Source organism: Eleutherodactylus coqui, chromosome 8 (genome assembly GCF_035609145.1).
Source record: "Eleutherodactylus coqui strain aEleCoq1 chromosome 8, aEleCoq1.hap1, whole genome shotgun sequence".
Classification (NCBI taxonomy): domain Eukaryota; kingdom Metazoa; phylum Chordata; class Amphibia; order Anura; family Eleutherodactylidae; genus Eleutherodactylus; species Eleutherodactylus coqui.
This window is the reverse complement of record NC_089844.1, coordinates 157599451-157742407: the sequence shown is the minus strand read 5'-3', so window position 1 is coordinate 157742407 and position 142957 is coordinate 157599451. Positions and strand designations below refer to the sequence as shown.

Here is a 142957-nt window from a genome sequence, read left to right as displayed (position 1 = left end):
CCTATATGCCACGGGAATACGCGTGGCTGGCTACCATTGTAGTCAATCAAAGCCGGCCGTCACACTATACTTCCGCTGTAGCACAGCGGAAATATAGCATGAATACTCTTCCCCGCCGGCCGCGTTATATGATACTGCTGGCATGGCATATGAAACTGCCGGTACGTTATGCAATGTACTACTCCACCGTGTCATGCGGGACTCGGACAGCAGATCTGGGAGGTGAGTATGGGGTCTTTGGGTGGGGGCACCGTGATGGACTCCACTGGAGTATTCCGCTGGTGGAGTCAGTCACAGCCGTGGGCATGAGGCCTAAACTGACCAATGGAATGATGGTTTGTAAATTGTCCAATGATGTTGTGACACCCCAATGTAAGGGGGCTATAAATAAAGCTGCCCGATGCAGGTCAGGTAGGAATTCTTGCTGAATCCATAATTGTGTGGGCTCTGTCATTTAATTCCTCCATCACATGATGTCATTTACAGGTTGCACTCAGCTTTCCTTGAACGGCCATACATTTTTGCCGTAACAATACACATATAGGTGAGATAGATTCTCCTCAGTATATACACAGAGGTGAGGTAGAGTCTCTTCAGTATATACACATACAGGTGAGGTAGATTCTCCTCAGTATATACACACAGAGGTGAGGTAGATTCACTTCTGCATATACACATAGAGGGGAGGTGGATTCTCCTCAGTATATACACATAGAGGTGAGGTAGATTCATCTCAGTATATACACATAGAGGTGAGGTAGATTCTCAGTATATACACATAGAGGTGAGGTAGATTCTCCTCAATATATATACATAGAGGAGTCTTTGATTCTCCTCAGTATATGCACAAGAGGTGAGGTAGATTTTCCTCAGTATATACACACAGAGGTGAGGTAGCTTTTTCCCCGTATATATATATATATATACACAGAGGTCAGGTAGATTCTCCTCAGTATATACACACAGAGGTGAGGTAGATTCTCCTCAGTATATGCACATAGAGGTAAGGTAGATTCTCATCAGTATATGCACATAGAGGTAAGGTAGATTCTCATCAGTATATCCACATAAAAGTGAGGTAGATTCTCGTCAGTATTCAAATTTCCCTAGGCTTCATGGTTTCTGTGAAAAGAAATGTCTCATGGATCGTTGATTTTCGCACTCTTTTTCACTCTTCACTCTTAGAATGGAATAATTAAGTTACAACCCCTTTACTTTTGCTATTAAGCACGTAAGTACTTTTGCACTTAGAATTGAATAATTAAGTTATGACCACTTTATTTTTCCTATTCAGGACCTAAAGGATGGTCGTGCCAAATTTCACGTTTGTATGACACCGGGAAGTTATAGAATTAGTGGCGAGTCAGTGAGTGAGTAAGTCAATCAATCAGTGAGGCTTTTCGCCTATAAGTATACACACACACGTACATAATCTAGAAGTAATCAAACCGGACAGGAAGCCTTGCAGTAATTTACAGACGGTTGGCCACCAGACCCCCAGTAGAGTAGGATGCGCTCTGATCCGTTCTTCATCATAGCAGTCCAGCTACATGTGTATACTGGGAGGTGTCGCAGAGATGATGGGATGAGGAGTCAGGATACACTTGTCGCTGTGTCGGCCCGCAGAGCATTACAGAAATAAAGTCTGTCCTGTTAGGTGCCTTGTAATCTTGGGCAGAGGCCTGGCAATGCCACCCGCTAACATGGACTCTTGGTGCCCACAGAGTGCTGCTGCATCTTAGTGTTTGTTTGATAAAACTTTATAAAAAAAAAGTCCATATGAAATTTTTATTATTTGTTTTGGGCTGAGGTCACATGACAGAGACGGGGCTGACGTTATGTATTATGGTATATGATATAGCCATGTATTAGTCCCATACTTATAGGTCAAGAATAGCAGATTTTCCAGACATCACTGAAAGGAACATCCAGGCAATACTGGTGCTGTATACTTGTAGACCTCTCAACCTTCAAAGAAAGCAAAGGGGGACAACTGATGCAGCTTGTGTAGCCTGCTGCTAAACATGTTTTACTTTAGTGCCAGATAGTGCCCCTAAAAATAATAGCGAACAGACAATGACCCCAGAGTGTCCTTCATAGTAATAGTGCCTCCTTTGTGACCCCAACAGTTGCACAGTGCCTCATTGTGTGGCACACAGTAAAAATTCCCACATAATGATGATCCCCGTTGTGTGTTCCACAGAAATGATGTCTACTTAGAGCCTAATTGTAGTAATGTTGTTTTAGTGCCCCTCCAACACCCCAGAGAGGTGACCCCGGACACTTGACTAATGTGAGAGCTGGAAGGGTAAAGTGCTGGCTTGTCACTGTGGCACTTACCAGGCTCTGGTCCTTGAGGGATGACATGTAGACAAGGCCAGAGCAGGATTGCAGAACACCTTCGACACCCCTAGGATAGGGAATGCCAATAAACGGGATGATGGGGGTAGTAGTTATCACTCGTGACGCCACCGTTCCCACACAATGGTATGCATCATGGCAGAGAATAAACACAGACACTTGTGTATCTTACCTCAGGTCCCCAGGAACGGTTAGGGCCCGGTATAACTTTACTTGCAGTAACTTAAGCAAACAATCATTCAAAACAATGCAGGTACAATTCAGGTACAAAGTGTAGCAGAACAGAACCCAGAGATCAGGGAGAATGCACAGGATAAAACCGGTCCTACAGTCCAAGTTATCTGTACGGTACCACTCCTGGACTGGGAGCACTCCAGAGGAGGAAGAGGGGTAGGGGTCACTCCGTAGACACTCTGGTGACAATTATTTACTTAAGGATTAGTGATAACACCCCGTACAGCAGACACGTGGGTGTAACTCAGCAGTGTACCTCTATACGGTGATCCTGGAGTTGGACGGCCGTATAGGAAATCTTGTGGTAGGAATTGGTACCGGTACAATTGGTCTCTTAATACAGAATTACTTGGGGATGCTCTCTCTCACTGATTTAGGACTCACTCCACTCACATACAGACTCCAATCGCTACGGGATATCTCTCCTTCTCTTCCATCTTCACCTACATAGAAGCTGAAGGTGCTTCCATGTTGCTCTGTGTTAGATGGCACTGAGGTAGCAGACAAGATGGAACCCCTTCCCGCTCTCAATTACTCCTATTTATATCTTCACTTATACTACATGACATGACAGACTGTTAAATTTACATGCAAGCAATGATTTTATTGAAGTTAGGCCTCCTTCCCACGAACGGATTTACGCCGCGTAAATTCGCGGCAAAAATCCGCTGCGTGGCCCCCTGCTATTAGGTTCTATTGAACCTAATAGCACAATGCTCACGATGCGTAATTCCACCGCGGAATTACGCACCGCGATTTCTCCCGTCCTCACCCGCAGCATGCTCTATTTGCTGCGGGTGAGGACGGGCTGTACGCGCTGACGGCTTCCATTGCAGTCAATGGAAGCCGTTCGTTCACGCTATCTCCCGCTGTAACCAGCGGGAGATAGCGTGAAAAAACGCTTCCCCACCTACCGCCGCAGCGTCATTTGACGCGGCCGGCGCATCATTTGACGCGGCCGGCGCGTCACGTGACACTGCCGGCCGCGTCACGTGACGCGGTGGGCGTGTCACACGACGCGACGGCGGTGGGCGGGGAAGCGTTTTCACGCTATCTCCCGCAGGTAAGTATAGGGGCTCTGGGGGGCGCCGTGACGGGCTTCACTGCGTAATATTACGCGGCGGAGCCCGTCACGCTCGTGGGAAGGAGGCCTTAACCTCTCAAGCACCATCTGATGTAGTAAGAGTTTATTAATATCTTCTGCTTGTCCAGGTGGCCTATAGTAAATGCCTACAATGGTGTCCTTTCTGTTGTTCTCTCCTTGTATTCTTACCCAAACAGTTTCTACAGAACTCCCATGCTCTGAAGCTTGAATCTCTGTGGAGTTGTATGCTTTCCTAACATAGAATTCAATTCAAAAGGCTGCAATTTCCTATAATTTGAACAGCATTTGTGATGACGATCAATAAGGCTCAAAGGCAAACACTTAAGGTAGTAGGTGTACATTTAGAAAAAACATGTTCTTCTGATGGACAACTGTATGTGGTGTGCTCACGTGTATACAGCCCACAGAACCTTTATATGCTAGCAAACGATGAGAAGACCAAAAACGGACAGAACTGTGCTGACATAGAATATTGCAGTTAGATTTCTTTCAATATTTCCAATTTTTAGGTTTCACTATACAGCAAAACACAAATTAGATTTAAAAAAAACTACAAATTTCATGCGAACGAAGTAGCGGGTAACAAGCTAGCATGGAATATTTTTAATAAAAAACCCACTAGAACCCTCCATTATCTTCAGAGCGCTGTCCCTCAAATTTTTCTAGAAAGATAGGAGACAGATGGATATTAGATAGATATAAGATAGATTAGATAGATAGGGTACTGGTGTATCTTGTCTCCCCCGGATGTATTGGTGGAGACATAGGTTGGCCGCTGTCAGTTACAGGGAACTCCCAGGCCACGCGGGTTGGCCGGTGTTACTGACAGGGAACTCCCAGGGCACGCCCCCTCACCTGCCACATGCTCCTGAAATGGGCCTGGTAGCTCAAACATGTCACCGGCGAAATCCCTGTGGCCCCCCCAGCTGTCTGTTCATGTCCCCCCGGCGGCAGGGGGACATGATCAGCTCCCTTACAGCCGCAATCCCCGCTTTCACCCAGCATCTGGCCGCTCACACCATCTTCTGCCCGGCGGCTCATTGACAGGCGCAAACATCACTCTCACACGGGATCTCACCGCTCCCAAACATCTTCTCCCTGCCTGCTCTCTGACAAGCACAAACCCCTCTGTGACCCTGCATCTCGCCACTCACATCACCTTCTCCCCCCAGGCTCACTCAGACCAAAGATAGATATGAGATAGATAGATAGATAGATAGATAGATAGATAGATAGATAGATAGATAGATAGATAGATAGATAGATAGATAGATAGATAGATAGATAGATAGCTTTCAGGAGTCAGAAATTTCCTGAGGTGGGGTGGACATGCCAGACTAAAGTCATTCAGGTGGGCTGAGAAGGTGATCATTGATATAACATATTTGTGTTCTTCTTACATTATAATTTTCTATTGTTATTATTACAATATATTACCATAATCCACTATTTTATTATTATTTAGGGGTGTAACGGCAGTCACACCCCCTGCACCCCAGAGGAGAAGGGGCTCGCTCGGATCCCCGGGGAAGCAATGCTTTGTACTACATCCATGTCCTAGGACGCGGATCCCGTAGAAAACAAAGGTGGTGACATTGCATGGGACTTGGCGCGTTCACTTCTGTGCAGGTTGGGTTGAGTGCTCAGGTCTCAGAAGAAGGTCCTGCTTATCGTGGGAATGGAATAGGTGACTTTTTTTTTCTTATTATTGCAATTGGCACGAAGGCGGCGCTAAAATAGACACGCTAATATTATATGGGAGCACAAAGAGGGCACTATTACTTTATGGGGCAAAATTTGGGGGTAGTATTACTGTGTGGGGCACCAAGGGAGGCATTATTAGTGTCTAGGGCATTATGGATGGAGTGTGTGTAGAGGTGAGGATGTGCTGGAAAAGTAAGGAGACAAAAATGTCTGTGTGTTACATTCTGCAGAGACAAGTTGTGGCTTTGAGAAGTTGTCATGGCGGTCTGGGACAGATAGAGAAGAAAAATAAAAGGGAATGACTTCAGTCGGAGAACATTTCACCTGTGATAACTGCACTATATTTACTTGCAAGGCTGTAACACTTTATATCTATCTGTCTATAGAATCTAGCGATGCCACCTGGTGAGGGGGACAGCGCAGGTCCAAATGCCCTCGGGCCCACAGGATTCTAGTTACTCCCCTGTTGTTACTACTGTACTACATTATATTATTGTATATTGTTATCACTTTATAGTATTATTGCATTCTATTAGTGTATTGCATTATTATATTATTACAGATTATTCCCATACTTCCTTTTTTTGTATTTCTTGCTTTTCCCAGTCAGCAGATTTGGTGCAGCAGATTCTTACACAGTGGAGCCTGTTTTTCTGGTCGGCCTGGGAAGGGTGAGTAGGCAGTTTTGGGTAGTTTCAGCATTGAGTTATAAGGTCATTGATTTAAATGGATTCTCCACATAAAAGGCTGTGATACAGAATTGTAAGGGAAGACCTCTCTATAAACTAGAGCAGAGAGCTGTGGTAAGTGGCGCTATCTGTCAGGCATCACCCCTGTCTACTAGACGCTCACTGATTTCTTCAAGGGCCATGTGCAGTAAAATAATCTACAGTATTTGCAGCATCCCGTAGGGAGACCGCAGATACCTGGCATACGTGGAGAGCGGGGAGGGTTAAGGGTTGGCTTGCCACAGCGGCATTTACCGGCTCCTTTCCCAGAGGGATAACACGCAGCCAAGGCCAGAGTAGTACTGCAGGCCACCGTCGACAACCCTAGGATGGGGAATGCCAATAACAGGATGGTGGGGGTATTAGTTGGCACAGGTAACGCCACCGTTCCTACACACCAGTATGACCCTTGGCGGAAAATAATCACAGACAAAAAGTCTTTCAGTACCTCGGGTCCCCAGGAACGGTTAGGGCCCGGTATAAACTTTACTTTAATAAACTTGCAGAACAACAATTACAAGGCAAATTAAGTACAATCTTTACAGTGCAGGCAAGACAAGAGGTTGGAGGTCAGCGAGAAAACTCAGGATGTCCTACAGTCTATGTTATCTGCCAGGAACCGCTCCAGGAAGGGAACACTCCGGAAGAAGAAAGGGATAGCGGTCACTCCACAGACACTCTGACAGCAATTATTGACTTTCACCCAGCCCTGGAGATGCGTGGGTGTAACTTAGTAGCGTACCTCTATGCGGTGATCCTGGCTATAGACGGCGGCGTAGGAAAACTTGTAGAATTACTTAGTATCTCTGCACTGGCCTTGTCAGGGAAAGTGATTACTTACAAATTCTCTCTGATTTGGTGCTCACTCCACTCACATCCAGAATACAGTCACTACGGGATATCTCCCCTCTGCTTCCATCTTCACCACAAGGAGGCTGAAGGTGCTTTCATGTGGCTCTGTGTTAGGTGACACTCTTGCTACTTCCTGCTCTCAGTCACTCCTATTTATACCCTCACTCATACCACATGACATGACAGACTGATACATTTACATGCAGACTATGATTTTATTAAAGTTAACCTCTCAAGCGCCGCAGCTGTGCAACACACTCACTTAAAATAACAAGACAGGTTTGCACAGTGCATCTACATAGGACAAACATGTATGACATTTATGGAGGGGACCGAGATGATGTAATGGGGCACTACAGATTACACTCCAGAGCTGCAATCAGAATTCTGTATATTCTCTCTATTATAAGAGTTCAGCTAAGCTATTAGAGGGGCTCTAACAACAAACTTGCTGACTGTTTCTAATAACAACCAGCAGAATTGTGATTGCTGCATCCTGCTGATCACTGGGGTCCTGCAGTATGAGTAATCGTGTCCTATCTTATGTGTTCATAGCGGTGTGACAGAGCATGCATGTAAAAAAAAGGTGGAAAATACTGTAAAATATGCGTTTTGTCACTATTTGACAGTTCAAGGAAGACGTCAGGCCGTCATTCCACCTATATGAGGCCGGATTGCATTACTCACATGCTCTATTATGTACGGTGATTAACACGGCAGATTACACAGTTGGACGCCACTCATGTCATGTGATCATATTCTCTGCCAATGCTCAGCGCTCTGTAACTGTACAGGTTCATCCAGGGGGTGGATTGCCTATAGGAATGGAAACACCTGACTCTTGGAAGCCTTTTCCTCAAGCCGATTTAATGGGTATGTGAAAGCCAAGTACTGATTGGCTGCTGTAAGTATTCAACCAATCAGCATCCAGCAAAGCTTCATGAAGCTCTAGGACACTCTGAGTGGCGAGACACCCAGAAAAAGCCATCCACCTTAACTACTTTTGCTCAGTGTTCTGGTTCTCCTCGAAAAGACTTATAGAAATAAATAGATTATGGAGACTCATTTTCAGGCACAGCTCCATGGGAAAAAGGTATGCAAATTAGTTCATGTGAGCCAAAGGAAGAGCGGCCCTTTTGGAAGACTCTCTGGTCTGGCTGACATGAGCTCATTTGCATTATTTTTGTTGGACTTCCCCTTTACATTTAAAGGGGTTGTCCCGAGGCAGCAAGTGGGTCTATACACTTCTGTATGGCCATATTAATGCACTTTGTAATGTACATTGTGCATTAATTATGAGCCATACAGAAGTTATAAAAAGTTTTATACTTACCTGCTCCGTTGCTAGCGTCCTCGTCTCCATGGAGCCGACTAATTTTTGGCCTCCGATGGCCAAATTAGCCGCGCTTGCGCAGTCCGGGTCTTCAGCAGTCTTCTATGGAGCCGCTCGTGCCAGAGAGCGGCTCCGTGTAGCTCCGCCCCGTCACGTGCCGATTCCAGCCAATCAGGAGGCTGGAATCGGCAGTGGACCGCACAGAAGAGCTGCGGTCCACGAAGGTAGAAGATCCCGGCGGCCATCTTCAGCAGGTGAGTATGAAGACGCCGGACCGCCGGGATTCAGGTAAGCGCTGTGCGGGTGGTTTTTTTAACCCCTGCATCGGGGTTGTCTCGCGCCGAACGGGGGGGGGGGGTTAAAAAAAAAAAAAAAAAACCCGTTTCGGCGCGGGACATCTCCTTTAAGCAATGAAAAGTATAACGAAAAGTTCTGCAACTTTCTATTATACTTTGGGGGAACTTTATAAATACACTTGTGCCAGAATCCTGGTGTCAAAAAGTCCCAAATTTGGCACAAGTGGATTTTTGTGCCAAAAGTGACCTTTTCATAGTGTGCACTACATCTACCAACTTTTTAGTAAAAACTGATGGGCCTTAGCAGGGCGCGACCTCCACGGCTCAGAACATTTACTATAATTTATGCCAGAAAGCACAGCTCATACAAGACAAGTGTAGGAAATGCCTATTCTGATACCCCTCTGTCTTGTGTTTCAATTCTTCACCATTTCCAAATCTCTGCTTGCTGTAAGTGAATGAGCGAATTCTTATTTACAAACACAGGCTGTTGTAGTCCTGCCTGATACGTCTCACGTACATTCACAGACCTCCAGGCTGATGCTGGGGCCCTGATGACGCTCGTAACTGCTAATAATTGGCCTTCATTTCTATAATCCTAATATCATATAATTGCCGTTGCCCCTAACACATGACCAAGGGGCAGCTGTGTCAAAATGAGACCGAACTGCTGAAATGGAAACCCCTCCCTTAATATCGCTCATATATATACTCATCATATGAGTTGTCACCCAGCTTTCCACAGATTCAGAATTTCATATAAATCTGCCTTTTTCCATTGCACCTGTGTATTCTCTTCTATTTTTCTGTTTGTGCCTGTGTCAGTCCCCACTGCTGTTGTGGCATTCTATTCAGGATGAACACTGCTGAGGTTGGAGGGTTTTGTGCTGCCTGCAGTTGGGCTAATAGCACGAGTTAGAATAAGAATTGGATCTCTTCATTTATAAAACCCTCATGTGGAATGATGCTCTGTGCTGCATATAAAGTGACTATGGGCTGAGGGGACTTTGTGACTGTCCGCTGACTGCCCTGAGGTGCAGAGTCTTAAGGCCCATTTACACGGCCCGATGATCGCTCAAAGATCGCTCAAAGGACAGTTTGAGTGACAGCTTTGAGTGATCATTTTGCATAAACTTTTAAGTAGCTACTCAGCTACTTAAGAGCCATTAATTGTGCAAATGAAGCCTTAGCTGAAAGCAGTTAATAGCCCAAGGGCTCTTATCTGCTTTCAGATCCTTTGTTATCCAGTAGGAAACAATGCTATCAGCACTTCCCGTGGAGAACTGCTGATAAGGCTGACAGATGATTCTTAGGCTGGACTGAATTTAAGAATCGGCTAGCAGTGCACGAAACGTGCACGATGGGCGCACATTTAGACGCAACGATTATCGCTGAAACTATCGCCTTTTAGCGATTTTTTAGCGATCATCGCTCCGTGTAAATGGGCCTTTAGGATAATGATAATTATTTTCTTAAAAGACCAGCCCATCTCCCCCCTTGTGATCTGCTTGTCTACTTTGGGCTGAGTCACAGTGACAGTTGGCAGGAGACCAACCAGAGTGAGAGGAGGGGAGAGGAGGGGTGTGCAGCTTCCTTACATAAGCAGCGATAAGGCAGAGAGCTGCACACTACACTCCAGCCATGTCTTGCAAGAAAGTGATTGCTGTCTTTGGAGCCACAGGTGAGCCGACTGCGCTGTGAAAAGTTGGGAACTTTGGAGGAACTTTCCAGTAGTTTGCAGGTGGTGGTAGTAGAACAGTTCTTCCTGTCTGCATTGCAGTGTGGAGCTTTCTGTACTATAACCCCCATCGGATTTATTGTTCACTCATGCATGCAATTAGTATAAATGACTCAGATTTGTGCTGATTGTGGGGATGTGAATGATGTAAAAGGGTCCTGACTATCCAGTAGTCTGCGGGGGGTGATGGAGCTCCTGCCTGCATTCCTGTACTATAACCCCCATTGTATATTGCTGGATAGCATTCGGAATCATGATGTGTATTTTCATGCAATTTTGCTTTCCCTCCTAATGACCCGGTTTCCCCCTGGGTGTATGAGCTGTCCAGACTCTGGGAAAGCTGGGTGAATGCGCAAAGATGTTTGTTGCACTTCTGAATATCCACACATTGTGACTAGAGATGAGCAAGTATACTCGATAAGGGCAATTGCTTAAGCGAGCATTGCCATTATCGAGTACCTGCCCGCCCGAAACAAAAGGTTCGGGTGCTGGCGCGGGGAAGCAGTGAGTAGCGGCAGTCAGCAGGGGGGTGCGGGGGGGAGAGAGAGAGATCTCCCCCGCAGCTCCCTGCCCACCGCCGGCACCCGAACTTTTTGTCTCGAGCGGGAAGGTACTCGCTCATCACTAATTGTGACCCTTTGCTAACTTTGCTATGCAGATGCTGTTGCACACAGTGATTCTCCCCTGCAGGATACAAGTGGAGCTCCGCTGATTGCTGCATCTGAGCTCCTCTGCTCAATGAGCCCAGGTGCCGGCTGCTATCAGCGGAGCTCCACCCGAGGCTTGGAAGCGAGAAATGCTGCAGTGCCTTATGTCCACGGGCGGATTGGATTTCACACGCGGGAGCCCGCAGCGGAATCCGACCCTGCTTGCGGCCAAGGACACCGCTTACCCGTCCGGGTCTTCTATTTTCCTCACTATGGATGTGTGCGGAAGTATCGGCCGCTGCACATGTGCCGTGGAGGCTTTTTTTTTTTTTTTGACTCCTGCTTTCCTACAGAATCTTTAATGGAAGTCGTCGATGTTTGAACTGCACTGAAATGGAGCAAGCTAAGATTTGTTTTCCGGTCCAAAAGGTCCACATAACAAACCTGCATGCCTTACTTCAGCTGCAGACAGCCATGTATCTCTGGCAGGGTGATGACTGGGGCCGTCAAAGGACAAATAAGTGCCAATTTCGATCACCACTTTTTTAGAAAAACAAACGGGTCATCGGCCAGTTTAAGAGGGCTCAAACCAATATGAATGTGCCCCCTTTAATCAGGACCCTAATGGGGGGGGGGGGGGACTCGAAGCCCCTGGGTCTACTTGATGCAACATGCTTGCTGGTAAACTTGTGCACATCATAGTGACTACTGAAGCGCCCATGCAGGACCTGCTGCCCCTCCTGCTGACTACACGGCTGGCACCGGCCTGCCCGCAGGATGACTACACGCTTACACCCTACACTGGCGCCTGCTTTGCATGCTGCATACGTGTTACTGGGAACAGCAAGGATTCGCTTGGCTCCATCATTCATCTGGCGCCTGTCCTGTTCTAACACTCGGGGCAACTTGCATCTATTATGAGAGGAAATGGCTTTCTTGAGGCGACAAGTGAGGGTTGTGGAATGTGATATGGCTACCCAGCTTTCCCAGACCCCTGAACAGCCAATCAGCCTAATTCCGCAGTGATGCTCATGATCTCTGCTCTAAAGACTTGGCATTATGTCTTCTCTCCGCAGGCGCTCAGGGTGGCTCTGTTGCTGATGCCCTCCTGGCAGATGGCACCTTTGCGGTCCGGGCAGTGACTCGAGACACCAGTAAACCTGCAGCTGTGAAGCTTCGGGAGGCCGGAGCGGAGGTCGTGGCCGCGGATCTGGATGATGAGAAGAGCCTGGAGGCCGCGCTGTGCGGAGCTTATGGAGCGTTCGTGGTCACCAACTTCTGGGAGCACTTCAGCAAGGAGATGGAGGCCGCTCAGGTAAGGTGGGCGCTCTCAGGTAATGACCCCCATTGTCTGGAGCTGCTGCATCTGTAATCGCATGTATGATGGAGTCCTGTATCTTGGCTCATCCTGAGCCTCGTGATTCAGAAATGAAATGGCAGGGCTGCAGTAAAGACTGACAGTAAGGGCCCTTTTAAATGGACCAATAAGTGTTCAGATTCCTGCGATCAATTCAGAATCTGAACGATATCTTTCAGTGTAAACACTGCCAGTGACTGAACAACTAACGCTAATTTGTTCGCTTATCGTTCAGTTTAGGCAGGCGTAAAAAGACCGACAATCTGTAAACAGGTCGACGCTCCTCTATGAAGACTGCCTGTTCACTGTGAATGGTGGCGGCTGGACAGACTGATCTCCGGCCCGCTCTGCCTCAACAGCACAGGAGCGATGATGGCTGTTGGGTGCTTCAGTGTCCGACAATTGCCCTTAGTGGTAAGACAGTGAGCAGTGGGCGATGTCCTCCTACACAACAATGCAGGCATGTTCAATATACTGTAGTTCTGGTGTATTATCTGTGAACTAGGAAGCTCAGGATGAGCATGACAATAGATCCCGGTTACACACGGTGGATTATAGATCTGTTGTGCTTTCCTATAGGGTAAACGGATTGCAGATGTGTCCAAGCGGCTCGGCCTGCAGATCGTGGTCTTCAGTGGCTTGGAGAACGTGAAGAAGCTGACGGGAGGAAAGCTGGATGTGCTACACTTTGATGGCAAAGGGGAGGTGGAGGAATACTTCCGAGAGATCGGGGTCCCCATGACCAGCGTCCGTCTTGCCTCTTACTTTGAGAATCTGCTGACCGTCTTCAGGCCCCAGAAGAACAAGGACGGTGATGGCTACAGTTTGGGTACGAGAACAGTCCTGATGCTGGGATTTAGCTAGATCGGTTTAGAGGAAGGCTGGGTGATGACCAACATGGTGGCTCCCAGAGAGGGCTACTGAATAGCAAAGGTGTATAATTATACTGAATACTAATAAGTGGAGTTGTCATTTAGGGGCCCAGGAAAGCTGGGTGAGGATCGTTGTAGGGTATGTTCATATGTAGCAGACATGCTGAGGCTCCTCTAGTGTCAAAAGGGGGGGGATCCGCATAGCAAAATTTGTTACATACCGCAATACTCCAGTATTACAGTATATAGTACAAGTGACCAAATGATCACAAGTTCATTTAAGGCTCCTCTGGGGAGTAAATAGTTTGGTGTGTTTTTAATATGGGTCTTGGAATGTGATGATAGAAAGCAATTTTTGTTAAAGGATTTTCATTTTTATAACATTTTCTTTATAAACTTGGCATCGCTGTAATTGTTCTGACCCATAGAACAAACGTCATGTCACTGTTCTGCACGGTGAATGCTGCGAAAACTAAACCCCCACTTAAAGTTTACTTTTTTTTTTTCATGCATTTAATGGTACATTTAAAAAATACCCCTCGTCCTGCAAAAAACGAGCCCTCGTAGCTGCATAAATGAAAAAAAATTAAAGAGATGATGGCTCTTGGAAGGCATGAGCAAAAAACAAATGCTAAATCTGTGGTGTTGGGGGGAATTGTGCCCGTCCGCTCGGCCTCCTGCAGTCCATGACTCTCGCTCTCTTTCCAGCCATCCCGATGGGTGATGTTCCTCTGCAAGCTATGTCCGTCACAGATGTGGGCGCTGTGATTGTCGGCATGCTGAAGTCCCCGTCGCAGTACATAGGCAAGGACATCGGCCTGAGCACAGACAAGCTGACGGTGGCGCAGTACGCCGCCATAATGTCCAGAGTCACCGGCAAGGACATCAAAGATGCCAAGGTAAGACCTGCTCCAATGGGATGATCACCATGAGTGGTGGTGTACATGTAGGCTCCCCCCATGCGACTGATCCCTTAACCCCTTGAGTGGCGGGTTTCCTACCACCCTGTCGTGCCCACCAGGGCAGGTTTTTTAAAATGGTCTAATCATTGAATTTCAACCAATTTTGCAGTTGCGTCTCAAGAGCCATAACTTTTTCATTTTTCCATTGACACGGCCATATGAGGGCTTGTTTTTTGCTGGACAAGTTGTGATTTTTTTAAACAGGGGGGAGGAAAAAAAGAAATGGGGAAAAAAGAAAAAAAGGGGCCATGTCCTTAAGGGGTTAAATAATGCATTAACTTCCTTCTCTGGGTCATTACGACGCATGGATACCACATGTGTGATTGTATTTTTGATTTTTTTACAAAGTAAAGGGAGACAAGTGTTTTTATTATTTTTTTTATAATTTTTAAATTTTTATTTTTTTGTCCCTTTAGGGGACTTCCACAGGGACCCATCAGGACCCCTGATCACATTCCAGGGGTCCGATGGTGACAGCCCTTTACATGCTGCAGTGACAGCCCTTTACATGCTGCAGTCACATAGACTGCAGCATGTAAAGGGTTAACACAGCAGAGATCGGAGGTTTTCTCTGATCTCTGCTGTAAGAGCTAGTACCTAGCTGTCCTCTGACAGCTAACAACCAGCTCTCCCTGCCACAGAGACCATCGGCTTGCTTCTGACAAGCCGATGGTCTCTATGGCAACCTGTAAACAAAGCAGGAGATATTGCCGGCATATCGGCAATATCTTCTGCTGATTTTTCAAAGCCCTTGCACTGCTCTGTGTGGGTCTGTGCAGGCAGAGCACAATGTCACAGCTTGTGGCATTGTGCTCTGCAGCTCCCATAGTGATACATAGCCCGGAAATCTTCCGGGCTATGTCACTATGAGCAGTGGAGCTCGTCCCGGACATTTTCCGGGCGTGCCACTCAAGGGGTTAAAGGGATTATCCCCTATACACAGGATGGAGGGGGTCTGACCAGTGGTAACCCCTGATTCTGAGTATTGGGGTTCAGCACATCCCGCTGTGGTGGCCACCTACCCCCTTCACTTCAGTGGGACTGCTGGAATTAGCCAAATTAAATGCTCTGATATCCCTGGGGGTCCCGTGAAATGAATGGTAGATGGGAGATTACTGCTACCTTCACTGGCTCCAGACCGCTGTTCTGTGGGTACGGGCAGGGGCGTAACTATAAAGGGTGCAGGTGATGTGGTTGCACCCAGGCCCAGGAGCCTTAGGGGGCCCATAAGGCCTCTCTTCTCCATATAGGGAGCCCAGTACTATGAATAAAGCATTATAGTTGGGGTCCTGTTACAGGTTTTGCATTGGGGCCCAGAAGTTTCAAGTTATGTCTCTGTGCAGCATGGTTTAGGTATGGGTACGGGTACAGATAGAGGGGGGCCCCAGCTCACCTTTTGCATCAGGGCCCCTGAGCCTTTACTTATGCCCCTGGGTACAGGAGAACTTGTGTTCATGAGACACCCCTTTAATACAATATGGAAGTCTACTTGGAGCACCATTACACAACTTGGGCCGGCTTCACACAGATATTTGTGTGCGCAATACGCAGAGAAAATAACCCATTGATGTCAGTGCGTTCATTCATTTTAACTTATTTTGGCGCACACTTCTCGGTTTCACAAAAAGAAAAAGGCTGTTCTATGGGGACCTTTATACTCTAGTTACAACCAGAGCTGCCCTCTCAATTCTGCCGGCTTCCTATTGGCTCTTAGGCTGGGTTCACACGGGGCGTATTCCCACCGGAAATCACGCGGTTTGGCCGCAGCAAAAACCGCGAGATTTCTGCCGGGAGAAGCGCCGCGGAAAAACCCGCGGCGGCTTTGAAGCGGCCCAGCCGCTCGCTTTTCCGTTGCGGCCACGACGGAAGTAAACAATAAATAGACATGCTGCATCTTTTGAAGCTGCGGCGGCCGCAGCCGCGGTTTCAGCCGGACTTACCGCAGCGGATTGGCCGTCCCGTGTGGACGAGATTTCTGAGAAATCTCGTCCACATGGCTGGCTAATCCCGAGATTGGCGGCCGTGGGTGGATTTACCGCGGCAAAACCGCGGCAAATCCGCCCTGTGTGAACCCAGGCTTAGAATGTGTCAGGAAGTCGGCCTATTCCCTACTGGAAATGGCTGATAAAAGGGAGCAATAGCTTGTACTTGGCCACACAGTAGCTTGCGGCTAGCCGGCGGCTGCAGCGTCTGAGTAGAGGATAATCTCTCGCCGTTTCCCGCAGATCACGCCTGAAGCGTACGAGCAGCTCGGCTTCCCCGGCGCCGGAGAACTCGCCAACATGTTCCGCTTCTACCTCATGAGGCCTGAGCAAGGATTTGAGCTCGTACTATACCTCAACCCCAAGGCCAAGAAGTTTGAGGCGTGGATGGAGGAGAACAAGGAGGCTTTTAAGGACTTGTGAAGGAACTCGTGGCGCTTCCCCCGTGAGGCGATACTGTGAAATGCTGTTGGATTTGGGGGCTGATTTCGCAAAACTAGTGCCTATGGGGAAGAACATGCCGTAACCATAGCAACCAATCGGATTGCAGCGCGTTTCTAAGACTACCTTTGCCAAACGAGAGCTGTAACCTGATTGGCCTCTATAGACCGCCTCCTCCTACTCTAGTTCTGCTGAAGCTACACCGTGTTCTCTGGACCGGAGGGCTGCAGACTTCTCACATAGTTACTGCCTAAACCCCCATATAATAAGCGGATTATGTGCCAATACAGGATATGCTGTTTCTTTATATCATGCATGGATGGTCTTTTAGGACTGCATATCACGCAGGTGATAAACCTGCTGCCCCATCCGCCCGTATGGCCCCAACACTGGAGGGTCCCGTGTAGCCGTGACCCCCGTTAGCGGCGATGGCCCGGACACTTTGGTTTTCTATGTCTTGTCTAATAAAGTCTCCTGATTTCTCACACGGTGTCTTGCAGTGATGGTAATTGCAACGAGGGCCGCAGGTCGCCTGCGCAGAATGTGGTTGCTATGGGCAACCAATCAGATTCTTCTTTTCCATTTGCTTTAGAAAACGAGAGCGGTGGCCTGACTGGTTGCCAAGGGGAACAGCTCTGCCAAAAGGCTCATAACAGCCAATCGGAGCAGCTGCCATTAGAAGGCCACAGCTACTCAGAGCAGCTCTAGGAATGGCGAGCTCTGATTGGATGTGATGTGTAACGAGGCCAGTGGCAGTGAAGGAGTTAAATGGGTTCTCCCAAGAAGACCGCCCCTATTAGACCCTAATGGGGCCTGTACATCCTACAGCGGGGCAGCAGCGCCATCTTGTGTTACAGGACGGACAGTCATCCACCACAACTCTCACTTGAGAATAACTTGCTGATTGGTTTGCTGGGGAGGGGACGGGGGGTGTCATACTGTTGAGACCCCAGCTGAGCTAGAGAGCGGGGGTCCCGTGTCCCCTGTCCTCCTTACTACAAGGTTATGCCCAGGAAGCTGCAGTAAGATGCTGCAAAATTATTGGATTTTCACAAACTGTTGTGTGAGTGACCGAGGCCCTGCTACACGCCATTTATAATACTGCGTCCCTAAAGGCTGCAGCTCCTAGGTGACTACAACCTCATAGTTGGGGCTACAAGGTGATTGAGGATTTCCCATTACATAAGATGACCAGATTTTCCAAAGGGTCAAAGTGGACAGAGAGCGGTGATCGTCGTTGTTAAAAGGACAGCGCCATTTAGAAAGGGCAAATTCCACAGCATTTCCGCATCCAAAAAAACTCAATCTGTACCATTTGGTGCAGATTTTGACAGAAAATTGGCTGCGTATCCGCAGCTGATTTCATACTATGCGGCGCTCCTCACCACCGCTGTAGGCTTCCTGCTGTCAGTGCTGCCCGGCTTCCAGTACTCAGCAGCCTGTAGTGGACTCACCTGACCAGGCCGCTGGGAATCGGGAGCTGTGGACATTCTGCAGAATTTCCGCCACGTGTAAACCTATCCTAAGTCAGCTTGTGGTGCGCTGCCACGTGCAGAGGGGCCTCAGTAGTTATAGTGACCTCCACTCCCACAGTGGCCTGCATAGCAATGGTGTCCCCTATATTAGCCCCAGTAGTAATAGTGACCCCCACAGTGGCCTCAGTAGTAATACTATTACAAGTGGGGCTGGTATAGGGGACACTATTACTAATAGTGTCCCCTATATCATCCTAGTATAGATAGTGACACACACACACACACCTGAGACCGATATACTTATCTCTGGTCTTCAAAGCAAAGTTGCGCCCTTGCTTGGCGCTTCTGCGAGCAAAAGGGTGTGTGCCCAGATGCCTCCTACTCCGGGACCAAGGAGGAGAGGTGAGGCGAGGAGGATCCCAGTTGCACACACTTCTGTCAGTATGTGCACTCCTAGCAGCATCACTGAGTGATTACCAGCCGGGGAGCCGCGTCACCCTGGCTGGTAATCCCCTTCATGGTGCCCAGACATCCTGAAAGTGAGAGAAAAAGCTGTCCTGCTTAGGGACCCTAAGGAAAGTGGACACTTGGTCCCAAAGTGGGACTAAATTGAGACACTTGGTCACCTAGCATTACAAGCATCTGATAATACTTTACTGTCCCTATTATACAAATAATGGTGCCCCAGACTTTCCTGGATCGTGCGTGCGTGCGTGTGTGCTAGTTAGACAACTGGGTGGATTCCATATTCAACTGCCACTCCATTCACTCCTCCTCCGTGCAGTGAGCCTACAGTGAGGAGAAGAGGGGGACGTGAAACCACCATCAATCAGACTTTACTTGTATTGGGTGCCAAGGTCTGTTGTTGGCTGCTGTGGCCAATCAGAGCTCAGCATACATATTGGAAACTGCGCTGTGATTGGCTGCTATGGGCAGCGATGGGACTTTTCTGCCAAGTTTTGATAGATAAATATATATATATTTTTTTTTATTTTTTTTTTTTGATCTTCCATGTTTTTCTTGCAGTTATTCCCATGTGCGATGTCCCCATGGATGGCATCTCTGTGTCAGATCTGGGGCCGGCAGTTCTCAGCATCCTGAAGAGTCCAAAGGATTATATAGGGAAGAACATCGGCCTCAGTGCAGAGAAACTGACGGTGGCGCAATACGCAGCGATCATGTCCAAGGTCTCCGGCAAGGTCATCAAAGACGCCAAGGTGAGGACTTCACCTCTTATGTCTGATCGGGTTATAGCCTATCATTCCATATATACAGGAGTAAAGGGTGCTGCGCAGTGGGAGGGGTCACATAGTGGCGGCGGCATATTCTCGCTCTCCTCCCTTTATGGCTCAGAACATCCGATGTTTTATTTTAAAGAATAAAGGCTGTTGGGCAAAAAAATACAGCGGGCTCTAGAAAACTGTTTTTTTTCCAAGGGAATTTCTATCTGAAATTCACTGCAGGAATTCCTCCACTTAAGTTTACCGTGAATCTGTATATAGATTTAGCCCTTTTCAATGGGGCAAGTCTGTGTGAAGGTTTCCCGATGTGAATTCCGTGTCAAGAAGTTACATGTCGCTTCTATTTTTCTTCCACACACAGATTTAATGCAGATTACCCCAAGCTCTGTTTGTTCTTCAGGAAAAGGATATTCTAGTTCTGGACAAACTCTTTTTCTACTTCAAATAGCTGTATCTCTGATTCCTTCAGTACTATAGAAATGCTGTTGGTCTCTGAAACCAAACGTTTGTTATAGCACTGATAGAACTGAAGCTACAGCTATTTGAAGTGGGGCCAGGAGTACTGAATTTACAGCACTCACTTCAGTCTGTGAGCAGAGGAGGGACCAGCAGACAGCAGAGAACCATTTGTAATTCTCCTGTCTGTCCCCCTGTCCCAGGGGTGATAGGGACTTTGCTTTAGGTCATCATTCGCACTTATCAGTTAGAAAGCATATCTGCTTTCTAATTCTCACATATAAGGGGCATGTTTTTTTCCTAGAAAAGAAGGCTAGAGGATAAGCATTTCTCATCTAATCGCTTCTCTATGCTACCTTATCATGCAGATGCCAGTTATTGCTGACTGCAACATCTAAATGTTTTTTACAGAAAACAAAACTGTAAGGAGTTAAAAAAAACCTTTTAATGTCTTAAATATTGAAAATATGAAAGATTCTCCGCAGCATGCAAATTTCCCTAGGCTTTATGGTTTCTGGGAAAGGAACTATCTCATGGATCGTCGCTTTTCACACTTTTTTTCACTCTTAGAACTAAATAATCAAGTTGCGACCCCTTTACTTTTCCTATATTTGGTCATTTTTTTCAATAAGTATGGTATGAGATACTTTGTGAAATACTTTACTAAAATCTACCGCATTTTCCTGATGAACCCAGTCGGCGATTTTGTCATAGAAGGAAATTAGATTAGTCTGACATGGCTTGTTTGTTACAAACCCATGCTGGCTCTGGTTAATTACTCTAATCTCATCCAAGTATTTGCATACATGCTGTTTAATAATTTGTTCAAAGATCTTTCCCGGTATAGAAGTCAGGCTCACAGGTCTGTAGTTTCCTGGATCCACCATCTTCCTTTTTTAAAAATTGGAAAAGGGCAAATGTTATCCCTATCTTCTGGGACTTCTCTTGTTCTCCAGGAATTTTTAAAGATTATGGTGAGTGGTTCAGCAATTACCTTTGCTGCTTCCTTTAGTATCATAGGATGTAATTCATCTGGACCTTGAGACTTGAATTAATTTAAATTAGCTACGTGTTCCCTCACAATCTCTCTGCTTATAGATACACTAATACCAAAAGAATGTAGGCTATCTTGACGCCACCAGGAAGTCTTGGTGGAGTCAAGATTGACAGGGGTTGATGCCCCTGTACCTGATTGGCTGGACAGCTGCTAAGTCAGTAGGTCCTGGAAGGCAATGAAAGGTGTGAAAAAGCCATTTCTGGCCGCTGCTGGCTCTACTCAGCAGGGCACTATTGGCAAACCCCCCGTGCCCCCGGGGAGGGCAACGCGGCGGCAGGAGGCACTGTCAGACCCGGCCGGATGGGAGTGCACCGCGGCACCAAAGCAAGACCGTGAGCCGCGGCACAGGCAGATTCTCCCTGTAGTCGGCTTCTCTTGCAGGCGAGTAGTAGAGCGCACGATGTCACGGACTGATGACGGGCGCAGCAGGGACGGCCATGCGGCCGTGGAAAGCCACTATGACAGCCGGGCGCAGTGCTGCGGTACAGCGGGGATCGGAGTGTGCCAAGGGACCGCAGCAGGATGGTCAGTGGCGGTGCCGACACATGGCCAGTGGGTCTGCGTGGGGGGAGCCGCCGTCAGGGAGCACACAGGGACCAGGATCTTGGCAGCAGGTAGACGGCCGGCAGAAGGGAAGATACAGCCGGCGTCGGCCAAGCAGTCCTCATCCTCCCTGCAGCCGGGAGCCATGACAGAGAAGCAGCGGTAAGTCAGACGTGCACCCTCTACATTGCTTTTTGCCGGCCCTGCTAGCTTATGGTGAGGGTTACTTTTTTTATTTTGCAGATGGTACTGTAAGCCTACATGGAAAAGTAACCCCGCACCCTAAGCCACCACTGCCGGCAAGAAGCAATGCACACTGTGCTGCTAGCACCTTCGTCTCTTCACCCTATCAGGAGCTAGGGGTGTGACAGGGGCGTTCCTCCTTTCAAACCCCTAGTTTGTGGTGGCGTCAAGATACACTAATACCCATTCTTCCCCCAAATAGCACAGGGAAGATCAACTGATGGTACATCTACTTTCTGAGAGAAAACAGATACAAAATATGTTTGTTGCATAAACGATGGACTATGAGCTGAACACTGATCGTTTAGTGTAAATAGCAGCCGTTCAGTACTGAACATCCGCTATGCTAAGTGAATATAAAGGGGCGGGGGAGAGCAAGGAGAGAAAGCTCCACCTGCCGCCCTGCTGCGAGCCAACAATACTTGCTCTTGTGCGGCATTACGGGAGTGAGTATGTGCAGGGACGGGTGTCTGATATCGTTTGCCCGACATTCATCCCGTGTAACTGGCCCTTTACTTCCTCAACCATTCCCTCCCTGTTGGTAAGAAGTAGGTCCAGGATAGCAGATCCCCTTGTTTTCTCTTCTACCTTTTGGAAGATAAAGTTGTCAGCAAGAGCAGATAAGAATTTGTTGGATCCATTACTTTTACCTGAGAGAGCTTCCCAACAAATGTCTGGATGGGTAAAATCTCCCATGATCACTGTATTGTCATATTTTTTTGAGACCTTGGCCATCTGATGTAGAAAGAGTTCATCAATACATTCTGCTTGTCCAGGTGGCCTATAGTAAGTGCCTACAATGTTGTCCTTTCTGTTGTTCTCTCCTTCTATTCTTACCCAAACAGTTTCTACAGAACTCCCTACTCTGATGCTAGTATCTCTGTGAAGATGAATGTTTTCCTAACATACAATGGAACAGTCCACAAGTTTCTGTGATGCCTTTGACATTATATTTCTCTTGCTGTGTAAGTGCTAATGCCCACGGACGGATTTCTGCCACGTTTCAAGCGGGAGAAATCCGCGGCATTGTCCCGTAGCTACCGTAGTAGGTTCAATAGAACCTAATAGCTGAATGTTGACGGTGCTTTTCAGTGTCGCGATTTTCAAGCCGTCTGCTTTGTTTCCGCGTTTGATGAGGTGCGCTAAAACATGCTGCCGGACGAAAACCAAATTAGAATTGCAGCAAAGCACTGCAATCCAAACCAGATGGATAGCTGGATTTGAGATAGATATTAGATAGGGATATACAGTATATGCGATAAAAAGATAGATGGATTTGAGATAGATATTGGATGGATGGATAGATGAGAAAAAAAGATAGAATGGTAAAGTTGGAAGGGACCTCCAGGGTCATCGGGTCCAACCCCCTGCTCAGTGCAGGATTCACTAAATCATCCCAGACAGATATTTTTCCAGCCTTTGTTTGAACACTTCCATTGAAGGAGAACTCACCACCTCCTGTGGTAACCTGTTCCACTCATTGATCACCCTCACTGTCTAATATCTAATTTGTGTCTCCTCCCTTTCAGTTTCATCCTATTGCTTGTAGCCTTTCCTTGTTCAAATGAGAATAGGGCTGATCCCTCTGCACTATGACAGCCCTTCAGATATTTGTAGACAGCTATTAATGCTCCTTGTAGACAGCTATTAATGCTCCATTTAGACGGGAAGAATGTCAGACAAACTATGCCTGACACTCGTCCCTGCACATACTGGCTCTCGTGTACCTTCATGGGAGGTAGTATCGCTGGCTCACAGCGGAGCCACTGCAGGAGGTTTCTTTCCTCTCTCCCCCCCGCCCCTCTCCATTGACATTACATAGAGGCCATTGAGTACTGAACTGCTGCTATTTACACTGAGCAATCAGCGATCTGCTCATCGTCCATCGTTTATGCTGCATGTGCAGTGGAAGAGTGTAGGGGCATGGTTTGCAGACCGCTCACCATCTTGGTAACTCTTCTCTGAACTTACTCCAGTTTGTGTCTCTCTTTTAAAGTGGTGTGCCTAGAACTGACCATAGTATTCCAGATGAGGTCTGGCTAAGGAAGAATAGAGGGGGATCTCACGTGATCTAGACTCTATGCTTCTCTTAATACATCCCAGAATTGTGTTTCCCTTTTTGGCTGCTGCATCGCATTGTTGACTCATGTTCAGTCTATGATCTATTAGTATACCCAAGTCTTTTTCACATGTGCTGCTGCTTAGCCCAATTCCTCCCATTCTCTATGTGCTTTTTTCATTTTTCTTGCCCAGATGTAAGACTTTACATTTTTCCTTGTTAAATACCATTCCGTTAGTCGCTGCCCACTGTGCAAGCATTTCTAGATCTGTTTGAATACTCTCCCTCTCTTCCCTAGTTGGTCCTGTTCTCATAAGGAATTCTAGGATAGACTGGGTTAGAAGTAAGGAAAACTTACTTTGGAGCAGGTCTCTGTCCTTGACATGGATTTTCGCACAAGTAGATTTTTGCGACAAATTTGACTTTTTCATGGTGTGCGCTACATCTACCAACTTTTTTGTAAAAATTGTAAGAAATGCCTATTCTGATTCCCCCCCCCCCCCCCCCTCCGCCTTGTGTTTCAATTCTTCACCATTTCAAAATCTCTGCTTGCTGTAAGTGTATGAGCGAATTCTTATTTACAAACACAGGCTGCTGTAGTCTTACCTGATACGTCTCGCATACATTTACAAACCTCCAGGTTGATGCTGGGGCCCTGATGACGCTAGTAACTGTTGATGTATTGGCGTTCATTTCTATAATCCTGTTATGAGTTGTCACTAGAGATGAGCGAGCACCAAAATGCTCGGGTGCTCGTTGCTCGAGTCAAACTTTCCGCGATGCTCGGGGGTTCGTTTCGAGTAACGAACCCCATTGAAGTCAATGGGCGACTCGAGCATTTTTGTAGATGACCCATGCTCCGCTAAGGTTTTCATTGGTGAAAATCTGCAAAACCCAAGAAAGTGATGGAAACGACACAGAAACGGATAGGGCAGGCAAGGGGCAACATGCTGGGCTGCATCTCAAGTTCCCAGGTCCCACTATTAAGCCACGATAGTGGCAAGAGTGGGCCCCCCTAACAATTTTTACTTCAGACAAACCCTCATTAGCAAGGCATACCTTAGCTAAGCACCACACTACCTCCAAGAAAGCACAATCACTGCCTGCATGACACTCCGCTGCCACTTCTCCTGGGTACATGCTGCCCAACCCTCCCCCCCCCCCCCCCTCCCCCGCACGACCCAGTGTCCACAGTGCACACCAAAGTGTCCCTGCGCAGCCTTCAGCTGCCCTCATGCCACACCACCCTCAAGTCTATTTATAAGTGCGTCTGCCATGAGGAGGAACCGCAGGCACACACTGCAGAGGGTTGGCAGGGCCAGGCAGCGACCCTCTTTAAAAGGGGCAGGGCGATAGCCCACAATGCTGTACAGAAGCAATGAGAAATCCAATCCTGTGCCACCTCCGTCAGGAGCTGCACACGCGGGCATAGCAATGGGGAACCCATGTGCCACACACTATTCATTCTGTCAAGGTGTCGTATAGCTCAATCCACACTGCAAGGGGAAAGCCGTCAGCGCTCTGCCCTCTACCCAAGTCAGTCAGTGCCTTTGTGCCAGACAGGTCAAACACCGCGATGGGAACTAAGTTTGCACCAACAGCATAGGTGGGTCCTAGGAAACCCAAGACATGAACAAAAATAGATCTGAGCGACCAAACATGGCAGATTTGCACCGCGCCCACGACATAGGCCTCGGCCCACAGCTTCAGCAATCCTAGGCAGGAAGCGGACTTTCACTGCACCCAGGACATAGGCCTCTGCACAAACCCTCAGCAATCGCGGGCCTACAGCGGACTCCAATGCTAGCGTAGCTGTGAACGTCTCATTAGCATTGTATTGCTCCTGTAGTTTGTCCCAATGCAGTGCCTCGGATAGTAGAGCTAACATCAGATTAAATACAGGTGGGCTTCGGCCCACACTGCATGCCCCAGTCTGACCGGGGTTTTTTATAAATAGTCACAGGCAGGTACAACTCCGCAATGGGAATTCCGTGTGCACCCACAGCAGGGGTGGCTCCCTGGAACCTACCGGCGGTACATAAATACATCCCATTGCAGTGCCCTGGACAGCAGAGCTAACGTCAGATAAAATACAGGTGGGTTTCAGCCCACACTGCCTGCCCCAGTCAGACTGGGGTTTTTTATACATACACACGGGCAGGTACAACTCCCCAATGTGAAGTCCCTGTGGACCCACAGTATGGGTGGCTCCCTGGAACCCACCGGCGGTACATAAATATATCCCATTGCAGTGCCCAGCACAGCTGAGGTAACGTCAGATTACATACAGGTGGGCTTCGGCCCACACTGCATGCCCTAGTCAGACTGGGGTTCTTTATAAGTAGACACAGGCAGGTACAACTCTGTGTGGACCGACAGCATGGGTGGGTCCCAGGAAGCCACCGGCGGTACATAAATAAATCCCATTGCAGTGCCCTGCACAGCTGAGGTACCCTCAGATAAAATACAGGTGGGCTTTGGCCCACACTGCATGCCCCAGTCAGACTGTTTTTTTTTATAAGTATACACAGGCAGGTACAACTCCCTAATGTGAACTCCCTGTGGACCCACAGCATAGGTGGCTCCCTGGAACCCACCGGCGGTACATAACTATATCCCATTGCAGTGCCCTGGACAGCAGAGCTAACGTCAGATTACATACAGGTGGGCTTCGGCCCACACTGCATGCCCTAGTCAGGCGGTAATTTTTTTTTTTCGGCCATGTACGTGGAACACCGCGATGGGAACACTTAGTGCACCCATAGTATGCACCGACCCCTGTAATACTCCTGTAGCTAAGGTATACGCACACCTCACTAACAGTTATGTTGCAGAAGTCTAGGGAGACCCTATTAACACTTCTGTAGTAACAGTATAGACGGACCCTAGTAACATTTCAGTAGCTGCAGTATAGGCAGAGCACAGTATCAGTTACATTTCAGTAGTAACGGTATCGGCAGACCCCTGTAACATTTCCGTTACAGCAGTATAGGCAGAGCCCAGTATTAGTGGGATTTCAGTAGTAACAGTATAGACCGATAGACAACACCTATGTGGAAAAGCTAGTATTTTCTAAGACAAGAGAGGGGCATTTGATTGCAATGACAAGGATACTCAAGGTACTGAAAGTCTGCACTCCTTCTCATCTCAAGCTGGAAAATGGAAAGGCTTCATTCCTATGGTTTCCGTTGTCCATTTCAAAGTGTTAGCAAATAGCAATCCAAGTTTCCAGCCTCTACCACGCAAGCATCTTTCTTAGGAATTACCAAAGATGATCACAAGTAAAGGCCTCATCATTGGTCAGTCCAAAATCATTCAGGGAGTATGTGGTTCTTAGCTGGCCTGCTTCCATTTAGGGTCGGTACCTGCTGCCACTCTGTCCCTTTCCCGGCAGGGATGGTGTGTTCTATAGTCAGCTGTATTCTGATCTCAGCTGTACGCTTATCTTTGGACTTAGCAGTACCAAGAAGTTTTAAGCCACCATTGCTCTACCAGTCGGCTGAAAGCTTCAGCTAGGGATAAGGGAATACTACCGCGGTTGTATTTAGTTGGTTTTCAGGATGTGGCCAGGATTAAGTGGGGGGTGGGGGGGGGGGCTTTCTTATTGTGTCGTTTAAGGTGAAATTCTTGGACTGTCGCCAGACGGACCACAGCTAAAGCATTTGCCAAGAATGTTTTCATTGTTGGAGGAGGAGGAGGGGGATGTTTGAGGCAGTACGTGTCCTGTCCCCGTGTCCGTGGTTATATGCACCTTACCAGTAACCGCGTTGGTGGGAAAGTGGTCGTGACTGTGGACCTATTAGCGCGGTTTTATTTCGTTGGTTTTCGGAATGTGGCCAGGATTAAGTGGGCCGTGGTGGGGGGCTCTCTTATTGTGTCGTTTAAGGTGAAATTCTTGGACTTCCGCCAGACGGACCACTGCGAAAGCATTTACCAAGAATGTTTTCATTGTTGGAGGAGGAGGAGGAGGAGGAGGGGGATGTCTTTGAGGCAGTACGTGTCCTGTCCACGTGTCCGTGGTTATATGCACCTTACCAGTAACCGCGTCGCTGAAAAATTGTCGCGCCTGGGGACCTAATAGCGCGGCCTCGCCACCATCATGTCTTTGGCAAGCCTCCGTTTCCACAACCCTGTAACATAGCAGTAGCAGCAGTATAGGCAGAGCCGAGAATTAGTAACCTTTCAGTGGTAAGAGTATGGACAGACCCCACTAACATTTCATTTGCAGCAGTATAGACAGACCCCTGTAACATTTCAGTAGTAGAAGTCTAGACAGACCCCAGTAACATTTTAGTTCCAGCAGTGTAGACAACCCCAGTAACATTTCAGTAGTATCAGTTGCAACATGCCCCGGTAACATTTCAGTTCCAGCAGTGCAGGCAGACCCCGGTAACATTTCAGTTCCAGCAGTGCAGGCAGACCCCGGTAACATTTCAGTTCCAGCAGTGCAGGCAGACCCCGGTAACATTTCAGTTCCAGCAGTGCAGGCAGACCCCGGTAACATTTCAGTTCCAGCAGTGCAGGCAGACCCCGGTAACATTTCAGTTCCAGCAGTGCAGGCTGAGCCCGGTAACATTTCAGTTCCAGCAGTGCAGGCTGAGCCCGGTAACATTTCAGTTCCAGCAGTGCAGGCTGAGCCCGGTAACATTTCAGTTCCAGCAGTGCAGGCTGAGCCCGGTAACATTTCAGTTCCAGCAGTGCAGGCTGAGCCCGGTAACATTTCAGTTCCAGCAGTGCAGGCTGAGCCCGGTAACATTTCAGTTCCAGCAGTGCAGGCTGAGCCCGGTAACATTTCAGTTCCAGCAGTGCAGGCTGAGCCCGGTAACATTTCAGTTCCAGCAGTGCAGGCTGAGCCCGGTAACATTTCAGTTCCAGCAGTGCAGGCTGAGCCCGGTAACATTTCAGTTCCAGCAGTGCAGGCTGAGCCCGGTAACATTTCAGTTCCAGCAGTGCAGGCTGAGCCCGGTAACATTTCAGTTCCAGCAGTGCAGGCTGAGCCCGGTAACATTTCAGTTCCAGCAGTGCAGGCTGAGCCCGGTAACATTTCAGTTCCAGCAGTGCAGGCTGAGCCCGGTAACATTTCAGTTCCAGCAGTGCAGGCTGAGCCCGGTAACATTTCAGTTCCAGCAGTGCAGGCTGAGCCCGGTAACATTTCAGTTCCAGCAGTGCAGGCTGAGCCCGGTAACATTTCAGTTCCAGCAGTGCAGGCTGAGCCCGGTAACATTTCAGTTCCAGCAGTGCAGGCTGAGCCCGGTAACATTTCAGTTCCAGCAGTGCAGGCTGAGCCCGGTAACATTTCAGTTCCAGCAGTGCAGGCTGAGCCCGGTAACATTTCAGTTCCAGCAGTGCAGGCTGAGCCCGGTAACATTTCAGTTCCAGCAGTGCAGGCTGAGCCCGGTAACATTTCAGTTCCAGCAGTGCAGGCTGAGCCCGGTAACATTTCAGTTCCAGCAGTGCAGGCTGAGCCCGGTAACATTTCAGTTCCAGCAGTGCAGGCTGAGCCCGGTAACATTTCAGTTCCAGCAGTGCAGGCTGAGCCCGGTAACATTTCAGTTCCAGCAGTGCAGGCTGAGCCCGGTAACATTTCAGTTCCAGCAGTGCAGGCTGAGCCCGGTAACATTTCAGTTCCAGCAGTGCAGGCTGAGCCCGGTAACATTTCAGTTCCAGCAGTGCAGGCTGAGCCCGGTAACATTTCAGTTCCAGCAGTGCAGGCTGAGCCCGGTAACATTTCAGTTCCAGCAGTGCAGGCTGAGCCCGGTAACATTTCAGTTCCAGCAGTGCAGGCTGAGCCCGGTAACATTTCAGTTCCAGCAGTGCAGGCTGAGCCCGGTAACATTTCAGTTCCAGCAGTGCAGGCTGAGCCCGGTAACATTTCAGTTCCAGCAGTGCGGGCTGAGCCCGGTAACATTTCAGTTCCAGCAGTGCGGGCTGAGCCCGGTAACATTTCAGTTCCAGCAGTGCGGGCTGAGCCCGGTAACATTTCAGTTCCAGCAGTGCGGGCTGAGCCCGGTAACATTTCAGTTCCAGCAGTGCGGGCTGAGCCCGGTAACATTTCAGTTCCAGCAGTGCGGGCTGAGCCCGGTAACATTTCAGTTCCAGCAGTGCGGGCTGAGCCCGGTAACATTTCAGTTCCAGCAGTGCGGGCTGAGCCCGGTAACATTTCAGTTCCAGCAGTGCGGGCTGAGCCCGGTAACATTTCAGTTCCAGCAGTGCGGGCTGAGCCCGGTAACATTTCAGTTCCAGCAGTGCGGGCTGAGCCCGGTAACATTTCAGTTCCAGCAGTGCGGGCTGAGCCCGGTAACATTTCAGTTCCAGCAGTGCGGGCTGAGCCCGGTAACATTTCAGTTCCAGCAGTGCGGGCTGAGCCCGGTAACATTTCAGTTCCAGCAGTGCGGGCTGAGCCCGGTAACATTTCAGTTCCAGCAGTGCGGGCTGAGCCCGGTAACATTTACGTAGAAGCAGTACGGGCTGAGCCCGGTAACATTTACGTAGAAGCAGTACGGGCAAAGCTGCAGATTCACAATTCCCTTGCAGCAGTGTAGGGAGAGCACAGCATTTGTAACATTTCAGTAGTAGCAGTATAGACAGGCCCCAGTAACATTTCCGTTGAAGTAGTATGGGCAGAGCCCAGTATTAGTAAAATTGCAGTAGTAACAGTATACACCAACCAAGGTAACATTTCAGGAGCAGAAGTATCGGCAGACCGAAGTAACATTTCTGTTGCTTAAGTATAGGCAGGCAGAACAGAGTTACATTTCTGTAGCAAAAGTGTAGGCCAACCCCTGACACATTGGTGTACCATGAGTGCAGGCGAAGCCCCAAAAAATTACTTGGATTACATTGTAGGCGAGGGCCCGAAAAATTGGTGTACCAACAGTACAAATGTACCCCAGAAAAATTGCCCATGCCCAACCCAGAGGGCAGGTGAAACCCATTAATCGCTTAGCGTACTGTGGCTTACTTTTTAACTAGGCCTGGAGGCAGCCCAGTCAAAATAAAAATTGGTTCAGGTGGAAGTTTCAATGCTTTAATGAGAATTGAAACAGATAAATATTATTTAGAAAAGTTATATGAGCCTTTTGGCCCACAGAAAAATTGCCCGTTTGCGGTGATTATGTGAGTTTTCAGGAGGAGGAGCCAGAGGAGGAGGACGAATATCATACACAGATTGACAAAGGTCTTTAGGTAGCGCTGCTGTCCGCTGGTGGAGAAGAGAAGTCTGTGGAAATCCAGGCTTTGTTCATCTTTATAAGTGTAAGCCTGTCGGCACTGTCAGTTGACAGGCGGGTACGCTTGTCCGTGATGATTCCTCCAGCTGCACTAAACACCCTCTCTGACAAGACGCTAGCCTCAGGGCAAGCCAACACCTCCAGGACATACAGAGCGAGTTCGGGCCACGTGTCCAGCTTTGACACCCAGTAGTTGTACGGAGCAGAGGCGTCACGGAGGACGGTGGTACGATCGGCTACGTTACTCCCTCACCATCTTCTTACAGTGCTCCCTCCGACTCAGCCTGGACTGGGGAGTGGTGACAAAGTCTTGCTGGGGAGGCATAAAGCTGGCAAAGGCCTTGGAGAGTGTTCCCCTGCCTGCGCTGAACATGCTGCCTGATCTCCGTGCCTCCTTTTCTACTTGGCCCTCGGAGCTGCGCCTTCTGCCACTAGCGCTGTCAGATGGGAAGTTTACCATCAGTTTGTCCACCAGGGCCCTGTGGTATTGCATCACTCTCAAACCCCTTTCCTCTTCGGGAATGAGTGGAAAGGTTCTCCTTATACCGTGGGTCGAGCAGTGTGTACACCCAGTAATCCGTAGTGGCCAGAATGCGTCTAACGTGAGGGTCACAAGAAAGGCATGCTAACATAAAGTCAGCCATGTGTGCCAGGGTACCTGTACGCAACATATGGCTGTCCTCACTAGGAAGATCACGTTGAAGATCCTCCTCCTCCTCAGGCCACACACGCTGAATGGATGAGAGGCAAGCAGCATGGGTACCCACGGCAGTGGGCCCAGCTGTCTCTTCCCCCTCAGGCTCCTCCCCCTCCTCCTCAACGCGCTGAGATATAGACATGAGGGTGCTTTGACTATCCAGCGACATACTGTCTTCCCCCGCCTCCGTTTCCAACCGCAAAGCGTCTGCCTTTATGCTTTGCAGGGAACTTATCAACAGGCATAGCAGGGGAATGGTGACGCTAATGCTTGCAGCATCGCCGCTCACCATCGGGGTAGACTCCTCAAAGTTTCCAAGGACCTGGCAGATATCTGCCATCCAGGCCCACTCCTCTGTAAAGAATTGAGGAGGCGGACTCCCACTACGCTGCCCATGTTGGAGTTGGTATTCCACTATAGCTCTACGCTGCTCATACAGCCAAGACTACATGTGGAGCGTAGAGTTCCACCGTGTGGGCACATCGCAAAGCAGTCAGTGCACTGGCAGATTAAACCGATGTTGCAGGGTCCGCAGGGTGGCAGTGTCCGTGTTGGACTTGCGGAAATGTGCGCTAACCCGGCGCACCTTGCCGAGGAGGTCTGACAAGTGTGGGTAGCCTTTAAGAAACCGCTGAACCACCAAGTTAAAGTCGTGGGCCAGGCATGGCACATGCGTGAGGCTGCCGAGCTGCCACCAGGTTACGGCCGTTGTCACACACAACCATGCCCGGTTGGAGGCTCAGTGGCGAAAGCCAGCGGTCGGTCTGCTCTGTCAAACCATGCAACAGTTCGTGGGCAGTGTGCCTCTTCTCTCCTAAGCTGAGTAGTTTCAGCATGGCCTGCTGACGCTTGCCCACCGCTGTGCTGCCGCGCCGCGCGTCACCGACTGCTGGCAACGTACTGCTGCTGACACATCTTGATTGCGAGGTAGAGGTTGCTTTGGAGGAGGAGGAAGGCTTAGTGGAGGTGGCATACACTGCTGAAGAAACCAGCACCGATCTGTGGCCCGCAATTCTGGGGTTGGGTAGGACATGAGCGGTCCCAGGCTCTGACTCGGTCCCAGCCTCCACTAAATTCACCCAATGAACCGTCAGGGAGATATAGTGGCCCTGCCCACCCGTGCTTGTCCACGTGTCCGTTGTTAAGTGGACCTTGCCAGTAACCGAGTTGGTGAGGGCGCGTACAATGTTGCGTGAGACGTGGTCGTGCAGGGCTGGGACGGCACACCATGAAAAATAGTGGCGACTGGGGACAGAGTAGCGCGGGACTACCGCCGCCATCATGTTTTTTGAAAGCCTCCGTTTCCACAAGCCTGTAGGGGAGCATCTCCAGGCTGATCAATTTGGCTATGTGGACATTTAAAGCTTGAGCGTGCGGGTGCGTGGCGGCGTATTTGCGCTTTCGCTCCAACGATTCTCTTAGCGACAGCTGGACGCTGCGCTGAGAGACATTGCTGGATGGGGCCGAGGAGAGCGGAGGTGAGGGTGTGGGTCCAGGCCAGGAGACGCTCGTGCCTGTGTCGTTGTTAAGAAAATTGTAGATCAATGTATCAGTTAATTGTTCTTTTATTGCATTGTAGACTAGAAATATATAGCATGGTACTAGTATAAGTACTAAAGGGGTTAAACTAAACCCTTCTATAGGCCTGCATGTCTTCTGAGGAAGACAGATTAGAGATGAGATAGTCAGTCTACTAGACCACCCATGTATGTATGTTTATAGATAATGTATACAGGAAACGGGGTAGAGAAGACCCCCTCCCTTGCATTCCTTTTCCCTCAACTCATAACGGTCTCATTGTATGTTATAGTTACACCTAAGGAGGTGTAACTTATGTTAATCACTTTTGTTTTAGCCTATTATGTATTCTTATTAATCTTGGAGGTATATACTTTTGCTGTGATGTCATTTATGGTATATAATCTTTGACCACCTTAGAATAAATTAGAAATCACTTGATACCGCACAGGCTGGTGTAATTTGTATTTCTCCTGGGTCCAGACTTCTGCACGAGATCTGGGATCGTCTTCTCTTTGATAAACACATAAATTCTCCTTACATTTTTGGTCCTTCGAGCCGGAATTACTCACTGCAGAGGGAGAGGACAGCCTGGCTGTGAAAAGGTGGGTCTGAAGTACTCTCCGATCACTAAAAGACCTCCGTCTTGCTTAGACGTAATTAGAGGCCAGTCGGGCATCCTGTCTGAAACAGTGACGTTTTTCCGAACTAGCCGGAGAATTTGGAAGCCTCCCAGATAACGTGTAGTAAGTATAACAATGGTTAAACTTTTCTTCTCTCTCTTCTTCTGTATACTTTAGTGTTAGTAGAATTTACAATGTGTATTGTAAATGAGAGGCAAGTATAGACGAATGGGTTGTCAAGGGACAATAGCAGTAGTCTATGTGAGACCATAGCCATTGTGAGAAGGCTACAGGAAAGAATTAATTCCGTGCGACACGTAAAAAGTGGTTAGATGATGTCATGGGACACAGGGGTGTCCAGGAACTTTACTTCTTATCTTTCTATTACTTTCTCTTTGATATTGTGTTATAGAGTAACTAAGAATATAAAGAGGGCGGCCGCCTACTAACATAATGTACTATTTGTATTGTCGTCTTATATTGCATGAAGCGAATGTGTGAGTGATTGAGATGAGTGGATCCGATACGTGGGCACTGACCTCTAGGACACATTAAGGACCAACCTCGCTGTGCAGGTTGTTTTCGGACAAGCCCCTTGTTGTGTTCGATGTTCACAGGCCCTACTCGGTGAAATTATAAGGGGTCTTCGTGTATATAGCGAAGCAGCGATTCTGGTAAGGGACCTTTGCGTTTTCACTAAACATTTTAGTGGCCAGAGGCTTGTTTTGTGTCTGTCTTGTAAATCGGCGCCAAGAACATAATTACTAACAATGGGAAATACAAACTGTAAGGCATTTTCCTGTGCATGTCTATGTTGTTGTTGTCAACGACAGGAAGTCCTTGAAGGGGATAAGAAGTACATACACAAGTTAGATCCTGACTATGTCAAATGTTGTGACATAAGTGGGAAAAATAAGGATTTAAAAGAATAAATAAATAGATAAATTAAAAGTTCCTAGTTGTAAAGAATTATGTGATAAAATACGGACAAAATCAGCTAAAAGATTAGCAGAAATACGGATTATCCGCTGCTGAAGTCTGGTTAAAAGAAGCCCCAAACTGTCACGCCCATATAAGAATAGACGCCCGACAGTTTGAACAATTCAAAGGGTTAATGAGGAGTTCCAATTGAATGAAAAATAGAGAGAGCAGATAGAATAATTCTATTGCCAGATTGGAGTTCTGTAGACAGAAATTAGAATGGGAGGGGAGGAGATGGTAGACCCCTTCCATAGGATAATCAGGGGGAATGACAGATGATCTTAATGCTGCATATAATCAGCCATTAAGGAACACGTTAGTAAGTGCAGTAAAGAAGGGAATAGGAGGTTATATAATGAGGGACATGGTTACCCTGAGGATGGGATCGTTGCAGGATGTTTTGCAATATGCAAAACATGCAGAAAAGTGTTACAAAGAAAAGGGTGAGAAAGTGAGGTTTTTTTATATGGGGAGAAGAATGTGATATGATGGTTCAAGAAAGTCAGAGAGGTCATTGGACAGCGAGAGGATGTGAAAGTAGAGACAGAGGAAGAAGCAGAGGTGGGATGCAGCTCGGGGATTTAAATGTGTGTTTGAATGATGGAAGTCTAGTGATTTTGCCTGAGAGTGCCCTGAGAAACAATGTTCTCAGCCACCTTGGGGAAAAATGACTAGGAGGGGTCGATGTACAACACTTGGAGGATCTCATGGCAATTTCCACTGCCTGAGATAGATCTCCAGGTGAATGGGAGGATGATTACTTTCCTGGTGGGCTCAGGAGCGACCGGGACATTAATACATCCCAATATGTAGCCAATGTTAAATGTAGTAATAGTCATATCCTGGTAAGAGGGGTTAATGGCCGGACCCACAGGGAATCCCTCTCTGAACCAGTTATAACAGACCTAGAGACAAATAAGCCTGTGAAATGTCAGATTATGTAGTCTCGAATATGTCCAGTAAAATTGTTGGGATGAGATATTATGATAAAATTAGGTATACCTTCACCAGAGTACCGCAGGGCTGCTGTGAATCTCCAACAGTTTTCTCCCAGGCTATGTCAGCACACTTAGCGCAGTTCCAGCCTCTTAGAGGTAGTCAGCTACTACTGTATGTTGGTAGCCAGCAGCAGACAGTGGAGAGAATTGTGGGGGGGACACAGTCGCACTCTTGAGGTTTATTTATGAGCAAGGCCATAAAGTAAACAGGTAGAAACTCCAGTACGGTCAGCCAACGGTTAAATATTTGGGGTATAACCTGTCAGATGAAGGTAGGCAAGCAATTCTAGAGGTCCCAAAACTATGAGCAAATGATGTCCTCTTTGGGAATGACAATGTTACGTGTGCTGCTGGGATATGTTGTTCTATTGTGTTTCCAGCAGCACAGCACTCTCAGGGTTAATGATTGAGCTGGATGGGTGTGGTACTGTCTGCTAGCCAATCCCCTGGTCAGTCTATGGCCCCTCAGGTGAGCAGTCATGAATGCTTGTCTGGTGAGGTTTGCAGTGTGATCAGGTTCATGTCCGTTTGTACGTTTAAATTCTGTCAGTTTTGTGTTAGTTTGCTGTGTGTCCTGCTTTCTGTGTCCTGTCCGGTTGCAGCGTGCGGTGTGAACTGTGTCCGGTTCTGCTGGACTCCTGGTTAGTGTAGGGACTAGCAGTATAACCAGGAGCCGTTAAGTGGCCTGCTAGCTTCCACTTATTGTACAACATGTCAACTAATACCTGGTATTTATATTCAGCTTCCAATCTGGTACTAGTGGTTGCATGTTGTATTCAGTGTATTCTGGGTCTGTCATGTGGCATGTGAATGCATCCTGTTCTTGTGTGTGGCTCCTAGGATCAGCTAGGGCCCAGATCCGAAGACCGCTGGGCTGCCCTTATTAGGGCAATGTCCCCGCTTAGGTAGGGCCACTGTCATCCTCCCTTGTAGCACAGGGTCAGTTGCCTGAAACCGGTGTGAGTCCCGTGTGACCCTGGTAGTACCAGTATGTGTCCCCTTTGGTCATGATCATGTGGGTTCCGTGCTTTGCCTACCCACACGATCGTAACAGACAAACTTCTGCAGCTCCTGGATCCCAAATTCTGCATCTCTGACAGCGCTTCTTACCAGACTCATCTGTGATGACCCTCTGGCTGTAGCTGACCGGATCCAGTGAGATGGGTCCTCTGAGGAAGCCTTTGTCAGGTTAAAACAGACTCTGGTGGGCACATCAGTCTGGGGGGCTGCTGAACTACAGCAAGCCCTTTGTGCTAACTGTTGACTCAGGAGAAGGATATATGACCTCTGTGTTAACTCAGGAACACGGTGGGAAGCAGACCGCTGGCATACTACTCTTGCAGACTAGATCCAGTGGCCGAGCGCTCCCACCCTGTGTACAAGCGGTAGTCAGACCTTCTGCCACTATAGTGCTGTCCCCCCACACACTGAGTACCGCACGCAGTTAGTTATACTCATATCTTAGTCCTTCTAGACATCCCTCTGCAGGACACTACTGCTCTCACAGCCACACCTGACAACCTAGGGATGTACTACGCTCCATCCATCCACCTTACTGCCTATTTCTTCAGACGGTCCTCCATACAACTGTCTAGGAGAGATGGCACATAAGGTGTTACTCAGGCCAGATCTGCAGGAGGTATCTCTTGTAGATGCTGAATACACTCTTTGTAGATGGGCTGTACATCTCCGTTAAAAAAAAAAAAAAAAGCTATCTTACCTAAATTGTTCTTCAGATGTGCAGCAGTTTTGAGCCATGGACTGCGTCATGTCTCAACAGGGGGGATGGTAGCACTCATATGGACAGTGTTCACAGCCTAGGGGTTTACAAACTACTCTGAAAATTTTTTTTTGTCTTGTATTATTTGTGCTAAACAATGCAGAAGGGAGTATAAGACCAGGAGGGGGCGCCGTCCTACACATGGGGGATGCTGGGAGAGCTCTGGGTGTAACTTCTATAGAAGGAGTGACGAGCGTCATACTGGTAGATCTGCTCCCTGACCTACTGACTGCAATCCCTGCTAGCCATCATAAACCGCTCCTGCAGTCACACAGTTTTTGCCGTCACACGGCTAAATGTCTGACCATTTGTCTATGTGTATAGAATCCCTCACTCTCCACCCCGCCATACTGTGCACATCTCCACCCCGCCATACTGTGCACATCTCCACCCCGCCATACTGTGCACATCTCCACCCCGCCATACCGTACACATCTCCACCCCGCCATACCGTGCACATCTCCAGCCCCTTTACCTTCTGTATCACCCCATTACTTGTAGTATGTAAGCTCGTTGGAGCAGGACCCGCACCCCTACTGTCTGTATCAGCTGATTACTATGTAACCGTGGTTCTGTAATGTTTGTATTTTGTCTTTCTGTATCCCCCCTGTCTATGTAAGCGCTGCGGGATATGGTGGCGCTATACACAAAGATTATTATAGATGTGTGTCAGATGAGGGACTTGTTGGCATTGCACACGAAGGTATAAGGTGTGGCTAGATGCTTGCCTGGCTTGATCGTACTCCTAGTCAGGCCACGTCCCTGGTGGCCATCTTAGTGCTAGTCATGGCCTGCGGCCATTTTAGTACCTGCTGTAATACCTTCGGCCGCCGCCCAGGCGCCATCTTGGCTCCTTACATTCCATAGCTGTACCTTCTACCTGGCATCCCAATGCTTGCACTTGTAGTATACAACACCAGTGATTAGAGCCTTCTCTGAACTGCATAGGAATAGTCAGCAGCCTCCATCACTGTCCTCTGTGTGTTGATGATATGTTGTCTATCTTATTAAGTGTGTGCTATAAGATGGGGTCAGTATGATATTTAGTCTAGCGAGGAATATGTAAGGTCTCCTTCAGATAAGTGTCAGGTAGTGAGGGGACGGGGTGCTATGGGTGACTGTAGTGAGGCGACAGGTTGCTATGGGTAATGGTAGTACTGACAAGGATCAGGGATAGTAGACAGAAGGGATGATTACATGATGCAGACAGTCCTGGGATGAGACAGTGAAGGAATGAAAGTTTACAGTAATATTAGATGAAGATGACAACGGCCTGAGTGCTGCTCTGTGAGGTGGGGTCAGCTCACAAATGGTTACATCCTCTGTTACATGGGAATGCTTCTTTCACCCTCACCCCCACCTTTCAGCTTTAGAGTTTAGTGAGAAAAAGGGAGGGGGGAGTGTGACTGACTCTAGCCATGCTCTGCTTGCTTGAAATGAATAGACTTGTAATGAAGAGTTTAAACCTGTGTGAATAGTTATCTATAGGAGTCCAGACACAGCTAAAGCTCTGTTTATCTTACTCCATCACCTCTCCTCGATAAGAGAAATTCCTGAGGGGGGTTGTTAACGTTGGAGGATCAAGCGACTGCAGATGATCGGAGTAGTAGTAGTTGTGTGAATCTTTATGTTATGCAGTAAATATTGTGTATAGAGAATGTTATTAATAATTATATGAGATAGAAAGACTTGACCCCACGATAAAAGTTAATGACAAGTCTTCAAGCTGTGATGAACGTAAAATGTGTGATTAAGCTTCTTCACTGTACCTACCCCCCACAGATAAGTGATCCATGTTATACATTGAGTTTGCTGTTTCCACCTGTGGGCTGGGACCACATACCTGCTGTTGCCTCTGATCCTCGGGTTATACTTGCTTCGCGCTACCTGGTAATGGGACCAAGGCAGACTATGGGAGGCTGCCTGAGGGATGCTGTGCGGAGAGGAGAACCGTAAGGGCACGCTGTCTCTGGGATATGGCCTGAGCTACAGAGCGCACGCGCAGACGTGTTATGGTTGTGTGGTGACCGGGCCTAGAACAGGTGCCAGGTACAGCCCCTAACGGGATTGTGCTTGGTACAACTGATAATGCCTATGTACCTAAAGACCTCCGAGGGCAACAGCAAGGGCCGTGTCTGGAGAACTAGGAACACCTCTCCCAAAGGTTCCTCTGACCCATCGGGGTCCCAAGGGGGGTACCGGACGAGTATGGGACGAGAAATCGGATGGCTGCAGGGGGTTTGAGTCTCTTCTTGTATGGTGGGTAACAGTGAATAAAGATGTAGACTGGATTATATATATATTATAACCAACAGAGATTTGTTAATTATACAAGAGATGCAATCAGGGGCCTAGAGGAACAACTAGGACATACCTTACACTCATTGCATGGCAACATAGAATGGCTCTTGTTATGTTACTAGCAGAGTTTGTAAAATGATTGGAGGATATTGTACTATCCTTCCTAATAACACAGCACCAGATGATACCTGAGCACTGGAAGGGTTAAATGTATAATAAAATGAACTAGCTGATAACTCTGGAATAGACGATCCATTCAGGGACTGGTTGAAAGCTTGTTCGGACACTGGTCGCAAGTCATATACTCCACACTAGTCTGTGTCAGTATGTGCCTCCATTCTAGTACTCTGCGGTTGCTGCTGTATTCCGTGTATCTGAGGACTGTTACAAAACCTTATTGACACTTTCATCACCAAAACTATGTTCCAAAATATACAAGATGACGAAGAACAAGATGGCTTACTGGGTCAGGTGACCTGTGTCTGACAAGTGATGGGTAAAAGTTGTATGAAGGAAGCGCCATTTTACTTTGATGATTTTGAAGTGTGACATTTTGATTCCAGTGCGTTCTGATTGTACCGGAGGATGGCTCTAAATAACTGATTGACACTTCGATAAGTAAGATTTTATATCAGGATGGACAATCATTTATATATGAAGAAAGGAACATAAATCTCATAATAAATCAAGGCCAAGCTTCTCTTGGAGGCGGGCCTAATTGTGGGTACAATTGGTGGAAGAACTTTATAAAGATATATTTGCATAAATGAAATATTTTTATATGAAATAATTACATACTTAGTTTTGAAGTGTGAACCCGGATCTTCTGGCAATAAAGTTTTGGGCCTGATGAAGCCAGGGGGTCTGTGGTAGAGTCATTTTATATGTGTATTTACTATTATAATGGGTTGATGTATTGATCTAAAGTGGGGAATGTTAAGAAAATTGTAGATCAATGTATCAGTTAATTGTTCTTTTATTGCATTGTAGACTAGAAATATATAGCATGGTACTAGTATAAGTACTGAAGGGGTTAAACTAAACCCTTCTATAGGCCTGCATGTCTTCTGAGGAAGACAGATTAGAGATGAGATAGTCAGTCTACTAGACCACCCATGTATGTATGTTTATAGATAATGTATACAGGAAACGGGGTAGAGAAGACCCCCTCCCTTGCATTCCTTTTCCCTCAACTCATAACGGTCTCATTGTATGTTATAGTTACACCTAAGGAGGTGTAACTTATGTTAATCACTTTTGTTTTAGCCTATTATGTATTCTTATTAATCTTGGAGGTATATACTTTTGCTGTGATGTCATTTATGGTATATAATCTTTGACCACCTTAGAATAAATTAGAAATCACTTGATACCGCACAGGCTGGTGTAATTTGTATTTCTCCTGGGTCCAGACTTCTGCACGAGATCTGGGATCGTCTTCTCTTTGATAAACACATAAATTCTCCTTACAGTCGTGAGAGGTGGTTTGGATCTCAGTGGCAGCTTGGGGCCCAGGGGGAGAGGCAGTGGCGCAAGCCGGAGGCGGTGAATGGCCCTCGTCCCACCTTGTGGGGTGCTTGGCCATCATATGCCTGCGCATGCTGGTGGTGGTGAGGCTAGTGGTGGTGGCTCCCTGGCTGATCTTGGCGCGACAAAGGTTGCACACCACTGTTCACCGGTCGTCCGCGGTCTCAGTGAAAAACTGCCACAACTTAGAGCACCTCGGCCTCTGCACGGTGGCTTGGCGTGAGGGGGTACTTTGGGAAACAGCTGGTGGACTATTCGCTCTGGCCCTGCCTCTACCCCTGGCCACCGCACTGCCTCTTCCAACCTGTCCTGTGGCTGCAATTGCCTCCCCCTCTGAAGACCTGTCCTCAGTAGGCTTAGCAAACCAGGTGGGGTCAGTCACCTCATCGTCCAGCGGCCCTTCCTTCGAATCCTCTGTGCGCTCCTCCCTCGGACTTACTGCCCTCACTACTACCTCACTGATAGACAACTGTGTCTCATCGTTATCGTCCTCCTCACCCACTGAAAGCTCTTGAGACAGTTGCCGGAAGTCCCCAGCCTCATCTCCCGGACCCCGGGAACTCTCCAAAGGTTGGGCATCGGTCACAAGAAACTCCTTCGGTGGGAGAGGAACCATTGTTGCCCAATCTGGGCAGGGGCCCGAGAACCGTTCCTGGGAGTCTGCCTGCTCCTCAGAATGTGTCATTTTCATGGAGTGAGGAGGCTGGGAGGAAGAAGGAGCAGCAGCCAGAGGATTCAGAGTTGCAGCAGTGGACGGCGTAGAAGACTGGGTGGTCGATAGATTGCTGGATGCACTTTCTGCCCTCCACGACAGGACCTGCTCACACTGCTCGGTTTTTAATAAAGGTCTACGACGTGGACCCAAAAATTGTGATACGAAGCTGGGGACCCCAGAAACTTTCCTCTCTCCTAATCCCGCAGCAGCCGGCTGAGATTCACCAGGACCAGGAACTCGTCCTATGCCCACACCCTCACGTGGAACTCTGTGTCCTCGACCGCGTCCACGTCCTCTACCTCTACCCCTACCCCTCAGCATGGTGGATTAAGAATCGAGCAGACACTGAGCGGTGTAAAAATGTTTGTGAATTATTGCCGCGCAGTTGGTGGCTGCCAGCGGTAATATAACGCAAAATGAAGCCAGAGATAATTTATAAGGAAGGCTGCACGCAGGCTAGGCTGTGAACTATGCAGTTTGGATGGGCGTGAAGTCCCACAGGCCACGCAGGCAAATGCACTGGGTCACAGGTAGCCGTAAAAAAGATTTTTTTTTTTTTTTATTTCCTTTTTTTTCTATGCAATGCAGGCTGAGGCTATGCAGTGTGTATTGCACTTTCAATCTATGGGCGTTTAACACACCGTACACTTGTGAGGCAGCTGGCGTGTAACAGAGCGGTGTAAAAAACTTGTGGTTTCTTGGCGTATACTTGGAGGCAGACAGCGCAAACGTTACACTAAGGCCTCCTTCCCACGAGCGTGACGGGCTCCGCAGCGTAATATTCCGCTGTGAAGCCCGTCACGGCGCCCCCCAGAGCCCCTATACTTACCTGCGGGAGATAGCGTGAAATCGCTTCCCCGCCCACCACCGCCGCGTCACCGCTCGTCACCGCTGGTCACCGCCCACCGCTCTCGCGTCACCAGCCGTGTCACGTGACGCGGCCGGACCGCGTCATTTGGCGTCATATGACGCTCGGCGGTGGGCGGGAAAGCGTTTTTTCACGCTATCTCCCGCTGGTTACAGCGGGAGATAGCGTGAATGGACGGCTTCCATTGACTGCAATGGAAGCCGTCAGTGCGTACAGCCCGTCCTCACCCGCAGAAAATAGAGCATGCTGCGGGTGAGGACGGGAGAAATCGCGGTGCGTAATTCCGCGGTGGAATTACGCATCGTGAGCATGGAGCTATTAGGTTCAATAGAACCTAATAGCTGCGTGCAACGCAGCGGATTTTCGCCGCGAATTACGCGGCGGAAATCCGTTCGTGGGAAGGAGGCCTAACTGCGGACACAAAATATTTAAATGAAGGCTGGATGCAGGCTCTGCTGTGCAATACAGAGGTACTACAACTCCCAGCAACCACGGAGTTAAATGCACACGGTCACAGGTAACCCTAAGAAGGACCGTTGGGGTTCTTGTAGACAGCATTCTACACTACCACTGTCCCTGCCTGACCAATACTGCCCCTATACTCAAGTACAGACTGCAGCCTGAGAATGCTACAGCCTGCACGCCCGATATACATAAAAAAAAAAAGTGCAAAACTGCTCACAGCACCCACAACAGTAATGCACTAGGTGAGCTGTGGCCCTAAGAAGGACCGTTGTGGTTCTTGAAGATGCTAACACTCTCCCTATAGCAGCATCAGCAGCACTGTCCCTGATCTCTCTTAGCGTGTGTCTGTGGCGAGCCGCGGGCGGGCCCACTTTATATACTCGGCGGTCACTTGATCTCGCCAGCCACTCACTGCAGGGGGTGGGATAGGGCTGGAACGTCACAGGAGGAAGTGGTAATGCCTTCCCTGTGTTTCTATTGGCCAGAAAATGGTGCAAATTTCTCAGGGAAGGAAATGGAATTGACTCGAACATTGCATGGTGCTCGGCTCGAGTACCCTAATACTCGAACGAGCATCAAGCACGGACGAGTACGCTCGCTCATCTCTAGTTGTCACCCAGCATCCCACAGACACAGAATGTCGTACAGACCAGCCTTTTTCCATTGCTCCTGCTTCTATTTTCTGTGCCTGTGTCAGTCTCCACTGCTGTTGTGGCATTCTATTCGGGATGAACAGTGCTGAGGTTGGAGGGTTTTGTTCTGCCTGGAGTTGGGCTAATAGTACAAGTTAGAATAAGAATTGGATCTCTTCATTTATAAAACCCTCATGTGGAATGATGTTCTGTGCTGCATATAAAGTGACTATGGGCTGAGGGGTCTTTGTGACTGTCCGCTGACTGCCCTGAGGTGAAGAGTCCTAGGATGATGGGCTGAATTTTTCTTGAAAGACCAGCCCACCTTCCCCTTTGTGATCTGCTTGTCTACTGTGTGCTGAGTCACAATGACAGTTGGCAGGAGACCAACCAGAGTGAGGGGAGGGGAGAGGAGGGGTGTGCAGCTTACTTACATAAGCAGCGGTAAGGCAGAGGGCTGCACACTACACTTCAGCCATGTCTTGCAAGAAAGTGATTGTTGTCTTTGGAGCCACAGGTGAGCCGACTGCGCTGTGAAAAGTTGGGAACTTTGGAGTAACTTTCCAGTAGTTTGCAGGTGGTGGTAATAGAACAGTTCTTCCTGTCTGCATTGCAGTGTGGAGCTTTCTGTACTATAACCCCCATCGGACTTATTGTTCAGTCCTGCATGCATTTAGGATAAATGATTCCGATTCTCGCTGATTGTGGGGATGTGAATGATATAAAAGGGTTCTGACTATCATGTAGTCTGCGGGAGGGGATAGAACTCCTGCCTGCATTCCTGTACTATAACCTCCCCATAGCATAGTGCTTGATGCTATCAGCGGAGCTCCACCCGAGACTTGGAAGTGAGAAATGCTGCAGTGTAACAGCAGCCTGAGGTCCCCTGCAGACAGCCGTAGGCATTTTTACGTGCGCCTGCCGGTGCGGTAAAAGTGAGTGAACGGGCGCACACCTCTAACGTTTGCGTGCCTGTTCAGATGGCATGGGGCCCCAGCGCATACACCCCGAGCCTGCAATGCCGTTGGGCCTCGCCTCCCTCCCCCTTGCTGGCTCCCCTCCTCTCTCCTCCCATCCGTGACAGGGAGCCAGGTGATGTATTCTCACCTGTGATCCCGCACTATCACCCCATGAAGATCAGGCAGCACTTAAAAATCAGACTCTTCAGGTTCAAATCGTCGCGCTCTCATAGACTTGTATGGGAGTATGCACACACAGGAAGCTGAAGAGCTAGATTTTCAAGCGCTGTGCGATCTCTGGTGGGTGACAGCGCTGGATCACGGGAGTGGGTGCGGATAAAAAAAATGTCCCCTAACAGCGCTGTAACTTAAACCGTAGCGATGATTGCTCAAAATTAGTTCAAACACACGAATGTGAGTGATAATCGTTACATGTAAATGCCTCCCAAAAATGGTTCACGTGTTAGTTCTCGATGACGGAAGGTTGTCACTGGATTGCTGGCTCGTCGTTCCGTGTAAACGCTTACCCCCTCAGCGCTACTCATGAATGAGAAGCCCACAATCCAGAGAAGTCTTAGTGTAAATACTCTCCACGGGTGCTAACGACCTTAGCGGTGATGTCAGCGCTCCTTCAGTCGTGTAAATGACACTCGGCTCCATATAAAAGGGCCATTAGTTTATGGTGCTGTGGAGACATGAAGAGTTCCCTTTAAGATGGTGTCTGCTAAGTATCAGACAGGGGGCTGCACTGCATGAAAGGGACTGCAATACACAAAGGAGACCCCCCCAGAACATGACAGGTAAACATGAAAAAATGTTTGTCTGAATGGTTAGTGATCTGCGTCTCTGGCAGGTAATTACTGTGCGACCGTACCCTCAAAGGACAGATGAGTGCCAATTTCGATCATCACCTGATGCAACACTCTTGCCAGTAAACTTGCGCACATCATGGGGACTCTAACACTGAAGCGCCCATGCTGGACCTGCTGCACCTTGGGCTTACCACACGGCTGGCACTGGCCTGCCCGCAGGATGGCTACACGCTTACACCGTACACTGTCTACTTTGCATTCTGCATACGTGTCGCTGGGAACAGCAAGGATTCGCTTGGCTCCATTATTCATCTGGCGCCTGTCCTGTTCTAACATTCTGAGCAATTTGCATCTATTATAAGAGGAAATGGCTTTCTTAAAGGGGTTGTCTCGCGAAAGCAAGTGGGGTTAAGTACTTCTGTATGGCTCATATTTAATGCACGATGTATATTACAAAGTGCATTAATATGGCCATACAGAAGTACTTAACCCCACTTGCTTTCGCGAGACAACCCCTTTAAGGCATCGACAAGTGAGGGTTGTGGAACAGCTGATAAATGTGATATGACTACCCAGCTTTCCCAGACTCTGAAGGGCCAATCAGCCTAATTCTGCAGTGATGCTCATGATTCTGGCTCCTAACCCTTTCCAATTCCCCCCGCCCCCTCCTCCATTCTCCCCAGCTCCAATTTTTTTTTAATTCGGCATTCTCCCTTCACCCTACTGATCTTTGACAGCCGAGATCAGGAGGATGCCGGTGATCACATGATCGCCAGGTAGAATGTGGAAGTGTTACTTCCGCATTCTCTCTGCATTATATAGTGCTAATTGAGCCCTATGTAATGTGCAAAGGAGAAGGCAGAAGGGGTTAAAAACCCTTTCTGCCTTCTCCTTGGGGTTCGTCGATGAGGACCAGTGCAGGAGTGCATCTGCACCCGATGTGTCTGATGAGCGGGGGCAGATGCACTCCTGCACTGCAGTTGTGGACCTGTCCTGATATCGGAGCTATAGAGGAAGCTCATGATGTCGAAACAGGTCAGGCATTTGAGTGGGAAAGCATTAAGACTTTGTATTATGTCTTCTCTCCGCAGGCGCTCAGGGTGGCGCTGTTGCTGATGCCCTCCTGGCAGATGGCACCTTTGCAGTCCGGGCAGTGACTCGAGACCCCAGTAAACCTGCAGCTGTGAAGCTTCGGGAGGCCGGAGCCGAGGTCGTGGCCGCGGATCTGGATGATGAGAAAAGCCTGGAGGCCGCGCTGTGCGGAGCTTATGGAACGTTCCTGGTCACCAACTACTTTGAGCACTTCAGCAAGGAGAAGGAAGCCGCTCAGGTAAGGTTGGCACTCTCTGGTAATGACCCCCGTTGTCTGGAGCTGCTGCATCTGCAATTGCTTGTATGATGGAGTCCTGTATCTTGGCTCATTCTGAGCCTCCTGGTTCAGGAATAAAATGTCAGGGCTGCAGTAAAGACTGACTGACAGTAGGGGCCCTTTTTAAATGGACCAGTAAGCATTCAGATTGCCAATGCACGGGAGAATGGGGCTAGTAGTTGTCACGGGTGACTCCACCGTTCCTACACACCATAATGATCCTCAGCGGAGAACAAACGCAGTCTTTGCGTAGCACGGGTCCCTAGGAACGGTTAGAGCCACTTGTATAAACTCTTTTACTATGGAAAACTTGCAACACATTATACCAGGCAGTTCACGGATTTTACAGTGCAGGCAAATGACTTTCAAACATAATAAAGATTATTCTCTTGCAGTACCTCCACCCCGACTTGCAGGCGCATGGGTGTGACAGTAAAGGGTGTACCTCTACACGGTGATCCTGACTCTGGATGGCTGCGTAGGAAAATCAGACAGTAAGGTTGGGTTCACATAGGGTGCATTTGCCGCGGAAATTCTGCCGCTAATCCCGGGCTTAGCCAGTCATGTGGACAAGATTCCTCAGAAATCTCGTCCACATGGGACGGCGAATCTATCGCAGCAAACCCGGCAGAAGCCGCAGCACGTCATCCCCCCCCCCACGCTGCGTCCGCGCTGTCATCTATGGGAGCACCGGCCACAATGGAAAAGCGCGCGGCCAGGCTGTTTCAAAACCTGCAGCTGAGTGCCGCTGGTTTTGAGGCAGCGCTTTCCTGGCGGCAATCTCGCGTTTTTTCATTGCGGCCAAACCACGAGATTTCCGCCCGGAATCTGCCCTGTGTGAACCCAGCCTAAAACAATTGATTAGTACCTCTGCACTGGCTTTATATGAAGAATTACTTACAATTTCTCTCTATTGGGGCTCACTCCACTCACATCCAGACTTCATACATCGCGGGATATCTCCCCTCTGCTTCCATCTTCACTACAAGGAAGCTGAGGGTGCTTCCATGTGGCTCTGTGTTAGGTGACACACAGGTGGCAGGCAAGATGGAACTCCCTCTACACCAGAAGATGGATCTCCTTCCCTGCTCTCAATCACTCCTATTTATATCTTCACTGATACCACATGACATGACATAGACATGCAGACTTGGATTTTATTAAAGTTAACCCTTTAAGCGCTGCAGCTGTGCAACACACACTGGAAATGACAAGACAGGCTCGCACAGTGCATCCACATAAGACAAACATGTATGACATTTATGGAGGAGACCAGGAAGATGTTCTGAGCCACTACATGTTCAATATACTGTAGTTCTTGTGAATTATCTGTGCACCAGGAGGCTCAGGATGAGCATGACCATAGATCCCGGTTACACACTATGTATTATAAATCTGTTGTATTTTGCTCCAGGGTAAACGGGTTGCAGACGTGTCCAAGCGGCTCGGCCTGCAGATCGTGGTCTTCAGTGGCTTGGAGAACGTGAAGAAGCTGACGGGAGGAAAGCTGGAAGTGCTGCACTTTGATGGCAAAGGGGAAGTGGAGGAATACTTCCGAGAGATCGGGGTCCCCATGACCAGCGTCCATGTTCCCTGTTACTTCCAGGACCTGCTGACCTTCTTCAGGCCCCAGAAGAACAAGGACGGCAACAGCTACAGCTTGGGTACGAGGACAGTCCTGCTGCTGGGATTTAGCTAGATCGGTTTAGAGGAAAGCTGGGTGATTGCCATGCAGTAGCCCCTCTGGGAGCTGCCATGTTGGCCAAGGTGTATAATTATACTGAATGCTAACGAGTGGAGTTGTCATTTAGGGGCCCAGGAAAGCTGGGTGAGGATCATTGTAGGGTATGTTCATATGTAGCAGAAATGCTGCAGCTCCTCCAGTGTCAAAAGCCGCAGCATTGGTGCAGATTGACTGGGGGTTTCAGCTGCAGATTTGCAAAGATTTGTTACACACTGCAATACTCCAGTATTGCAGTATATAGTACAAATGATCACAAGTTCATTTAAGTCCCCTCTGGGGACTAAATTAGTGTTCATTTCATAATGTAGTGGGTTTTTTTTGTGGGTCATTGTGGGAATGTGACGATAGAAAGCAATTTTTGAGTAAGGTTTTTCCATTTTTAAAAAAGTTTCTTCTGAACTAAATCCACTTGGTATCGCTGTAATTGTTCTGACCCCTAGAACAAACGTCATGTTGTTTTTACTGCACGGTGAATGCTGCGAAAACAAAACCACCCAAAAGCCGCAGCTGCGTTGTTTATTTTCTTTGTCCCCACTTAAAGTTGTTTAAATTTTTTTTTTTTTTCATGCATTTAATGGTACAATTAAAAAATAGAACTTATACCACTACATAAATGAAGAAAAATTTAAGAGATGATGGCTCTTGGAAGGCACGGGCAAAAACCACAAAAATGCTAAATCTGCATCGTGCCCGTCCGCTCAGCCTCCTGCAGTCATGACTCTCTCTCTTTCCAGCCATCCCGATGGGTGACGTTCTTCTGGATGGGATGTCCGTCACAGATTTGGGCCCTGTGGTTATCAGCATTCTGAAGTCCCCGTCGCAGTACATAGGCAAGGACATGCGCCTGAGCACAGACAGGCTGACGGTGGCGCAGTACGCCGCCATAATGTCCAGAGTCACCGGCAAGGACATCAAAGATGCCAAGGTAAGACCCGCTCGGCGTGAAGGCCACTCCTCCAATGGGATGATCACCATGAGTGGTGGTGTACATGTAGGCTGCACCCCATGCGACTGATCCCTTAAAGGTTCATATCCTCTATACATAGGATGGAGGGGGTCTGACCCGTGGGAACCCCTGATTCTGAGCATTGGGGTTCAGCACATCCATCTGTGGTGGCCACCTACCCCCTTCACTTCAGTGGGACTTCTGGAATTAGCCAAATTCAATGCTTGGCTATTTCTGGGGGTCCCGTGAAATGAATGGAGCAGGTGGGAGATTACTGCTACCTTCACTGGCTCCAGACCGCTGTTCAGTGGGTACGGGAGAACTTGTGTTCGTTAGACGCCCCTTTAAGACTATATAGAGATCTACTTAGAGGGCCATTACACAACTTGGGCCGGCTTCACACGGATATCTGTGTGTGCAATACGCAGAGAAAATGACCCATTGGTGTCAGTGCGTTGGTTCATATTTCCGTATTTTTGCACCCATCTCAGTCTCACAAAAAGATAAAAGCTGTTCTATGGGGACCCTTGGTGTGCAAATATGCAGAAAGATAGAAGTCAATGCAAGGAGATGCGTGAAATAATGCTTAATTCCGAAATGGTAAAACTCATCTGGAATAAATTAGACCGACTGTCTGTGCTGCACGTAAAAAACATGGCCTGCGGACAAAGTGCAGTAAAGTATGCTGACATGCAAAAGTTGTGCCAAGATGTGTAACTGCACATGTGAAGCCGGCCCTATTCTCTGATGAACCTTACTTGGCCGCACAGTAGCTTGCGGCTAGCCGGCGGCTGTAGTGTCTGAGTAGAGGATAATCTCTCGCCGTTTCCCGCAGATCACGCCTGAAGCGTACGAGAAGCTTGGCTTCCCCGGTGCCGGAGAACTCGCCAACATGTTCCGCTTCCACCTCATAAGGCCCGACCGTGAGATGGAGCTCACACTACAGCTCAACCCCAAGGCCAAGAAGTTTGAGGTGTGGATGGAGGAGAACAAGGAGGCGTTTAAGGACTTGTGAAGGAACTCGTGGCGCTTCCTGTGCGAGGAGATACTGTGAAATACTTTTGGATTTTGGGGGTGATTTGACAAAACTAGTGCCTATGGGGAAGACCATGCCGTAACCATAACAACCAATTGGCTGCAGCGCTATTCTGAGCTGTAACCCGATTGGCTTCTATAGACCGCCTCCCCCTACTCTAGTTCTGCTGAAGCTGCGGCGTGTTCCCTGGACCGGAGGGCTCACTGGTGTGGGGGGGCTGCGGACTTCTCACATAGTTACTGTCTAACCCCCCCCCATGTAATAAGTGGATCATGTGCCAATACAGGATATGCTGTTTTCCTTATCACTCATGTCTGGCCCAATGTAAATTGATGGCCTTTTGGGACCACATATCACACAGGTGATAAATTCACATGTAATCCGCTGCCCCATCCGCCCGTGTGGCCCCAACACTGGAGGGTCCCGTGTAGCCGTGACCCCGTTAGCGGCGATGGCCCGGACACTTTGGTTTTCTATGTCTTGTCTAATAAAGTCTCCTGATTTCTCACACAGCGTCTTGGTAATTGCGACGAGGCCTGCAGGTCGCCTGCGCAGAATGGTTGCCCATAGCAACCACAATCAGATTCCTGTTCTTCATTTTGCTTTAGAATAAGAGAGTGGTGGCCTGACTGGTTGCTAGGGGCAACGGCTCTGACACAAGGCTCATGACAGCCAATCGGAGCAGCTGTCATTATAAGGCCACAGCCACTCGGAGCAGCTCTAGGAATGTTGAGGTCTGATTGGATGTGATGTGTAACGAGGCCAGTGGTGGTGAAGGAGTCAAATGTGTTCTCTCAAGAAGACCACCCCTGTTAGACCCTAATGGGGTCTTTACATCATACAGCAGGGCAGCAGCGCCACCTTGTGTTCATCTACCACAGCTCTCACTTAGGCTACATGCACACGGTCCCTGCAGAATACGTCTCTAAGGCTGAGTTCACACGGGGTAGATTTGCCGCGGAATTTCGCAGCGGCAAATCCGCATGCGCCCGCTAATCCCGGGATTAGCCAGCCATTGGACGAGATTTCTCAGAAATCTCGTCCACACGGGACGGCTAAGCCGACAGAAGCCGCTGCTGCGGCGCGGATTTGCCGACCGCAGCATGGTCATTTTTTTTTTTTTTTTTTTACCTGCTGCGGCCGCGCTCTTCTCTATGGGAGTGCCGGCTGCAACGGAAGAGCAAGCGGCCGGGCCGCTTCAAAGCCGCCACGGGTTTTGCAGCGGCTGTTCTCCCGGCGGAAATCTCGTTGTTTTTTGCTGCGGCCAAACCGCGAGATGCCCGGTGAGAACCCAGCCTATTTTTTTTTTTCTTTTTCCCCCTCTCATCTGTAAGTGGAAATTGCGGTTGATTTCTACTCGTGCATGAAAAATCACTTTGCCACGGCATGCTATGGGCAGCACTTGCTGTGGATTCTGGGGGCGGCCGCCGCCCCAGATTCCGCAGTTCAAATCCGCTCGTATACAGACGGCCTTATACTGCTGGTAAAGTGAAAGCTGTGCTGTGATTGGTTGCTAGGGACAAGGTCAGATGTTCCGTAGGACAGCTTTCATAAGAGTGTGGGGCTCCTTCTCTGTGCCCACCCTGTATTACACGGTCAGCCGTTAACCTCTTCCTATCCACTAACTACAGCCCACTCAAATCCTTATGTCTTTGTGCGCTGATGTGTCGGGGGACTCGCCGCCCTCACATGTAGATGCAACTGTCATGTGGTGTCCTTTACTTATTGAAACCTTTAATTATCACGTGTGTGAAAAATGCATGAACTGCAGGTTGACTATAGCATCAGCGGGCTCACCGATGTACTCCAGCACTGAGCTACAGGCGCACACAAGACTCACAAACTCCGCCACAGTATCGCGCTTGCTAGCTTTGTTTTCTTTTCACTCAAACTATTCATTTTTGATTCAAATTGGCATCACTGCTGTGAGCTTGTGCGAGTAAAGGCCCTTTTACACACAAAGATGATCACTCAAAAGTTGGCTTTCGAGCGATCATTTTGCATAAACTACTAATTGGTGCTAATGCCTGTGAGCCGCCAGGAGCTATTTTCGGAGAACAGCGGGTGGTCTGTTCTCTGAATACACTCCCTGTGTTCTGCCGCGGGGCTGACAGCTGAGACAATGTTATCAGTGCTTCCCACGGAGAACACCCTGTGAAGTCCCTGCTATCAGCTCTTCTGACAATGGATTTTATGCTGAACATAAAATCATTGTTTGGTAGAAAAGTGAAAGATGGGCACATTTACATGCAATGATTATTGCTTAAAAGGTTGCTTTTGAGCGATAATTTTTGTCTGTAAAAGGATCACAAGTGGTTCCCATTGATTTCAATGCCAAACATTCTATGGTAGCAACACACTGTATGGCATGTGAGGGCTATGTTCTCCCCCAAAGCTTCATGCGGTTATTCCATGGCAGTGTACACTGCAATGGAAGTGAATGGTGTAGTTAACAAACCCTACTAGCTTAAGGTCTATGTACACAATTCACTCAAAATTTGTTCAAATGAGCAATAATCGTTGCATGTAAACGCGGCATCGGGCACTTTTTGTCTGAACGATGATTTTAAGGTGCACTTAAAATCCATCGTTCAGCCACAGAGATAAAAATATCTCTCCAGGAGACCACATGCTGTGTTCTCAGCAGGAGCTGGGAGATTACATTGTATTCGTCGCGCAGCCCCAGCAAGAATGCTGGGCTCTGCAAACAGCTCCCAAAGGGCCCTTTTACATGCAAATGAAGATGATAAAGTGTTTAATGGACATTCCTTTGCATTAACACTTTATGCAAAATGATCACTAAAACTTTCAATCGTTTGAAAGATTCTCTGTCTGTAAATGGGCCTTCACACCAGGAACAAAAAACCCCCACCAATTACAGGTGTTCTTACATCACTGTCAGATTATTTGGTGCCTCTCGCTGCTTTCCCCAGGATTTTCATGGAAATCAATCAAAGAGCATCCATTTACACACTGGCCTATCACAAGGCGGATCCGGTCGGCCACTGGATTCTGTCTTCCTGCTCCTAAAACAGATCACGAAAAAAGGGACCCAAAAGGCTAAAGCGGCCGCCAGTATAACTCAAAAGGAGCAGTCACCCAGCTTTCCTAGAACCAGCAGCATTACATCACTATAGCTAAGCAGTCATTCAGGACTCTAGGTAAGCTGGGTGCCAACCACCATGTAGCACAGCCATGAATGCGATCACCCAGCCTTCCCAGCTGTGGAATGACTACGATACACAGGAGACAATAAGATAACGGAGTCGTAAGGTCAGTAGTGGTTTAATGATTTAACCGCCTATTAAATAAACCATGTTCACAGTCACGAGAATCCGTCGCCACAACCGCGGCACGGCCGGGGACGAAGTCACAAGGGAGACATTGGCAAAACCTAACCGTTTTATTTGACCGCTTATTCTGCTGGTGATGTCATAACGCGATTGAGAAATCTGCCGCCCAGCAGAGGAGTAGAAGCCTAACTACTGGCAGGGGAGTCCACTTGTATGAAGAGAGGGCAACAAAAAGTCCTGCCAAGTTACTTTGTATCCACACTCCATCGCCCTGCTTGCTGTAAGTGAATGGGAACACAAGGCTGAAAACGCGTCCTGAATCCTTCCTACTGATCCGGAAATACAGGGATTGTCTCACTTCTAACCAGCCATCTGTCAGCTGAACACGATGCGGCTGTGCGTTCAGTCTGTTTCTAGTCACTGATTTGATCACATTGTATACCAAGAACATTATTTAATGTGGTTAGTGTATTGGGTGTAGGTATGTATACCTCTGATAGTAAATGCATTTTGCAGGCTGTTGTATATTGCAGCCTTGATTTAACCTGAACCTATGGATTTCTATTGGGAAGTGCTGATCTATTTTATCCTTTTTTTTCCCAAATATTGTGAGGTTTTGGCTGCCTTCACCTGGTCATACATGCCCGCCGCCCATTTACCTTCTGTTCCTCCTATTGGACCATATAAATGCCATCCTACCCTCCCTGGTTTTATTTATAGGCTTAGTCCCAAGAGAGGAGAATTCTGTAAGGTAGGTACCCATCTTTCCCAGGTTCAGATTAAACCACCTGGTATTAGCGTTAGGATCCATCTGATAGGTTGGTCACCTGGACGTTGTAGATGGGCCAATATGATTTGATCACATTATATACCAAGAACCTTATTGAATGTGGTTAGAGTATTGATTATAGGTATGTATACCTCTGATAGTAAATGTATTTTGCATGCTGTTGCCACGTTTTAGTGTCGGTTTCTAGTCACTGACAGCAAGCTGCGATCCTGAAGAAGTGGAAACATGAGAATTTATTAAGACAGGGATTTGAAACAAAGCTATAGAGGTTACATATGCCCCCATGTATTGGGCACACCTCAGCCCCTCCATGCTCATCTATGGTATCTGTGTCGGCTGCAGTAGACTTCTGGCATAGATTATATATGTGTGTTGAAATGGGGCAGCTATGCCCCTCCTGCCACCCTACATAACCTCCCTTTTTTTAGTGCAGCATGGAACAGAGAGCAAAATATTGTAAAATTTGTTCCTTGCAGCAAACGTCTCCCACAAAGTACATTAAAAGTGGCAGAACTCTCCATGATTGAGGAGCCTTCCAGAGCCTCGCCCCTGATTAGTCACTAAGGCTGTACTCACACAGAAGCTCCGGCACGGAGATCACCGTAATCTATACGGCGAGGATTTCTCCATGAGTGGATTGTAAATCCACAGTGCGGAGCAAACTAAGTGACGACACCATTGGCCACGGATTCTGCATCCGAACATCCACGCCGTGACGTGTCTTTACCCCAATGATTGGGCTGGATGTGGATCCACAGGAGCAGCAGATCTGGCCGACATCTCCAGCAACCTTGTGGATTCTGACTGCCACCCCCTGGGATTAGCTCAGTGTGAGCATAGCCTGCGGGTGCGGATAATCCCTGGTAATGAGCGTCGCCCAACACATTAGTTAGTGAGTGGCCAACAATGGGCACACAGGCAGATTACCGCCCATGTGTTACGATTAATCGTCCCCATGCAGAATGCATTCATCACCAGCACAGCCGCTGTCTACCTGGGAGGGTGTGCTGCCAACAAGGGAGCATATTGATGCCCAAGGCAAAAGCCAGAACCAGCCTGTGAAGGAGCGCTTGCTCCTTTGTCAGCTAAGTTTGTATTATCACAGGCCAGCAATCGGGGAAACAAATACTCGTGCCAGATTACTGGCATTTATAAAAGGGTGTTTAAAGAGGTGTAACAGCTTTAATTAATTGAAGACCTCTCCTCAAGCTAGGCCATCAATAGCTGATTGCTAGGAGCCTGGCTCTCAAGACCTTCACTAATCAGCTGTTCACTGGGCCACTGGAAGCAGACAGCTCCATACAAAGTGCAGTGGCCCAGTGTGGTACTGCAAGCACAGCTCCCACTCCAATTAATGCTGTGCCACTGCACAATGTAGAGAGCAGCTGATCGGCGAGGGTCTCGGGGGCAGCTCTGTCCCAATCCGCTATCAATGGCCTATGAAGATAGTTTTTAAATTACTTAGAACTGGAAAATGCCTTTAAAGGGGTTGTACCAGAATTATAGCTCATCCCCTATCCACAGGATCGGTTACTGATCAGTTCGGGGAGGTCTCACTGCTGAGCTAGAGATCAGGGGGTCCCTTGTCCCCCACACTGCAGGGTTACTGCGCCCCCCACAGTGAGGACAGTGAATGGAGAGCTAGACCACAGGCACGCTAGCACCCAATTCACTTTGAGTGGGACTGCAGATATACAAAGTGGCACCCGCTTGCGTATTTTCAGCAGCCCCACTGCAATGGAGTGCGGACCACGCATGCTTGGCCAGCGCTCCCTTCATGCTGATGCCACTGCGGGGGAAGAAGTAACCCCTGTAGTGACCAGCAGAACGGGACGCGGGGGTCTCGGCAGTGAGGCCCCCACTGATCAGCCAGTTATCGCTATCCTGTGAATACGGGATGACTTGTAATCTTGGTCCAACCCCTTTGACATTGTCACTTTCATGAGAAGGGGTACAGCAGCAATTACAACTTGGGGGGGGGGGGGGGGGAATAAAAATTTCCGCAAAGCAGCGAAATGTACAAACCTTACACACGGCTATAGATCAGCAAACCTGAGAAAATTAGAACGCAATCCATTGTACCCGACGCCGGCTCTCACGGATTCACATAGCTTCACGATATACAGATAGAAAGACGCTGAGAATCAAACCGCCGCAGAGTCCCCGAGCAACGCAACCCTATTCTGTACAGAGTAACAGGCCACAGAAGCGAGGTCCAAGACAGTCCGTTATATATACAATGTTATACTAGGCTAACGAGTCAATGAAAGCAGAGTGGATCCCCCCCATAAGATGCAAAGTAATGGAACATTCCAGAGAGGGAAGGACGGACCAAGGCAGTAGGTGGATGCAGTCTCAGAGGGAATGTGCCATGGGCTGCAGCAAGGGAGGGGGGGATGTAGGATTTGTCACTTCTAGTTTTACAAGATGCTTAGGCTAAAGTGTTAGTGCTTCTAGTTAAGAGACTTGCAAGGTATGGACACCCTCCAAGGAGATGATTCCCCTAGGTCCGATCTCCTTAGAAAGCTTCTTCTCCCACCTTTAGAAAAATCTGATTAATAACACAGTTGCAAGAGGCAGGAACAGCGCAGGGAAACTGGAGACAAACGGACTGCCATGACTACATTCCATGACAGCCCTATCCTTGTATGGGGTAGTCAAGCATCATCTCCCTAGCAACCAAACTAGAATTCCCGGCTCTATTAATCAGATTTTTGACAACAAAAAGGGGTTATGAAGAGACCCCCTTTCTATACCCTAGTAGGGTACATGGGCATTTTAAAGGAATGCCCCCCACTAGTCACAAGCACAGACACCAGCTAACAACGAGTCGCTATCAGTTTGTTGGACCTGTTTAGACTGGAAGAAGCATTTGTCTTGATGAGACAAACCCTTTAAGTGGAGAGTCCCTTTAAAAGACGTCATCACCTAAGGCTACATTATACAGCCAATTAGGGGCTGGAATAAAGCCACATATGCGCATAAATTAGGGCCCCCCTCTCCAGAGCAAGTCCTCATTAGCATACACCGGACTCCTTAAGAACTTCCTGCGTAGAGTCTGGAGGGAGGAGCTTGTTACAACGGAGATGGCAGGTCATAGATTATCCCAGATGTTGACTGGCACATTGCTTCACTAGGGGTATCTTACACCTAAATGGAGACACTACAAGAGATAGCAGCCCTTAATAGCAGCCAGGACCACTACCCGAAGAGGGATGACCGACCTATCTGCCTCACAGACCGTGCTGCGTAAGGGATAGCGCCTCCCTTCATCCTTCAGAGTATCATGCTTCATGGAACCCAATGCCATTTATATCTGAGGTAGCCAAAATGGGGCTTAAAGAGTTAACGGATTCATAGCATATACTAAGCTCTACAGAACTTTCATCTAGCCTTCATAGCTTCACGCCCCCCAGAGAGGTCATTGGGAGCGGTAGGTGGGCCGGTGTTTATTATGACACATTGCACCCCCCCATTGTGTGAGAATTCCTAATAAGCATTACATGTGTTATTCCATGCCGACCACCAGGGGGAGACACTCTAAACAGCAGTCTGACATGAATTCTTCCTTCAGTGTAGCCAGTCTTAAGGAGAAGAGAATTCACAGCGTCTTAGTGTTGATGTGCGGACGGAGGACGAAATGCGATGGACGAGACGTGGCACCGGGGGTCTTCCTTAGCCCATCCTCCTGTAGGTGTAGATGTAAGCCTTGCAGTTGGGGCAGGTGTGGGTCACGTCTTTGAGGTCGTTGATCATACAGGGGATGAGACAGCAGCCCAGGTCACACCTGAAACACCATAGGAGGAAGCTGTAAAAGTATTCACACCCCAAAATGTTCACAGAGTGAGGAGAAAGCAAAGATCTCCAGGAAATATCATAGGCTCTTAAGTCAAACCACAACAAACAAGGCTAACGCTACCCAGCTTTCCTAGGTCTCTGCACAGCCTGCCTTCATACACCGTCACAGGCTTTGCACCCTCCGTATACACGCACTGCCCAGCTTTCTTCCCAGATCCCTGCACAGCTTGTACGAGTATCGTATGTTTGCAACGCTCAGTTCTCCCAGTCCCCTGCACCATCCAGCATCTGTATTTATGGACTACTCAGCTTTCCCTGACTTCTGCACATCCATCTGTATGTATGGACTACCCAGCTTTTCCTGACTTCTGCACAACCATGTGTATGTACAGACTATCCAGCTTCCCCAGACCACTGGCTGTCCACACTTACCCTACAAAGCAGCAGAAGCAGCACAGTAGTACGTTCATCAGCCCAATCTCATGGGTGATCTTGGTGATGATGGGCTGCTGGCAATGTGGGCACACTGTCTGTACTGGAGAGCCCTGAAATATTTCTCCTTGCAGGACGGTGACTGTAGTGGTGGCAGAGGCTGTGCTGGCACTAGGTGGCACAATGACTGTAGTGCCATGTGCCCCAGGAGACGGAAACTGCTGAGGATAAGGGTAATTAGAAGGTGGGTAGTAGCCCATAGGTGCATAAGGCCCAGGTGGGGGGTAGTAACCTGGAGGAGGAGAAGAAAGAGTTAATTTACTAGTTATCATTGCACTGAATGGCTGTGATTGGCTGAGTGAGAACCAAACAGAGCAATCGCTTGCTGGAGGCGGAGTTTACCAGCAAACGATGTTTTGTCGGCACTGAGAACTGCAAGCAAGATTGCCCGGAACTGCGGAGACCAGCGGGAGGGGCCCGGACGGTGCCTGCTAGGTATTATAATACATCCCCTGAAAATAAGACGCTGTGTCCCTTTTGGGGAAAAATTAATATAAGACAGGGTCTTATTTTCAGGAAAACATGGTATTTGTATACTCTTTTAATGTATATGCTAAATAGACATTAATAACATAATGTGAGCAGCCCCTTAGAGGGGGCAACCACTGGGACCCTCAGTGATCCCAAAAATGGCATCTCTAAAAGTGAATGGAATAGTAGTTTCGCCTGCGCACCACCCCTCCAATTTACGTGAGGTATTCGGGTGTGCCGGTGTCCGGATCAGTGGGGGGAGGGGGGGGGGCAGCAGTCAGACATTTATCCCGTAGATGAATCCACTATATCCGGTGGGCGGATCCTGCAAGCAGACAGGAAGTATCCATCTGCACAGTGAGGTCACTAATACCCACACACTGACGTCATCGCACACGTGTCTCAGACTACCATGTCCTTACTCCCTGCCGGCAGGGTGTGTGTGATGGCGTCAGTATATGGATTGTAAGGGCCTGATTGTTGTCCGTGGAGCCGGATATATTGGCGTTTCCCGTATCCAGGATCTTTGCTGGGAAAATCCTTTAAAGTGAACAGCATGAACTAAGTTACGGAACTCGACGGTGAGGGAACGGGGAGTTCGGGGAGGTATGTTTTATGCTCACCCAGTCATCCATGCGGTGTCCCCACGAAGTTGGCGCGTGCCCACCAGCATGACCCTTTCCAGAAGGCTGGGCATGCACGCCTCTCATAGAGATGAACGGCATGAGCGCACAGAGCCGTCCCAGGAATAGGTGAGTATAGCACATACCCTCCTCGGACTCCCTGGTCCCTCGACTTCGTTTATGGTGCTTCAGGTGGTGCAGTGGCCCTTTAAGAGTACCTTCATACGTAACAAAAATGGTGTGGATATTCTGTGCCAACCACAGTGCAAAATATGCTACGGATTTGGCGAGCGTCCGCACCAAAATACACTAGGTGTCAAGAACCCTTAGGGCGCCTGTACATAAGCCGTTACTATGGATCAGCGGCAGCATGTACGGGCACCCTTACACAGGTTTCTATGTAATCATCAATTAAGCTAATTGGCCATCCGATATTCCCCGCCTCCACACATTCCACTCATGAGCTATTGGCTCTGTGCTGGAACAAAGTCAAACGTTTTCTATAGGTTCTATTAGAACATATAGGGGTAATCGAGGAGGGTCTCTGATTCAGGACCACCTACAAGGCAGCGTGACCCCACGCAGTAGCGGACACCCGAAGGTTTTATCTACCATGCTTCACTTTCTGTGCAGTGCTGCTTTGGAAAGCCCCTTTAAACCCTTCATGACGCGGCCCTTTTCTTCCCCCCATTTTCGTTTTTTCCTCCCGCCTTTTAAAAAAATCGTAACTCCTTTATTTATCCATCGCCGTCGCTGTAGGAGGGCTTGTTTTTTGCGGGACGAGTTGTATATTTCTATGGTGCCTTTTACTGTACCGTATAATGTACTGAAAAACTTAGAATTTTTTTTTTAAATGGAGTAAAATGAAAAAAAAAAAAAAGACGTTCCGCCATCTTTCAGTGCGTCTTGTTTCTATGGCGCACAAACTGCAACAACTTTATTCTACGGGTCCGTACCATTACTACCATACCAAACTTGTATATTTTTTTTTTTTGCTGTAGTACTTGTTTTTTTTTTTCAAAGACATTTAATTTTTTTAAATTATTTTCTGCCGCCATCTTCTGCGCACAATAACTTGTTAATTTTCCCGCTGACATTGTTGTGCGGGGCTCACTTTGTGACGTACATGATTTAGTTTCCATTGGTTCCATTTTGGAATACATGCAACTTTTTGATCACTTTTTATTGCATTTTTTCTGGGAGACAGAGCGACTGAAAAAGTGCATTTCTGGCGGTCTTTTTCGGACGACGTTCACCGTGTGGAATAAATAATGCACTACTTTAATAGATCGGACTTTTACAGACGCGGTGATACCAAATATGTATTTTTGTTTTAGGATTTAGATTTTCTTATTATAGATATGGCAAAAGGGGGGGGGGGGAGGGGGGATTTAAACTTTTAATACTTTTTTTTCCACAATTAGTAAAACTTTATTGATCTTATTTTTACTTTTCTTTTAGCCCCCCTAGGGGACCACAACTAGCGATGCTTTGATCGCTCCTGCAGTATGATGTAATTCCATAGCATTACATCATACTGAAATCTGACAGGCAGTCTATCAAGCCACCACACGGGGATGGCTTGATAGGCAGTCCGCTAAGGCAGCCCTGGGGCCTTTCAGAAGAACCCATGCCACCCGCAGGGGACCCCCCAAACATTGGTCGGGGGATTTAAATGCTGCTGTCAGAATTGACAGCGTCATTTAAAGGGTTAATAGCCAAGATCAGCTGCATGGCTGATTGCAGCTATTGCCCGCTGGTGTGAGCAGTAATAAACAGCTGACGCCCGCGCTGTATGAGGAGAGGTCGCTCCACGATCTCCCTTCATACATATGCTGCATGATGTAAATGTACATCATATAGCGGGAAGGGATTAAAAGAAGTATTCCTATCTCATCTGATGATGGCCAAGAAGGCACTACCCCTCTGTAACAGTGGCAGGGGGTATAGAAGCAGCTGAGAGGGCAGCGCAACGCTGTTACGTAACACGTACTCACTTCTATGGGAGTTACGGAGACAGTGTAAACCAGCCAATGAGGCGGTGGAGTTGGTTGGGGGTAGCTGCAGGTCTAAGAGGCGGGACTCTCGTGGCATATCTTGTGCATTACATGTCTTCTCACCTGGGCCTGAAATTTTCTTACCTGGGCTTGGGGCAATATAACCGGGATTTGCATCATAAGGAGGGGGTCCGCAATCTGGGGGTACAATTGGCACGCTGGGAGGGTAGGCCCCCGGGGGTTGTCTGTTATCTAAAAAACAAGAAACATACCACACTTGTAAAATTCATCTAAGGCCACCTGCACACGGGCAGAAATGAAAGAGCCGGGGCCGCCAGGCGCGGGTGAGTACGCGCGCGTCCCTGCAGGCTCTCGGGTCGGGTCCCGCGGCGAGAATTCTCGCTGCCGGATCCGACCCGCTCGTCTGCAGGCGGCCTTAAGTGAAGAAAATACTAGCGATACTATATCCTGCTTGCGGTCAGTGAATGGGGACATCCCGGTATCAGAAATCCCATCCTGACCTAATACATCTCACAGCTGAGGGTGCGTTACAATGTACCCTGTCTAGACAAGCTCTCTTTTCTGTCCTGATAGTTACAATGTATCAGTCTGAAGTCCAGGATGTGTTCATCGCAGAGGATTGTCCTATCTGGATACATTGTAACAAACCCTCAGCTGTGAGAGGTATTAGGTTGGACATGAGGCCAACCTGTTCCCCGTGCATACAGCCTTACTATCTATCAGAATTTGGGTAGAAAAAGAAGCCACAAATTTAGGCGCACGCCTGTTTTGCACCTGACACTTTCAAGAAAAGTGGGAGGGGCTTGGCCGAGGGGGTGCGGTCACTCACTGCCCAGACAATGTACTATAGTCTATATACCATGCATGATAGTGAAGTCTGCGCCAACTCATAGCTGAAGATACAACGCCATGGAGGTGCCCAGTGACCATCATGTACCTTCATTGCTGGGTGATCCATGCTTGTCCTCCAGCAGCGGAGCGGACGGGCCCCCGGGGTACGGAGGGGGAGGGTCACTCGCCATTACTTAGCGGATGGATCTGGGAATGAAGAAAAGACAAATTAATTTAAAAATGATCTTGTCTGATATGTGACACGTGAGAGACGCAGTTTGTTCTCCAGAGCTGCTCTTCAATCTGTAACCGAGGACAGGAAGTTGCAGCCGCAGTCCGCCCTGTTGGATGCTATGGAGAAACATCTTTGGTTACCCCGGCTGTATACAGAAACCCTTCCGTTGGTCCCTCCCCCACCCCCCAATGTTGGTCTGGGGTATATGGCCACACCCCGGTGTCAGCTTCCATACTGAAGGAGTGCCCACATGTACCCAAGGAGCAGTGCCAACCACAACCTCCTGCCATCTTCATGGAGAGCAGAAAGGGATTTAAATGGACTTTTCCCATAATAGACATATCTTCCCTGTCCGCAGGAAACCGGAAAATGTCCAACCGCTGTGATCCCCAGCGATCCCAAGACGGCTCAGCCGGATTCTCCAGGTGAATGTTGTGGCGGTGCACACGTGAGACCACCGCTGCCTTCACTTCTATGGGACAGGTAGAGATTACTGAATGCTTCAATCTCCATGTGCCGGGCACAGGATCGCTGGGGGTCCCAGCAGTCAGACATCCATCCATCCAGGTGACAGCCCTCACTGGCTGACTCACCACTACTTCTCTAACTTCCCGGTGTCACACAAACATGAAATCTGGCAGGAGCATTCTTTAGGTTCTAAAAAGAAAAAGTAAAGGGGTCACAACTCGAAAATTCAATACTGATTGCAAAAGTAAGTGTACCCCAATGTAATGTTTGACGCGAGCATTCTTTAGTTCCTAAGTGAAAAAAGTGGGAGGGGTGGCACATTCTGCAGAGGGACATAGGTACATGCAGCCTGAGAAGAATCTAACGCTCCTCTATGTGTATACAGATTTTATTTCTTGGTTACTCTTAAGTAACCTTGACTTCTTGAAATTTTCCATGCGAACAACACTTAAACAGCAGTAACTCAGTGCAAAGCCGGGTATATCAGCTAGTACTGTATATAGGGGATTAATGTCTTTAATGGGACAACCCCTTTAATGATCAATCTATGATTAACCCATTGTCAGCTGCACATAGAGCCCCCTGCTCTACAATGGTATGTTCACATCTGACTGCACTAACAGTAATCGTTATCCAGGCGACACATTTCTCATTTCCTAAGAACTTATATTTCCAGATCTCTGCTTGCAATCAGTGAACAGGATATTCTTGTTTCTATCCAAAGGCTGTCTTGACTTCATACCTCTCACTGCTGAGGATATGCTACATTGTATCCAGGGTAGACAATCCTCTGTGAGCAGAGATCTTATAAATTATCAATAATTCAAACACAAAGAATAAAGTAACTGTGCCAAGATATCCACAGGAGAGGGGATAACCATCAGATCGGTGGGGTCTGACCATTGGGACCCCCTCCAATCACGAGAACGTGGATCACTTGTCCTCCTGCAGGCTCCAGGTTCATGCAGCCCTTGGGCGGCAGTCTCAGTGGACATGCAGCAGCGCATAGAGTGGCCTTATAACAGTAGATACCAGCACTACACTGCTGCAGTCTATATACCGTATATACTCGAGTATTAGCCGACCTGAGTATAAGCCGAGTCAATAAGTTTTACCACAAAAAACTGGTAAAACTTATTGACTCGAGTATAAGCCTGGCTATACTCGAGTATATACTAGGTAAAAAAAAACCCCGCAATACTCACCTCTCGGCCGGCGTCTGTGTCCCCGGCGGTGCGTCAAGCTGCTTCAGTCTTCTCCTCGCTGTCATTTCCCTGGCTTGGTTTTGAAATCCCTGCCGTCAGCGCTGTGATTGGATAGAGCGCCGGCCAATCACAGCTGGTGCTCGATAAACCAATCACAGCCATACAGAATGACATTGGCAAAGCTCTCGATCCAATCACAGCGCTGACGGCAGGGATTTCAAAACCAAGCCAGGGAGATGACAATGGTGAGAAGACTGAAGCAGCTTGTAGACCCCAACACAGCACTGGCTGTGCTGTGTTGGGGTCTAGCGATCCAGATCCCCCCCGTGGCTTGCACAAGGTTGGTCCCACCCTGAGGGTATGGTGGAGTAGTGCTGTCCTGAACTTTACTATACACAAAGACTGAAGCAGCTTGACGCACCGCCGGGGACGCAGATGCCGGCTGAGAGGTGAGTAGTGAGGTTTTTTTTTTTTTAATCTCACTCGAGTATAAGCCGAGGGGGGCTTTTTTACCCCTTTTTTTGTGCAGAAAAACTCAGCTTATACTCAAGTATATACGGCATGTGATTGCAGTACCGTTACATCCAGTGACCCCCGGTTATGTCCCCTCTGACTGGAGTCATTCAGTTTTCCTTTTCTTCTCTATCTGGCCCAGAGCGCTATGATGATATATCCCAGCCACAACCTGTATCTGCAGATTTTGACATACAGACATCTTTGGATCCTAGTTTTTTCGTACCTTCTCTACTTTATACAAATCTCTACACAATAACCTCGTCTTTAGTACCAGAGATAGTAATAACGCCACCGGTGACAGCCTACAAAGTAGTACTGTCACCATTTTTGGGTCCCCTGTAGACCACACATGGTAAGTGCTGCTTATAGTGACCCTCAGACAGTAAAAGTGCCCCCACTTGGCAATAATGACCTATGTCCCCACTCTGTAATACTGCCCCTTTTGCCCACATTCACTACTAATGCATCTGTTTGCCCTCTTTTAAAAGTAATGCCCCCTTTTCAGAAATAATGTCCCCAACATTCCCATGTATGTAATAAAAAAATATTCCCCGGGTACCGCTGTCAGACCCATGATCGCTGCGGAAATTCCCGGCCTTACTAACATTTGAGGCTGGAGACGGGCTGCTGGGATCAGATAATGGTCACATGATCATACAACGCGGAAGTGAGCGGTGGACCGCAGTGCCGTTACAGCAGCCGGCGAGCGAGCATGGACTGTGGGTTTTCTTTTTTAATTTAAAAGCACGCTTCCCATTAACATCAGGGGGGCGATGGCTGTACCCGACCCTGCAGCCTGGGCCCCCGTGACCCGTTCCTGGTCACCAAGTGGAGTGGGCCCCAGCATGTGCCCGGTGTGTCGGGTGCTGACGCCACTCCTGTTCACCTGAATAAAGCGTCAGTCGAACATGCGCAGTGCCGCTCCATGGAGTGGTGGTCACATGACCGACTGCCGCTCCCTACGGGACCCCTGCTGTTATGGCTGGTGGGCCGCCAGCGGTCAGATGGTTAACCCCTATCCTGTGGATAGCTTCACATTTACATGAACCTGGAAGGTTCAAATACGGCAGAGTCCTGTATCATGGGTTGGGGCGAGATCCAAACCCCACGGACGTACGTGTCAGTACTTACCGCTACTCACATCCACCGCACCGAGCTGGGAATGCAAATAGGAATATGTAATAATCTCCACAACGTGACTGGGAATATACAAAACATGTCCGACGCAAGATGGCTATACGGAGATCTGATTGGTCGTCAGGGGCAACGACTGCATATTCTGTAAACGCCAATTATGTTTATACCAGTCCCATACAGTAGTCTGATGAGGAAAACCCAACATCTCCCACAATGCAATGCAGCCATGAATATAAACTAAACAGAAGTCTTTAGATGTATCACTGCGGCTGACAGATGGTAGAGGAGGACACAGAGGAGCCCTGCGCCGAAATGTGAAGGGTCCATACTGCGATTGTTGGCCTTCTCTTTGCTTTATTTTACAGGGTCGGACGCAGAGAAGTCGGCTGCCTCCACAGTCTTATGAGAGCGCTCTGACAGGATATCTGTCCTTGTTGGCCCTAGCAACCAATCACAGCGCAGCTTTCATTTCTTATACTGCTGAGGTAAAGTGAAAGCTGCGCTGTGATTGGTTGTTATATATTATACTGCTGAGGTAAAGTGAAAGCTGCGCTGTGATTGGTTGCTATTTCTTATACTGCTGAGGTAAAGTGAAAGCTGTACTGTGATTGGTTGCTAGGGGCAACACGGATAGATTTCCTTGTAGAGCGCTCTCTACAGACTGTGGTGCCAGCCTACTCCCCCATGCCCCCTCCCCCCTTTATCTCTTACTGGGAAAGCTGGGTGACAAGCGGTACTTCCCACCCCAGCTCCCAAGGGGTTGTCACCCAGCTGTCCCACACCCCTGAAAAGCAAGGCAGCAATATGGCAGCAGGGGCACATCGCCACATATACACAGACATTAGGGTGTCCAGAGCAACGCAGAAAAAAGGACAGAACTGGTAGAACCCGCCATTCTGGGCAGAGCTGAGGGTTTGTTATGGTGACAGGGTCACACACAGGGCCCATTGTACAAGGCTGCACGTCCGCTCACAGTATTTACCATTATACCAGGAGAGTTCAGGCCGTAACCAGAATAGGTTCAGTCAGCGACCGCATACCGGTACCTGTAGCCGACAGACACACAGGGGGCTCTGTGCACAAGGTGATAGAGGACACAGCAGAGGAGAAACACACACTCCATTACTGTTACCTATCCTGTATTATACTCCAGAGCTGCACTCACTGTGTACATACATTACTTATCCTGTACTGATCCTGAGTTACATCATGTATTATACTCCAGAGCTGCACTCACTATTCTGCTGGTGGAGTCACTGTGTACACACATTACTTATCCTGTACTGATCCTGAGTTACATCCTGTATTATACTCCAGAGCTGCACTCACTATTCTGCTGGTGGAGTCACTGTGTACATACATTACTTATCCTGTACTGATCCTGAGTTATATCCTGTATTATACTCCAGAGCGGCTCTCACTATTCTGCTGCTGGAGTCACTGTGTACATACATTACTTATCCTGTACTGATCCTGAGTTACATCCTGTATTATACTCCAGAGCTGCACTCACTATTCTGCTGGTGGAGTCACTGTGTACATACATTACTCATCCTGCACTGATCCTGAGTTACATCCTGTATTATACTGCAGAGCTGCACTCACTATTCTGCTGGTGAAGTCACTGTATACATACATTACTTATCCTGTACTGATCCTGATTTACATCTTGTATTATACTCCAGAGCTGCACTCACTATTCTGCTGGTGGAGTCACTGTGTACATACATTACTTATCCTGTACTGATCCTGATTTACATCTTGTATTATACTCCAGAGCTGCACTCACTATTCTGCTGGTGGAGTCACTGTGTACATATATTACTTATCCTGTACTAATCCTGAGTTACATCCTGTATTATACTCCAGAGCGGCTCTCACTATTCTGCTGCTGGAGTCACTGTGTACATACATTACTTATCCTGTACTAATCCTGAGTTACATCCTGTATTATACTCCAGAGCTGCACTCACTATTCTGCTGGTGGAGTCACTGTGTACATACATTACTTATCCCGTACTGATGCTGAGTTACATCCTGTATTATACCCCAGAGCTGCACTCACTATTCTGCTGGTGGAGTCACTGTGTACATACATTACTTATCCTGCACTGATCCTGATTTACATCTTGTGTAATACTCCAGAGCTGCACTCACTATTCTGCTGGAGGAGTCACTGTATACATACATTACTTATCTTGTACTGATCCCAAGTTACATCCTGTATTATACTCCAGAGCTGCACTCACTATTCTGCTGGTGGAGTCACTGTGTACATACAATACTTATCATGTTCTGATCCTGAGTCACATCCTGTATTATACTCCAGAGCTGCACTCACTATTCTGCTAGTGCAGTCACTGTGTACATACATTACTTATCCTGTACTGATCCCAAGTTACATCCTGTATTATACTCCAGAGCTGCACTCACTATTCTGCTGGTGGAGTCACTGTGTACATACAATACTTATCATGTTCTGATCCTGAGTCACATCCTGTATTATACTCCAGAGCTGCACTCACTATTCTGCTAGTGCAGTCACTGTGTACATACATTACTTATCCTGTACTGATCCCACGTTACATGCTGTATTATACTCCAGAGCTGCACTCACTATTCTGCTGGTGGAGTCACTTTGTACATACATTACTTATCCTGAGTTACATCTTGTATTATACTCCAGAGCTGCACTCACTATTCTGCTGGTGGAGTCACTGTGTACATACATTACTTATCCTGCACTGCTCCTGAGCTACATCCTGTATTATACTCCAGAGCTGCACTCACTATTCTGACAGTCATCACTGGAAACAGTCAGTCATCTACTACAGTTCAGCTCCACCTCTGGCTTTGTAATCCAGCATCCACGTAATTTAGCTTTAGCTTATTTCTGCTTGCACATTTTTTATTTAGTGTAGAGTTGGAAACCATCAGCAAGCTGTTCTTGTTCCAAGCCTGTGCGTGCCTGCTGATGCCCTGATAGGTTCACACTAACTACTGACAACCTTCCCTGAGGATAGTATCTCTGCATGTGCAGGGGAATCTAATGGATAAGCTGTGATGACAGCGGGCTGCTGTTTGTTATCTGCAGTCATGGCAGGGTTCATAGTCAGCCACTAGCCTGCTTGCTGATGGTTTCCATCTAAGAACTGATGTGTTCTACACCATAAAGAGCAAAATCAAGCACATAAATAGGTGAAAAATGCTAAATAAGCCTCAATGCAGCAGAGTCAATTAATACAATATGATATTACAACATAATATAGATCAGTGCATGCTGGGAGTTGTAGTTCCACCAGATTGGTAGGTGGATTTCCCATAACAATAATTCTATGAAGATATAATAGAAATATAAACTACAGAGACATAAGACAGAGCAGATACAGAAACTATACCACAGCACCGCCATAATACACACAGAATGATGACCGGACATTATCACATATGTGGGGAGCATGTAATAATAGCCGGTGCCGCCCCCACATCACCCGCACTCACCTCTGCCCTGCTGCTTCTACCTCTGCTGCTCCTGTTTACAGCGCGCACTGCTCCCTGGGAGCTGTAGTCCCGCCCCTCCTGGCTCACACTACAACTCCCGGCAGCCCACGCAGCACTTCCTGTCTTCGCTACTCTCTGGCTCGTTCGCTAACAAGGTTTTTTTTTGTACATTGAATAACTTTATTGTACACCGCTGAAGGTCTCATAATAAATGTCTTTTTGGTTTGTTTTCCCGTGAGTATTAATGAAGAGAACTGACTGTAATAAGTTATACTGCAGGCCCTGAGGGGGCACAGATGGAAATGGCCGAAAAAATAAAAAATGGGCATAAATATGGGCACCCAAAAGTGTGATTCAAAGGGTTTAAGTGGGGTTGGTCCACTGAACTAGTGCTGTCAGCACACTGACAATGATGCCCTACAATCAAATACATTTGAATGTAGCCCGGCCTAAAGTGGTCCTGGGCATGAAAGCTGGCATCAAAGTGGGCAGAATGCAGGTTTTCACCAATTTGAATAAGCAGCTGGTGCTTTCCAAGGGTTAAATGTGTTTGCGCCACTGATGGGTCAGCAAGGGTATCGCTTCTCCTTAGAGAGACACCTAGAAGGTGTAAGGCCACCCATGCTCCTCTGGGAAATATGCGAATGACAAGATGGAACAATACCTCTGCAGCGCCACCTATTGGAAGGCAGCATTCCTGCACGTCAATGTCAGACCTTTTAACCGCTTAACTCTGCAGGACATACAGTTACATCATGGAGGTTCGGGGTATGTACGAAGGGGTCGCAGGTCGATCCCGCTCCATACAACATAGGTGACGGCTGTTTCTTACAGCTGACGCCCGCCCCCAACAGTTCCGGAGCTGCTAACCCTTTTAAAGGGGTTTTCCAGTGAAATACTATTGATGTCCTATCATCAGGTAGGTCATCGATAGCTGATCGGCCGGGGTCTGCGGCTTGGGACCCTGACCGATCAGCTGTGCGGGTGCCTGCTGCCAGCGCCGCAATAACACAGAGGTCGGAGCGGAAGTCTCCATGCCAAACTACCATGTAGTGGCCGGCGCTTGTAACTGCAGGCATGGCTCCCATTTTAATGGTCAGTGCCCACCATTCTTTTGATGATTTGGAGATCTGCTTTGGGTCAGAGTTGAGCTAAAAGGTGAAATTCCTCTTCATGTTCAGCTTTCTAGCCGAGACCTGAAGTGTTTGTGCCAAAATGGACTGATATTTGGAACTGCTCATAATTCCCTCCACCTTGACTAGAGCCCCTGTTCCTGCAGCAGAAAAACAGCCCCACACATAATGTTGCCCCCACCATCTTCACTGTGGGTCGGGGGTCTTCTGGTGATGTGCAGTGTTGGCTTTGTGCCAAGCATACCTTTTGGCATTATGGCCAAAAAGTTCCCCCTCTGTCTCATCAGACCAGAACACGTTCTCCCACAGACGTCTGGCAGAATTGATGGAGGTTTTGGCAAAACATAGCAGATTTGGATGATTTCCTTTGTTAGTAAAGGCTTCCATCTTGCCATCCTACCCCACAGCCCCGACATAAGAAGAATACGGGAGATGCTCTACACAACCAGTACTTGCCAGGAACTCCTGCAGCTCCTTTAATGTTGCTGTCGGCCTCCTGGACCAATTTTGTTCTGGTCTTCTCATCAATGTTTGAGGGACGTCCAATTCTTGGTAAGAGAGAACAACAGAAATGGTGTGACCCAATGGTGTGACCCATGGGACCACATCTCGTGCTGAGCATCTACAAACAACTAAGTACCCTCGAGCTTTAGCACTATTGTATGGTAATCCCTGAAATATCATCTTTACTGGGTTTAAATAAAAAACACCCAACAAAAGAAAAATCTGAATTAAAATGAGGGCCGACATGAGAAGCCGGACATAACCGGTCTCATCCCATCATGACATATATGTGTATTGACAATACAGTTAGTCCCCGACTTACGAACAGGTTCCGTTCCAGGAGCCTGTTCGCAAGTCGGAACAAATGGTAGTATGGAGGGGATCGCGGGTGGATCCCGCTCCATACAACGTCGGGTGCAGGCTGTTCTTACAGCGGGCACCCGGCGGCAGCAGTTCCGACGAGCCGCGCCGCTTATCGGAACTGTTAACACTTTAAATACCGCTCTGACAGCGGTATTTAAAGTGTTAACAGAACTGACAAGCGGCGCGGCTCGTTGGAACTGCTGCCGCTGGGTGCCCACTGTAAGAAACAGCCTGCACCCGATGTTCAGGGGGCCCGTACAGAGTCCCACGATAAGATCGCGGGACGCTGTGCGGTTACTAGGCAGCCGGGGACCTCCTGAAAGGCCCCAGGGCTGTCTATGCAGAGTGCCTATCAAGCGCACGGCTTGATAGGCGCTCTGCATAGACAGCCCTAGGGCCTTTCAGAAGGCCCCCGGCTGCCTAGCAACCGCGATCTGACCGGACAGGCTATCAGGCTTGATAGAAGCCTGCCCGGTCCCTGCACAGTATGATGTCATGCCATAGCATTACATCATACTGTGCAGGACAGATAGTTCGTATCTAGCGAAATTCGCAAGTCGAATGTTCGCAAGTCGGGGACTATCTGTATAAGTAACTAGAGTCCATATAAGCTCTCCTATAAAGCCCGGCCCAGTCACTAATGCAGCCGGGGACCAAGCCAGTAATTGTAGCCATCCCAACATGTTCCTCTACTAACGCAGCGTCCTGGGGCAATAAGCAAGGGATCCGTGAATAGACAACCTTTATATGTCAGCAGGGAGGGACCAAATCTTCTAGACCGCCAATCCCTGTGTCTAAACCACACCCTTATTGGAGGAGGTGTTACACTGACTAGAGGGGGATAAGTAGCACTGGGGTGTGGGACACCCCTGACAATGGCTTATGAGAAGCGAAGTGTGACCTACAGTATATAATAACCTACAGGGGACAGTACTGAGCTGCGGTATCTAAGCCTCCCATGTGTGATACAGTCTCAGAACCGCTGGACTAGTCAGAGCAAGGATTTCAACCGCTGGGGGGTTTCTCGTGCAATGGTGTGGATAGTATACCGAGAATGGTGTGATCGAGGGAAAAACATCCAGTGAAAGGGGATCCTGTGGATGGAAACAACTCATCACTGAAAGGGGTCAGAGGAGGATGTCAGGAATCATTCTGTACAACAGGTACTGCACAGTCAGGAGCAGCCAAGTACAACGCTGGGGCTCCAACTAGCGTGTTCAAATCTACAATTTGCTGATTAGCTATAACAGCTGATGACCAGTTTCAGCATCGTTGTGTCTAGGAGAAAGAAAAAGGCAAGTCTGTAGGGGACAAAACAGCGCAAAAACTGGATCACTGAGCAGCAAAAAAACATCTCCTGGTCAGATGAATCTAGATTTCTGTTGCATAATCTAATGGGAAGGTCAGAGTTGGCACAAGTAGCATGAATTGATGACCCCTTCCTGTCAGTCCAGTAGAGGTAAAGTAATGGTGTGGGGAAGTTCTCTTTTTGACTCACCCCTCTGATACCTGTGGATGGATGCCACTACGAATTACTGTGGTTCTGAATACCAAATGAGGTCCAACACGCTACTAGATGGAGTCTCTGATAAAGTGGCCATTCAATATAACTCCAGAACATTTAGCTTAGGTGACCAGACATCCCGATTTAGGTGGGACAGTCCTGCTTTCCCTGTGTCCCAAGCAGGACAGCCATTTGTTCCAATTTTGGGATGTCTGTCCCACTTTCTTCCTGCTTTCGGGATGTCTTAACACAATGAAGGTGATTACTAGCCGGGGGATTGCGGCTCCCCCGCTGGTAATCACTCAGTGGCACCACTGCCAGATACACACACTGGCGGCAGTGTGTGCATCCAGGATCTTCCTCCCCTCACCTCTCCTCCTTGGTTTTGCAGAAGGAGAAGAGAGGGAGGAGGCTCTGTCGCAGGTGTACACACTTCCGCCCACAGTAGCGCCGAGAAAAGGGGTAGCAGCGCACTGAAGATCAAAAGAAGGGTAGGTATATGGGTTTCAGCGGGGCTCTATTACTACTGGGACTACTGTGGGGGTCACTGTTACTACTGGGTCGATATAGAGGATACTATTAGTAATAGTGTCTTCTATATCAGCCACAGTTGTAATAGTATTACTATTAATAGGGTCACGATTACTACTGGGGCTTATATAGGGGACACCATTACTACTGAGGCTACTGTGGGGGGGGGTCACGATTACTACTGGGGCTTATATAGGGGACACCATTACTACTGAGGCTACTGTGGGGGTCACGATTACTACTGGGGCTAATGTAGGGGACACTATTATTACTGAAGATGCTCTGCTCATGGCAGTGTACCCCAAACTGACATAGGATATGTTTATACATGTCAGAAATACTGCGGAATGTTCGCAGCAGAAGTTTCTGTGGCAAATTCCGCAGCATTTCTGCAACAAAAAAAACTGTCAAAATCTGCATTATTGGTGCAGATTTTGACTGGAAGTCAGCTGCATATCTGATTTCATACTATGCGGTGCTCCTCCTCACCTCCGCCGAAGGCTTCCTGCTGTCAGTGCTCCCCGGCGGCCTGGTCAGGTGAGGCCACTACAGGTGGTTAGGAACCAGAAGCCGGGGAGCGCTGACAGTGGGAATCCTTTGGAGGAGGTGAGGGGGAGCGCTGCATAGTATTTCCAGTCCCAATCCACACCAATTCTACGGATTCTGACTGTTTTTGGGTGCAGAAACGCTGCAGAATTCGCTCCCTGTCATTTTTGAAATGACCCTGTACTTTTTATAAGGACAGAGATAAAATCATATGTTGTGATAAGCCTCGCCCCTGACCACACCCCTCTGTCCCGCTTTGACCCTGGGAAAATCTGGTCACCTTAATTTAGCTAATACATTCTACACAACAGATCGCTGAGAGAGGGAGGAGCCTCTGAGTGACTACGTGACGCTAATATGGCCGACTCTGGTCATTGGTTTCCATGGTTGGCAATAGATAACATGTTTAGGTTCATCAGCAGTGAAGATGTCTTTCCCTATATTATTTGCAGAAAGCGGACAAACGGGCACTGGAACACAAGGTGGGTCATGCCGAGCTGGAGGCCGCAATCGGTGGGGTCAATGCTGTACCAGAGGACATGATCAAGAAACTGGCAGCACAAGAGTCCGAATAGCAAAATCTGTTGGCCAAGTTGCTGTTTTCATCACATCACACGAGTAGACGGGACGCTGCCCCCCACGAGATCAGGACACTCCTCCTTGTCTACTAACTATCTGGGATTCAGTGAGACAGTTCCAGATTTTGGGGCTGCCCCTCTGTCCCTAGAGGCAGGACACATGTACTGCAGGGGTGGCAAGGAATGGAGTAGCAGAAAAAACAGGATATACTCACCCCTTTCGACCCCCGGGCCGTTTGTTCCCGCGCTCACTTCTGGTAGCAAAACAGCCTCCAGCAGGCTTCGGGTCTGCATGCTTCCGACTAAACTGTCAGAAACAGACTCCACGAGGGTGGCATGAGAAACAGACTCCACGAGGGTGGCATGAGGACCCGGCCGCTCGATTACATTTGTCAGAAAACACCAGAATTGGCAGGAACAAAATCCAATATATGATTTTAATGTTTCAGTAACACCTTAATGATGTGGCCCTTTTTTTTTTTTTTTTTTAAATTTCATTCCCCCCCCCCCCCCCCTTACTTTCCAAAAATCATAACAACATAGCGGTCAGAGGGCTTGTTATTTGCGGGTCGAGTTGTAATTTTCAATGGTACTATGTAATATACCACATAATGTACTGAAAAACGTTTTAAAAGTTCTAAGTGAAGTGAATTGTACAAGAACCGCAGTTCTGCCATCACCAAATTTATATATATATATATATATATATATATATATATATATATTTTATATTTATTTATTTATTTTTTTTTGCTGTACTCATTTTAAAATATAAAATATCTTTGGAATAAAAATAAATTATTTTCTGCCGCCATCTTCTGACAGCCATCACTTTTTTATTTGTCCACCGATGTAGTTGTGCGAGGGCTCGTATTTTGCGGGACATCCTGTAGATTCTCTTGGTACCATTTTGGAGTACACGTTACTTTTTGATCGCTTTTTATTACATATTTTTTTGGAGACAGTGACCAAATGAGCGCATTTCTTACATGTAATTTTTTTTTCTGACAATGTGGGTAAATAATACCTTACTTTGATAGATCCGACTTTTACAGCAGCGATACCAAGTATGTTTTGGGGTCTTACATTTTTTTATTGCAAAATGGAAAAAGGGTGTTTTTTAAAACATTTTTATTACCTTTTATTGATTTAATAATTAAAATCCTTTTTTTAAACTCCTCTTTACATTTTTTTTAGTCCTCATAGGGGACTTGAACTTAAACGTTTAACAGCCGCGATCAGATCAGCGTGAGGGCTGATAGTGGCTGTTGCGGGAGGATGTCAGCTGTCAAAGACTACAGAGTTTGTTGTCCCCTCCAGCACCTCAGAGTACATGTTTTGTGTTTGTCTTGTATTGCTGTTTTGTCTGTTGAATGAGTCAGATTTATGTGTATTGAATGTTTGCAGGCATGAAAGGGTTAATGTCTGGAAAATGTATCGTTTTGTCCTGTGTGTCATATAAAAGGGTAGTCACATGTGAGCTCAGGGTCCGGAAAGAGAAGGAAGGCATGGAGGAGGCCAAAAGGGGGTCCGCTGTCCCTGCTTGGGCTTATCTTTTCTTGAGAGACTCCCCATAGCCGCTAGCCGCAAGGAGTGCATGAGCCCGGATGAGGGTGAAAGCTGCGCAAGAACCGCGTGTGTCCGGAGAGAGAGAGAAATTGCCAGAGAGCGAGGAACAAGTTAGTGACTGACAGGAAAGAGAGAGAGAGTTACTGGGAGAGAGAATTCCCACAGATAACTGCAACTGTGGATGTACAAATACCCCGTGAATCCTCACTGCTTCACCACTGTAAGAACTGTCTATTTGTTGTTTGCTACCATCGGTTACGTAAATGGACAGAACTAAATGTTCCCGGTTCTCGTCCAGAAAAGACACTCTGTGTGCGTAGACTACTTTATTCCGTTTTAAAGATTCACCGCAGAGAATAGAACGTTGGCGTCACGAGTGACAACAGGACTTTAGGTAACCTCTGTTACCAATTCGTGATCTCCCCCTGTCGGTAACGAGGTCGTGTCCCGAGCTACCCTTAGGGAGGAGACGGTAGAGCCCTGTGAGAAGGTATTTCTCTACCCCGCTGTCTCCTCGGCTGAGGGCCTGCTCTCTGGACACTGCAATGTCATGGAGCATTAAGGGGTTAATTTTATTGAGCAGTGTATATTACCCCAACTCTCCTCCGCTCACAGGACCTCCTAGTCACTCTGTACTACTGTCCCGCACTGCACTACAAACACCATCTAGCACACACTTAGCGCTGCCCACGAATGATGTGCCCCAAGCCAAAAAGGCCACAAACATTCTGCAGCCACCAATCAATGGTAAGGAGCAGTTGGTCAGACCTATGAGGCCTCCAAAGACCGTCACCATCAATGCTGTTCTGCTGCTGGGCCTCTTCCCCCGGGACTTTATTACTGAGGTTCTTATTTTCTCACTTGTATGGTATAAACCTGAAATGTATCACCTGTCACAATAAATGTAGAATTCAATAGGCACATGTTATGTATGGGCACTGGGGCTGCCAACTTTGTCACCATACAAATATCGGCCGAGATAAAAGGGGGCATGGGTTAGCGGTGAGGTGAGGGCAAGGCCTATAATGACATTGTAGTGGCCCAGTACATCATCCTGGTCCCCTCCATAAATGCCATACATGTATGTCTTATGTTGATGCACCGTGCAAAGCTGTCTTGTCATTTCCAATATGTGTGTTGCACAGCTGCAGCGCTTGAGGGGTTAATGTTTAATAAAATCCAAAGCCTGCATGCAAATCTATCAGTATGTCATGTAATGTGGTATGAGAGTAGGTTATAAGAGTGAGTGATTGAGAGTGGGAAAGGAGTTCAGTTCAGGGTCTTCCATCTTGTCTGCCACCTAATACAGAGCCACATGGAGGCACCTTCAGCCTTCATGTGGTGAAGATGGAAGAGGAGGAGAGATTTTCCACGTTGCTTGTGAGCTGGATGTGAATGGAGTGAGCCTTCAAGAGATAGAGAGCATCTGTGAGTAATAACTTTCTTCCAAGGTCAGTGCAGAGGTACTAAGTAATTCTCAAATTTTCCTACGCGGCCGCCTGAAGTCTGGATCACTGTGTAGAGGTACACCATTTAATTGTCACACCCACGCGTCTCCAAGTCAGGGTGGAAGTACTGCAAGATAATAATGTCTGTTCACACATGTGCGTTTTTGAGCTCATGAGAGCCTTGTCGAGGTACTACCTTCTGAAAATCTAGTCATTCTCCTGCACTGTAAAGTCTATAATTGAACTGACTTGTATTAACTGTTTTCAAGTTTCAAGTAAATCTTATACCGGGCTCTAACCATTCCTAGAGACCCGTGGTACTAAGAACTGTCTGTGGCTGAATTTATTAACCGCTGAGGGTCATACCTATGTGTATGGGAACGGTGGCGTCACGTGTGACAATTACAACTCCTGTTCTCCTGTTTAGTGGGCATTCTCTATTCTAGGAGTGTCCAGATAGCGTGTAGTCATACTCCGGCCTTGGCTGCGTGTTTTCCCTCTGGGAAGGAGTCTGGTTAGTGCCGCCGTGACAAGCCAGCACTATACCCTCCCAGCTCCCACATATGTCAAGTGTCCGGGGTCTCCCTATGGGAAGCTGGGCTACCACAACATCATTTTACTTCTCTTATTCCACCTGGAAATGTATGAACAGACAGACAACTGGCTGTTACCATTTTTATATTATGGTGTAATGCACTAAGGCCACCTTCACTAAGTTGCCAACCACCACTACCCCCTGCATTGTGTCACCAGTCACAGACACAGTTGTCATATTGGGGCACGGGCCACGGCTGCCTTTATAAACATACACATCTGGTTCCGGGACTAGTCACAACTACTACAGTCAGGAGTGGACCTAGAACTCAAGGACCCTCATAGCAAAACTCAGAATCTCCCCCATCAAAAAAATATATATAATATTCTGTAAAACAATGGGCAGTAGCTCAGCTGTATTAGAACTCTAAATAACAGTCACCCTGTAATAGTCAGATACCAACTCTACACAGTGATAGTGATTACAGTGCAGTTACCTCCAGTGTTCGTGATTACAGTGCAGTTACCTCCAGTGATGATAATTGAAGCTTCTCGTGTCGGGCTCTCTTAGGGAGGAGACGCACTGAAAAGCTTTTATTACTACTTCACTAATAAGTGGTTAACACACAGTTGATTTTAATTAAGTAATTAAAGTAAAAGTTTTAAGGATTGTTGAATAGATTGTGATGTAGAGGTGAGCAAGGTTCCAGAGGGACTGAAACGCGTACTCTGTTACATCTGTGATATGCACATTTTTTATTAAATGAGGCAGAAGAATGACACGCAAGCAGCATCCCCTATTAGGATATTGATCTGCCAAGAAAGCCAGAGAAACCGTCTGGCTAAGGCGAAGTCTTGCGGACAGATCTGCTATTAGGAACGCGGAGCAGTGAATCGATAGAAGGTGGGACAAAGAACTTTATTAGTATTTAGTCCCTAAACTTTTTTATGACAAAAAAACCCCAAAACACTAATCTTCCAGCAGGCTGCTCTCCTCTGTGCGGGTTCCCCGTGGTTTCCACTTACTTTCAGGTTCAGCGATCACGTGCCCGACTAAGCATGTGACCATTGCATGTGGCCTCAGTGGGTACTGAGACTTATGCTTGATAAAGACTCCTTTGGAGTCGAAACGTTGCATGTAAACTATGGAGGAATAAAGGAACGTTTTATTTGCACCTTCTATGCTGTCACCGCTACCTATTTTCTGTGGATTAAGTGGACCTTGGGATCGGATCCTTTCGGTGACTGGGCATCATAAACCTGTCCTACCATATTACGGTGAGGAAGCTTTGCTGCTAGCAAACTTCTGTTTATGGTACTGAGACTTATGACTGGCCATAGCAGTCTATGCTTAGACAGGCATGTGGCCACTGCAACCACAATTAACAGATGCCTTGGGGCCCGGAGCGGTGGGGGAACGGAAGAGTAGAGAAGAACCGGAGTGTTGGGGGATTGGAAGAGTAGAGTAGAACTGATTTTATTATTTTTCATGCTCCTCAATGATTTTCATCTGCATTTGTGCCCTGAGGACACAGATAGAGTAGAAAGTTGTGCCGCTGCCAGGGTGCAGGGGCACCGTGTGCCCCATGGGTACAGCAACCTTCCAAGTATAAGTACGGGCTGTACTATTTATACAATGCAAAGATCCATCTAGCATTTATGTGGCAGATGAACATTTTAGTCCCATGAAGGACCTGGGCCCAATATTATGGGCGGACTAAAGACACAACTACATGGGGCAGGAGCTCCAGGGTCTATCTGCTAGAGGTAATGACAGGAGCCGTCAACATGTGATAGTGGAGGGATCCGTCAGCAAGTGTTTAACCCCTTCACGCCTCAGGACATATATGTGCATCCTAGGTACAGTGGGGTTAATATAGCATGGGCTTGGAAGTTGGGACCATTCCATATACAGATAGTTTTGGCTATCTTTGATGGGGGACACCGAGCCACAATAGTTGTCATAGGAGTTCACGTCGACTGACAATTCTGACGGCAGAATTTAATGTCCTGATCAGTGATCGCAGACCCTGAATGCCCCCTCCCATTCTGCAATACAATCGCAAGGTACTGTCTGGGTGTCATGGCTGTCAGGGGTCTACCGAAGGCCACCAGAGCTGCCATGTATTTTTGTCTTTTCAGACGTGAAGTATTGCAGTATATGCTATAATGGATCAGACGTTTGCAAGTTCAAATCCCCTATGGAGACTTAAAAAAAAGGCAAAAAAATGTTATTTTAAAGAAATAAAAGGGAAAAAAAAAAGGAAAAAATGTTACGGGTATTTATAATAAAAAAAAATAAAATAAAAATAAAAAGCCAAAACATATTTAGTATCACCATGCCTGTAAAAGTCATATCTATCAAAGTCATCCATTACCGATTCCACAAAGTGAACGTTGTGAGAATAAAAATACGTAACACCAAAAATGTGCCTTTTTTGGTGACTCTGTCTCCCGGAAAAAAAAATGTAATCAAAAGCAATAAAAAAAAGTCACATGTACTCCAAAATTGTACCAATAGAAACCACGACATTCCGAAAAAAAACGAGCCCTCAGACTGTTATATTGACGGAAAAATAAAGTTATGGTGGTCAGAAGATGGCGGTGGAAAATTATTTTTTAAAGATATTTTATTTTTTAAAAGTAGTACAGCAAAAATTTTAAAAAGTGAATAAATTTGGCTTCATTGCAATTGTACTAATACACACTGAATTAAGTTATGTTCTTTTCGCCACATCGTGTACACCGTAAAAACAAGACCCCCAAAGATGATACAGTTGTGTTGTTTTTTTTTAATCTCACGCCACTTTGAATTTTTTTTTACGTTTTTCAGTTCATTATATGGTACACTAGCTGACATACCCGACTTCGCCAGAGTTAATTTGGTACTGGTGTTTATCTGGTGTTCACATGGAAAATCCTATGAAGACGTGGTTACTTTAGAGATATTGGGAAAAAAAGATGTTCACCATTTTGCATGGTTCTTTGCGTTACCCAGGAAACACCACAGGGAGGTAACCATGCTACGTTTCCTTTATATAAAATGACATCAGGAAGTGAGAGAATTAGATTCCATACGTAAAATTTGGACGCTAATTCTTTTGCTCTTTGAATTGAATAATCGAGTTGGGACCCATTAGCTTTTCCTATTTCTGACATAATCAATGCTCGTCCAAATTTCAAGTTTCTATGACACCGAGAAGTGAGAGAATTAGATTCCGTACGTAAAATGTGGATGCTAATTCTTTTGCGCATAGAATTGAATAATCAAGTTGGGACTCATTAGCTTTTCCTATTTATGACATAATCAATGCTCCTGCCAAATTGCATGTTTCTACGACATCGGGAAGTGAGAGAATTAGATTCCATACGTAAAATTACGCTAGAATTGAATAATCGAGTTGGGACCCAATTAGCTTTTCCTATTTTGGAGATAATCTATGCTTGTGCCAAATATATATAGATTAAATAGTAACATTGAAAAATACAACTCGTCCCGCAAAAAACAACCCGCAGACGGCGACGATATTTTGAAAATGGGTAGAAAAAACAAAAATGAAAAAACAAAAAAAAAAATGGTTGTGTGCTCAAGGGGTTAAGTCCTCTAGCCGGCGGAGTGATGCATATGTAGCACTTTTAGTGCATCGCTGCCTGAGTACTGTTGTGCAATGTCTAGCGGGCAGGACTCACGGGGTTAAGTTACCAGCGGCAGGAGAGGTAGCAACAGCGACAAACACTAGACAAGAAATGTCCTCCACAGATTACCAGGCGTTTCTAGGTTTCTTAGCAACCGGTAAAAACTTCCGTGCACAGTCCGGGAGTCACAGGCATGGCTGCTGCAAGGGTTGCTAGGAGGGTTCAGTGCAGGACAGAATGAATTCCAGCATGCATGAGCTAGACTGAAGAGCTCGCACTCTAGCTACAGCTATCTGGAAACCCTTGCCACCTTATTCTTCATAAGGTAAGATATTAGGAATGAGCTGATGTTTAGGGATAAAATGAATGAAAGTACTAATTAGATAGATGCCGCTAAGCTGTAGAATGCAGCGGATATTAGTAAGCATGGACTCCCCTTCAGATCAGATTCGCCGCAGTGATTGCCACAGATCCGGTTGAGGAGACCCCTGTCGATCATCTCCGTTGGAAGCTGTAGGTCATCACACATTTCCACTTGCGTATCAAATGAATGAACAACCCCTTTAAGTGACCATCAAGGCATGAATGGCTCCATTTGATTACCTCTCCACTAGCGCATCAATCTTAAGGAGCCTTGGGTCTTCTACGGCCGCTCTACACATTCCCATACAATACACCATTTTTTGACGCTCTTGTGCAGTTTTAATCTGTATATTTACTCCTACCTATTCAATATTGCCTTTAGACCCCTCAGCAGTCTCCACCATGTCCGGCTCAGTGTCCTTCAAGGAACTACTGAATTTCGCTATAGGTTATCCAGAACTTGGTACCGTCAACTTCAATGCCCTCTACTCTCTGCTCCACGGCCTCCTGGAACATCTGCAGCTGGGGGATATAAGGAGGAACTTATCCCAGGAGGAGAGGGAATTCATACAGCCAGGGCAAAGTAATGTAGGCGACTCGGGGAAGCCATCCACACTATTCCACCATCTGCAGGACAAGGTGTCTCGGATGGAGGCCAGGCTCCAGCAACTGGATGCTCTTCCCAGCTCCGACAGTCTCTTGCAAGCCAGCCAGTCGCAGAAGAAGCCTGTGGAAGAGATGTGGCAGTTAATGCAGCTCAAGAAGAAGACAGAGGTGAACGAAGATGGAGTCAACAAGGTGAGAGATGGGTGTCTTGTGTGGCATTGATGTAAGATGCATGGGTGGTGAGTGGATGGCATCATCAAATAATCTTACAAACTCCTAAGAAACTTGATGCTAAATATATGCATACTAATTTCATATGGCCAGTAGCCGTGCCTAATATAGATTATTAACATAGACCCCTACTGCAGATCAATAGTCAATAGTCATTTGTCACAAGAGGTCTATATGGGCACGAGAGAGCTGTGATTTTATTTGAGTTCGGTTCACATCTTGGACAACTTGGTGGGTTGTTCGCTCATCGGATCGCCATCTTTCCGCCACCAGATGGATGGTCGTACACCAAAAAGCCTCATCCATGTCTGAAGTTTGGTAAAACTTTGTAGAGCAGTTCTTTTATGCTGTCTTCACACTATTGTTACTCGTCACGGTGTACATGAATACAAACAAGTGCCCCAGCCGTCTAGCTGCTAAAGTACATAGACTTTAATCCGGTCTACAAATACAAGCCCAGTGTCTTAACACATGGCTACACAACGTCCATATATGATACCCATCCAGGGTGTGAACCTAGGGGCCGTCCACCCGTCATGTTCGTGGCTATTCAGCCGGCAGCTTCTGCTGAACGAAGTATTCAAGCCGAGCTGAATTTCATCTTTGGAAGAAAATTGAAAGATGGGCACATTTACACGCAACAATTAGCGCTCAAAATATGGCTTTTGAGCGAATTTTGAGCGATAATTGTTGTGTTTAAATGGGCCTTTAGTAACTCAGGGGTATTTCTGTCTTGCAGCCATACCCACCCAGGTGTTGGCTGATTCATTAGGCATAGAAATACCTTCCCTGCCACAGTTCTCCTCATCCAACAAGCCCAGAAGCCCCCTAATGGCCAACACTGACACTGCATGGCTACAACTCGTACAAGATTTTAGTAAATACCAAATAAAGTTAGATTGTGTTAGCAAAGAACCTCGGAGGGCTCTTGGGTCCAGTGGCCGAAATTAATATGCATATATTTGGCAAAAGGTTTCTTAGAAGTTTGTGAGATTATCGGAAGTCAATTTGGAGGGACCCAGTCCTATCGTGACTCCGAGCTATTGCATTGTGGGAGAGAAAGCTGGATAAGGTATATCTCTGTTAGTATATAATATAGACTATGGCAGGTTTTCTCTCAAAGGCATTCCTAGATTCAGAAGCGTTTTCTAACACAACTTACCTCTAAATCAGATAGACAGTCCTACGGCCTTTAGGGGTTACAAAAAACTTATAGACGATACATCAGAACTTGGTGGTAGATGGTAAGGCCGGAGGCGAAGCTACAAGAGAAGATATTAATTATTAAGACTCTGAAGACCATCAAACCCACATCCCACCAGGGCGATAGAGGAGTTATAAAGGGCTGGGAGAATATTTCAACAGAAAACCCCCTTCGGATGATTCATTATTTACTGGAATATGAAAAGAATTTTCTAGAAGCAATTAGCACCAAAGTAGATAGTGAGATAAAACATATGCGATCCTCTGCTTCCCAGGCAGACTACAGAAAAACAGTGAATACTTAAATAGACACAAAGCATAAGAAGTATCTCAGAGATATAAAGACTTTGAGACGGGTCAGATATATGGGGAGAAGAATTCAACGGGGCCCCCATACTATTATATGGTGATTTATATGTATGTGGATATATATAATCCACATACTAAAACACAATATTTACAGTTTAATCAGGAACCAATTTGGCCTCCAATCAAACAACATTAGGAACTAATATTTCTAAATGTGGACCGGGAGGGGTAACATCACTCCTTAGGGAGAGCACCAAGAAGGTGAGTGAGGAGACTTATAAAGACATTCATGCTCCTCTGGGTAATATGCAAATAAGAGAGATGGAACAATATCTCTGCACTGCCACCTATTGGATGGCAGCATTCCTTCAAATCAATGCTTGACCATTTATACAGATCTGAGGAGCAATGATTGGGAATTGAAAACCAAGCTAGAATCCATATACAGACAGCAGTTTCGGGGCTTTTGCCCCTGATCATTGTGCAGTAGGATCCTGGCTGCATACACTGGTGAGGGTCAAAAACCCTCCCTTATTTGCATATTACCCAGAGGAGCATGGATGGCCTTATGAGTTTCCTCACTCACCTTTTTCGTGCTCTCCATAAGGTGTGATGTTACCCTCCCGACCCACATCATAGGAATCTCACTAGCCAAGCCAGGATCCTACTGCACACTGATGAGGGTCAAAAACCCTGAAACAGCTGTCTGTGTATGGATTTTGGCTTAATTTTCCATTCCCAATCATTGCTCTAAAGACCTGCATAAAAGGTCTGACATTGAGTTAAAGGAATGCTGCCATCCAATAGGTGGCGCTGCAGAGGTATTGTTCCATCCCCCTCATTTGCATAAATGTGGACCATCACTGTAGGTTCTTCTTCAAAGGAATATACACAATCTTCACCATGTGCTACCTAACCACAGGTGATAACATCAGAGTCACTACTCATACCTATGGCCACTTAACCTTGAACCAGTCAGTGTAGTTCAGAATATACAGGGAACACAGATTTCTTCAGAAGCACCCCTTGTGACCAAGGCTTCCCCACTGCAATTGGGAGATAGGAGAAAAACTTCTACAACATTGCAAATAATTCCATTTAATATCAACGATGAGGAATTGAAAATCTGTAATCTGTCCTTTACTCAGCTGAGCCCCCAACAGATATCATTGCTGAAACAAGATTTTCCTTCACACCAACATCTTCTTTGGATTTCTTCACCTGGGTAAAGGATATTAATCTTTTTGTGAGAAATTTGGCATTACACTAGTATCATTTATCTAAGAATGCGGGACAACAAAGAGATCGAGTTGCATATTTAGAAGCAATGGAAATATTAATGGACCTATTAGTCCATTTAGTTGAGACTAAAATCCAAAAAACACCTAGTTTCTCCCAGTACAAAAGTACTGTTGTCTTTGTACAGATAGTAGTCAAAGCATTGAAGAAAATATAAACATGGGAGGGTAGTAAATCCTCTAATCTGACAGTAGAGGAGCGTCAGGCACTGAAGGACTTACAAATGAACCTTTAAATACAACCCTCCGACAATGGAGGGAATATCGTTATCTTGGATACTTTTGACCACACCATCGTGGTGAAGGGACTCTTACATGACAACAGGACCTATGTAACGATATCTACTAATTCCACATCTTTTTTAGAGGAATTACATCAACTTCTTATGGAGGGATTAGAGTAGGGAGTTCTTCTGTTAATTGAGGATTCAAATTCATTTTTAATTCTAATCCTCCAATGGCGACATTTTATGTCCTGCTGAAGATACACAAAAAAGTAACTTCTATTCTAGGTGGGCCGCTAGTGTCAGGATGGGAGAGTCTCTCCTAAAATGCTAGTATCTATGTGGATACTGTGTTCTCTCCATTTGTGTCATCATTGCCATCATATCTGAGAGATTAAGGACATCTATTTTTCTGAAGATGTCCTCCTTCTAACAAATGATGTGGAGAGTTCATACTCCGATATTCGCCATGATTTGGGAGTAGTACCATTTTTTTCTGGACACTCATGGGGTGCAATTTAGGAATCACAGTAAATATATTTTGAAATTATTACAATTTGTTTTGACACATAATTAGTTTTTTATTTGACTGCACTTTTTATCAACAATTTGTGGAACTGCCATGGGCACGCCATGTGCCCCAACGTACGCAAATCTTTTCCTAGGGTGGTGGGAGTTACAGATTGCTATTTCAGACAAATTTGAAATTTTTACATGCCATATTTTGTCCTGGGGATGTCTCATTGAGGTTGTCCTTGTTCTACAGGAAGGGAAAGCTTGTTTTTTTCAAAAATTCATTGGAATATTGAACACAAGTGAGATTCACTTTGGATAGTCAGAAATACACCATTAACTTGTCAGGAACTGGGGTCCGGGTATGGGAAGTCCCTAAAAACTGCCAGCAACCCCTGTCCCTACCTACTTGCCCCCCTGGGATAGACCCCAGGGCGACAGTACCTAGGCGACAGTCCCTAGGGATGGGGGCAGGGAGTCAGACTACAGACAAAAATGGAGACAAACAGAGACAGGTCAGGCAATCCGGGTCGGTAACGGGAGAGAACGCAGTACAAGGGGTCAGGCGAAGCGAAGTCGGGGTCCAAGCAAGCAAGTCAAAACCAAGCATTAAATCAGTAGTAGATGAAGACCAAACATACACTGACACACAGGAAAGGAACAGAAAGGCTTAAATGTTGTCAGAACTCCCGCCCCAGCAGCTGATAGGGGTAGGGAGCCTGACAGCCGCTGGAGCCAATCACAGGGCTGGAAACACCGCCCCAGCACTTGCTGTAAAGGCGTGGACAGAGGATGTGCCCCCGGCTGCCATAGCAATGTGGATGGGGGGCAGGGAAGCGCCTGCCGTGCCCCTAGCGACCCGGCTGCGTACATGACTACTGCGGCCAGGGGAAGTCACCAACACAGGGGCTCCCCTGCGCTGCACCCCCGCCAGCCGGGTGACAGGACCAGTGGTGCGAGCGCGGAGGCCCCTGGAGCTGTCGGTCTTGACATAATTTTCTTGATTTGAAAGTTTCAATAGATGAAAATGGACAGATTCAAATGCAAATATAAAGGAAGGAGACATCAACCCGTTCATTGTTGGCTTAGGATAGTTGGCATCACATTTGGTATCCCAGTAGGTCAGTACCTTAGGGTCAAGAGGAATTGTTCTAGTGATTCCATATTTGAGTAAGAGTGTGGCAAATTGTATAACCCCTTTAGATAGTGGGCATATTCAACTACATATTTGAGAACAGCCTTAAGAAGAGCTTAAAAAAAGTGACCCAGATGACCTTTTGAGGCTCACATCACGTCCCACCAGTACAGGGATGATACGCTGTATAGGAACATATGATGCTCAATCAACATAAGTATCTAAGATATTGAGTAAGTTTTGGCCTGTGCTACAAGGAGATGTAGCTCTATTGTGGGGGGTTTAAAAAATTCCTAGTATAACGTGTTGGACAGGACCCAAGCTAAAGGATATGTTGGTGCGAATCCATTTCAAATCAAATCCATCTAGTCAGACTAGCTGGTTGAATACTGTGAAAGGTACATATCCCGGTGGAGCGTGCTCAGTGTGCCCCTTCATGTGCAAATCAAAGTTTTTCATTACTCCTTTGGATGGGAAAAAATATATCAAACATTTTCTGAATTGTCATTCTACTGGAGTTATCTATGCCGATGTATGCTCCTGTCCATCTGTTTACGTGAGGGAGACCATTCAGGAACTCTGGGGAAGAATGGGAAAACATCGGAGCTCGAACCTTGGAGGACCCTTGGATCTAGTCGATAAAATTGATAGAGTGGTACCGTAGCTCAGATTAGCCATGTACCCCTCTGCAATGGGCAGTGTGAACCTCAGCAATGCTACTGCTCTCCGAAGGTACCACGAATTTGGGAGGGACCCAGCCAGAGGGTTATGTTTTGCAGAGCACTGAGGCGTAAGCTAAAGCTCCCAAGACTGAATACAAAATCTATAACATGGTCGCCTATACTGCCATGAGACACTTATAATACTGGGGTCTTTTTATGTGGCAGAGGGGCCTTTGCATCTCATCAGGTAATAGGGTCTGGGTGTTTCGCTGTAGCCCCAAGTAGTCCATGTTATTTTATACAATGTATAATTTTGTGTAATTTTGTTTTACATTTTTTAACAAAGTTAAAGGCAGAAAAGTGTTTTTATTTTTTTAATAATTTTTGTAACTTTTTTAAAAAATTTTTTGTCCATTTAGGGGACTTCCACAGAGACCCATCAGGACCCCCTGATCACATTGCAGGGGTCCGATGGTGACAGCCCTTTACATGCTGCAGTCGCATAGACCGCGACATGTAAAGGGTTAATACAGCAGAGATCGGAGCTTTTCTCCATTCTCTGCTGTGTCAGAGCTGGTGCCCAGCTATCCTCTGACAGAGGGAACCCCCTCCCTTTGTCAGCCCTTTACATGCTGCGGTCTCATAGACCGCGGCATGTAAAGAGTTAATACAGCAGAGATCGGAGGTTTTCTCTATTCTCTGCTGTGTCAGAGCTGGTGCCTGGCTATCCTCTGACAGCCAACCACCAGCTCTCCCTGCCACAGAGACCATCGGCTGGCTTCTGACAAGCCGATGGTCTCCATGGCAACCTGTAAACAAAGCAGTGCAGGAGTTTGAAATTAGAAGTGGGAGATTGCCGGCAGATCGGTAATATCTCCCTGCTTCTTTTTTCACAGTCCTCCACTGTTCTATGAGGGACTGTACAGGCAGAGCACACGGTTACAGTTTATGGCAATGTGCTCTGCAGCTCCCATAGTGAAACATAGCCCGGGAATCTTCCGGGCTATATCACTATTGGCAGTGGAGCTCGTCCCAGAAAATTTTCCGGTGTGCCACTCAAGGAGTTAAGTGTTCACAAGACGTCCTGTAACCAAACAATTATATGTGTATTCTTCTAGGCTATGAGCGCCTTCCAGGAGCTTCTCAGCACATTCAACACCCTCAGGAAGGCCAATGACTTGATGCAAGAAAGACTGCTGGCTCTCAGTGACCAAATGACAAAGGTAAGACTCCAGATACGTGACATTATAAAATCAGGAGGACTCAAGGTTCGGAGCAAGACTCATTTCACAGATGGTCGTTCCTCAGGGGCCGGCGGATCAACAATAGAAGAGCCAGCAAGTAAAGTCCAGGTTGGGTGATGGATTTTCTCCTTGTCAGGACTTATATCAAATATTGTAGTATTTCTTTGCAGATAAATATCCAAGAGGTTGAGAGGAGATTACAAGATCTGGACGGGAAGACACAACGTGTGCCGCTGCTAGAAGACAAGCTGGTGAGAGCGCACAATGGTAGCAGCTCAACCTTATATAATATATATGCATCTTCGGTGATGACGGCTTTCAATATTCTATCGACTCCTACTGTAGAAAGGCAGCAGATGCGAGGTGACAACTACTAATGGTCACCCAACTTGCCAAACACCAGAACAGCGTATTAACCTGTAGTACTTTAAGGGGTTTATACCAGTAAGGACATTTAACCCTTATCCACAGGATAGGAAATACATGTCTGATCGCTGGCATCCCCAATGATGATAGTTTCTGCATGCAAACAACTGAGTGAGGGATCGGCCGTGTAAACAGGTAGTATCACTTGTGAACAATTGCCTGTTTACTGTGAACAGAGGCAGCAAGATGGAACGATTCCCGACTTGCTACGCCTCCATTCACTGAGCGATGCTCCTGTGTAAGAGCACAGGAACGATTCGCTGGGATAACCTGTCGAACATCTGCACCCCCACAGGTCGTTCCCCATGTAAAAGAACCCTTAGGCTCTATGGCAGTGATGGCGAACCTTTTAGAGACTGAGAACCCAAATTGCAACCCAAAACCCGCTTATTTATTGCCAACATGTCAGGAGGGGGCCTTATCACAGCATATGATTCTGCTTACGACATTCTGCAGCATTTCCGCCACATGTAAAAATACCCTAGCAGTAAGAGTGACCTCCACAGTGGCCTCATTAGTAATAGTGACCCCCACAGTGGCCTCAGCAGTAATAGTAACCCTCACAGTAGTAATAGTAATCTCCACAGTAGCTCCAGTAGTAATAGTGACCCCCACAGTGGTTTCAGTAGTAAGAGTGACCCCCACAGCAGCCTAAGCAGTAATAGTGATGCCCCCCCCCCCACAGTAGCCAGAGTAGTAATAGTGACCCCCACAGCAGTCCCAATAGTAATAGTGACCCGCACAGTACTCTTAGCAGTAATAGTGACTCCATAGCGCCCCCAGTAGTAATAGTGACCCCCTCCACAGCGGCCCCAGTAGTAATAGTTACCTCCCCCACAGCGGCCCTAGTAGTAATAGTAACCCCCACAGTGGCCCCAGTAGTAATAGTCACCCCCCACTAGACCCCAAGTAGTACTGATATTAGCAGAACAGAGGGGAGGAGGCTCTGGTGCAGGTGCATACACTTCTGCCCACAGCAGCGGAGAGAAAAGGAGCAGCAGCGCACTAAAGACCAAAAGAAGGGTAAGTATATGGGTTTCAGGGGGTCTCTATTACTACTGGGACTACTGTGGAGGTCACTGTTACTACTGGGACTGATATAGGCGACACTATAATTAATAGTATCCCCTATATCGGCCCCAGTAGTAATAGCGCCCCCTTGAGACCCATATACTTACCGCCTCCTACTTGTCGAAGCACTGCTGCTCCTCTGCTAATGCTGCAAGCAGCGCTGATCCCAGGTGCACACTGTGACGTCAGTGTGTGTGTGTCCGGACGCCTCCTCCCCTCTGCTCTCACGGAACTAAGGAGGAGACGTCAGGGGAGGGAAATAAGGATCCCGGGTGCACACTGATGTCACAGTGTGCACCTGGGATCATCGCTGCTGAGTGAATATCGGCAAGGGAACCGTGGCGCCTCGGACGGTATTCACTACTGTGGTGAGCGGCCACCGGCATGCATGCTAGCAGAGAGGGCTCTGCGTGTCGCCTCTGGCACGTGTGCCATAGGTTCATATATATTCTCTGTGGCATGTATACAATCCTATGGTAGTTTATTTCTATATAATGAATGCATTTCCTTATCTTTACAGGATGATCTTCAAAAAAAGCTCTATTCCTACCCCGAGCAGTCGGACCTGGTGACCTGGCCATCTCTACATGATACTCTGACTGACAAGGTGGTACATTATATCAGATCTATATTGAATTTTACATTGCAAAGAATTCTGAAATGTATTCCCATAAATTTGTATTCTTCATGAAACGACAATTCTGCAGTATCTTCTCTTGGAACTCTGCATTGTGCTTTTCCCTCTGTTATTCCTCCTGAAAATGTACGAATAAAAATCGACACCTGGGTGTTGCCATTCGTCTTCTAAGTAGGTTGTGTCCCTACACTTTCTGACATTGTCCAATCAGTGCTAATGGTGTCATTCAGAGGTTTGCATTACAGGAGCCGCAATAATTATTTTAATTGTTAAGATGCCCATTGTACTCAAAGGACATTATCACAACTATATACCTCACATATAGATTCATAATACACTGGATATGTTGGGAATTTTCCTGGCATCAGTGAATTTCCATGGTAACACTTATTATTTCACAAAAATAGCACAAAGTGATTCCACTGTAAATAACAATATCTGCCTGCATCATCGTCAGAGCGCAGACTGGGCCCTCAGCAATGAAACCAAGCAGCAGAATGTGAAGAGAATCCTGAATGGTCTGGGGACACTGCCCGGAAGACACGAAGATCTAGAACGATGTGTTCAGGATATCAAAGAGGAGCTGAAGAGGCTAAACCTGGAGATGGGTAAGCGGCAGATGAGTGCACAAGACATGATTGTTACATTATACACCTATTCAACCATTGCTCAGACATATAAACCTTTACTAATACTAGTATACTATTGTGCAACAATGTACCTACTTTAATACTGCTCCCTATGTACAAGAATATAACTAGTATAATACTGCCCCCTATGTACAAGAATATAACTACTATAATACTGCTCCCTATACACAAGAATATAACTACTATAATACTGCTCCCATGTACAAGAATATAACTACTATAATACTGCTCCTATGTACAAGAATATAACTACTATAATACTGCTCCTATGTACAAGAATATAACTACTATAATACTGCTCCCATGTACAAGAATATAACTACTATAATACTGCCCCCTATGTACAAGAATATAACTACTATAATACTGCTCCTGTGTACAAGAATATACCTACTATAGTACTGCCCCCTATGTACAAGAATATAACTACTATAATACTGCCCCCTATGTACAAGAATATAACTACTATAATACTGCTCCCTATGTACAAGAATATAACTACTATAATACTGCTCCCTATGTACAAGAATATAACTACTATAATACTGCCCCCTATGTACAAGAATATAACTACTATAATACTGCCTTCTATGTACAAGAATATAACTACTATAATACTGCCTCTATGTACAAGAATATAACTACTATAATACTGCCTTCTATGTACAAGAATATAACTACTATAATACTGCTCCCTTCGTACAAGAATATAACTACTATAATACTGTCCCCTATGTACAAGAATATAACTACTATAATACTGCTCCTATGTATAAGAATATAACTACTATAATACTGTCCCCTCTGTACAAGAATATAACTACTATAATACTGCCTCCTATGTACAGGAATATAACTACTATAATACTGCTCCTATGTACAAGAATATAACTACTATAATACTGCTCCTATGTATAAGAATATAACTACTATAATACTGCCCCCTATGTACAACAATATAACTACTATAATACTGCTCCCTATGCACAAGAATATAACTACTATAATACTGCTCCCATGTACAAGAATATAACTACTATAATACTGCCCGCTATGTACAAGTATATAACTACTATAACCCTGGCTCACGTCCCAAACACGCTTCATCCGGCGGTGCTCTAGGTGCGCCGAGCGGCTGTGGAGAAAGTCAAAGCTGCCAGCAGACTTCCTCCACTTCAAATTCATGCTTAAAATGTATAACCTAGCCCTTCGCCATGCCAAACAAGTTTATTTCACCTCCCTTGTCTCCTCACTATCCCACAACCCCAAACAACTCTTTGAGACCTTTCACTCCCTCCTCAGCCCCAAGGAACAGGCCCCCGCGACAGACCTGACTGCTGGAGAACTAGCTGCCTATTTCAAAGAAAAAAATCGACCACATTCGAAAAGAAATCTCTGAAAGCTGCATGGTTAGCCCTGATTCCAGCTTCATCAGCACTGCACCCAGCACCTACTCACTATCTACGCTAGAACCAACGACAGAGGAAGAAGTCTCCAGGCTCCTTTCCGCTGCCCGCCCTACCACCTGCGCCAGCGACCCTCTCCCTTCTCACCTCCTCCGCTCCCTTTCCCCAGCTCTCATTACTCACCTTACCACAATCTGCAACCTCTCCCTAACCTCTGGCACTTTTCCCTCCTCATTCAAACACTCCATTATATCCCCTCTGCTTAAAAAACCAACCCTGGACCCAACTAATGCTGCTAACTACCGACCCGTCTCAAACCTCCCCTTTATCTCCAAATTACTGGAACGCCTGGTCTACTCCCGGCTTACTCGCTTTCTCTCTGACAACTCGCTCCTCGACTCCCTCCAGTCTGGTTTCCGCTCTCTACACTCGACCGAAACTGCCCTTACAAAAGTAACAAATGACCTGATGACTGCAAAGTCAAGAGGTGATTACTCCCTACTAATCCTCCTTGACCTGTCTGCTGCATTTGACACTGTCGACCATAACCTCCTTCTCATTATGCTCCGCTCTATCGGTCTAAAGGTTACTGCTCTCTCCTGGTTCTCCTCCTACCTCTCTAACCGCTCTTTCAGTGTTTCCTTTGCTGGTTCTATCTCTGCTCCACTTCCTCTCGCTGTCGGGGTACCCCAGGGCTCGGTCCTTGGTCCCCTTCTTTTCTCTATCTATACTGCCCCAATTGGACAAACCATCCACAGATTCGGCCTCCAATACCATCTCTATGCTGACGACACCCAACTGTACACCTCCTCTCGTGAGATCTCTGGACCATTCCTCCAAAATATCACCGACTGTCTGTCCGCTGTCTCTAACACTATGTCCTCCCTTTTTCTCAAACTAAACCTCTCTAAAACTGACCTCTTTGTCTTTCCACCTTCTAACCGACCTCCCCTCAACATCTCCATTCCAGTGTCTGGCACCATCATAACCCCCCGACGGCATGCCCGATGCCTTGGGGTCACACTGGACTCTGACCTCTCCTTTGCCCCCCATATCCAATCTCTGGCCCAAACATGCCACATGCACCTCAGAAATATTGCTAAAATACGTCTGTTCCTAACCATGGACACGCTAAAGACGCTCGTGGTTGCGCTCATCCACTCCCGGCTTGACTACTGCAACTCGCTACTCATTGGCCTCCCCCACACTAGACTCGCTCCGCTCCAATCCATACTAAATGCAGCAGCTAGACTCATTTTTCTATCCAGTCGTTATTCAGACGCCTCTGCATTATGCCAGTCGCTGCATTGGCTGCCCATCCACTGCAGAACTAAATTTAAACTCCTCTACCTCACTCACAAAGCTCTGCATGGCGCTGCGCCACCATACATCGCCTCTCTCCTGTCAGTACACCACCCAGCCCGCTCACTCCGATCGGCTAACACCCTCAGACTAAACACCCCTGTAATACGAACCTCTCATGCTCGCCTACAGGACTTCACTAGAGCAGCACCCATCCTCTGGAATGCTCTACCCCAAGGCATCCGGACAATTCCCGATGCACGAAATTTCAGACGTGCCTTAAAAACGCACCTCTTCAGGGAAGCATACCAAATCCCCTGACCTAGTCCCTCGCCCCTCCCTATGGTGCTCCACCCTGTTTGCCTTCTGATAAATGATCTGTACATAAAATTTCCTACTGCCTGTTTCCCCACCCCTGCACCTCCTGTACCACCCTCAACCCATTTGTGTCTAACCCAATGTACCTTATATTGTAAATTGTTGTATTGTTTTGCATTTATCCATGCCTGAAAGCGCTGCGGAATAAGTTGGCGCTATACAAATAAAGATTATTATTATTAATACTGCTCCCTATGTACAAGAATATAACTACTATAATACTGCTCCTATGTACAATAATATAATTACTATAATACTGCCCCCTATGTACAAGAATATAACTACTATAATACTGCTTCCTATGTACAATAATATAATTACTATAATACTTCCCCTATGTACAAGAATATAACTACTATAATACTGCCCCCTATGTACAAGAATATAACTACTATAATACTGCTCCCCATGTACAAGAATATAACTACTATAATACTGCTTCCTATGTACAATAATATAATTACTATAATACTTCCCCTATGTACAAGAATATAACTATTATAATACTGCCCCCTATGTACAAGAATATAACTACTATACTACTGCCCCCTATGTACAAGAATGTAACTATTATAATACTGACCCCTATGTACAAGAATATAACTACTATAATACTGCCCCCTATGTGCAAGAATATAACTACTATAATACTGCCCCCTATGTACAAGAATATAACTACTATAATACTGCCCCCTATGTGCAAGAATATAACTACTATAATACTGCCCCCTATGTGCAAGAATATAACTACTATAATACTGCCCCCTATGTACAAGAATGTAACTACCATTGACATTACATTGCAGGTAAGATGGGTGTTCCTGAGGATCTGCTCCAGCAGTTGCGGAGCCTGAGGAAGGATGTGGAGAGTTTATTCTCAGAGAATAAAAAGGTCAGTGTTAGGAGACCGAAAAGGATTTTCCTTCATGTCTTGAAGTTTCTGGGCCCTTTTCAATTTCTTTACATTTTCATTTTCAGGACAAGGTGGACTTGAACGCCCTGAAGAGTGGTCTCCAGGATCTGAATATGGCTCTACAACGACTTGACATCAAAACTGAAAAACTGGCAGCAGATCTGGCTGAGACTGCGGTGAGGAAGAAGAAAAGACCGTGAGATTAATGGTTGTAAGATGGGGTGCAAGAGGGACAAGTAGCAACTTGTGGGACACCCCTGACAATGGGTTATGAGAAGCGAAATGTCACCTACAATATATAATAACCTCCAGGGGACAGTAATGAGCTGCGGTATCTAAGACTCCCACGTGTGACACAGTCTCAGAACCGCACAGTATTCCCCATCACTGAATGTCTCTTCTTCTTGCAGACACTTCAGAGTCAGATTGATGAGCTGGAGAAGAAGAAGTTGAATCGGGAGGAGTTGATGTTGGAGTTGGACTTGGTAAGGATTATATTTACAGATCTCATATCATTAGGTCAGGAGTGAAGTCATGGGGGTCCAGAGGAAGCGGGCATGTATTGCCTAAGGGGGCCCAAAGGTCTCTCTACCACATAAGACGACCCCAGCATTATGATGGGACAGATACACTGAGTGGCCCCATAATTAGAGCCCCGGCTCTCTCACAATTGGCGCTTCCCTGTAAAGAAACTAGAGCCATGACTGGAGTGCAGCATGAAACCACGTGACAAGTTTTCCTTGGATCAGTTTCAGTGTGAATTCACATTAGATGGGGGATCCAGTGATCTCAGTTATTCTAACCAGGTCTGGTCATTAGTGGTGGACTAGCCGGGGCCGGGATGTCACTGCCAGCCCTGTGGAGCTTTCTCATGTAAAACTGTGGTGAGTATACTCAGAATGGCGTGATTAAGGAAAAACATCCAGCGAAAGGTGATCCTGTGGCTGGAAACAATTAGTTGCCGAAAGGGGTCAGGAACCGTTCTGACCAACAGGAGCAGCACAGTCAGGAGCAGCCAAGTAGAACGCTGGTACTCCAGTCCGATTGTAGAAGTCACCATTGCTTACAACAGATGACCAGTTTACGCACCATTGTGTCTAAGAGAAACTTCAGTGGGTTAAAACGCGCCAAAATTGTATCACTGGGCAGACGAAAAACATCACCTGATCAGATGGATGCAGATTACTGTTGCACCGTCCTGGTGGGGGGTTAGAATGTGGCGCAAGCAGCATGAACCGATGACCCCTTCCTGGCAGTCTGGAAGAAGTGGAGGGATGATGTGGGGAAGCTTTCTCGGCGCTCCTCTCTGATACTTGTGGATGGACACCACAATGAATTCCTGCAGTTCTGAACGACAGATGAGGTCCAACGTGCTACTAGATGGGGTTTCTAATAAAGTGTCCATTCACTATAATGACACCAGTGCATTTAGCTAATACATCTAGTATATGGTTTGGGACAGCGCCTATGGTGGAATGGGTGGTGAAGCACGCATGTGATTGTGAGCACGTAAATGAAAGGAAGGGAACTTACCTGTCGCCCGCAGGGAAGACCCTGGTAGTGGTCTTTACCAGTTAGCACCGGAATCCCCATCCACTGTAGTATTTCCATATAAAACTTGTCCAGAGATTTAGTCATACAGACTCAAGTCCGTCAAGGTCGAAACTGAACTAAACTATTGAAACAATGTCCGCCCTCGTGAAGCAGGCGACAACCCGCCGCCGGCCGTGACACCAGAGATGACATCGCCTCCCCCCTCCCCCACCCCACCCAACACCGCAGCCTTCTCAATTGTAGTTTGAAGAATAATAGAAGGCAAGAAAGGACCAAACAGACGGGGAACAATATCAGAAAAACTAAGTAGAACTTGTGGAATAATGGCCTTAAGATTTGCAAGGTCTCTTTCTTTTTATTTCCCAAGTGAGATCTAATATCTGAACCTCAGCAGTCTCATTCCCTCCAGCGTGCAAAATGAAAGTGTCAGAGTCAGGTCAAATCCCCTCCTTACTCTTAATCTCAGCTAATAACCTACCCCTTTTTAAACCCCAAACCCCTCCCCCAAAAAATGGGAAATAGAGCCACCCAGTACAAAATTCTGCGTGCAGCTTCTCTCCGCAGCCCTCCGCTGGCCCAAAGTATCCAAATATAACGCTCAACAAATAAACTATCAGCAAATTTGGCCGAACGTACAGCCCAAAGCGCATTACTTAATTACAATAAACTAAACATTTCTTTTAAACTGAAAACGGGAAAGAGAAGAGCCATCAGCAGGGATTACTAGGAAACCACGAGAGTCTACAAAAAACAATAAATTATAGACTAGACGTACTGTAGGTCTAAATTACATGGTAACATCGTATGTTAGGCTGAAGGAAGACAATGTCCATCTAGTTCAGCCTGTTTTAACCCCTCCCCCTTGTTGGTACGGAGGAAGGCAAAAAAAAAAGCTCTTAACGAGCCAATTAGCTGCTAAGGAGGAAAAAAATTCCTTCCTGACTCCATAGTGGCAGCCAGAGTAATCCATGGATCAACATTTGAGATCAACAACCCCGCTGGTTATTTACTATCTATATCCTGTAATATCATAGCGCTCTAGAAAGGCATCTAGTCCCCTCTTACTCCTCTATGGATTTTGCCATCACTACATCCTCAGGCAGAGAGTTCCACAGTCTCACTGCTCTTACAGTAAAGAATCCCCTTCTGTGTTGGTGATAAAACCTGCTTTCTTCTAGACGTAGCGGATGCCCTCTTGTTACCGTCACAGGCCTGGGTATAAACGTCTTTTTTCCAGGGTGAATAATCTCAATTTTGATGCCTCTCTGGGTATTCCAGTCCCGTCATTCCATGTATTAGTTTAGTTGCTCTTCTTTGAACGCCCTCCAGCACTGTAACATCTTTCCTGAGCACCGGTGTCCAGAATTGTACGCAGTATTCCATGTGAGGCCTGACTAGTGCCTTATATAATGTAAGAATAATGTTCTCGTCCTTCGCCCCTATACCTCTTTTTTTTTTAAATTCTTTATTTTGTCATTTTCAATTTCCATGTTTATCACAGTTTCATTCAACGAAAAACGTTTTCTTTAAACATTTTACAACCTTAAGGGCGAGCACCCACTGGCGTTTTTTTACCTGCGTTTTGCGTTTTGCGTTTTTCCTGCACAGGCATAGAGATAACATGTGTTCCTGTCCACTGGCGTTTTTTTTGCGTTGCGTTTGCGTTTTTAACATAGGAACTGTCAGTTGCATATGTGTCCTTATTTTTCTCCTAATGCACCCATGAATGTCAATGGAAATTAACGGAAAAGCCGCGAATACGCCACGAAAAACGCCGCGAAAAACGCGCGGAAAAATCGTGGGAAACGTGGCGAAAACGCTGCGTTTTTTTCCCGCGGAAAACGCAATCGCAAGTGGGTGCTCGCCCTTAAACTAACCAAGTTCTGGTAACATGGGGACACCTCGTCCGCCTCTTGTTACTTTATCTGTGGTCTATTAACTAGAATGAACATTTTCTGCGTTGTGCTTGAACCATTGATACTTCCCACTTCACTGTTATGTGTAGAGCATCATATGGTCCAAGAACTGTCATTTAAGCTTGAACATAGTAGGAGAACAACCTGACATTTAAGGAGGGGGGGGAGGGGGGAGGAAGAGTAGTGGTGGTGGTGGGGGGTGCGGTATCTTACGTGCGTAGCAATTGCCGGTATTCCTCCGAGCTCTGAAACATTATCCAGTGGGACCAAGTCTTCCTAAATTTCTCCTGTCGCCCTTTGAGGGACGCCCTAAGGTCCTCCATCTCCATAATCCGGGCACTGTACTAAGCCATAGGCCCAGTGTGGGCGGGGCTGTCTGCCTCCAAAGTCTGGGGATACAAGATCTCGCTGCACTCACCAGGTAGCACGTCAATGAGTTTTTGTATATTGCTAGTGGTATATCGCTATGGTGCAGGAGAAAGAAAGCGGGGGCCCTTGGAAGCAACCGGTCTGTAAACTTTGACGTAATCCGCCAAACCTCCGACCAGAAGCCTGCCAGGTCCGGACATTCCCAGAACACGTGCAGCAGTGTACCTTGTCCAGTGCCACATCTCCAACATAGATGTGAGACCGAGGGAAATATTGCGTTTAGGAAGGAGGGCACCCTATACCATCACGAGAGAATCTTAAATCCTGATTCCTGTATCTTGCTAGAGATTGATGAGGAATGTGCGATTGTGAATATTCTCTCCCTTTCTTCAGGGGAGAATGTAATCCCGAGTTCCGTCTCCCACTTCTGTATGTAACCTGGTGGTGGCGCCTCCGACTGTGTGTTGAGTATGTTGTATATCCTTGATAGCGTATGTCTGGAGGGACCTTCTTCGTTACAGATGAATTCGTATTGTGTTTTCGGACGCGTGAATGTGTTGGGTCGGGGCAGAGATAAAAGGAAGTGTCTTAATTGGAGAGTTTGCCACAGTGTCAATTGTGCTTTGTCTGCCATTTCTAGTAGGGCGCCCATCGATAGCCATTGGCCATCTTGTAAGAAATGTTCTGCTCGGTACACTCCTTCCGAAAACCAACTTTTGAAAGCCCGCTCTTCTACGCCTGGGGAGAAGGAGGGATTACCCAGGATTGGGAACATTGGGGATGGCTTAGGTGATATGTTCGCCCTGGGGTACATTTGCGCCGCTACTGATAGTGTAGGGCCGATTGCGGGGTGTTGGGTTATTTCTGAGGGGGCCTTCTCTTGCGTCCAAGGTAGCACTACAAGTGGTGTGGGGGTGTGATGTTGCTCTATGTTTACCCATTGTTTAATTGTTGAGTGTCTGTGCCAGTCAATAATACGTGTTAAGTGTGCTGCTTGGTAGTATCTTTTAAAGTTGGGGAGGCCTATCCCCCCCTCATTCTTTGGTCTGGAGAGCGTGTTCCTTGCTATCCGGGTAGGTTTATCTGCCCAGACAAACTTGGTCATCAGAGAGTCCAGGTTTTGGAAAAACTGTTTTGGGATTCGTATGGGGAGGGCCTGAAGCAGGTATAGCACCCTTGGGAGGATATTCATTTTAATTATTGCCCCCCTACCAAACCATGAGAAAAGGCCCTTTGACCAGAAGCTGAGGTCTTGCCTTATTCTACTTAGAAGTGTTGGAAAGTTCGCCGCGTATAACCCCTCAGTTTCGGGCGTCAACTTGATGCCAAGATATTGTATGTGGTCCTGCGCCCATACGAAAGGGAAAGAATCTCGGAACTCAGATACTAAGGTCTGTGGTAGTGATATGTTGAGCGCCGCTGACTTGTTATAGTTGATTTTAAAGTTCGATATAGCAGAGTATTGGTTAATTTCTGCTAGCAAGTTAGGTAGGGATATTCTTGGGTTTGCGACAAAAAATAGATCATCCGCATATGCTGCAATCTTGTGCTCTGTGTTAGACAGCTTGATTCCCTTTATGTCGGGGTTAGCGCGGATATGTCCCAACAGCGGTTCCAGACAGAGGACAAGAATCAGGGGTGACAGTGGGCAACCCTGTCTAGTACCGTTGCCAATCGTAAATGGCGAGGAGAGCTGGCCATTCACTCTGACAGAGGCTGTTGGGTTGGAATATAGGCTCTTCAGCCATGAGATCATGTTTGGCCCAACTCCCGTCCCTATACCTCTTTTAATGCACCCCAAGACTTCATTTGCTTTTACAGCAGCTGACTGACATTGGTTACTCCAGTTTAGTCTACAGTCCACTAGTACCCCCAGGTCTTTTTCCATATCACTTTTCCCTAGCGGTACCCTATTAAGTGTATATTGGTGACATCCGTTTCTCCTGCCCATGTACATAACCCTTACATTTATCAACATTGAACTTCATTTGCCATTTTTCTGCCCAAGCCCCCAGCTTATCTAGGTTCTTTTGTAGTCACACATTGTCCTCCGTTGCATTGATTATATTGTATAATTTTGTATCATCTGCATATATTGATATTTTACTGTCCAGCCCCTCTATCAGGTCATTGATAAATATATTGAACAGAATGGGGCCTAATACTGAGCCCGGTGGCACCCCGCTAGCAACGGTGGCCCAATCAGAGTACGAACCATTTACTACCACCCTCTGCTTTCTATCTCTGAGCCAGTTCTTTATCCAGATACACACATTTTTGCATGGTGTCAAATGCTTTAGAAAAATCCAGATATACGAAATCAATAGACTCTCCCAGGTCCAGCCTAGAGCTTACTTCATCGTAGAAGCTGATCAGATTGGTTTGACATGATCGACCCTTCATGAATCCATGCTGGTGAGGAGTTATTCCCTTGTTCTTCTTGAGGTGCTCATCGATGGCGTCTCTCAAAAATCCCTTGAATATTTTTCCAATTACTGAAGTGAGACTTACTGGCCTGTAGTTACCAGGACCCCTTTTTGGATATTGGAACTACATTGGCAATACGGCAATTCAGTGTCACAACTCTGGTCTTAATAGTGTCCATAAATATAAGAAATAGCAGTCTAGTTATCACGTCACTTAGTTCCCTTAGTACCCTTGGGTGTATTTTATCTGGGCCTGGCGATTTATCAATTTTGATCCTCTTTAACTGGCTCTGCACTTCCTCCTGTGTTCGGCATGCAATATTTAGTGGGGGTTTGTTTTATTCCCCTGCATCTCATGGCATTTCATTTTCATTCGTGAATACATTAGATAAAAAGGCTATTTAATAGATTCATCTTCCCCCCCATCATCTTCTATGGTTTCTCCCACATTATTTGTTAAAGGACTAGTGCTCTCAGTGCAAATCCTTTTACTGTGTATATAATTGAAGAATAGTTTAGTGTTATTTTTGCTTTCCTTGGCGATCAGTCTCTCTGCCTCCTCCTTGGCAGTTTTCTTTACATGATTTATTTTTTTCCCTGTATGATTTTAGCGCTTCTTCACTGCCTTCTTGTTTTAGTAGTTTAAACGCTTTCTTTCTTTCACCTACTGCGCCCCTTACAGTCTTGTTGAGCCACCTATGTTTCCTTCTACTTGTAGTTCTTTTATTTTTAAAGGAAATGAACTGCTCTCATGAGGTAATTAGGATGTTTTTAAACTTTTCCCATTTGTCCTCTGTACTGTTATTTTTGGGGACATTATCCCAATTAATGTTCCCGATAGTAGTTCTGAGCTGATCAAATTTTGCTTTGCTAATGTTTAGTTTTTTCGTCGCTCCCTGATAAAGCTTCTTGTTAAATTACAGCTTAAAATTAATTACATTGTGGTCACTATTTCCTAAGTGTCCCTGCACCTGCACCCCCCCGTGATTATGTCTGGTTTGTTAGTTAGTACCAAGTCCAGAATGGCCCCCCCTCTCGTTGGTTCCCGCACAAGTTGGGTAAGGTAGTTATCCTTAATTGTTCTCAAGAACTTATCACCCCTGTGAGATTTGCAGGTTTCCTCTTCCCATGTTATATCCAGATAATTAAAGTCCCCCATGATAATTACTTTATTGCGCTTTGACACCTCTTCTATCTGCCCTAATAGTAAGGTTTCAGTTTCTTCTGTTGCTTTTGGTGGTCTATAGAAAACTCCTATCAGGATTTTGTTATTTTTTCCCCCTGTATTTCTCCCCACAGAGATTCCACATGTTTATGTCCTGCACCTATATCTTCTCGTAGCTTCGGCATTAAGTAGGATTTAACATTAGAGATGAGCGAGTACTCTCGTCTAAAGCTGATGCTCAAGCAAGCATCGGTCTTCTCGAGTAACTGAATACTCTTCCAAGCAAATGCGGAGGGGTGGCGGGAGGAGCGTTGGGGGGAGAGTGAAAGATCTCTCTCTCTCCCTCCCGTATCTGCTCGGACGAGTATTCAGTTACTCGAGAACACCGATGCTTGCTCGAGCATCAGCCTTAAATGAGCATGCTCGCTCATCTCTATTTAGCATACACACACACTCCTCCTCCTTTCTGGTTCCTTCGGTCTCTTCTGAAGAGATTGTAACCCTGTAAATTCACCGCCCAATCGCACTTATCATTAAGCCATGCTTTTGTTATTCCTACTATATTGTAATTTTCATCAGTCATTCTCACTTCAAGCTCACCCACTTTACCGATCAGACTTCTTGCATTCATTGCCATACAATTTATACGGTTATTTTTGTTCTTTATATTCATTTTGCTACTAATGTTACTATTGTCTGTTCTGTCAGTTCTAACTGTACTAACCCCATCCCCTGCTCGACCCCCTTTTCCATTACTTGGACCCAGGTCACTAACTACACTGTCCACCTCCCTGTTTCTCTTTTTGCCCTCCCCCCCCAGTCCCTAGTTTAAACACTCCTACAGCCTTCTAGCCATCTTCTCCCCCAGCACAGCTGCACCCTCTCCATTAAGATGTAGCCCGTCCCTACGGTAGAGCCTGTAGCCGACAGCGAAGTCTGCCTAGTTCTCCAGGAACCCGAACCCCTCCTTACACCAACTCTGGAGCCACTTGTTTACCTTCCTAAGATCCTGCTGCCTTTCTAGTATGACTTGTGGTGCAGGTAGTATTTCCGAGAAAACTGACTTGGAGGTCCTCGCCCTAAGCTTGGATCCTAGGTCCCTGAAATCGATTTTGAGGGCCCTCCATTGACGTCTACTATGTTCATTGGTGCCAATGTGTACCATGACTGCTAGATCCTCACCAGCCCCTCCCCGTAATCTGTCAATCTTATCCGTGATGTGTCTAACTCGAGCGCCAGGAAGACAACACACCGTTCGACGATCCCGGTCTTTATGGCAGATTGCCCTATCTGTCCTCTGTCCCCCTTATAATTGAATCCCCAACCACTAGGACCCATCCAGCCTGCCCTGCACTCCCCGTCCTCTTCTCAGTGGAGCAGTCATCTCGCTGGCGTTCAGAGGACATGTCGTGCTGCAGTGGTGCTGGCTCTGTAATGGCATCCCCATCATCTGCCAACTTTGCAAACTTGTTGGGTTGTGCCAATTCAGGACCAGCCTTCTTGGTTCTCTTCCCTCTAACCCTCCTTCTAACTATTACCCAGCTAGCTGCCTGTTCTCCTTGCTCTTCCGTACTACCGTCCACTCCCCCACCTCTACCCCAGCGAGTGCTCAGTGAGCAGCAAACTCCCTTCCATGTCAATGGATCTCAATGTTGCCAGTCGCTCATTTAGATCCAGAATTTTGGCTTCTAAATGTGCGATGAGCATGCATTTTACGCAACAGTAAGCACCCTCGACCAGCTGATCAAGGACCGCATGCATTGCACAAGTAGCACACTGGATGGAATTAACCAAACTGTTAACTCGAATCCAAACACCTTGACCCAACCTTTCCATTTTGGATTGACGCAGCAATAATGTAACAAAACCTTCCTGAAACACACAATTTATAGTAATAGAGGGGACAAAGAAACCTTGGACCCAGACACTAACTCACAATGTGAAGCACACCGAAAAAGGCCAATATAAAGGCACAACGAAACAACAACGTTTCGTACTCTGAAAAGCAGCTCTGAAGCAAGACAGATACTAATTCACCTAGTAGCTTAAATGAAATAGGAGACCGACGATCCGGCCCCGACACCTTGCATTCATAGCCTTCACCTAACTGCTTCACCTAAAATAAGAATTAAGGTGGCTTTACATCTGTGCCCAAGGTTCCTTCTTCTTGATCCATTCGGGATGGAACCGAACAGCGCCGGACGGACCCTACTGATTATAATGGGGTCCATCCACTTTCCGCCCAATGTAACCACTTACATTGGTCTTCATCCAAGGTCAAGCAGACGCCTCTACAAAAGCCAGGCCAAGTACTGCCAGAAGCCTGAGACTTTAAATTAGCCGTCGGCCTGTGAGGGAGCATTAAGGTCAACCCGAGGCAGACGTCCTTCACACCCCATTTAACGTTAGGATAAACTGCTAAGTTTGGGCAAAACATTTCATCATACGAATACCAAGAAAGACCGCCAAAATTACGATAAGCTTCTAAAATTATGTCAATATGTTGAAATAACCCAGAAGCAGGGACTTGTGAACGTTCAGACAAAACAGCAGCAAATATACAGAAGGCTTGTAGCCAATTATTAACAGCATTCACAGCAGCTCTCCTGCGCTCGTCTTCCTGGTCATCGAACTCCTTCGCTGATGGCGATGAGGACAGCAATTCCACAAATTCACCACTCTGAGGGAGGCGAACTCCCGAGAGGACGGCTCACACGTCAGTGCCCCCTTCATGCCCACCCGATACCTGCTCCCCTCTCTAAACTGGCTGGACCCGACCCCCATTAGCCAGCACTGGCTCACTGGACACATTAGCTGATACACTAGCCCCGAGGTTCCTGCATCAAAACTTTGTTCAAAGTTACAATATCTAGTATCTCGTTCACGATTACTAGCTACAGGGGAAGAAATAGCACAGCGGGCAGAGACTGACTGCTGCACAACCTTCTTGTGGCCAGCGGTGGTGGGAAGTAGCACCTCTGTCCTCTCGTGGATCAACCTCCAGCACGTCCTGTGCAGAGGCCATCTACTTTTGGTTCCGGGTCACCAACCTTCCCCGCAAGGGTACGAGGGGGTGCCCTGAAATGTCCTCTCCATAGACAGAAAAACCAACCATATTGCCCACTTATCGCCCATGTGGCCCTGCTCCAAAGTGTCCCATTGGCCTTACATTCTACACAGCCGATTGCTCTCCTGGTAGATTTTCTGTGAGAGGGAGGAGCCTCTGAGTGACTAAATGACAGCCAATATGGCCGACTCTGGTCACTGTCCCCAGAAACGGGAAGTAATCTCTTGTAATACATGGACAGAGGTTTCTATGGTTGTTTAGGATCGCCAGCAGTGTAGACGTCTTTTCCTGTATATTATTTGCAGAAAGCAGACAAACGGGCGCTGGCAACCAAGGTGGGTCATGCTGAGCTGGAGGCCGCCATCGGTGGGGTCAATGCTGTACTCGAGGATATGATCAAGAAACTGGCAGCACAAGAGTCTGAGTGGCGAAACATGTTGGCCAAGCTGCTGGCTGGACTGGAGGCCAAGGTAACATACACGTATGCACATATATAGACAACACAATGTAGGGGCTTGATAATACCGGCCTGTGATTGGATGTGGTGCAGTTTCAGTGGTGCATTGTGGGAGATAAAGGCTTACAACAGTTATGATGTCAGCAAGCCGCCCCTTTTAATAAACTTTCCCTAACCTCAGTGACTGTTACTGAGAGACCTTTGTTCCTGCATGTAGTTGAGCAATCGACATCACTAGGAGACGCACTCAGTGTTGTGCTGTCATGTGGAAGCAGGAGATACGTGACCGGCTAACATGGAATCCATCATCCATGCAAAACAAAACACTGTAAGAGCAATCCCGATGAGGTCATCAGAAACCACACGTTGGCATGTTGGTCTTCTATCGCTGGACCCTGTGAGCATGCACTTGTCTCCATTCCCCTTCCCAAGTCAAGACTGTCACACCCAATTCTGTCCTCAGTAACATCATCATACCAGTAGATGGGACACCGCGCCCCACGAGATCACAGCACTCCTCCTGCTCTAACTGTCCCAGATTCAGTCGGACAGTCCCAGATTTTGGGAGCTGTCCCACTGCCTCTGTAGGCAGGAGACAAGTCCCGCAAGGAGTGGAGTAAATGAAAAAAAAAAAAGAAGTGATATTCGCAGTTTTCTTCCTCCCGCTGCTTGGTCCCCCACTCACTTCCAGGTAACGCACTCATGTGACGATCACTGACCTCAGCCATACTAACACTGAGGCTGGGGATTGTTCACTGTGATCACACAATTGCGCTACCTAAAAGTGAGTCGGAGACCAGACCGGTGCAGACCGATTGGCAGGGGGGAGTGCAAGAAGTGAGTATAGGCAGTTTTTAAAATTTGACTGCATAAAAGGAGGCATTAATACTGAGGAGTCACTAAGGGGCATTATTACAGGGTGGGTGAAACTGAGAACTATGAGGAGGTCACTAAGGGACTATTACTGAGCCACTAAGTGTGCTATTATTGTGAGGGGACACTAAGGGACACTATTACTGTGAGGGCATCACTAAGTGGCATAATTACTGTAAGGGGTTCACTAAGGGGCACTATTACTGTTAGACGGGCAGTAGGGTGCACTATTACTGTAAGGGGAACACTAAGAGGCGCTGTTACTGTGAAGGGTACACCAAGGGGTACTATTGCTGTGAGGGGGTCACCAAGAGCCACTATTACTGTGAGGGTGTCACTATGCGGCACTTTTACTGTGAGGGGATGCAAAAGGTGTGACTTAACTTAAAAGGAACATGGCCTAAAGAAAAAAATTGCCGCAGTTTGACAAGTGTAACGCTTCTATTACACATAAGGAGAAGAGCCTGGTTCTCCTTTACACGAGCTGGTGACATCATTAAGCTGGTGACATCATCACCAGCTTGCTCCCACTTGTGCAGCCTGTTTAGACTGCACGATGATAGTTGAGAACCGTTCATTCTCGCTCAGCGTGTTACAACTGTCTGACGAGGGCATGAGCCGGCAACGGTTTTTATGCCGGCTGAAGCTGAGCGACGAGTGAGAACCGCACGATTCCCCTTCATCATTCAGTTCAGTTTCACACGTTTGAGCGATTTTCTGAACGGTAATTGTTTATTGGAAGCGCAGCATTATTGCTCTTCTCGCTGTTGAAGAGTCGGAGGTGTGCCCTGACCCTGAAATAATCTGTGCTGCTGGGAAGCCTGCTCTTCCCACCCCCGCTTGTCTCCATTCCCCTCGGATCAGGACATTGTGTCTGCCATGTCCTGTGTGATCCAAGGCTTTTGCTTCTGTATCTTTTTGTCCCTTCTAGTTGAGTCGCTCAGATTTGGACTCCATTCACAAAGACCTGGAAGATCTTTGGAAGTTCCTTAAGAAGCATCTCAACTCTACCCAAGTCTTTGATCAAGATGGGGCGGCAGGCTCCAGGAAGTGAGTGGTGTGTGTACACAGGGAGCGAACAGAGGACACCTGTAACCACCATATTCTAGTACTGCCCCCTATTAATGTAGGATGGTGTTAGGACAAAGCTTACATAAAGTAACATTATAGTCACCTTCTTCTGTGTCCTCCCACGATCCCTTAGACTGCAGCGCTCTCCAATGGCGGACGTGCCTGTCACTCTATTGAACCTGATCGTCTGGGTTCTTGAATAAAATTCCAGAATGACAGTGAAGACTAATGGCCCATTTACACGCAAAGGTAATCTATCAAACGATTGAAAGTTTCAGTGATCTTTTGTGTGTAAAAGGGCCTTCAGGAGCTGTTTGCAGAGCCCAGCATGTGGTTTTAGCTCTGCACACAACTACATTGTTCTCACAAGCGCTGCTGGCAGAATACAATGTAATCTCCTAACTCCCGCGGAGAACACAGCATGCCGTCTGTTGAGAGATTCCTTATCTCTCTGCGGCTGAATGATGGATTTTAAGCTCACCTAAAAATCATTGTTCAGACGAAAAGTGCACGATGCCCGCGTTTACACGCCGCAATGACTATTGCTCATTTGTGGTAGTTTGAACAAATTTTGATGACAACGCCCAGCACCTGCTACCATGTTGGAAGATAAAGATACCTATATCAAGATACTTCACATACGGAGCAGCCCAAGGCGTAGATCAGCATTAGGCCGGCTTCACATGAGTGCATGCGTATTTACGTATGCCCGAATGCTGCATTTTTGCGGAATGTGTTTTTGTGCACGCATTGGCATATTTTACTGTACTTTTTGTGCCCACAAGGCATGTTCCTTTGCCCACGGAAAACAAAAACACTCCGATTTAAATGGCTAATTAGTCTTTATTAGTCCGAGATGTGTTCTTTTTCCAGCGGAATTACGCAGTGTTTCACGCATCTCCTTGTGTATTGCGCACACGTGGGCACCTCCATTGACGTCTATGGGGACCTTTAGTGCACGAATACACAAGTTTTGCGCATGCAAATTCGCCCGTGTGAAGCCAGCCTTATGCTATAAGATTAAGTAAACCGAGAGGGAAGAAGAACTCCACCGGGGGACAGGAGAAAGGCAGGAAGAGAAGAAAATCTCATGTCCTCATTTTCTGATCAGACTTCTCTTATCCGCAGGAAGCTGTATGAGAGAGTCAAGTGCCTTTCTTGTGACCGTCCTGTAAGCATGGCCACCGGACCGTGAGTACATACACCGATTCCGCATCCAACCGCCATCTAACATCTCTTCCTCAGACGGCAGCTGAAAAAAAAGTGGGAAACCCAATCACATTTTCCTGCCTCTCCCGTTTGCAGGCACCTCGTCACCGTTCGTTCTCTGATGTCCCGGACCACCGCCAACAGTGGAGACTATGGCAAGAATGTTGGGTATGTGCGTGTCGGGCGGCGATATAAAACATCATAATACTGTTACATTATTAAAGGGGCGGGGCTGTAATAACTTTCCATTCCTGTGGGACCTTGGTAAAAAAATGTCATGGCCCTCGCATACCGTGCATTGAGCGTGTGAGGGTGATGCGATTTTTTTTCCCATTCAAGCCTATGAGAAACACTTGCGATTTTTTTCACGTGCGTGAAGAGCACAATTTCACCGAAGTGATGCGATTTTTAATTAAAAATCATGTTGCCAAGTGCGATATCGCGCGCGCCCGTGTGAATGTAGGCATGGGCACTCCGTCCGTGTGGTGTGCGACGTACGGGCATAAATCACACAGCTACATGTTCTCCTGCGACACAGATACAATAATAGTAGATGCTGTGATTCTTCCGTCTGGCAGCAGCGCCCGCGTAAATAGACCCACTGGAAACAATGGATTCTATTATTGGGCATTTCGGAACACACAGACTCACGCGATTTCATCGCCCACGTGAACGCACCCTTAGGCCGGATTCCCACCACTGTATTTGTGTACACAATATGTAGTGAATATAGTTCATTGATTTCAATGGGTTCATTCGCAGCCACGTGTTTTGCGCTGTTGCAAACATAAAAAAAAGCAGTTTCTTCTACTTTCCTGCGCATTTGTATAGGGAACGAGAACATTTTGAAGGCATGAAACGAATTGGCCATTTCAATAGCTGACAGCATTGTTAAAGCCCATGGAGCACACAGACAATCCACTGCCCAAACATCCAGAAGATGGCAAGAAGAGGATCCAGCATCCAGAAAAATCACGGCTTTATTGAGACATTAAAATCCCAGCCGGAAGGACATACAATGGTGTGACAAGCTTACGCGTTTCAAGCTGTGACAGCAGCTCCTAGTCACAGCATAAGAACATGGCGCACCCGCTCCGTTTAAAAAGAAACAACCAATAAACAAACAAAAAAGTAATCATGTGACCAAGCAGAAAAAAAAAAAGGGAGAGAGAACACCTAGCAGTTAACCCTCAGTAGTCCAAATCAAGTCAGATCTCTTATTTAAGCCAAGGGTGGTGCTGGTTTTCATCCCAAAAGTCCAGCATGTTTCTCTATTAGGTAATTTCTGATGGTGGTCACCTTCCCCAATGGGACGACTGACCCACTCAATGCCTGCAGCATGGGGAGATTAAAAATTACCAGTATGCAAGTTAAAAAAAATGCACAAAAACATTCCTGGATGCCCCATTTGGCGCACCCCGTTCTTATGCTATGACAGCTTGAAACACGTCAGATTGTCGCGCCACTGTATGTCCATAGATCTCAATAAAGCCATGATTTATGAATGCCGGATCCTCTTCTTGTTGTTTTCTGCAATTAATTCGGTTCAAATCCGTGCATCCTGCTGGTCCATTTTCTTCCAAATATACATCTGTATGAATAAGCTCTTAAAAGACTCCAGAATGCCAAATCTACCTATATACAGCACTGCTTGTATGACCATACCTCTGATGGAAGCTTAGTTTTGCCACCTGGCCAATATACCAAACTACTGTAGGTTACCACATATGTTGGATCAACCCCTTCCCTGACCTAGACCTCCACGGATGCTTACACTCACCCCTTTCTTGCTCTAGCCCACCATGAACACTTACATTAATAATTTTCCTGCTCTAGACCACCAAGTGTTTTGACATTAACCCCTTTACTGCCACCTAGGAGGCTTACATTAACCTATTTACTACCCTGGACCACCAGAGATACTTACAGTAACCCCTACATTGCTCTACATCACCAGGAGAATTTAAATCCCCAGAGCCTGCAGGCAGAAGACAATGAGGGGGAACCGACATCTTGAGCTAGAAACACGTACATCAATAGAAACACTCTGCACTTTGGGGGTCTATCTGCATCTGTCCTACATGTATATACAGGACCCTCAGGGCATACAGAGGCCCAGATTAGAGCACACAATATACACTGCGCCGATTCACTCTGTATTCATGTGGGCTTTTCTTTTCAGAGATCCCCCACACATGACTGACACCGAGTTCCAGTACAGCGAGTCCCCAAGACCCCACACAGCCTGCTCGATCCAGCGAAAGGCATCCCGCAACCAAAACCTCACCACAGTCTACCCATACGGAGACCCTGGACAAGTCCAGTACAAGAACGTAAGTGCGGAGGACATTAGTGTGATTCTCCATTTATCTGTCCATCCATAGTGCTGCATACACAGGCAACAATGGGTTAACAAAAAAAATAAAAATACAACAAAAGATATATTTCTTTCGCCCGATGTCTCACAGTCAGAGTTTGACCTGATGGGGATTGACGGAGTAATGTACAAAGGACGGATGGACAAGAGCTGCGTGGCTTACATTCCCGAGAGGGAGACGTCCGGTGAGTGTCAGCTCTGCAGCCCAACCTATTTTTCCTCCTTTGCCTCATTGATTCTGGATTGACGCATCTCTTCTCCTCAGCAGTAAAGACCCCACAGCCGCCATACAGGTTTACAATGGAAAGAGCGCGCTCTGCCAACCCCCACTACAGGAACAACAGCGCCCCCACCTCACGTAAGGCATACAAGCGTGTAAAAACAATGCGTAAAAAGGCTTATGCCCGTGTGAATGAACCCTTAGGGTACTATTACACAAGTGCCAACGACTGCCGCTGGCACTTTCCTGACAACTGCCAGGCTGAACCTGCGAGTGCAGCCTGTCAATTAGAGCCATTAAGTACTCGTTAATGGCGTATAATAGCGCCAATTGCCAAGCTGCACCTAGGTTAGTAGGTGTGACCCTGCAATTGTTGCGAAAACCAAAATTGCTGGCGCTCATCGAATAGCAGTTTCAGGCCGGTGTCACACGGGCGCGCAACATGCAGTGAATAGAACCCATTGAGAGGGCAGATACGTGATTTTAACCTACCTCCCTCCCCTCACAGGACCTCCCAGTCACTCCGCGCTGTCGTCCCGCACCGCATTCCAAGCGCCATCGACCACGGACGTCACACAGCCCACGTTTCATGTGCCCACAGACCTTCTGCAGCAACCAATCAACGGTGAGGAGCAGTCGGTCTGACCTACGGGCCTTCAGAGACCATTACCCCCAATGCGGCCCCTGTTGCCCCCCGCTGGTCTCCCCCCCCCAGGACTTTATCACTGCAGCTGTTATTCTCTCTCATGTATAGCATAAGCCTAAGATTCGTCACCTGCCGTATAATAAATATGTACTATTCATCGGACACAGGAGCGGGTCCTGTACGGGCGGGCAGATGCCGTCAGTCTCCTCTGTCGCAGCCTGTCTCGCCAACTCGGGCCGTCCGCGGTTACACGTTAACCGGACACAATGTGAGGACGGCAATTCCATATCTCACTTCTAGGGAGAGATACGACCATCTAGATGAAGCGGGCCGGACACTGATGATCTATGGGTGTTGCCGTCAGCGTCTCAGTAGTGCAGCCTCAGGCTTTGGGTCATTCCTCGTATCTCGGCCTAGAAGTGGCACATTTACACTAGACGGCCGTGTAGATTCCTCGGACAGACGACAGATCGGGGCGACGGGTCACCATGTGCAAAAGATTAAAGGATTTATTGTCGTCTACTCGTAAAACCGCTACAGGAACGTCTGTATTAAATGACATCAAAGGGTTAAATGACATCCAAAAAACACACAACACCCCTACACCGTGAGCCCCGCAGGAGGGTGCGAGGCCTGCGGACGCTCTGCACCAGCATACAGTGCGGCATGAGGTATGGCTGACGTCCGGGCGGCTCTGCCCTCTATCATGCAGAGCGTCTCTCTAGCGGAGGCCGGTGGATGGAGCGGTGCAAAATGCTCTGCAGGCAAGTGAGGTAATAGAGTGTCAGAAGGTAGAGCGCTGCCAGTTGTATTGCTAAGGTGAGCTCCCTGCCGCCTCTACGGAGCAATACTCTCAAGGTCTGTGGCAGTTCACGCGGCTGAATGAAGTCTACACGCCCCAACCTGCCTCCTTCATGGTTTCCGGCGGTCCCTGGCGCCTCATCTCTCGGCTTCGGCTGCTGGGTTCACGTCCGCACCTCTGGGGTTGTTAGAGTGCTGTGCCCCTCCGGGGAAGGTCATGCCCATGCCCGGCTGCTGGCACCTGGGGTCTTGGGGAAAATGGCTGCTGCTACCTCCTTGCTGGAGCGGTGGCGATGTGGCCAAGGAAGAGAGGTATCCGCTTTCCGAGGCTTTAAGACGGGAAAACATGGTGAGTGCATCGGGGAAGTTAGGAGGGGTCGCTGGAGTGTTGGCAGGAGTCCCCATCTAAGAAGAAAGGAGAACAGAACGAGCAGTGATGTGGTGATGGGCACAGCAGATGCCCACATTATGGGTCAATGTAAGACAATACTAGTGGTCTGCAAACTGGAACTTACCGGGTGGCTGTGAAACCGCAACTCCCAGCGTGCCATTATAGTATGCAGCTGCCAAAGCATGCTGGGAGTTGTAGTTTCACAACAGCCCAAAAGCCCCAGGTTGCAGATAACTGGGCTATCTCATACAGCCTTTTCTTTCTTATTTGATTCCATCCCTCTGCTTGCTGTCAACGAACAGGGAGCATTCTAGTTTACAACCAGAGGCTGAAAATCTGTCCCGTCCCGACATATACGCACCAGCGGGAGGCGCTGTCGACCTTGATCTGACTACGGGGCCCTAAGGACACATTAAGCACCTATGGATGGAGAACATGTAGTAAACCCAACCTTACATGTATCGCCTGATGTCCCGGCTATTCAGCTCATGGAGGTTTGTCTAGACTGGGTACAACTGCAACAAACCCTCCGCTGTGAGAAGTATGTAACTATAAACAAGTAGAGCTTCATTCATTGACAGCAAGCAGAGAAGGGTGAGGAACTGAAGTACTTGGTATTCAGCGTTAAGGCTTTCTCTATATACAGCTGATCCTGCGCCGGATGTTGAGCAACTTTGTAAATACTGATCTGGAGTTACATGACCTCCCTGCTCCAGTCACCTCCAGAGCTGCATTCACAAGTCCAATGGCTGAGAAGGCAGGAGGAACGGGTTAAACCCCAGCCTGTCGCAACACCCCGTTACCCCAACTTACCACCTGGTGATGCGGTATATACGGGTGGTTCGTCTCCTGGAAGAAGGCGCTGAGAGCAGTCTGTAGGGAGGGGACAAGCGGGAAAACGGTCACATGAAAATAACGCGTAGCGTCACTTTAAATTTATTCAGCTCTTCCGGATCTTCTGGGAAAGCTGGGTGGCCATGATCCTGGCCTCTAGCGCATCACCCAGCTTTCCCAGGCTCCCGAACACCAAATTTGCTCTGTTCTGGGAAAGTTAGACAACAACCCTTGTGGTAGCGGTGGCCATGTTGGTTGTCAGATACGGAAAGCGGCTAGATATGAATTTACAGCTCAGTGCATGCTGGGAGTTGTAGTTTCCCCAAGAGCCGATATGTCGTAGGGGGTCAAACGGGGCAGCGGCCGCCCTCACCTCATACTGCCAGTGTGCTGCCCGTAGCAGCTGCTCGGCCTGGTCCGTGGCACATCCGGCCGCCAGCACAAACTGGGACACCAATAGCTGCTGCTTCAACTGCTCAATGTCCCCGGACATCCCGACGGCGTCACAGCGCGACCGATCACGGGTCACTATTCGCCACCGGAGTCACGGTCACTATTCCACTCTGCAACACGAGAAAGAAGAAACAAAATCAGATCAATGCTACATCTAGGGTGGCATGAAGGGTGGCACACGGGGCAGCAGCGCCAACGCCCCGGGTACACAGGGCTCACGTAGAGGGGGGAAGACATACAAGGCTGCGCACACTCCCGTACAGCCGGGTTACATACATTTATAAACACAACATCACACACTCACTGCCTCCCAACTGCTGCCCATCAGCCGGATCCTGCCCAGAGGAGGCGGGGCCAGCAATGCATCATGGGAGTTGTAGTTTTATCCCACTGCTCCTCTGCAGTCCCAGCAGGCGAGGAAGGGAGACGCTCCACCAAGGGGTGTTACTGCCCGATGGCGGAGAAGTTGTACTGTGCTGTATATAGTGACATCGGTACTGCCATACTGTGCGAGCACAGAAACAAATACAGGGGAGGACAAAAATATGGAAACAGTACGAAATGCATGGCATTTAATCAGTAGCACTGAGCTGCTTTTGACCCCTGCTTGGCTGAGAGCTTTGCTGCCAAATTTGTCTTTACCTCACCTCTTGCCCTGCTCGGGTGAGTTTTGGGAGCCGGCTGGTAAAAGCAGCTTAGTAGCTCTAACCCCCAACCAATGGGATCTTCTTGCTCGGGGTAGATCTTCACCTCTGCCCCGCAGCATCTGTGTCATATTACCTCCACTTGATATCGGTCTCTACAGGTCTTATTGAAGTATGATTTATGAGCCCCGGTAATTTAGGGCATGCACTTCGCACAGTGCTTCCAGATTTCTGCACACCCCTGAACCTATAAGGGGGGATCCTGTGAGAAGTTGTACTGTGCAGTTTAACAGCAGCGGTGCCATATTGTGCTGAGGACATCTAACAGCATAAACACAAGTACATACACCCATTGGGGTGCGAGAAGTTGTACAGTGCAGCCCAACAGGGGACTGATGGGAAGTTATACTGTGCAGCCCAACAGGGGACCGATGGGAAGTTGTACAGTGCATCCCAACAGGGGACCGATGGGAAGTTATACTGTGCAGCCCAACAGGGGACCGATGGGAAGTTGTACAGTGCAGCCCAACAAGGGATCAATGGGAAGTTACATGGTGCAGCCCAACAGGGGATCAATGGGAAGTTACATGGTGCAGCCCAACAGGGGATCAATGGGGAGTTATACTGTGCAGCCCAACAGGGGACGATGGGGAGTTATACTGTGCAGCCCAACAGGGGACGATGGGGAGTTATACTGTGCAGCCCAACAGGGGACCGATGGGGAGTTATACTGTGCAGCCCAACAGGGGACCGATGGGGAGTTATACTGTGCAGCCCAACAGGGGACCGATGGGAAGTTGTACAGTGCAGCCCAACAAGGGATCAATGGGAAGTTACATGGTGCAGCCCAACAAGGGATCAATGGGAAGTTACATAGTGCAGCCCAACAGGGGATCAATGGGGAGTTATACTGTGCAGCCCAACAGGGGATCAATGGGAAGTTACATGTTGCAGCCCAACAAGGGATCAATGGGAAGTTACATAGTGCAGCCCAACAGGGGATCAATGGGAAGTTGTACTGTGCAGCCCAACAGGTGCTCGGTGGTAAGTTACACTGTGCATCTTAACAGAGGACTGGTGGGAAGTTGTACTGTGCATTCCAACAGGAGACTGGTGGAAAGTTATATGGTGCATCCCAAAAGGAAACCGGTGGGAAGTTGTACTGTGCTCCCCAACAGGGGACCAATGGGGAGTTGTACTGTGAAGCCCAACAGGGGACCGCTGGGAAGTTGTACTGTGCAGCCCAACAGGGAAATGGTGGGAAGTTGTACTGTGCAGCCCAACAGGGAAATGGTGGGAAGTTGTATTCTGCAGCCAAACAGGGGATCAATGAGAAGTTGTACTGTGCACCCCTGCAGGGGATCGGTGGAAAGTTGCATTGTGCATCCCAACAGGGGACCAGTGGGAAGTTGTATTGTGCAGCCCAACAGCCACTAGTGCAGACAGACAGAACACGGTGATATTGCCGGCTCAGCACAGACATCCCGCAGGCCGCAGCGGAGGACAGCCGGCACACGGCGCGGGGCAGCACCCAACAACGTGTACTGTACAAGGGGAAAAGCTCGCGGACTTGCAGCATCACACGCCTGACTAGCAGCACATGTTCCACTCACCAGGAACTACATCTCCCGGCATGCTCTGCTTTGTTTGTATAGTGAGCTCATCATGTGGCCTCAGCTCTCAGCTAATAGCAGCGTTAGCTGTGGCAGTGTCAGACCATATAAGGTAAACATCCCGCTCACCAATAGCAGAGGAGGACTCGGCACTGTGGGCGTGGCCTGCGGGTGATGAACAGCTCGGGCTGTGGAGGGTTTCCTGGGTTGGTGATGACGTCATTAAGTCGCTTAGGAGGCTGTCAGCGCCCCCTGTGGCCTCCTTGGAGCTGCTGCCGGTATAAGTGGAGACCTGTAAAATCTGCAACAGACAACCACCGCTGCAGGGATGTAACTCATATAATAGTATGGGAAACAGTCAGCAGGCTGGTAGAAAGAAAACCCCAGCAAGTATAAGTCACAAGGAGGAGCTAGGTACATTTATTTGCATCACATGACTGTACAGAGTGCAGCTCTGGAGTATCATACTGAATTAGTAATGTATGTACACAGTGACTCAACCAGCAGAATAGTGAGTGCAGCTCTGGAGTATAATATAGCATGTAACTCAGGATCAGTACAGGATAAGTAATGTATGTACACAGTTACTCCACCAGCAGAATAGTGAGTGCAGCTCTGCAGTATAATACAGGATGTAACTCAGGATCAGTACAGGATAAGTAATGTATGTACACAGTGACTCCACCAGCAGAATAGTGAGTGCAGCTCTGGAGTATAATACAGGATATAACCCAGGATCAGTACAGGATAAGTAATGTATGTACACAGTGACTCTACCAGCAGAACAGTGAGTGCAGCTCTGGAGTATAATACAGCATGTAACTCAGGATCAGTAGAGGATAAGTAATGTATGTACACAGTGACTCCACCAGCAGAATAGTGAGTGCAGCTCTGGAGTATAATACAGGATGTAACTCATGATCAGTACAGGATAAGTAATGTATGTACACAGTGACTCCGCCAGCAGAATAGTGAGTGCAGCTCTGGAGTATAATATAGGTTGTAACTCAGGACCAGTACAGGATAAGTAATGTATGTACACAGTGACTCCACCAGCAGAATAGTGAGTGCAGCTCTGGAGTATAATATAGGTTGTAACTCAGGACCAGTACAGGATAAGTAATCTATGTACACAGTGACTCTACCAGCAGAATAGTGAGTGCAGCTCTGGAGTATAATATAGGTTGTAACTCAGGACCAGTACAGGATAAGTAATGTATGTACACAGTGACTCTACCAGCAGAATAGTGAGTGCAGCTCTGCAGTATAATACAGGATGTGACTCAGGATCAGTACAGAATACGTAATGTATGTACACAGTGACTGCACCAGCAGAATAGTGAGTGCAGCTCTGCAGTATAATACAGGATGTAACTCTGGATCAGTACATGATGAGTAATGTATGTACACAGTAACTGCAGCAGAATAGTGAGTGCAGCTCTGGGGTATAATACAGGATGTAACTCAGGATCAGTAATGTATGTACACAGTGACTCCACCAGCAGAATAGTGAGGGCAGCTCTGGGGTATAATACAGGATGTGACTCAGGATCAGTACAGGATAAGTAATGTATGTACACAGTAACTGCAGCAGAATAGTGAGTGCAGCTCTGGGGTATAATACTGGATGTAACTCAGGATCAGTACAGGATAAATAATGTATGTATACAGTGACTCCACCAGCAGAATAGTGAGTGCAGCTCTGGAGTATAGTACAGGATGTAACTCAGGATCAGTAATGTATGTACACATTGACTCCACCAGCAGAACAGTGAGTGCAGCTCTGGAGCATAATACAGGATATAACGCAGAATTAGTGCAGGATAAGTAATGTATGTATACAGTGACTCCACCAGCAGAATAGTGAGTGCAGCTCTGGAGTATAATACAGAATGTAACTCAGGATCAGTACAGGATAAGTAATGTATGTACACAGTGAGTCCACCAGCAGAATAGTGAGTGCAGCTCTGGAGTATAGTACAGGATGTAACTCAGGATCAGTACAGGATAAGTAATGTATGTACACAGTGACTCCACCAGCAGAATAGTGAGTGCAGCTCTGGAGTATAATACAGGATGTAACTCAGGATCAGTACAGGATAAGTAATGTATGTACACAGTGACTCCACCAGCAGAATAGTGAGTGCAGCTCTGGAGTATAATACAGAATGTAACTTAGAAACAGTACAGGATGAGTAATGTATACACACAGTAACTGCAGCAGAATAGTGAGTGCAGCTCCGGAGTATAATACTGGATGTAACTCAGGATCAGTACAGGGTAAATAATGTATGTACACAGTGACTCCACCAGCAGAATAGTGAGTGCAGCTCTGGAGCATAATACAGGCTGTAACTCAGGATCATTCTAAGACTGGCTATGACTTTATAAGTGACCGTTCAGCAAGGCTCACGTCTCTAAGCGTCCTCAATGAGTATATCAGCCACTAAGCACATCAAATATTTTCACTACAACTTGCAAGTCGAAAACTGCAACATGTACCCAGCTTATAAGGAGTTAACAACCAATACCGTCTGGTACTGCATGAGTTAACACGTGAATGCACCATTCCACAACCTCCCCCTTCAGTCTTCGCACTCTTGGTACGGTCCGAGGTATTGTTTTCTTTGGTGACGCTGGTCAGCTGTGAGGACTGCGCGGTGCATTTCGGGATTTGAAGTTCGTCTGCACTCTCTCCAGACCGTAAAGTGCCCGTAAAGTGAAGGCGTACGAACTACAACTCCCGGCAGTGATTGCGGCCTAGCGGTGGAATCTCAGGGATTTGTGGAAGAAGGAGGCCCAGAAACCGAAAACGAGAGGAAGGCAAGTATGTCAGTGCCGGGAGCGGGCGGTGCGGGGTCTGAGGACCACATATGTCTTCATGTAGGGAGGGGCCCTGTATGTGTATCTCCGGGGTTCTGAAGTCTCTGTGGGACTACAAGTCCCAGCATAGTTGGGTCTGAGCTGTAGTATCCAGGGAGGGCTACATGTAATATACTATATACATACACATTTTTGCTCTGCCCTGTGAATAATGATATCCGCCATGGTTCTGTAGCCATTTGCAGTAAACCACACACTGTCCCCCTTGTCTGGCTGACACACAGTAACAGACCCTCAGCTGTCAGAGGTTTTCAGCCTCTAAATAAGTGTTCCCATTCACTGACAGCAAGCACAGGGGGGGGGGGGGGTGTTTCAGAGCTGACAGGTGTCCGTTCCTTTTGTCCGGGGACTCATGTGTTGTGTCTCTCGTAGATCATGGGGGCCGTCTGGGGTCGGAGGATTGCGGGGGTGGAAGACATCGACATCCAGGCCAACTCTGCCTACCGCTACCCCCCGAAGTCAGGTGAGTGCTAGCTCTTGTGCCGGTTACATAGTGACTGCGGCTGCTGATGGGGGTTGTAGTCTGTATATACTGCCCATGGATGTAATATGTATGTATCACACGCTGACTGCCCCTTTATTAGAGCCCAGTGCTCTCACATTGGCGCTCCCCTGTATGGTAATCCTCCCGTGACCCCGCGGTGTGGCGTAAAGCCATGTGACAAGCTCTCCATGGATCAGTCTCCGTGTGAATCCACATTAGATGGCAGCGATGTGAGTGATCCCAATGAGGCTGGGTCATCGGTGCTGGACGGGCCGGGATGTCACTGCCAACCGCGAGGGGTGTCCTTGTGTAACCGTGTGGAGAGTATACAGAGAATGGCGCGATCGCCAATGAGAAGGGATCCTTTGACTGGAAACTGCTCATCGCTAAAAGGGGTCAGAGGGGGATGTCAGGAATCACTGGGACCAACAGGCTGCACAGTCAGGAGCAGCGGAATACAACGCTGGGGCTCCGGCTAACGTGTCCGTACGCACAACTCGCCTTCCTTCGCACGGATGCACTCTAACAGACGACCCGTGTGGAGAGGATGGAAGCTGGAGTAGAGCCGTGTGAATGTGCTGGGGAGACCGCCATGTGCGTGAGGGGGATGGAAGCGTGAGTAGAGTTGTGTAAACGTGCTGGGGAGACCGCCATGTGCGTGAGGGGGATGGAAGCGTGAGTAGAGTTGTGTAAACGTGCTGGGGAGACCGCCATGTGCGTGAGGGGGATGGAAGCGTGAGTAGAGTTGTGTAAACGTGCTGGGGAGACCGCCGTGTGCGTGAGGGGGATGGAAGCGGGAGCAGAGCCGTGTGGACGTGCCATAGAGACCGCCGTATGCGTGAGGAGGATAGCAGTGGGAGTAGAGCCGTGTGAACATGCTGGGGAGAGCACCGTGAGCAAGAGGAAGATGGCAGTGGGCATAGAGCCGTGTGAGCGAGCTGGGGAGACCACCGTGTGCACGAGGAAGATGGCAGTGGGCATAGAGCTGTGTGAACGTGCTGGGGAGACCGCCGTGTGCAAGAGGAAGATGGCAGTGGGCACAGAGCCGTGTGGACATGCTGGGGAGACCGCCGTGTGCAAGAGGAAGATGGCAGTGGGCACAGAGCCGTGTGGACATGCTGGGGAGACCGCCTTGTGCAAGAGGAGGATGGAAGCGTGAGTAGAGCCGTGTGGACGTGCTGGGGAGACCGCCGTGTGCAAGAGGAAGATGGCAGTGGGCACAGAGCTGTGTGAACGTGCTGGGGAGACCGCCGTGTGCAAGAGGAAGATGGCAGTGGGCATAGAGCCGTGTGAACGTGCTGCGGAGACCGCCGTGTGCAAGAGGAAGATGGCAGTGGGCACAGAGCCGTGTGGACATGCTGGGGAGACCGCCGTGTGCAAGAGGAAGATGGCAGTGGGCACAGAGCCGTGTGGACATGCTGGGGAGACCGCCGTGTGCAAGAGGAAGATGGCAGTGGGCACAGAGCCGTGTGGACGTGCTGGGGAGACCGCCGTGTGCAAGAGGAAGATGGCAGTGGGCACAGAGCTGTGTGAACGTGCTGGGGAGACTGCCGTGTGCGTGATGAGGATAGCAGTGGGAGTAGAGCCGTGTGGACGTGCTGGGGAGACCGCCGTGTGCTTGAGGAGGATGGAAGCGGGAGTAGAGCCGTGTAAACGTGCTGGGGACGTATCCGTGGGGGTTCAAGTAAGTGATGCATAACTAATTCTTCTCTTGTCCTCCAGGAAACTATTTTGCCAGTCACTTCTTCATGGGGGGAGAAAAGTTTGAGACCCCACATCCCGAGGGCTACCTGTTTGGGGAGAATACTGACCTCAACTTCCTGGGAAACCGTCCCGTTCAGGTGCGTTGTGTGTGCAGACGTCCTAAAGGAGCTCTATCCCTGCCCGCCACCTCACCTGATGGCCTGTCACACTGTGAGGGTCACCTCTGTATATCGCACTGTCTTCCATGCGTTACCACTCCCTGTCTGATGCTTATCAGGCACCTTCTCCTTGTTGGCTTCACTTTCACATCAATCCCATGATGCTTAGCCATTAGCTAAGCTCTGCTGATGCCATTTCTGCCTGCTGGGTGGACAGTGGAAATATCATTAAGGCCGGCTGCACACAAACAAGTCAGATTCCACATGCAGGATCCCGCAGCGGAATCCGGCTGTGACCTCGGTCAACGACCATGCGTCCCTGCAAAGTCTGTAATGCGATGAGCATGGAGGCTCGCAGGGGGTCCTGCACAGTACAGATTTTACCAAAAAAAAATGTATTTCCCACGTCGTTGCTAGGCTGTGACACGGGTACCCACGGGCCATCCACGATGTTATTGCGTATGGACCGCTTGTCAGACGGCCTCCATTGACCTCAATGGAGGCCGTCCGTGCAGAGTCCACAGCAAAGTAGAACATGCTGCAATATTTTATTTATTTTTCCCTCCACTCGTGGAGTACGCAATTTGTATCCGTGAATGAGAAGAAAAAAACAGAAGCGCATTCCTTCTCAATGCGTGCGATTAGCTGCGAACGCCTATCACAGATTCCACAATAGGAATCCGGTCGTGTGAGGCCGGCCTTGCCTCTACCTTCTCCTAAATAAGCTACAGACCAAAAGTATATAGTCAGGACAATGAGCTGTGATCTCCTCTATTATACCTGTGTGACAGCAGCTGTGGGATCATCACCAGTAATGTGGTGGGAGTGTCTTGTACTGACCATCCACGGGAAGTCCTAGTAGTGACTCCCTTCAGAAAACAGTTAAAGGAGTATTCCAATTATAGGTAAAAATATATATCTTCTCACCCTTCCACTGTATGGCGAGCTCTGATTGGTCGGTGCTGCTGCATTCATTTCTGTGGGGCAGACAGATGGATGAACGCTGCGCTCTGCTATGTGTCTGCGCCATTGTGAGGAATAGAGTCGCTGCTGCACATGTGTGACCGACGGCCCCGTTCCACTACAGAAGTGGGAGCTCACATCCTCAACTGTGAAATAGAGGGGGACGTAAGTACCCCCAGTCTCAGGATTGGCGGTCAGACCCCACCGATCTATCAGCTCTCACCCATCCCATGGATAGTTGACAACTTGAAGAAAAAACTCCTATAACCGGAATACCCCTTTAACGTTAAAAGTCCTCGGGGGGGGGGGGGGGGGGGGGGGCGCCATGAGATCACATGACCCAACTAAAGGGTATGATTTTTTTTTTAAATGGAAAGGGTTAACTAAACGAGAGAAGGCAAACTGATTCACATCAGGGGAACAGCTGCTCTAGTGAAAGGGGAAAATTCAGGGGCGCTCTTGAACCCCTTAAGGACGTGGCCTATTTTGGGCTTAAGGGCGCAACGATTTTTGGAGGATTTTTATCTCCATTTTTCAAAAGCCATAACTTTTTTATTTTTCCGTCTAAGCGGCCAAATAAGGGCTTGTTTTTTGTGTGGCGAACTGTAGTTTTTATTCGTACCATTTTTGGGTACATAGACTGTATGGTAAAACTTTTATAATTATTTTTTTCTGCGGGTCGGTATGATTACAATGATGCCGAATTTCTAATATTTTTTTTTTTTAGGTATTTCCGCAATAAAAACCCTTTTTTGGAAATTATTTTTTTTCTAAATCGCTGCATTCGAGGTCCTTGAACTTTAAAAAAAAATTTCTATGGACGGAGTTCTCTGAGGGCCTATATTTTGCGAGATGAGCTGTAGTTTCTATTGGTACTGTCTTGCGGTGCATATGAATTTTTTGATCTCTTTTTTTTTTTTTTTTTTTTTTTTTTTTTTTTTGGGAGGCAAAATGAAAAAAAAGCATTTCGCCTCAGTTTTTCAGGGTTTTTGCTGTGCAGGATAAGCATGTTCAATTTATTGTATGCGTTGTTTTGGATACAATGATACCAAATATGTGGGACTTTATTTTTTACACGTTTTTCCTTTTTTTAATACACTTTTTATGTTCCTGTACAGGACTTGTACAAGAGCAACTTTGATCGCTATGATGAGGCATTGCAGAACGTCTGTCTTGCAATGCCTTATTGCTTGTATTAGCGATTTGTAGGCACTGGCAATGCAGGACGCCTGTAGCTGGTGTCCTGCTGCCATGGCATCTCGTCAGGCTCTCCGCAATTTCATCGCGAGAGTCCAGGGCTAACAGCGGGGGGCGCTGTGCCGATGCACCCCCTACTGTTGCAGAGGGTGGCCGGCTATTGGTGACAGACAGCTATCGGCTGTCTCTTCTGATCTCACGCTATCCCCAGAGAGTAAGTGTACGTCCTATTGTGTTAAGTACCCCACAGCCAGAACGTACATATAGTCCTGTGGTAAGGGGTTAAAGGTCAGGCTCCCGATGGTTTGCAGCCAATGATTAACCCTTTCCAATCCACTGTCTGACGTCTAAAGACATTAGGATTTAAGGCTGTACAGCGCCGATGTTAAAAGACATCCATCTGGGTTCTCTTACTGTATATTGCCAGCCTCTCTGCTGTCGGAGCCTATCCAACGTGTCACCTCATGCAGTACTGGCTTTAGCCAGCATATAGCGCCGTTGTAGAACGGCAGAAAAAGAGTAAGCCCCCTGGGAAAACCAGGATACAAATTGGATTGGAAAGGGTTAAAGGAATTGTTCTGTTTTCGGGGGGTTCTCAAGACTGGAAATAAAAAGGGTTGTGCAGGGAATGGGGTAAAACAGAAATTGCGCCCGATGCAGTGCAGGGCCGTCACTGTAATCCCGGGGGTGGCTGCAGCGCTCGTGTGCTGCTCAGGGCCCGGTGCCTTCTGTAGCCGGTGATTGGCTAACTGGTCCTGTGCATTGTGGATGATACGGCTGAAAATGACCCTTACTAATACAGGGGAGCCCTGATACACTGTAACGAACTTGCCCCTTCTGAGCAGCATTAAGTCAGGATGTGTTTTCAGCCTCTGGATGTTACCCTGAATGTCTCTATTCACTGACCGTAAGCAGAGATCTTGAGGACATGATATGTATTGTGGCAGTCTGTATTCTTCCATGTCTTGTCTTCCCAGTTCCCCTACCTGACCCCAGCGCCCCACGAGCCGGTGAAGACACTACGCAGTCTGGTAAACATTCGCAAGGACTCCCTGCGGCTCGTCAGGTAAGGGTCACTGCAGAGCGCCCCCTCTGGTCACCGAACGCTGTCACACATGGGTGTATTGTGGTGACGCCTTCTGTGTGTTTTTTTTTTTTCCCCAGATACAAGGAGGGAACGGACAGTCCGATGGAGGATGGAGGAAAGCCGCGGGTCTTGTACGGTCTAGAGTTCACATTTGATGCAGACGCCCGTGTGGCGATTACGGTCTACTGTCAGGCCAGCGAGGAGTTTGTTGGGGGGACGGCCGTGTAAGTAGTTAACAGTGACCCCTGCAGGCTGAGAGAAGGTACTGCAGTCTCCTGAATAACAAAAGCTAAATTCGACTTTATTAAGTAAAGCCCAGAAGCGCCGACACCAGCGCGGATCTTAGTTACCCATCAGGACAAGACGGACTGTCTCATTCTTCTATCCCTGCATCCCTCACAGGTACAGCCCTCGCAGCCCTGCCCTGCAGTCTCAGACGGTCTACTACAAGCGGGGGCTAAGCCAGCACTTCTCCTTGCCAGTGTTTAAAATCGACTTCAACGACTGGAAGGATGACGAGGTGAGTGCTACAGAATCCCCTCTTGCCACAGGTATCTCCTGACTGCTGGGACCCCCTCAACCTTCACTTAAAGGGGCTTTGCCAGAATCAACTGTATGGGACTGACTGAGATAGACGAGCACCGTAGTCTGTTATCTCAATCAGTCCCATAAACTGTGACTGGAGTGGCAGTATGCATGTTCAACCAGCGGGATTGCATGGAATTCCCGTACTTGGTCGGACCCCCAGCGATCAGACACTTAAAGGATAACTAAACTCTTTCCATACTTCTGATGTCTCGTACTGATATGTCAGGAGTCTTGATCGGTGGATTCCGGGTGCTGAGACCCCACCAATCACTGAAACGAATGGGCAGGAGTGCTCATCGGAGTCGCTGTGAGTGGTATACGGACTCCATAGACTTTCTCTGGAGTGCATACACTGGTTTGAGCCATGCTGTAAACAGCAGAGTAGGCCCAGTGCTCAGATGAGTGCTTCTGCCTATTTTAGCGATCGTTGGGGTCTCCGAATCCGGACCTCTACTGAGCAAAACTTCTGACAAGTCACATGTCTGTAAAAAGTTTAGTTACGTTTTATGATAAATGGTGACTCTGCGAAAACCACTTTAAAGGGTTGTGCTGATATAGTAACCCCTGTTCATAAAGCAGGGTCCTCCGTCTATGGCCAGAACAGAGGACCACTTTGTAAGAGCGGCTGCCCTCAGGGTGGACCTTGTGCTGTTCTTGTAATTACCAAACAAAAAGGGCAAAAATAAGCTGTTTCCCTAACTTAAGATGTAACTTCTTCCTCCATTAACCCTCTAAGGACTAAAGTGCGGGAAGTTTAACCCATTCCCGCTGCAGGGCGCAAGTTTACATCCTGGCAGCAGGGTACTTCCCGCAACAGGGCGTAAACTTACGTCCTGGGGATAGCGCAGGATCACATATGATCTCGCGCTATCCCGCAGCGGGAGCCGGCTGTCAGTCACAGCCGGCGTCCCGCTGCAACAGCGGGGGGGGCATCGGAGATGTGCCCCCCGCTGTTAACCCCTTCCCTGCTGCGATCTAAGTAGATCGCGGCAGGGAAAGAGTTCACAGAGGGAGCGTGCTCCCTCTGTGTCTCCGGACGGCTCTCGCGATGTTATCGCGAGAGCCCGGCCTGTCGCCATGGTAACAGGACGCCAGACACTGGCGTCCTGTGTTACCAGTGCCTGAGATCGCTGTATAAGTGATAAGGCATGGCAGAGCAGTAGCTCTGCCATGCCTTATGACAGCGATCATCAGGGCAGTGTTCTAAGTCCCCCAGGGGGACACAAATGTTGTAAAAAAAAAACAAAAAAAAAAAAATGGTTTAAAAAAAGAATAAAAAAACATTTTTTCTATGATTTTTCTCAGATTAGCATAAAAAAAGGTAAAAAAAAAATAAATAAACCCCCAAATATTTGGTATTGTCGCGTCCGTAACGACCTGTACAATAAGATGCACATGCTTTTGACTGTGCACGGAAAAAAACGCAAAAAAAAGCTAAACTGAGGCAAAATGCTAATTTTTAGCATTTTGCCTCACTAAAAACGCAATAAAAGTGATCAAAAAAGCCGTATGTACCCGGAAATGGTACCAATAAAAACTACAGCTCGTCTCGCAAAAAATAAGCCCTCATTGAGCTCTGCACATAAAAAATAAAAAAGTTACAGGACTTTGAATGCAGCGATTTTAGAAAAAAAAAAATTTCCAAAAAAGGTTTTTATTGCAGAAAAATGGAAAAACCTAAAAAAAAATAAGAATTTTGGTATCGTAACCGTACTGGTCCGCAGAAAAAAATGGAATATTTTTTTTATGCTGCATGATTAACGCTGTAAAAAAAAAAAAAAAAAATCTATGGCAGAATTGATGCGTTTTCTCTCCCTGCTATCATAAAAAAAAAAAAAAAAGTTTTACAATATGGTCAATGTACCCCAAAATGACGCCGATAAAAACTACAGTTCACCACGCAAAAAACAAGCCCTTATACGGCCGCGTCGCCGGAAAAATAAAAAAGTTATGGCTTTTGATAAACGTAGAAGAAAATCCGCCAAAAATTGTTGCGTCCTTAAGCCCAAAATAGGCCATGTCATGAAGGGGTTAAGGCCCTTGACTTTAATCCCGGCTGATGGCCAAAGTACGGTGCCAGATTAAAGCTTCTATTCCTGCAATGTAGCAGAAGCAGGTCGCGTCCTCAGTTGTTCGTCACAGCCGAGAACCCTGAGGAGAAGGAAAAAGTAGTTTTTAACCGCTTCTGCCTTCATTACAAACTACATTTACAATGAGCGCTATGTAGTCCAGAGAGAAATCGGCGATCATATGACCACCGGTGATTTCTGCTACGGCAGTGCTGCTGGGTCTTGGTAGACGCTAACCCAGCTCTGCCAGTGAATATTGTCTCAGTAGGGGGATGTTCTTCTGTAATTAGGGCTCCTATGGATGCCCCAGCGACAGTGGGAAAGGGTTAAATTAAAGGGAACAAAAACATGTGAATGACCCCCAGAGGTCTTGTATGACGTCATGGGGGATATAGATGTAAAAAAAGAAATAAGGTTTAAAAACACAATAACCAGCATGGTTTAGGAATACAGGGGTTAATTTAAATAACCCCCCCCTCCACCCAAATTGATCTGAGTAATACTGCAGCTCACTACCGCAGTTTACTGACCCTGCGTTGGAAATAACGTGAAGTCCTGATGTTCGCACTGTATAATAAACACCACTGCAGGGAAGTGTCTCACCGGCTGTGGCTTACCCCCGGAAAACCATCTTTCTGCTGGGGTGCCCAGAGCAGGACCCTGCAGTCTGAGCTGCGGGTGTTGGGCATAACTTTTTTAAGCGCTGTAAGTGCTCCAACTCCGTCACCCGTCGGTCTCCCCTCGTTGGGTTTCTCTGCACCCCCAGGTCTTGTCTTCACACTGCAGGGAATCCAACACAGTCCCTTCATTCAGGACCCCCAGCAGTCAGGAAGGGACACTTACACATTCCTGTAGTCTGACACCGATGTCTTTATTCTCCCCAGCTGAACTTTGACCTTGATAAAGGGGTCATTCCTCTGGTCATCCAGGCGGTCGTGGCCGAAGGTGGAGGTAAGGAAAGAATTACTGAGCGTGGATCTGAACCCTGTACCCCCCTAAAAAGAGGATTTATTACAGAATGGGGGTGTAGCGGGTTATAATGTGTGAATGACGTGCCGCTGGTCATGCCTCTCTCCTTTCTACAGAGGGATCGGGACACGCTCATGTGCTGCTGGCGGCGTTTGAGAAGGTAAGAACCCGGTTATGACTCCGCCACCTCCTGAGCGTCACATGGAGCCCAGTAGACGGTATTCAATGGCAGATTTCCCATGTTGGCGGCAGCAGACCCCTCCCCGCAGCGCCGGCCCCTGCGCTGTCCTCTTCCTAGTTTGACGCTTTTCTCTTCTTTGCAGCACGTTGATGGCAGCTTCTCGGTGAAACCTCTGAAACAGAAGCAGATCGTGAGTAATAACCAAACCTTCTCGGTCTGTGGATTTAGGTCTAATGTGCCGCACGTCTCTACAGGATCCTCTAGGCATCACCAGTTGTAGCTGTTAGCCGCTTATCATTCTTACATTGTATGACATACACGCCCGACTCGGCCAAATTACGTAATTACGGGGGAGTCCAATGCCAGTAGATGATGAGGTAACTGGGGTCCCATTATAGAGGGGTGCAGACGCCTTGTGACCATTATGGCACAGGTTATAAGTATATATTGGCTGCCGTTACTGACCGGCGTGGCTTATGTGTTACAGGTGGACCGAGTCAGTTATCTGCTGCAGGAAATCTACGGCATTGAAAATAAGAATAATCAGGAAACTAAGGTAAGGGCCCTTTTACAAGGGGTGATAGCTCTGTTTTAAAGGGGTATTTTGGTCATCAGTAGTTGATCGATGGGGTTTGCTGCTGAGGATCCCCATTAGTGAGGATCGAGTATACTAGCTAAGGGCAATTGCTTGAGCGAGCATTGCCTTTAGCGAGTACCTGCTCGATCAAGACAAAAGGTTCGGGTGCCGGCGGCGGGCAGGGAGCTACGGGGGAGAGCGGGGAGGAACGGAGGGGAGATCTCTCTCTCCCTCGCTCCCTCCTGCTGACTGCCGCTACTCACCGCTCCCCCGCGCCGGCACCCGAACCTTCAATCTCGAGCGGGCAGGTACTCTAAGGGCAATGCTCGCTCGAGCAATTGCCCTTAGCGAGTATACTCGCTCATCTCTAATCCCCATCCATCAGCTAACCTTTTGGTCTGCAGTCAGTGCTGCAGGCCAGACATCCTCATCAGTAGTGGATGGGGTAGGAAGTCGACTTCACTCCAATTGTTATCACTGTGAGCATCGCGCTCCTATTGTGCTTCCTGCTTCTCTTATGGTCACAATCAGATGTCCCGTACTGACTATAAAGAAGAGCAGGACGTGTAAGAGGTGCGGCGCTCCATTGATGCTAATGGGATTGAAGACTGTGTCCCACTAATGACAACGTCCGGCCCGCTGCCCTGACAGCAGGTTGATCGATCATCTGATGATGGGGATTCCGAGTGGCAGACCCTATGAATGATGGGTCATCAGTTTAAAATGCCCAGGATACCCCCTTTAAACTATGTGTCAGTCGAGATTGTCGCTAGATTAACTCTTTACACAGGTGGATATGCGGGAGAAACTATCCTACATACAGTCCTTTGTTCCCTGCTCTCTGGATCTTTTCTTGAAGCCTCCATTAAGTTATGCTGAAACTGATCCCTGCCAAACTTTGTCCGCGACTCTGCTGAACTGCCTGGAAGATCCCTTTCGGCAGCACAGCAGAGCAGCACACTGTGAAAAGAGTTCAGTGGCTGGGATTGGGTATTTTCGTTGTAATGTGAGTACCCAGCGCTAATCATAGTTTAATGGAGGCTACAAACAGGCCCCGCCCCTCCCCCAAATGCTGCTTTTTTTTTTTCTTTTAAACCTCTGCAACACATTCCCCATTCCCACGGGAAGATGTGCTACAGATAGACAAGCACTAGTTCACTCGTTGGGTGATCAGGTGCAGCCTCCCACGGCCCAGGCACGCTTTTGCCCGTGTGGCGGTGTCTGGTACTGCAGCTACGGTTATTTGGATGGGTTGAACTACAGTGTTGGAAACGGTTGTACGTCCAAGGACATTGGTGGTTGCTGCCCCAGGATCCCCACCAATGACTATCCTGAAGAAGACAAGGATAAGCTTTTAGATAATTCTCACTTTGGGAGTCTCTTGTTCTCAATGTGACCATACCCCCCTCCCCCCTCCCCCCCCCCCGCCCCTCTGTGTTTCCACAGCCTTCAGAAGACGAGAACAGCGATAACAGTAACGAGTGTGTGGTCTGCCTCTCCGACCTGAGGGACACCCTGATCCTGCCCTGCCGACACCTCTGTCTGTGCAACTCCTGTGCCGACACCCTGCGCTACCAGGCCAATAACTGTCCCATCTGCCGACTACGTGAGTCAACCACTCATGCTGGGAGGTTGTGCGTCAGCTGAGCATTCACCCATCTCTAAAACCTGCCTAAACGTGTCATTACCCCCTTCCCAACATCCGCTGTATGTTTGGTGTTGGTGTATTGATCGGGCTCCGGAGCCGAGCCTGCTCAATATGTGGCAGCTGTCGGCTGGGTTTGACTACCGAAACCCAACTGCAATAGCCAGGATCGGAGAAAACTCTGATCCTGGCTGTTTAACCACCCACATGTCGCTGGCAGTACTGATGGCAGCCTTTAAATGGCATCACAGAAGAAGGGGTCTCCCTACATCTCACAAATGGCCTCCTGGTATGAGATCGCAGTTACCATAGCTGTCTGGGGTCTTGTGAAGGCACGCAGGGCCGCCATGGGTATCTTCCTATAGAGAAATTAAAATGAAAAAACAACCCTGGAGCAGAGGGGCCCGAGCCTGACAGTGGGGAACAATTAGGGGTCTCCTCCTGCCGGCGCTGTATTGTGGGGGTCACCAAGTGGTGCAGCACCCAGTTGTGTATGGCCACAGTAGACGTCACCGGCTAGTTGGTTTGTATAATTTGATCAATATGTACCAAAGTACTTCATTCTTCTAAATACTGCCAAGAAGCACCAGATCCATTTATGTGGACGGGCGTCCATGTCTCTTTCTACAATGTTGGTGAAAAAATAAAAAAGGGGTTACCTAGCAGCATCCAGACAAACCTAAGGTTCACAATTTTAGTATTTTTGCCTCCTCCACCTATAAACCCAACAGTCAATCTGCTGTGTGTTTGCAGCTTTCCGCGCCTTGCTGCAGATCCGGGCCGTGCGGAGGAAGCCGGGACCCCTCCCACCCATCTCCTTCAGCCCTGTACTGGCCCAGACGTTGGACCACGACGACAATTCTGTAAGTGGCATCTCCTGCATGTCATCTGTCTGCTTATTACATAGCTCCGGCATTATATTACCTTTATGCCTTTTAGGGTGCAGATAACATCCCTCCGGGGTTTGAACCCATCTCCCTGCTAGAGGCTCTGAATGGCCTACGTTCACCCCCTGCCACTGCCCCTCTATATGAAGAGATTCCTTACAGTGAGGGTCTACCTGCTCGGGGACCTCCAGACAACTCCCTTCAGAAAAGCAAGCACGTAAAAACCCCTGACAGGTGAGCGCGGCCCCTTGTTCCCCATAGTCCTCCTGCTGAGTTGTCTTGCTCTGTTTTAACCCTTTCTTATTCATGGTCCCACAGTGGTCTGCGGTCTCCTTCATCTCCCATCCATGAAGAGGATGAGGAAGTGACGGGACTTGGTGACGGTGAGAAGCCAGAGTTACTCGGAAGCCTCAGCAGAGACTCTTCGCAGATAGAGGTGGGTATAGATAGTCTCACTATTTCTGCTGATGCAGCGTTTTGGTTGCAAGGCTCTTTGGGTTAGGACACGATTTGCAGGGTATTTGCCTCTAGATGGTGATAGAATGTCTTCTTCCATCTGGAACAGACTTCTTTTACACAGCCGTAGAGCAATCCCAATTTTAGTCTGACTGCCCTGCCTTGTAACTAGAGGGTACAGGGGGAATATTGCCTACAGTTCTTCTCTGCTGTCTGTCCAACCTGCTGGTTCTGGTCTTTTGTTTTTGACCATCCAAGATGGCTGCTTCAATTTGCATCATTGGCCAATCGGAGAGCAAGTGTAGTGCATTGGTGGTCTACCGCTACCAATACATTGTGGGAATTGGGTAGTCTGAATTTGCCAAATATCTTGGATAGCCGGAAATGGGACCTGAAACCAGCAGAGCAGACGACGATAGAACTGCAGGTACTATCGCCCACCCTCTCTGGTCCCAGGATAGAATTTCGACGTAAAACTAGAGGGTTGCTTTAAAATATCATGTGACTCGGGATTCAAATGTTGATGTGGGCCACTGGAACTGCTCCGCACATGTGACCGTGTGACGGTTTGCTATCTTGTAGAATATCTCCTCTGCCGACACTCCAGAGATCGTCTCCTCGCATCAAGGTAATCTTGTTCTCGTACGCTGAATTAACCTTGTGTTCTATCGGGATATTTGCCTGTTCCTCTGTAATAATTAAACATGTCATTTTTCTCTGTAGAGTGTCGGTCGCAGTCCCAAGTTGATGAGCCAATTGAAAGCCCAGAGCCCCAGGAGCTGAAGGAGGAAGAAGCCCAAGATGTGTCTGGTGAGCCCCTTGAAATGTATTTGCGCTTATGAACGTTTCAGAATAGAAGGGGTTCTGCTATCCTGTTGCGTTGTCAGCCAGGTTTAGAATAAGTCACTCTGTGTCCAAGCTATGAATGTAGCAGCTCTCTCTTCCCCATTCCCAGCAGGAAGTCCCAGCAGCATTTGGTCACTTAATTACACCTAGCCATATGTGGTTACATGAATGATCCCAGTATATATACTGCCTCAGAGCACCCCACACCATGAGGCCTCTTTCACACGTCCGTCAGCGATATCGCAGCTGTATTCTGTGCTATATCGCTGCGTTTTCCCGCGGTGATATCGTGATTTTTGTAACGCTTTTTTTGCCAGGAAGGGCTTGAAATATAAGCTTTACCCCGAGAAAAAAACCCTGGCTGTATGAAGAAAACAAGCAAAAAAAAACAAACATCACATCACCTAACAGGCGGTGCCCTGATATCAGTGATGACCGTTTTGTGTGTATTGGCAGAGGCAGGTTGGTGGTTAAGCCGTCCATTGTGAAAACGTAGTGGTGTCACTCCAGAGCACAATCCCCAGATCTCCATCCAATCAAGAATCTGTGGGACACGGTTGGGCGTGGAGTGATGGCTCTCCCAGAGATTCGTAATGAAGATGAACTGCGGACTCTGGCTAATAGTATATGGTAAACGTGACCCCAGGACAGGGTTTGAGCACTCGTTAAATCGCTGATACAGGCGTTAACACTATCGGCCTACATGGTGGCTACACTACTTATAGTGTATTGGACTATAGGAGACAACAGCCAGTACCACTAACAATACGACCATTAAACATCCTCTTAAAGGGTTTTTCCAGGCACAAATACTATTGATGACGTATCCTGAGGATAGGTCATTAATAGATGACCGGCTGATGTCTGCCGATCAGCTGAGCGGATGCATGTTGTCAGCGCCGGTATACACAGGATACCGACCCCTGTGTAGTGGTCGGCGCTACAGCCTGCAGTTGCAAGTGCAGGCCACTACACAGGGGTCGGAGTAGTGTATTTTGGCAGTGACAGCTGGGGCCTGCTCAGATGATCGGCAGACCTCGACCAATCAAGTATTGATGACCTATGCTTAGAATAGCTCATCAATAGTGTTTATGCCTGCAAAACCCCTCTAACACAAGATGCCAGGCTGGTAGAATATCTGGTTACTGTAGTTCACAATATAATCCCCCCCTGACCCTGCTTTATTGTATATAGCGCTATGTTGCTTGCATCGGTCACTATGATAGTCTGTTGTGATTCTTCTATGTTCATTGCAGCGCTGGGTCCAGATTCCTGTTCTATTGGGATTGATGAGTGACAGGTAAGTGGCTTCACCAACAGAACAGTGAGTGCAGCTCTGGAGTATAATACTAAATTAGTAATGTATGTACACAGTGACTCCACCAACAGAACAGTGAGTGCAGCTCTGGGGTATAATACAGGATGTAACTCAGGATCAGTACAGGATAAGTAATGTATGTACACAGTGACTCCACCAACAGAACAGTGAGTGCAGCTCTGGGGTATAATACAGGATGTAACAGTATCAGTACAGGATAAGTAATGTATGTACACAGTGACTCCACCAGTAGAATAGTGATTACAGCCCTGGAGTATAATACAGGATGTAACTCAAAATCAGTACAGGATAAGTAATGTATGTACACAGTGACTCCAACAGCAGCAGAATAGTGAGTGCAGCTCTGGAGTATAATACAGGATGTAACTCAGGATCAGTACAGGATAAGTAATGTATGTACACAGTAACTCCACCAGCAGAATAGTGAGTGCAGCTCTGGAGTATAATACAGGATGTAACTCAGGATCAGTACAGGATAAGTAATGTATGTACACAGTGACCCTACCAGCAGAATAGTGAGTGCAGCTCTGGAGTATAATACTGGATGTAACTCCGGATCAGTACAGGATAAGTAATGTATGTACACAGTGACTCCACCAGCAAAATAGTGAGTGCAGCTCTGGAGCATAATACAGGATGTAACTTGGGATCAGTACAGGATAATGAATACCACTTGCCTACAAACTGACTTGTTTGTTAAACTTCTGTTTCCTTTCAGATGTGACTTCCAACCGAACCATCAACTGAATTCCTTCCCCCTGCCTTCCTGTACGGTTCTCCACACTGGGGTAGTCCGGATTGGGACTCAATGTTTCCTTCAATCATGTACATTCCAGGGGGGCTGGTAGAGCGCCCCTCACATTGTATCTTACTCTGTGGCCGTCTATTAGGCAATCTACACTACAATGTGCCAGGCTGTATATAAATATCAGTTTAGTACCCGCTTGATGTGCCATGTGACAGCGTATATTGTAACTGTGCCAGCCCTGTGTCTGCAGCTGTGAGCATGGTACGACATGTGCCAGCCTGCATGTTTGCATGGCAGTATATTCATATTGATAGCAGGGGGCTCGGATATTCTGCACAGGGAGCCTGTGGCTTTGCTGACGGCTAATCACCTCTCCTTTACTTTGAGGGTGATTCGTCGCTATGGCTGCCACTACTCAGTCTCCTGTAGGGATCAGTCCCAGACTCCATATAATCAAAGGTCCCAGCTATGTGGTCCAGTCTACTTAATAGAAGCAGCTGATGTGATACCCCATATTCTTGAATGTAGCCTCAACGTTTAGGATGCCATAACCTTAGTGCAGCGTTGGTGCCACCTTAATAAGAATATAGGTTTCAGGGTGTAAACTGGCGGCCTGTAAGTTCTTGAGTCATCTTCTGTACCTTCTGCTGGATGTTCCCTGGGAAAGCTGGGTGAAATCCAAAATGACTGCCATTAAGGCTTCCAGTGCCTTCCAGATCATCGGCAGTGATGTGCTGCTGCATAACTGGGCGAATGGCAGTGGGGTCATTAATGGTGGCCTTACTGGTTGTCACCCAGCGTCCCCGACCCCTAAATGCAGCATCTATTGAATGTTATGCTACTTGATGGACGGCAACTTCAGACTTTCTACTTGCAGGCTGGCCGTGGGGGTGGGGGGGGGATTTTGTTGTATTTTAGGGCTAAAGCTCTTGATAATGGGTGCACTTTAGACTGGGCCTCCACGACAACATGGTGTCGAGATGTGATGAAACGGTGATTTATCAGCCATTTGTGTACTACAGAGAAGTGGCTCTATCCATAAAGAGGACACTAACTCAAGTGGCTGTTACCCCTTTACAGTGCTCAGTTCAATGCTCTACCTTGATGGGATTAAACCCTTATACCAACCACAGGACAGTTACTACGACAACTCCGGAAAATAATGATTTTTAAAAATTGATTTTTGTTGATGTAACGCAAATTTGGTGAAATAAAAGGATCCATTCTTGACAAAGCTTCAGTTCTGTGACATCTCGTCCTTGTTTAGGCCTTGTGCAATCGCGGTCACTGTTGCTGAGCCGTTAATATATAACCACAGGACGGGTCATGCGGAGGAAGTGCGTAAATTATATGTTCTGGGCAGGGGCGGAGTTTCAGCTGCATATTAATGAGCAGTCATTTTAATTAAAGGGGTTTTCCAGTGAAATAATATTGATGATCTGTCATCAATAGTTGATCAGCCGGGGTTCGTTGCTCGGGAGCTCGACCGATCAGCTGAACGGGAGCAAGCCGTCAGCGCAGCAGTAACACAGAGATCGAAGCCTCTGCACTGACCTTCTTTTAGTGGTAGGCGTTTGTAACTGCAGGCCTGGCTCTCATTGATTTAAATGGGAACCATGCCTGCAGTTACAAGCGCCGGCCGCTACACTGAGGTCGGCATGAGGCTTCCACTATGTTATTGCAGCACGGCCAGCATATGCCTGCTCAGCTGATCGTAGGGGTCCGGAACAGTGGACCCCAGCTGATCAACTATCAATAGTATTTCACTGTAAAACCCCTTTAAGATTCAGCAATGATTAGGTAGATGACAGAAATGGGGCCCAGAATAGTGATACCAGTGGTACAAATACACCCAACATGGCCCCTAGTGCACATACTGGTTTTGGTGAGGAGTCTCTATAGGGGTCACATGATCCCTCTCAGCCAGTAGCGCAGAACAGGGTCATGTGATCATAGACACTGCAGGACTCCTCAGACACTGGAGACTTGGACTGCATCACCTGATCCTTGGTGGAGCAGCTGAATGGCTGAAGAGAGGGATCATGTGACTCCACGAGTCCTGGAAGTGCTTACTTTCCACCTCCTGTTTGGTATTTTAGTGTTGTTGTACCAAATGCACACAGCGTAAGCTATTCTCCAATGTAGATTCAGCATGAAATAGTGCACCAAGCTATGCCATCTCATGTGGGAAATGGCTAGCTGAAAACTGGACGGCCCAATCATGGTCAGTGGGATCCATGGAGCACACCCGATTTTTACCCCCCCCCCCCATCCCCGTTCAGCTTCTAGGATGGAGCCGACTGCTAGAACACATTACTCTGGTGTCAGCGAAGCCTTAGAGCGATCAGTGCTTGTAAGTCCGGGTGCCACCCAGCACATTAACAGTAGAGCGAGAGTCCTAGTGGCCGCTGCTGGCCACTTGGACTAGTAACCTAAGGGCGATTTTGTCTAATATTGACTGATGTAAAACTCCTCTACTTCTTTCCTAAAGAAGGTCTGCAGCAGCTGTGGTGAGTATAATGAGCTGCTGCAGCAGATGACTCACTACTGTATACTATAATGCACACTGCGGCCGTTGAAAAAGAAACTAATCAGCGGTCAGCAAAGTAGAAGGACTTCTGTGGCGGTCTGGTTGTAGAGGAAGAGAATAATGGTGTCTGTAGTGACGCTCACCTCTGTATCATCAGCCGGTCTTCTATATCGATGGTCATTTCTGAAGATCTATAAAGAGTGACCGTTGCTTGAAACACAACAGGAGTTATTACTGCTGCCAAAACGCTGTCCTTCTAATGTAAAGAAACTTTTTAGCTTTGGTTTCCCCGCTCTTTCCTACTATGATGACGTCTGCTGACCTGCGGGACGAGCTGGACTGCTCCATCTGCCTGAGCCTCTATACAGATCCCGTATCCCTGAGATGTGGACACAACTTCTGCCGCTCGTGTATTGTGAGGGCGCTGGATGCACAGGAGGCAGCTGGAGTGTATTCCTGTCCTGACTGCAGAGAAGAATCCCAGCAGCGTCCGGCCCTGGAGAAGAACAGGAAGCTGGCGAATATAGTGGAGCGTTTCTTATCTAGTCAGCCTGATAGGGGGAGCAGAATCTTCTGTACCTACTGTATAAAGTCTCCGGTCCCGGCTGTGAGGACATGTCTGCTCTGTGAGGCTTCATTCTGTGAAGAGCACTTACCTAGACACAGTAAGTCACCAGAACATACTCTAGTTGGACCCACTGTTACCCTGGAGGAGAGAAAATGCTCCACACACCATGAGGTCCTGAAATACTATTGTGCTGTAGATGGCGCCTGCATCTGTGTGTCCTGCTGGGTGGCCGGAGATCACAAGGGACATGATGTGCAGCTACTGGACGTGGCCTGTGAGAAGGAGAAGGAGAAAGAGAATATGAGACCTGTCATTGAGAAACTGAAGTCTGAGAGCGAAGAAGCTGGAAGAAGAGTCCAGAATCTAAAGGATCATGAGACAGAACAAAGAGAGACATTGGCCGCACTCACCGAGAGAGTCTCTGGTCTGTTCACTGATCTCAGGGAGAAGCTGGAGGGTCTGGAGAAGAGAATCCAGGATGAGATTACCAGACAGCAGGATCAGGTGTCACTCTCAGTGTCTCACCTGGTCAGACAGGTGGAGCTACACAAGGATGAGCTGACCAAGAAGATTACACAACTTGAGGGATTATGTAATATCTCTGATCCATTGACCTTCCTACAAGAAGATTGTGGTGACATCAGTGGTAGGAGCTGTGATGTCATTCGTTACTAGCAATGGATGTTTTGTCAGCCATGACAAGTCCCCACCAGCCTGCACGGAGCTGCAGAGAAAAAGCGGTGAGGACACCGATGGCGCCAGGTAGGTGAGTATTGTTTTTTTTTTTGTTTGTTTTTTTATTTCTTTTTTCAGCATCCTTGGCTGTTTTTTCAACTGTGTAAACACAGCCAAAGCTTGTCAAAAATGCATGACAACGCTGCTGAAACCGTAGTAAATGCAGCATTGAAAAATGCTGTGTTTCTGCAACGCTTGTGTTTGGGAGGACTAAGGGGTCTCATCTGCGTGGGAATTTAGAGGGTTTATTACGTGTGCTGATGCTGAGATATGTACCTGTGGCGTCGGCTCTGGGTGTATGTGGGATGAGAGGAGTGGGAACAGAGATATATTGTGACCCCTGTCTGCACCCCTTTTACTGAAGTTACCCGTAGTCCCCCTAACCCAGGGGGCTCAGACATTGGCGCAGTTTGCATGGTGATACATGTGCTGTATGTGTCCTCATGTATTACAGGAGTAATATAACTCTGCAGTGATAGAATATAAAGGGGGAGATTTATCAACTGCGTTTTAGCGCAAAAAAAGGTCACACAATGTGGCACAAGCCCTGCTTATGCAAAAGTCGTGCAAATTTTTGAGCCTGACGCTGCTCTGCGCCACTTTCCTGAAAAGGGGGGCCTGGCTACCCGGGACCAACACATTTATGTATAATTTACACCAAAAACTGATACAAATCTCTGTCCAGCAGCCAAGATGTATCTTAATATATGAAGAGCCGCGCCTGTCCTCATATATTCTGTGCCTTGTGTTCTGGGGTAAATAATATTAAGGGGACACTCCGGTGGTTTTTTTTATTAATTCATTATGTAGCTGCACCCCTGTTATGGATTAGGAGTGTGGACCCACTGGACCAGCCAACCAGCCTGGCCTAGACCAGTCCTGATGTTGTTCGCAGCTGACTCCTACAGGAAGAGGGACTGTTACCAGTAAATGAGGTGAGAGTCTGACCCTTGGCTTCAAAGGGAATGGAAAGACCCCCTACCAACAAGCAGGGCGATCACCCTGATAAGGACAGCTCTGCGCTGGAACCTCGGGTCTAACGATCCGTGTTGGAGTACCGAACGCAGGGATTTATA

At 47.6% G+C, this 142957-nt stretch overlaps 6 protein-coding genes across 10 annotated transcripts; 4 read left to right on the top strand and 2 right to left on the bottom strand.

Annotated features, from left to right (window-relative positions):
* The first annotated feature begins 10183 nt into the window (after positions 1 to 10183).
* On the top strand, positions 10184 to 17097 carry LOC136577056 (nmrA-like family domain-containing protein 1). The gene is made up of 5 exons (XM_066576759.1): positions 10184 to 10294; positions 12075 to 12313; positions 12935 to 13184; positions 13936 to 14126; positions 16415 to 17097. The coding sequence occupies exons 1-5, from the start codon at positions 10255 to 10257 to the stop codon at positions 16592 to 16594; spliced, it is 900 nt and encodes a 299-aa protein (XP_066432856.1). The 5' UTR covers positions 10184 to 10254; the 3' UTR covers positions 16595 to 17097.
* A 27308-nt stretch (positions 17098 to 44405) lies between these two features.
* LOC136577062 (nmrA-like family domain-containing protein 1) lies at positions 44406 to 51394 on the top strand. The gene is made up of 5 exons (XM_066576764.1): positions 44406 to 44537; positions 46883 to 47121; positions 48575 to 48824; positions 49639 to 49829; positions 50686 to 51394. The coding sequence occupies exons 1-5, from the start codon at positions 44498 to 44500 to the stop codon at positions 50863 to 50865; spliced, it is 900 nt and encodes a 299-aa protein (XP_066432861.1). The 5' UTR covers positions 44406 to 44497; the 3' UTR covers positions 50866 to 51394.
* A 2761-nt stretch (positions 51395 to 54155) lies between these two features.
* On the bottom strand, positions 54156 to 70345 carry CDIP1 (cell death inducing p53 target 1). 2 transcript variants are annotated; one of them, XM_066576757.1, is made up of 5 exons: positions 70265 to 70345; positions 63309 to 63409; positions 62495 to 62602; positions 59200 to 59491; positions 54156 to 58756 (listed from the first exon to the last, which is right to left on the bottom strand). In XM_066576757.1, the coding sequence occupies exons 2-5, from the start codon at positions 63391 to 63393 to the stop codon at positions 58645 to 58647; spliced, it is 597 nt and encodes a 198-aa protein (XP_066432854.1). In that variant the 5' UTR covers positions 63394 to 63409; positions 70265 to 70345; the 3' UTR covers positions 54156 to 58644. The 2 variants fall into 2 exon arrangements, with proteins under 2 accessions (XP_066432854.1, XP_066432855.1); XM_066576758.1 differs by lacking the exon at positions 70265 to 70345 and adding an exon at positions 64031 to 64087.
* Positions 70346 to 82790: 12445 nt separating this feature from the next.
* C8H16orf96 (chromosome 8 C16orf96 homolog) lies at positions 82791 to 115051 on the top strand. 2 transcript variants are annotated; one of them, XM_066576753.1, is made up of 17 exons: positions 82791 to 82935; positions 83356 to 83771; positions 90273 to 90377; positions 90569 to 90649; positions 92416 to 92502; positions 92990 to 93140; positions 97075 to 97160; positions 97247 to 97357; positions 97592 to 97666; positions 107984 to 108148; positions 109940 to 110058; positions 111208 to 111270; positions 111385 to 111456; positions 113471 to 113621; positions 113757 to 113850; positions 113934 to 114023; positions 114394 to 115051. In XM_066576753.1, the coding sequence occupies exons 2-17, from the start codon at positions 83376 to 83378 to the stop codon at positions 114528 to 114530; spliced, it is 1983 nt and encodes a 660-aa protein (XP_066432850.1). In that variant the 5' UTR covers positions 82791 to 82935; positions 83356 to 83375; the 3' UTR covers positions 114531 to 115051. The 2 variants fall into 2 exon arrangements, with proteins under 2 accessions (XP_066432850.1, XP_066432849.1); XM_066576752.1 differs by having other exon boundaries at positions 113931 to 114023.
* Positions 115023 to 117375, bottom strand: LOC136577054 (UBA-like domain-containing protein 1). Of its 2 annotated transcripts, none has more exons than XM_066576755.1 (4): positions 117315 to 117375; positions 116931 to 117120; positions 116537 to 116596; positions 115023 to 115737 (listed from the first exon to the last, which is right to left on the bottom strand). In XM_066576755.1, exons 2-4 carry the CDS (start codon positions 117048 to 117050, stop codon positions 115471 to 115473), a joined length of 447 nt encoding a protein of 148 aa, XP_066432852.1. In that variant the 5' UTR covers positions 117051 to 117120; positions 117315 to 117375; the 3' UTR covers positions 115023 to 115470. The 2 variants fall into 2 exon arrangements, with proteins under 2 accessions (XP_066432852.1, XP_066432853.1); XM_066576756.1 differs by lacking the exon at positions 117315 to 117375 and adding an exon at positions 117287 to 117308.
* Positions 117376 to 121952: 4577 nt separating this feature from the next.
* On the top strand, positions 121953 to 138929 carry MGRN1 (mahogunin ring finger 1). Of its 2 annotated transcripts, none has more exons than XM_066576750.1 (18): positions 121953 to 122090; positions 122523 to 122613; positions 124357 to 124475; positions 127634 to 127722; positions 127821 to 127967; positions 128146 to 128263; positions 131285 to 131351; positions 131486 to 131529; positions 131693 to 131740; positions 132038 to 132106; positions 133574 to 133733; positions 134526 to 134635; positions 134712 to 134893; positions 134978 to 135095; positions 135698 to 135743; positions 135839 to 135925; positions 137218 to 137261; positions 138019 to 138929. In XM_066576750.1, exons 2-17 carry the CDS (start codon positions 122526 to 122528, stop codon positions 137256 to 137258), a joined length of 1533 nt encoding a protein of 510 aa, XP_066432847.1. In that variant the 5' UTR covers positions 121953 to 122090; positions 122523 to 122525; the 3' UTR covers positions 137259 to 137261; positions 138019 to 138929. The 2 variants fall into 2 exon arrangements, with proteins under 2 accessions (XP_066432847.1, XP_066432848.1); XM_066576751.1 differs by having other exon boundaries at positions 122040 to 122094.
* The last annotated feature ends 4028 nt before the right edge of the window (positions 138930 to 142957 follow it).

Bases quoted from the DNA above. Each gene is read 5' to 3' on its own strand.
- LOC136577056 (XM_066576759.1), top strand. From the start codon at position 10,255: ATGTCTTGCAAGAAAGTGATTGCTGTCTTTGGAGCCACAG. The intron at 13,185-13,935 runs GTACGAGAACAG...CTCTCTTTCCAG, and splicing joins CGGTGATGGCTACAGTTTGG to CCATCCCGATGGGTGATGTT. The intron at 14,127-16,414 runs GTAAGACCTGCT...CGTTTCCCGCAG, and splicing joins AGGACATCAAAGATGCCAAG to ATCACGCCTGAAGCGTACGA.
- LOC136577062 (XM_066576764.1), top strand. From the start codon at position 44,498: ATGTCTTGCAAGAAAGTGATTGTTGTCTTTGGAGCCACAG. The intron at 44,538-46,882 runs GTGAGCCGACTG...TTCTCTCCGCAG, and splicing joins TGTTGTCTTTGGAGCCACAG to GCGCTCAGGGTGGCGCTGTT. The intron at 47,122-48,574 runs GTAAGGTTGGCA...ATTTTGCTCCAG, and splicing joins AGGAGAAGGAAGCCGCTCAG to GGTAAACGGGTTGCAGACGT.
- CDIP1 (XM_066576757.1), bottom strand. From the start codon at position 63,393: ATGGCGAGTGACCCTCCCCCTCCGTACCCCGGGGGCCCGTCCGCTCCG. The intron at 59,492-62,494 runs GTAAGAAAATTT...CTCCTCCTCCAG, and splicing joins TTATATTGCCCCAAGCCCAG to GTTACTACCCCCCACCTGGG. The intron at 58,757-59,199 runs GTAAGTGTGGAC...ATGGTGTTTCAG, and splicing joins TGCTTCTGCTGCTTTGTAGG to GTGTGACCTGGGCTGCTGTC.
- C8H16orf96 (XM_066576752.1), top strand. From the start codon at position 83,376: ATGTCCGGCTCAGTGTCCTTCAAGGAACTACTGAATTTCGCTATAGGT. The intron at 93,141-97,074 runs GTAAGCGGCAGA...ATTACATTGCAG, and splicing joins GAGGCTAAACCTGGAGATGG to GTAAGATGGGTGTTCCTGAG. The intron at 113,851-113,930 runs GTGAGTGTCAGC...TCTTCTCCTCAG, and splicing joins TCCCGAGAGGGAGACGTCCG to CAGTAAAGACCCCACAGCCG.
- LOC136577054 (XM_066576755.1), bottom strand. From the start codon at position 117,050: ATGTCCGGGGACATTGAGCAGTTGAAGCAGCAGCTATTGGTGTCCCAG. The intron at 116,597-116,930 runs GTGAGGGCGGCC...CCCTCCCTACAG, and splicing joins CAGCACACTGGCAGTATGAG to ACTGCTCTCAGCGCCTTCTT. The intron at 115,738-116,536 runs GTAAGTTGGGGT...CTTTCTTCTTAG, and splicing joins ATATACCGCATCACCAGGTG to ATGGGGACTCCTGCCAACAC.
- MGRN1 (XM_066576750.1), top strand. From the start codon at position 122,526: ATGGGGGCCGTCTGGGGTCGGAGGATTGCGGGGGTGGAAGACATCGAC. The intron at 128,264-131,284 runs GTGAGTGCTACA...TATTCTCCCCAG, and splicing joins ACGACTGGAAGGATGACGAG to CTGAACTTTGACCTTGATAA. The intron at 135,744-135,838 runs GTAATCTTGTTC...TTTTCTCTGTAG, and splicing joins GATCGTCTCCTCGCATCAAG to AGTGTCGGTCGCAGTCCCAA.